At 40.9% G+C, this 121,896-nt stretch overlaps 1 protein-coding gene across 1 annotated transcript; it reads right to left on the minus strand.

The window, feature by feature from the left end:
- Window positions 1-4,421: 4,421 nt before the first annotated feature.
- On the minus strand, window positions 4,422-107,813 carry GLP1R (glucagon like peptide 1 receptor). Its single transcript, XM_048504992.1, has 15 exons — window positions 107,730-107,813; window positions 106,665-106,730; window positions 103,678-103,737; window positions 86,848-86,944; window positions 81,994-82,104; window positions 64,423-64,523; window positions 61,305-61,411; window positions 59,573-59,726; window positions 57,363-57,522; window positions 31,645-31,705; window positions 24,587-24,656; window positions 21,824-21,912; window positions 15,497-15,635; window positions 14,144-14,185; window positions 4,422-6,096 (listed from the first exon to the last, which is right to left on the minus strand). Exons 1-15 carry the CDS (start codon window positions 107,811-107,813, stop codon window positions 5,929-5,931), a joined length of 1,509 nt encoding a protein of 502 aa, XP_048360949.1. The 3' UTR covers window positions 4,422-5,928.
- Window positions 107,814-121,896: the final 14,083 nt, after the last annotated feature.

Genomic DNA, 121,896 nt, shown 5'->3' on the forward strand with positions numbered 1-121,896 from the left:
CCCTCGACTTATACGCGAGACAATAAGTTTTCCTAGTTTTTTGTGGTAAAATTAGGTGTCTCTGGGAAAAATAATGATTTAATTTTGCAGATATGGACAATATATGTGGACTGAATTTTGCAGATATGGACAATATATGTGGACTGGATGAAAGAAGCTGGAGTCAATGAAGAGATATGGCAGACGAGATTACAAAGAATGAATTTACTGCTGTTTGTTTGATAAAATTATGAAGAAATACAGGGGGAGGGGGAAAGGGGGAAAATGTATTGTTTGAAAACAAATGAAGAAGAGTATTAATATAAAATGGAATATTCAAATGATACAATGAATTTTTTTTTAAAAAAAGGTAAAATTAGGTGCCTTGACTTATATGCGGGTCGATTTATACACGAGTATATACGGTATGTCCTGTTTGCTACAGGCCATTTAATCTGGACAGGCTAACAATTAGAAAACAGGTCTCCCAACAGTAGTGTAAAATCTGACTGTATTATTTAGTGCAACGATCTTTCCATTAGCAAAGCATATGAAATACAAGAGCCTAGAAATATGACATCTATATTTTAGTAAAATAATGGAACAAAAAACAATTCTTGTAAAGCTACATATATTCCTATTTCATGGTAAAGCAGCCGGGCAGTCTAATCCAGAGGCTGCAGCAGCTGGGGATGGCTCCAGTGCTGTGCTGCCTCCAGAGGGTTTTCAGGCAGCATGGGGAGGCTGCAAAATAGTAAAAATCTGGCCACCTGGAAAGCCCTCCATAAAGCTGAATGGTATTATGTAAGTCCGGGGCCCTGGCCAGTGTTCCTGGCTTGAAAACCAACTATAGTTGGCTCCACCCCTGGGAATGCCCCAGCCTGCCCCCCCACCCTCCAATGGCAGCTCTTCGGATGCCAGCACAGCACTGTGGTGGTGCCCACTTCTGGGTGTCTTTGACCTCTCTGCCGGGAGATGGGCCCCTTACAAGTTAGCAGTATGTTCATAAAAATCTGTTTTATTTATGCTAATAACTTCAACTTCAATGAAGATTGAATTTCAAGAGGAGAAAAGCTTAGTTCTTTGATTGTGGCAGACTAGTAGAGTATATTCTGGTTTTATGTGGTTCCACATCTCCCATTGTTGAGTTTTATTATGCCTTGATAAAATGTACATCCGGGAACTAAGGCATACTTTAAAAATGTATCACATGTGATGAACACAGTAGCTAAGTAAAGAGGATTCATGTGGTTGCATTTTAGAAGCTTATAGATGTCTCAAAAGCAAGCAGTATAAGGAATCTAGTTAGAGCTGCACCAGAGTAATTTTAAGCTAGTTTCGATTACTATACAAAATTAGAGTCTATCTGAGTGTAGTGCTATAACTAGAAAGATACATCATGTTCACTGTTGCAAGCTAGAATGTGGAGATATAGCTTTTTTAAAAGCCCTATTCATTTAGGGAACATTTTCAACATCTGTTTAACTATTATACTGAAATGAAGGGGTTCTGTAATGCTTACTTTGGGCTAGATTGGACCTGATACTTAGGTGCATATTACTATGGGAAGTTTGATGAGAAGTCCTTTCAATGATTTCTTTGCCCATGCCCATACCTGCAGTTAAATTCCTGACTCTTGCAACAGGATGAGTGTGGATGGAGGGGCAACTGAAGAAGTAGAGCTGTCTCTGAACTCTTCAAGTGACAGTGCAGGAGTATGGCAACCTGTTTGTGGGGGCGGGGGCAGCCCAGAGGGCTTTCTCAACAGCAGCCCCTGCACAGTAGAATGCCCTCCCACCAGAGGTCTGCCAGACACCTACCCTCCTGAAGTTTTGGTGCCAGATGAAAACCAGCCTCTTTATCTGAGCATTTGGCTGATTCTCCATCTGCTGGGGTGGCAGGGTGCTCAAGGTGTTCTGTATATTCCTCCTGTATGTTCCTTAAGCCAATACCATTGTAATTGATTTTACATCAATTTAGCTGCATTACTACATACAGGACCACCTTTCTATACTGTGTAACAGTTTAGTTATTTTGTTTGGAGGGATAATGATTACCTTTACTCAAGCACAATGAGAATGTGTCACAAACTTTGGAAACAATAAGTGAAAGTTTATCTGTAATATTTTAAAGAAAACACTGACAGCACTGATAATAACTTTATTTGACACATTACACTGATATAGCAAGGGAACAAAGAAGGATAAATTCACAATACAGTGGAGTTGAACCTTTATAACTTTCTTTAAAAATCGTATACATGCAATACTAAAGTAAAACTGTTTCTTAAAGTATAGATCCAAGCAGTAAGGATAGAAATAAAGCCTTAACTAACTTCTAGTCCTAAATATCTACTTGCACATTTACAATTCAATCCCCACTAGTTTTATGCCTTATGACTCCTATTAAATTAAACATGATTTAATCTACATATATTTTGAAGTAGAATCACAGTGAGTAAACAGGTTGCTGGTGCCGTGGGCTGCTCAAGCCATTTCTGAGCACATTTTGAACAGCTGTTTTAAGATTACTACATATTCTGAAGCAAAGGCAATTGAAGACGCAGGTGCAAACACATTTTTCTCTCTTATTTGCCTCCATCAGTACTAGCTAGTTAAGAATTTTATGGTCATGCTGGTAATAATGAAAGGGTGGTTCCTTGTTTTCCAATAGTGCTTTCATCACCCTTGAAAAGGAGCTAGAGAGAGGCTTCAGTGCTCCTGTTTGTTGTAGCTGTAGTCTCAAGATTAACCGAGCTGGTTGGAGGAGTTGGATGGGTTGCAGCAGTATTACACCGTTCTATACATCGTCCCCTGCAACCTCTACGTGGACTGCATATGCCATAAGAAAAAAAATGTATATTCTTAGAATAACTTTATTAGAAAAAAAATTGCCTGGGAAAGGTTGCCCTTGTTAAAGCAGACTCTGAAATCTGGAGACTCATCCCTAGGAATAAAGTGCTCACAATGCCTTTTGAGGCTGCTCTTCCGGCCAGACTTTCATTATCCTACCTATGAAACCTCTTTTAAATGAAGCATGTTCACAAATGTTCCAGCCTCAAACCTGTGTATTTGTGATTTGGGGTGGGGGGATGAATGAGTTACACAAAAGTGCAATTTGAGGAAAAAGAGCATGGGATCAAGATTTCTTACCAATGAGTAAGCTTTGCTTAGGGGAGAGATTCTGCCAAATAAAATATTTGTTTGTTGGTCTGTTGGTTTTATTATGTATGTTTTAAATTCTTAGCTGTCTTGGTGGCCCTTGTAAGGGCAGAAAGGCAGCATACACATTTTATAAATAAAATAAATATACTTTTTAATTCAAAGCTTTCAAGTGATAGCCCAGGGAATGTTTATGATGAGATGACAATGGAGATGGATAAAGTGACAGGCACCATCCATAATTTAATCTGCAGTCATCTCTGTTGTAGGGCCTCATGTGTAGGATTTCTCAGAGATCCAGTCAGTTTGCTGCAAAAAGGCTTAGTACTTCCAGAATTTGTAGTTCACTGTGAACCACCTCTTTCCACATTTCAGCTCAGCCACGAGATATCGATTATTAGGCTGGAATCTAGTGAATTCTGCTGACCCTATGATTCTAGAGGCTTTGTTTGAAGTATTAGAAAAGGGACCTTTACTATTTTAACACAATAAGGTCACATTTACAAAGGAGACTTCTGCTCACATTGGGAATGGCCTGGAGCACTAGGAAAGGCTTCTTCAGTGCTGGATGTCAATTAGTTATGAAAAAAAGGCTTAGATATGGCACAATTCCATCGTGTTATGCACACAAATTCAGGGGCTTCTATGCACAAGTTACGATATAGATAGCCTCCTTGAACTCCAGTAGAACTTTCCAGATTCTTGAAAATGTAGAGACTAGTTACAAGTTGAACCTCAAATCTACCACTATAGTATGCTTAAAATATGCTTCAGTGGCAGTCTTACTTGTTTCTTAAAATAGTTAAATTCAGTAGTGTTTTGTAATGTTTTCACAGCACATGCACCTCAAATGAGCACGACAAGGTATACCTTTAGTACCAATAAGTTCTTAAAGCATCAGGAAACCAGACTATATGACACTGAACTGTCTAGTAACCTTGAAACTGGTTTACTGGGTGGGGGAGCGAACATGAAATTACTGTGTTTTGGTTTATTCTAACTAGGTAGACTGATTTGTTAAAATTCTAAAGGCTTACTGACATTAGACAGCAATAATTCTAGCAAGCTGCAGCATACAATATTGAGCTGGTCACAGTGATGACAGTTATAGTCACAGAATCTATTCACTTAGAGCAACAGCGTTGGGTTCCAGCATCAAGTGTATAGAGCCTTGTAGTTATATGGCATTTGAAGAGGAAAGAAAAAAGCCTAGAGGTAAGAAAAACATGATACGTTGAACAGATAACTCCATGACTCTTGGGCCCAAAATTATAGTTGCCTGCCTCCTCATCATGACCCTGGTATTCCTTGGAGGTCTCCCATCCAAATACTAGCCAGGTTTGGGGCTAAAAGTGTGTGACTGGCCCAAGTTCACCCAGCAAGCTTATATGGTACAAGTGGAGATCTGAATCTGGGTTTCCGAGGTCCTAGTTCAACACCTTAACCGCTACACCACACTGGTTCTCATGATAACACTGCTCATCAACAAATACTGATGCCAGCAAACAACTAAGAGCTTTGGTTCATACTAGCAGAAAGCACAGAGAATAATGATCTTTAAAAGACATTAGAAAAGGTAACAGAAAAGGCACCTATTTGCCAGCTAGAATAAAGTCTGTTATGTGAAGTTCAAATTCATTATGAAAAGTTTAAGATTGAGACCATGCAGTTAAGGATGACACACAACCATATCTGCTTTAAGATTGTTTGAATGACACAAAAATGATACAATTTATGATTTTCCAGGAGGGCAAGAATCAGATTTTAATACTACAGTAGCACTAGCTGGGACTAGTAAGGCAATATCCTGTTTCTACTCCATGTACAAGAGAGATGTAGCATGACTGCAGGAGTGAAGTGCTATACAGGATTGTGTGTTTGTGGAATAGAAGAACTCCAGTCCTGTATAGCACAGATGCATAAAATGTTCTAATGTGGTTGCTTTTTGAAAAATATGATGTAAGAGGGGCTGTCTATAAATAATATGTGGCTTCCCCTCTGCATGGTTCAGAATGTGTTCAACATCAATAAACACTCAGAGGGGGGAAACCCCTATTCTTAGTTACCTGCCTGCACATTACAATATTTGTCAGAATTGTGTTTACAAATATAAAAAAGTTGTACAGGCACTCCCACTCTGTGTAACAAAACTATTTTAGAAAGGTGCTACAATGCCATGTAAATAGAAAGAAGAGGAGCTGCTGCACAAGTACTGGCCAGCAGGTACCTGTAACTCTGTTCATGATGCATCAGCATGCTATGTGTTATAGTCTGAACAGAAGTAAAATGAAATTTCTCTGCAACAATGGTAGTAGGTGAGGGGAAAAAGACACTTCTAGAACAGTCATAACTGTATATGTACCAAAAAAGCTATCCTTTGAAAAGGCTGAAATAACAAGTTCCAAATCCGGTTTAGCTGCTTTTAATTTTATTTGATTTACCTTTCCCAATGAAAGTGTTTTTCTTACATTTTTTGTAATCTGAAAACCAACAAGCTTTGTGTCTGCATCACTGCAGTGTTAGGGTCTTGATACCTTGGAGGCTATAAATATTAATTAGAAAGAAACTCTTGAAGCTCACTTTAGATAGGATTCTCTCCCTCTCTACCCCTTGTATGCTGATTACACTAACAGCCTGTTTTATTTTAAAAGTTGGTCCAGCTGCCATGAACAAGTGAGGCTCAACTTTTCAAAGGGCTCTTACAATCATTCTAGCTGTATTTCAAAGGATATCCAATTGTATTTCCTACAGCTCAGATCCAACTCTTTTGCTCTTGCCTCTGTAGACACTAGCTGCATGTCGCTTGGCAAGTGGCAGCATAGACTGTGCTGCCCAAGGTACCTCCACTGCTTATGCTGTTGGCCGGACACTTGAGTGACTTCGTACTGCTGTCTCTTTGGACGTACAAGTGCTCTAGTCTCCAGCGCTCCCAGCTTTTCTGAAATTCTGTTCGAACCTTACACAAGAAAAGAAAGAAATTGGAATAGTCAGGTTTTGAGATACATTTAATGTATAACTGACAAAAAACCCCCCAATGACTTGCATTAATTAGTCCTGCCATGGTAAGGTTACCCTTATTGCTACTTTAAATAATCTTGGAGATCACTCAATTGATCCATGCTAAGGCTGAGTCAACACTGAAATAATCACAGCACTTTCTCTTATACAAATAAATCTGTGAACACAATATAGCAGGAAACATTTTACTGAATTCTCTTGCCACACACAGCTATATTTCAAGACTGCGCTCAACATGGTTCAAATCAGACCTTTCTTATTAGCCTAATGTAGCATCCAGTATTCCAACTAAGACTGCAACAGGTCCCTAGTAAATATGCCAGTAAAGTCTGACTGCTGTGTTATCTCAGTGGTTTTAGGATGCTGATTAAAAATTATGATACAATGCTATTGACTATATTGTTTGGTATTTGGTAGCTGAAGAAATATGTAGTAGAATAAAATTAGAATAGGTAACTGAATAATAATATAAGATAAAGTGAGAAAACTCTCATTTTTCAAAATATTACTCTTCTGTATCTAGAGGGTTTTTTTTAGTTTCCTACTGTTCAGTTCTACATTATTTCTGATGAGACAACACATTTTTAAGATACTGCACTAGAAAATAGGGCTGCCAGTTACAAATCTTGTAACTCCACACCACACAGTAGCTTCTTATAACTCCACACCACACAGTAGCTTCACTTCAAAGAAGGAATTTTACTTTCAGGTGCAAGCTATATACAGTGAACATCAAGGAACAAACCGGCAGCATGCCTCGCAGTAAACAAGACTCCCTAACAGACAATGTGCACTGATAGTGCTCTGCTAATATACAAACACTGCCCAATCACTGAGAAGGTCACAGCACCGGATCAGACTGGTTTGGTTCAGTTGCATCAGGCTTTTGCCAACTGACCCTGGATGACAGGTGCTGTCATTTAGATCTCCATGATCTGTGCACAAGATGCACACCTCTTTATTTTGCTTCCCTGACAAATCTGAAGTTGTAACTGGCACAAACCTGGTTTACTGTCAGGCCCCTTCCACACATGCAGAATAATGCACTTTCAATCTACTTTCACAATCGTTTGCAAGTGGATTTTGCTATTCCACACAGCTGCAAAGTACATTGTAAGTGGATTGAAAGTGCATTATTCTTCATGTACAGAAGGGGACATTGTTTTGCATTCCCCCCTCCCTCAAGTCTTCCATTAACTTTAGTTTGCCTTGATGTCCAGTGGGTGGAGAGTTATATTGAGGTTTATGTTTTCCTAGTACATGGGATTCTTAATCAGAATTAAATCATACCTATGTATTATAAATAGTGGGGAAACAACACAGCTCAATTTGATAGTGTATTCACATTGTGACTTCATGGATAATGAGCTAATTAAAATGCTTTACTTCAATCTCAACACATTTTATAAGTGGAGGAAGTATGCAAACAAGCTAATTAATGAAGTTTGTGCTCATCATGAATAAAGCTCCAAGTTGTTCATGACATCTGAACTGAGTCTAGAAGATGTAGGAAACCAACATTAAATTGATTTTATGTCTATGGTAGCTATAGGTCCCAATGGAAGGACATCTCCTGCAAAAATAAACAATAACAGCTTTGATTAGGCAAGAGAGCTGGACAAAGGGGATACCATGACAGAACTTTTTGTAAAAGAGTTATTTAAAGTCCAATAGTGTGAATAGAACAGCCTCTTTAGGAACAGCAGAGATTATGAGAAGCAACAGAATCATTAAATTGAATAATGATACACAAATGCAGACAAATCAGAATTTACCATTTAATCCAAAGGCACCCACCTAGGTTCAATTAAAACGATAGGTATCAAATTAGTATTATCTTGCTCTGAATTTACAGGTACATATTAAGAATAAAGAACATAGTGAAAAGGAGCTATCCAGAGATTTATGCTAAAATACAGTAGACTGTACACTTGAAAGTCTAGCTAAAATTGGCAACCATTTGGTGGTTTTTGGGAAAAACATGCCACTAAAGGTATTTTTAATTATTTTAATTCAAATATGCAAAGTGAATTCTGCCTTGTAGGAATGAAAATTTTCCTGATTTTCTTATTTGCATAAATCATGGCATTTTTTAAATAGATAAAATATTAATCTTGGTCTGAAAACCAGCATTTTAATGATAATGGCAATGTAAAAAATGTTGTAATTTACTATTTAATCTTTTTAAGGTATTGTGGATGGAACAAATATTTAAGTATTTTAATAACAATATTTTGATAGTGTATTCTAACCTGCTCTGTTCCAATTAATGTAGTACTTAAATTTCACAGTTCATTGAATGAAGCAGAATGGTTGTCACTTATCCAATAATGAGATTACTTTCACACTATTAAATTGGGTCAGAATAATGTGTTAAAATTGTGTAACGCCTGTTCAGAACCACTGTGTGGGGTCAAATACAAGCCACAAAAATTAAATTTAAAAAAAGCTGAAATGCATATTTATGTCAGTACATACTTTAATACACAGGAACATGCCTCATTAGTTAATAAAGTCTGAAGCAATAAAGTAGTAGTTGTAGGAAATCACTGTGGGTAGGGTTCAGTGGTTCTAACCACAAACTCCCTTAGCTGTGCACAAGGATGAATGTGAACAAACACTTGAACTCAAGTCTGATTATACAGAGTGAGACGTTATAATCAACAGGATGGGGAACTCAGTAAACAATTACAATAGGATTAGAGCTGTAAGACTAATCAGAAATCTAGAAACAGAACTGAAGCACAGCATAAATCTTATCATGACACAATAACTGATATTCTACTGCCTGTGTAGAAAAACTCTCTTGAATCATTCAGTTTTGCATAGTTCACTGAAAGTCAAGGGAGAGCCTTCCTGACCTCCTCAGGCAGGCTATTCCATAAGGTGGAGGCTTTAATGGAGCAGGCATGTGTAAGAGAAGTTGTTGATTTTGTCCATTTGCAGGATGGCACCTGCAGAAAACCTGCTCAGGTGAGTGAACCTGTCATAGTGGTGATTTGTTATTCTATACTGATCTATCATGTCACAGTCAGGTCATTTCCATGGTGCATCACATTTTGCTGCATGTGTTCTCTGTGGGGGCCAGTTAAAGTACTTTGCTGGCTTCCTAAGTGCTTTGAATATTAGGAATTAACTCTACTAACAGCCCACAGAAAGTTTTCATTTGCCTCCAAACACATTTTCTTGTTGAGTGAGATCTAGTGGCACTCCCCCATATTAGGAAACATACACACCACATGGGAATTCTCCCTGCCTCCCTGCTAATAGTCATGAGTCTGTGGTAAGGAAGACTGTGGCAAAGGGAATGGGGAAAACAGCTCAGATGTAGCTCCTGAATTTGCATGCTTCATTAGTCTTGCACAGGCACCATTTTCTTTCTTGCTCATTAACAGCCTTCAGCGGCACAATCAAAGGAAAGGCTCAGAATTTCTCTGACAATTCTGCTTTGTCACCATTTGTATTTGCTAAACGTTTTTGCCCATCTGGCCTCTTCTGATGGGCAGCAGCACATCCCATCCTCTTGCCCCCTCCCTAGATAGCAGGGCATGGCTGTCACTCATGTGAAAGAGGAAGGATAGTTCTGTAAACAGAAGGAACACATTCTCATGGCATGATCCTCATGGCTTTTTAGCATCCACATGAAACCACTGGGTAATATCCAAAGATTTGGACTGGTTTGCCACAATTATTCAGATGACACTCAGATCTATCATGCTTCTGGCTAATGCCAAGCGAGGCTTTGGAAACCCCAAACCAGTGCCTGGAGGTAGTTCTGGGGGTAGATGTAGGTTAATAAGCTGAAGTTTAACCCTAAGAAGACAGGAGTGGTACTGATAACTGAAAAGTCTGCCCCAGGGTGTAAGATATCACCTATTCTGGATGGGGGTGCACTCTGCTTCAACATACTAGTAATTCTCTTGAACCAAGGTCCACTGCTGGATAAGCAGGTGGAAGATGTGGCCAAAAGTGCCTTTCACCAGCTTTAGCCAGTTGCAGCCTTTCCTGGTCAGAAAATGTCAGATCACTGTGGTGCATGGCCTGGTTAGATCTAGATTAGATTACTATAAGGTGTTTTGTGTGGGGCTGCCCTTGCAAACTGTTTGAACATTTCAGTTGGTCCAGAATGCAGTTGGGACCAGCATACCTGAAGGATCGCTTAATCTCTTATGAATCTACCTGACTGATACAGTCATCTTCTGAGGCCTTCTTTACTCTTAGATAAGCTAAGAGGAACTTTGAATTCCTCTAAGGTCTCAGAGTACTCTAAGAGTAAGCAAGTGGCAACTAAAACTCTCCTGCTCCTTCTGTTGATGTCTTCTGAAACTTTTATTTTGTCCAGTACCCTATAGAGATAATCTCTTTTTCGCACTGTTTGTTATTTTTATGTATGTGTCTTTTGTGCATATTTTAACTTGATTTTAATTGTTTGAGTTTTTGGCTTTTAAATATGTTTTTATTATGTATGTTTTCAGTTTGTTGGCTGCCTTGATTGCCCTGATGAGGACATAAAAGTGGTGCTGTAAATTCTGTTGGTAAATAAATAATACTAAAGGTACGTTTCAGCAGTGGCGCAACTAGGCAAACTGGAGCCCTGGGCAAAACCTGAGTTCGATGCCCCCCAGGCGCATGCCCGGTGCAATGCACACACCCCCTTGTAGCTATGCCCAGTGGTGTATCTAGGCAAACTGGAGTTTGGCACCCCCCCATGGGCAGCCGCCATCCCCCACTGTGACCAAGCAATGATTTTCTATACCAGGTCGTTTCAAAGTCACCATCACATTATAGAACATGCCCCAACTCACAAATCTGAACATAGCAATAGGCCATGCCACACAGCAGAAATATTTTTGAAACATTTTCAAAACACTTTCAAAATGTTTTATTACTACTATGAAAACATTTTATGGTATTGTATCCAGTCCCCCCCAATTGGAGGAAACAGCATCACTTTCAATGTTATTTAAACTGGGAAACCCAGATTCTCCTGTTAAGGTGGATTTAAAAGGAGAATCTGGGCTCCCTAGTTTAAACAAGTGAGGCTGGAATCCACTTCCAAACAGCATCATTTTCAATGGTGTTTAAACTAGGGAGCCCATATTCTCCTTTTAAATCCACCTTAAAGGGTGAATCTGGGGTTCCCAGTTTAAACAACATTGAAAGTGATGCTATTTTGGGGTTGATTCTCCCTCACCCTGAAACAGCATCACTTTCAATGTTTAAACTGGGGACCTCAGACTCTCCCTTTAAATCCATGCCAAAGGGGGGGGGAATTTAAAAGGAAAATCTGGGGAAATTTGGGGGGTGCCTGCTGTCAGGGGTACAATTGTTAAGCTAGCAGCACAAAACTTTCAGGGTATTTTAGGAGACTTTCCTAATGATACCACCCAGGTTTGGGAAGTTTGGTTCAGGGGGTCCAAAGTTATGGAGCCTTAAAGTTGAAAATCATCAATGACTCTCTTGAGCAAGGAGTCTTTCCAGATGGGTTGAAGGAGGCAGTGGTCCGCCCACTCTTGAAAAGACCATCGTTAGATCCTGGAGATCTGGCCAATTACCGCCCCGTCTCGAATCTTTCGTTTCTGGGGAAGGTAATTGAGAGAGTGGTGTTGGAGCAGCTTCAGGGTTTCCTGGATGAAACATCAGCTTTCGACCCCTTCCAGTCCGGCTTCCGTGCTGGGCATGGGACGGAGACGGTTCTCGTCGCTGTCACAGATACGCTCCGTATGCAACTTGACCGAGGCGGATCGGCGCTGCTGGTGTTGTTAGATCTCACCGCAGCGTTTGATGTGGTCGACCACGACCTTTTGGCCCACCGCCTGGCCGCCTCCGGGGTCCGGGGCACTGTCCTTCAATGGATTGTCTCGTTCCTCCGGGGGCGGAGTCAGCAAGTGTGGTGTGGGGACAAAGCTTCTCAGAGGTGCCCGCTTCATTGTGGTGTGCCTCAGGGGGCATTGTTGTCCCCACTGTTATTTAACATCTATATGCGACCCCTTGCCTCAGTTGGTACGGGAGCTTTGGGCTGGTCTGCCATCAGTATGCTGATGACACTCAGCTCATTCTGTCGATGGAGGCGGGAGCTGTCACCGCCCCTGCAGCTCTACAGCATTGTTTGGAGGCGGTCGCTGGTTGGTTACAACAGAGCAGGTTAAAACTTAATCCATCGAAGACGGAGATCCTCTGGCTTGGCCGGGAGAGATTGGGGAATTCCAGCCGCCCGGTGTGGGAGGGGGTCACATTGGCGCCGACCTCCTCCGTTCGCAGCCTGGGGTCCACCTGGATTCGTCTCTTTCAATGGGGACCCAGGTGGCCCATACAACCCGGGTTGCGTTTTCCCTCTTCGACAGGCCCGACGGCTGGCTCCCTTCCTCTCCAACGCTGACCTAGCCACTGTGATCCATGCAACGGTCACCTCCAGACTAGACTATTGTAACTCGGCTTCTCGCTGGCCTTCCCTTGGCGTCTGATTCGAAGCTAAAACTGGTCCAAAATGCAGCTGCAGGTCTGCTCACAGGCAGTGCCATCTGGGATCATATCCAGCCTGTGTTGCACCAGCTGCATTGGCTCCCAGTGGAGTTCGAATCATCTTCAAGGTGTTGGTGTTGACCTTTAAGGCCTTACGCGGCCTGGGACCCTCGTACCTTCGGGACCGCAGATACCCCATATGTCTCAGCTCCAGCAGAGGCCAATTCTACTGGAGATCCCTGGCCCCTCAATGATGCGGCTGGCCTCCACTCGGGCCAGGGCCTTTACGGCTCTGGCCCCTGCCTGGTGGAACACTCTACCACCAGCTGTCCGGACCCTGCGGGACCTTGGAGAGTTCCGCAGGGCTTGCAAGACCGAATTGTTCCACTGGGCCTTTGGAGAGACCAGCCATGAGGGTGCTCCTGCTTTCATCCTCCCCCTGCTGTATAGGGTCCCTAACATCATCGGGACCCATCACTCTTCTTGGGAGGGTTGCATATGGGTTCGTGGGATACTGTTTTAGAATGAAAATTTTAAACTTTTATATATTTATGTTTATATATGCTTTTATATTGTTCACCGCCCTGAGCCCTTTGGGGATAGGGCGGTATACGAAATCAAATAATAAATAAATAAATAAATAAAAGTTGTGGCCCCTATCTTCTGTTAGTTCTCATTGGAAACAATGGGTGATGGGACACCCCCTTTGGGAGTCCATAGCTTTGGACCCCCCTGGACCAAACTTCACAAAACCTGGTGGTATCAGTAAGAGACTCTCCTGATGATACCTCCCAGGTTTGGTGAAGTTTGGTTCAGGGGGGTCCAAAATTATTGACCCTCAAAGGTGTAGCCCCCATCTCCTATTAGCTCCCATTGGAAACAATGGGGGATGGGGCACCCCCTTTGGGAGTCCATAACTTTGGACTCCCTAAACCAAACCTCACCAAACCTGGGGGATCGCATCAGGAGAGTCTCCCGAATCATCCCTGAATTTTTGGTGCTGCTAGCCTAAAAACGGCACCCTCTGCAGGCCAAAAATGGGAAAACACCGAAAATACAAAAAATCCCACAAATGAACCTGCAGTTTTTGCGCCCCCCACAAGGGGGTGCTCTGGGCAACTGCCCACTTTGCCCAATGGGAGGAACGCCTCTGCGTTTCAGTGAGTTCAGTGGAAATCACTTCCAAGTAATAATGCATAAGCATGCAGCCCAATCCTATGCATGTTTACTTTGTATCAAAGTTCCTCTAATTCCAAAAGGTCATATTCACAGTTGCAAATATGAATGATTCTATTGTTATAGCTACAGCTTATGGTTAACACATAATTACTTAGATATACATGTGCTTTGCATTGCAGTCTGATCCTAAGCCTGTTTGTTTGGACATAAGTCCCAAGAAAGTGGCTGTGTGATTAGCCCTCAAGAATATATACTGACTGTACTAAGGAACCAGAACATATTAAAACTTGATTCTATGCTAGAAAAAAAAAGAGTCAGAGCAAAGCATTTTGCATGCCTCTTACCTCGTTGTTGACAAAACAGTAGAGGACTGCAACCAGAAGACCCTGGGAGAAAAGTAGGGTTAAAAGAGCTATGATTAATAAACTTTATCAGCCAGATAACAAAGGAAGATACCATATCTTGGATCCCATGGTTGGCAAATCTCTGTGGATGCAGTGCATTTCCGACAGCTAATTGGGACTGCCTCCCCATTCCAATGCAAATGGAAGTGTTTCCCCCATGAATCAGCCCCTTAGCAAAATTTTACCACTTAATTCAAGTCAACATCTAATTCAAGATCCACTGTATCATGAGGCAGGAAAAAAACAATAAAGGCTTTATTCCTACTCTCTTGCTGACTCGGGATTAGAAACAATTCCTATATGATGACAATTTAATTCATTTTATTATCAATTTACTTAGCTTCCTTTTGCATAAAAATGTCAAAAGCAATGCAACTTGCAATGAAACGGTAGTAATACTAGAATTAAAACACAACAAACAAAAACAGATGACCATTTATGATCCTGTCTTTTGCCAGTTCAATGTTGTGATGACTGCCAACACTTTTGATCCAAATAACAGTCCTCATGATGATTTATTCAGACAACCCAGCAGGCTCAATGTCAGTAGCACAGCTACCATCATGCAAAGCTAGCACAACATTAGAGCAGTAATAGCTAGTATCTTTTCTGAAAGATACATTTTCACATAATGACATTGAAAGGAATAGCACTGCATACTTTTTGCAGTTTGTTCCACATTTATTGTGTTTCATATGGCACTGTCACAGTGAAGCCTGCATAAAATTAAAAGTGTGCCCCCATGGTAAAAGATCAAAACTTTGTGATGTTTCAATTTTCACTTGTTTGCAAGCTGCAAGGTTTCTTTAAGATTTGCCAGAAATATGGTCTAAGGCTAAGCAGTAATGATCGTTCATGTAGTTTTTCATCTTCTAGGAAGTCAAGCATTCTATTATTATTTTCAGATTAAATTTTCAGATTAAATAACTGTCACCGTGAACTAAGTGGTGCTAAGATGCAAGGTGGCTTGCTCACCAATCACTAGTTAATATTACTAAGTTTCCTTCAATTGTCATTTTATCAATCATCACTATAATTAATCTCCAGCCCGTTGACTAATACAGGAGCTCTGCATTTGCAGAGGGTCATGTGTGGCAGTTGCAAAAAACATACACACACAAATACAGTATCAATAAATTCTCTCTGTAAAATGGAATAATCCTGGAATAGACTGGTACACAATTTCCTGTGTTCCATAACAGAAGGATCTCTTCGGATGAGATAATGAAGCCTTCCATCACAGATGACATTCACTAGAAATATTGCATTGAACACATGATGTCTTGGTGCTACCTGAAAGGAGGAGGAGGAGAGTTCGAAGAAGAGCTTCACAAAACGCAGCATTCCTTTCGCATGCTCATCCGTAATAAAAGCAAAAACGATCTCATGTGTCCCCAGAAGTGGGATCAGAGTCAGAGTCGATTTGGCCAGTCTAGAAAATGAAACCAATGGTAAAAAATATAGCTCAAAGGAATGAAGCATTATCACATGTATTTTTCATATCACAGTCTTTTTGAACTGGTTGCAGATCAAAGGATTACATGTTTTGTTGTCTTAAGCAAGTCATATCTTGTTTCCATGTCACAGTTTTCTTATGGAGAAGCATACACACAGTTCCTACGTGATATTCAAATTCAAAGACCTTTATTAGGCATCAAGAGAAATATACGGATAAAACTGTGCAGTAATATGATCCTGAGTTTGACAGGGTAAAACAGCTGCTCAAGTTCATACAGTACAAACTTCAGGAAAATAAGTAAATAAAAGGAGAGCCAGAAACTTATTTTACAATATCGAGCAGGAACTTGGCCACCATTTTCAACTGCCTGGGATCCTCATTGTTCAAGAGGCGGTTCAATTTGGAATATGGAGGGCACAAGTAAGTCGGTGTTGAAAAGAACAAGCTAGGTCTGAGATCTATGAATTTCGGGCAGACTAATAGAACATGCTCCAAAGATTCCTCAGAGGTTGAGCAATATGGACATGTACGCTTTTTCTGTGAGTGTGCCATGAATCTCTCTGGGGAGACCTAAGTGATATAAAAAGGGAAGAGAGGGATAGGTTTGGATGATACGAGTTGGGAGAGGGAGAAGGGGACTTATACATTACCTAAATTCTGCAGAGAAGTTCTTGAAGAAGGCATGGATTCCTATGCCAGAATGGAGAGTGGGGGCCAGCAGCAGCAAGAGCCAGCCTGGAGAGCCAGCTTGGAGAGCCAGCACTGAGAACTTGAGCCAGCAGCAGCTGGAGCCAGCATTAAGAACCAACTTCTAATAAGGAGCTGGAGCAAGCCAGCAAGCTCGCTAGAAGCTGGCTAGCTAGCCAGCTAGCGCTAAAGTAAAGAACCAGCCAGAACTGTATTTTTATACCCCTTACCATAGTTTGGGGCGGGAGCTAGTAAGTTTCTATTCCTTTAAGTTTCTATTCCTGGATTTTCTGGGTTTCCATGTTGGAATGGCAGGCTTGAGCTAATTAGAAGGTCTATCTATTGTTTCTAAATGTTGGGATAAAAGAGTCAATTGTTTCTTGATTACATCAAGGAAGCTCTGAATGGCTTTATACAGAGTATCTTAAAAGACTCTGCCCAGGTATTCAATTTGGCTGAGGCTTTGATTGGATCAGGAAGGGATTGATTGTTAGGGAGATCGTATCTAAAGGTAGAGGAAATGCAGGGAAGGAGTGATTGTTGGGGAGATGGTTTCACAAATGTAACGTCTAGTATCAGGGAGTTCTCGGGGATCCATTGTGTCACAACAGCTTAGTGGGGTGTGGTAATCAAGATGCATGTCCATGGTTCATCAGGCTTCCAGCTTCTATTGACTGGAGTAACTCATTCACTGATTTAATCTTGCAAACAGACCTTTTGCCTTGGGCCTGCTTTTGGGTGGACACTCTGCTATGCACACATGCAAATATGAGAATTGGCATTTTCCAGAACAGTTTTGTATGAAAAATCATATAAAATCCATATTTCAGTAGAGCGGAGTATGAAGGGCAGGGCAGCACCACCAGCATTGCTCTGCCACAAGAGCCCACGTCAGCACAGATGAGGGGCATCTTTTTGCATCTTCCTGGTGCCTCCCCAATCTTCTTTAAAAGAGGTGTGGTTGTAACATGGTGGCACCATCCCCAGCAGCTGCAAAACTGCTCCCGCCCTTACGGATTACACTGCCTTTTACTTAACTATAATTTAATACACAATTTTTGGTGTCATTCAGGACTGGTACTGTTGAAAGATTTGTGGGCATTTAATAATGTGCTATGTCTTCAAACACATCAGCAGCAAAAAAGGTGTCCAGACACCCATCTCTGCAGGACTCACTGCTGCAGCCACCCCCACCTCAATCCTCCTCCACATGTGTACAAAGAGCACTAATGTGATAGCAATTTCAGCCTTTCTCCATGGCCCAGAACTCTTCCATTTCCTTTCCTTTCCCAAGCTATGCTGTAATGCAGCTCAAACAGGAAAACAAAAAAGCCCTTTAAAAGGCTGCAAGCAGGTGTGGGGTGGAAGAGAGACATGTTGGGCATAACTCTGCCATCCTAAAGACAGAGCTTAGGTCAATTCCCCTCCCCAGAGTTGCTGCCAATGAGATGGATGCTTCTTCCACAATCACCCTGCAGTTTCCCTGGTGAGACAGATCAAAGAAAGACTGGTTTTGATCTGCCTGAAAGAGAAAAAATATGTGACCCAAATGAGTCATGCCTGCATTAGGCATGGGGAGACTTGGATGCTCTCAAATACTTCCTGCTGCTCATGCAGAAAAAAAGTTCCCATGTACAAACAGCTCCGGAACTGGATTATTATGGGTAGGAAGAACAAAAAATAGATGGAAAAATAATCCTCAGCTTTCTAATTTTTATGAATGCAATGGAAACAGCTACCCTTTTTTTAAATAGTTTTTCAATCTATCTTACCCTACCCTACCCTACTCAATTATTGCGGAAGCTTATTTTAGATGTAGGAACAAAACACTCTTATTGCTTCTCCCGAAACTCTAATTATGGGGAAAAATTAGTTTCATTTTACTTTTGCACTTCAACAGATGCACCACATTGTGCTGCCAATACCACTTCAGTGAACGTAATACAAATGAACTTCTTTGAATCCTCTTAAGGCTGTAATTCTATGCACAATCACCAGAGAGTAAAGCTCTAAAGAACACACTAGCCCTTCCAATGAGATTCACAATGCACTGTATACATGCTTAATACCACCTTTGATAAGTTCTATGATAGTTTTCTTTAGTTCTTTGCCTATAAAATCTCTTAGATTTGCTCCACTTTAAATGCAAAATCAGGCCCTGGCAGTGGTTCTCCATGGTCTCAGTCTTGCGAGCTGGCCACAAGCCTCTGGTGGCCAGAGTCTGGCCCCTTTTGGTGGGGTGGCTGCAGCCACGGTACCCAGCTCCTAGCAGCCACCCTCTGGCCTGCAGCTTCCCTGCCACCCTGTAGCTGCAGCCTCAGTGCCCAGCTTCCAGCAGCCAGCTGCAGTAGCCACCCTCTGGCTCGCGGCTTCTCTGCCACCCTGGAGGCTGCAGCCTCGGTATCTGGCTCCCAGCAGCTGGCTCCAGCAGCCGCCCTCCCTGCAGCCCCGGAGGTCTTGGTGCCTGCCTCCCAGCAGCTGGCTCTATCAGAAGGGCCCCTGCCACCCCGGTGGATGCAGCCTTGGTGCCCAGCTCCCAGCAGCCGGCCACCAGCCCGCAGCTTCCCTGCCGCTCTGGTAGCTGCAGCCTTGCTGCCTGGTCCCCAGCACTCGTCTTCTCAATTGCAGCAGAGCTGCAGGTTGTGGCTCAATCTCTGGCTTCCCTTCCTGGCCTCTGGTGAATGTGGGACCGTTGTTGGAGGGGCTGGAAGAGGAGTCCAAGGTGGGCGTTGTTCCTGACCTGCTTGACAATTGAAGGAAAGCACTGGGGAGGCAGGGGGAGTAGCATTGCGGAACCCTTGGGAGGTCCTCACGGCACCCCAGGGTGCCATGGCACACTAGTTGAAAATCACTGCCTTATATAAAGCAGTGGTGCGACCGCACTTGGAGTACTATATTCAGTTCTGGATGCTACATCTCAAAAAGGATATCAAAGAGAGAAAAAGTGCAGAGAAGGGCCACGAGGATGATTGAGGGATTGGAGCACCTTCCTTATGAGGAGAGGCTGCAGCATTAGGGACTCTTTGGTTTGGAGAGGAGACGTCTGAGGGAGGATATGATTGAAGTCTATAAAATTATGCATTGGGTAGAAAATGTCGACAGAGAGAAATTTTCTCTCTCTTTCTCACAATACTAAAACCGGGGGACATACATTGAAAATGCTGGGGGGGAAGAATTAGGACTAATAGAAGGAAACATTTCTTCACGCGACGTGTGGTTGGTGTTTGGAATATGCTGCCACAGGAGGTGGTGATGGCCACTAACCTGGATAGCTTTAAAAGGGGCTTCGACAGATTTATGGAGGAGAATTCGATCTCTGGCTACCAATCTTGATTCTCCTTGATCTGAGATTGCAAATGCCTTAGCAGACCAGGTGCTCGGGATCAGCAGCAGCAGAAGGCCATTGCTTTCAGATCGTTCATGTGAGCTCCCAAAGGCATCTTTTGGGCGACTGTGAGTAGCAGAGTGCTGGACTAGATGGACTCTGGTCTGATCCAGCAGGCTCTTTCTTATGTTCTTATGAGCTCATGGTCTCTCCTACATGTTTGGCGGCTGCTCCATACCTCCTGGAATAGGCTAGGGGTGCTTCTATCCTTCTGGCTTTCTGGTAAGGCTATAAAATGGAATTACCCAAGGCAGCTTTTACAGCCGTCATGGCAAAAGGATTGTCTTCCTGGATATAAATACCGTGTTTACAGACTGGTGATTTTAATGTGCTTGTTCTGTAACGTTCAATGTACACAGTTTTAATGGAGTTTACACTAATAGTTCAAAAACTGTCTAGCTACCATTTCTAAAATTGAGAACTATCCACCAAAATGAAAGCCAAAAAACCCTCCTACCAGAGTAGGCACCATCACAGAAACATGTAGCTCACCTACTCACAGCTCTCCCTCCAAACAACTTTTTTCCCAAATTAGAGCTGCATTAACATCACTCACTTCTACTTGCAGACCCAGGCTAATCGTGTATGGAATGCTTACCTTGGAGCTCTTCTCTGCACAATGGTCTTGTAATGAGGTCTCCTTACATTTCTCTGTTTACATATGAGGAGGCACTCACTCCTGCCACTTAGCTTTATTGTAGAGAATTATCTCGGGCTTGGTTCCCTTAACTCTGCCCACCAACTAATCATTAAATGCACAGATCTCATTACAGATCTCAGGATTGTGGCTTAGCCCTTTAAGATGTACCTATATATCATTAAAAATAATCTCCACACAAATGAAAGAGACAAAGCAATTTCCTGGATCACAGGCTGCTAAAGAAGATGATCATGTGCTAGAGCTGATATTCTCTCCCCCTCCAAACACAAACACAAACACACACTTCCTGCTGCTGCTACTGCAGCAGGAGGGCAGAGAGGCCCATTATCTCCAAGTAGTCTCTGTTATTATTATATCAATATCTCGATATATCAATATGAGAATTAGAGGTCGGTGTGTTTTGACTAAGCCTGTGTGAATGAGCTTCTTTCCTGTGACCTGGAAGCGACAGCAAGGGGAAAGGCATGGAGGGCAGTGGAAGGGAGTGGGAAGGCTGGCTATGGGCAGAGGGAAGTTGTCTGAGGTAAAGCTGTGCTCACTGGCAAATCTGTCCCATTCTGGAAGTGAAGCAAATTAAAAGTTGTGCTAGAAGTGGTCTCGCTTGCTGTGGAAGAATGGAAAGTGAAAGAGGAACTTGAGGAAATACGTTCATACAAGAAATCTTGCACAATGGACATTTGTCCCCATTGCACAGCAGCCACCTTGTGCATAATCTGCCACCGTGTATCTTTGCCTTAATGTTACATCCTAGTTCTAAATGAAATTGACAAAGCTGATCTAATTGCCCTTGCTTCTCTGCCTCAATATTACATCACTAGTTTGATACGACAAAGAGAAATTCCTTTTGAAAATGGAGGATGTGGGAATGGGGAGAAGATACAATGGCTGAAGGGGAGGCTGGGTGACTACACAGGCATGTGGACAAAGGCCAGGTATTTGGTGGGACAGAGAAATAAAGACCATTTCAACATGATCACATGCTTGGGGGAAGCTGGCTTGTAAACAGATAGAAAAAATCATGGTAAAAGTGCTCAGAACAGCAATGGAGGAAAAATCAAGGAAAACTTTTCAAGAACCAAATGAAGGAAAAAACATACAGAATTCAAAGAAAAAAGTTTAGCATTCAGTGGCAAGATTTGTTGTAAACTACTCATGCAGCAAAGGCCATGATCATGAACATGTTAGGTCCTTGGAAAGTGAAGTAAAGATATTAACAACTGGATATATTTCAGACATGTCAAAATGCTACAGCTGCACAAGTCTAGCCATGTGAACTAATGTCAAATCATAGTATCTGCAACTCTGGTTTCTAATGAGCACATATGAAGGTGGACATATGAAGAAATCAGACACGTACTGAACTTCTCCACAGGAAAACATTTCAGCGCATGAAAAATACGGAATAGGTTTTTTGACAAGATGACTCACCGGCACTTTATGTCAGTTTTGCACATCAAATTAGCTTGCAGCTTGGAAATGATAATGCATATAATTCTGATAAATATCAGGAAATTCACCTGTGAAGAAGGGGGACACAAGCAGAACAGCAGTGTATTGCACAAATAAACACCCTTTCTGTGTAGTTCTGCTCTAGATTTCCAGGGCAATTTTCTACCTAAGGTGCAGCTTTCTTCCAAAAACTCAAAATGACTTACTATCATTTTGCTCTTTTTAGAACACTGTCATTGGCAGTCTGAAGAAATTAATCAGCATTGATTGTTTCCTTCTCATGAGCGAAAAGGTACTGAGGGTTCAAATTTACAAGTAAAATTTCCCACTGGGATAACTTGGAACCCTACCTTGTAACCCTAACTACCTCAAATGATCCCCAGCACATAGTGTGTGTTGCACAATTTCCTACTATTTCATGGTAACTGATTTGTTTGCTTTCAGACCTCTAGGCTTCTGTAAAATAAATATATTTAGGTGCTGAAAATAGGAATAGGTCTGAAAATCTGTTACAGTGTTTTAGAATGACTACACATGTTTAGATCACAAATAATCAGAAACTTAGCTAAAATGGTTTGTTTTATATTCAATAACGCTATTTTTTTAAAAAAAACACAATTTTCATTAGTTACTGATCTTACATATGGGATACATACATTCCAAGAAACAGTCAGGTGTGTGTGTGTGTTTAAGCACATGTAGGACATCTTGTGATATACAGTATGTTTAGTGAAATAAAATTAAGTTTCACTGGAATCCTTTTTCAAACTGGGTTAAAAACAAAAGAGTGAAAATATACATTAGATATTATCTATTTGGATTATCTATGTGGATACAAATTTATCCACAAATATCTCATACATAGAAAGATCTCAGCTACAATAATTACAGACTTGTAATTGAGCTGGTCGTTTTGAGAAGTCTTAAAGTGTACATCTATAACTAGGCTTCTTTGAGCTGATAACTACCCTACAACTAGGCTATATTGATGAAATGTAAGGCACATAATGATAATAATACTTGTATAGACATCAACCAGTATTCATGACCAACTGCAGAAATTCTGTTCAAATCTTCTCCTTACTTTATTGTATTCATCAAAAGCTCTTAGCTGGATAATTCTTACTGTACCACTGAGGAAGGCAGTAGTCAAAACACATTTGGTCTCCTGTTTATTTTAATCTTTGATCAACTGCATATGTATTACATAGTGACTGTTCTGTATGAACAGGTTTAATGTTTTGTTTGCCATATCTGTAAAGATGTTTAGAGCAATTTTTATGGGTTATTATTTGTTATTATTTTAATGTAATTGATGGATGATTAAAATTAACTTTTAGTTTTGTTTTCCATAGAGGCCTGTTTACTTAACCCTTTTGGTTAATTGTTGGTTTTTAAACACTATAATACTAATGTGGGGTAGCTAGCTAGTAAAGATAAACAGACCTGTGCATATTTAAAGATTTTTCTAGTTAGCTCATCCTTCCACAAAATGGAGAGCATTAAAAATGGATAGCATCCCTCCACAAAAAAAATCAGAGATAGCATTAAAGCAAATACATCATTTTGATTTTTAAGTTTCACAGTTTTAGAAAAAAATGCAAACTTTTTTCAACTATAAATACAGAGGTTTTAGAGAATTTGGAATGCAAATATGTAGAAGAGTTGATTCTTATTTCCCACTTTTCTCAACCTTTCTCAAAGGAGTCTCAAAGCGGTTTACAAGCTCCTTTCCCTTCCTCTCCCCACAACAGACACCTTGTTAGGTGGTGGGGCTGAGAGAATTCTGAAAGAATTCTGAAAGAACTAGCCCAAGGTCACCCCACAGGCTGTAATGTGATTCCCCACATTACAGTCTGCTGCTCTAAACCACTATACCACACTGGCTTGCATAAGAAAGTGATTAGAGAAAGCTTTTTAAGCATAGGGTTTTATATTCATCCTCATAAAGAAGGGTTCGCCTCATTCAAGATGTCACCAAATGTGAAATTTGTTCCAGACAACAGTCTGAGACATGTTTACTGCCTCTACGTATACTGCATACAACTGCTTTTTGCTATCCCTATCCTCAAAAGAAAATACAGAGGGGCTTATTACAGCCACATTCTCTGTGCACTGGAGAAGCTAAGGACCCCTAATAGGCATTCACCTTGGAAGTTGCCTTGGTTTGCCAGCAACATTTTAATGTATTCACTCTCTAGTTTAAATTATATATGTCAGATTGGCTGCTGCAGAACTACAGCTATTTAAGTTACAGAGATGTTTATAAAAACCAGTAACTGTAAGTAAATTGGAAGGTCAAAGAATGCATCTTTGAAGCAATCACCTTAGATTACATAAAATTTCATTATTTGGCATGCATGCTTAATGTTTCTTTAAAAGTGCAATGGTGAGAAAAACAGGGTTACATACACCTGAGATCAACTGTGCAGTCAAGATGGCCAACTGAATAAGATTACAGAGCATCTCAGAGCACAAGGTGCTCTGCCCCATTTCTCAGGCATCATATGTAGAAGGACAGCCCCCCACCTTATTAACTTAGTTCCTCTGAGGTGCTGAAATTAAACATGGTTGAATTTATGGATGTTCATGGAGTGTTCTTCTGTTTCCCTATTCCTCATACATAGCCCCAATACAAATCAGAACTGCCCAAGGCCTTTTTTATTTTATTTTACTGACAGAGATCCAGGATCCTTTTTGCATCTCTTTTGGCTCTTGTTGCAAACATTCTTGATCACTCACCCCTATAGCGATCAGGATGGGGAGCCTGATGATCAGCCAGTAGTTCATGTTATGGTTTCTGCTCCAGCAGCTGAAAAACAAATATGAAAAAAAATAGTGTGTGCGTGTATCATTCCCACCTCCTCATACATCTGGGAGCAAAAAGCAAAAGTATAGAAACACATGAACATAGGAAATTAAAATGAGCATGTAAACACAATTCCCTCTGCCATCATAGGGGATAACCTATGGACTGAAGACTTTTAGGTTTGATCAAACTCTAGGATTCCATGATGTCCGAAGCCTTGCAGCGATGACTGTGTGAGATAGGTTATGCTGAGAGTGAGTGTCACAAAAGTTTGCTGGGTGACTTTGGATCAGTCAGAGAAGAGATTTGATCCTGGGTCTCCCAGATCTTGTCCAACACTCTTAACGCTACTTGCCTGGTGGTGTAAACCAGCTCCAGGTCGCTGGGCTATCAGACTTTGGACTGGGGTATCAGGCTTTTAAACTGCGGTTTGGTTGCTGGGGTATCAGGCTTTTAAACTGCAATTTAGTTAAGATTTAGAATCCTGTCTTTTGGGGAAAACAAAGTCCAATCTGGAAAGGCATCTGTGTTGGGATGCTGAAGCAAACAAGATCTTAAACTGATGAATGTTCCTTCAAGCCCCATGTACTAGAACATAGAAGAGGAGGGAGACAGAAGACCTAGGACACAGCAACAGACTTACTAGAACTGACTGCAGCTTGTACTGACATCTCATTATCTGCCCCAAGTACTTATAAAGTACACACATTCACACATGGCTGCACTGTTTGTATTTTAGAGAGATTACACAATCCCAGGAAGTGATGCCATGGCATAGACCCACCATGCATCCATTTACCTAATTTGTTGCATGCTTGACCAACCTCACTGACAGACTAAGATACAAGATGCCTGTAGCTAAAAACCAAGCACCGTGATGGGATGTAACTCAACAACAACAACAACCTTTATTAGGCATTTATAATAGGCTCTAGAGCATTATATTTATGAAGTACAAATCAAGAGTACATTCATAACGCAGACAGAAAGATTGTACATAGAAGTATATATTACTTAGAAAGTTCTGTCACTTGCAAAAGAAATTTTGCTACTTTTTCCAAGAGCATGACATCTGTATTGTTTAACAGAAGCTCCACAACAGAACTGTCAGTGTCTCTTTCAGATTTGTCTAGGGCCAGCCTGGGAAAGAAATTCCTAATGCCCACATATCTTGGACAGTCAAGAATAATATGAGCAAGAGTCTCCATTTGGTTTTTGCAGTGTGGACAAACCTGATCCTGGAGAGGGATGGATAAGTAACGACCCTTTGTAATGGCTGATGGGAAAGTATTGTGATAATCCATCTCTGTTGGGATTCAGTTAATAATTCAAGATATTTGGCTATGTGCCCCTGTTCCGGTATAGATGTAGCTAAAAACCAAGCCCATGATGAAATGGTCCACTTAATTCTAAAATACTAGCTTTCCAATGAGCCCTTCAATTTTAGGGTGGCTGTGCTGCTTTTCAGGACTTTGCACATTGCAAACTTTAGTCTAACATGTCAGTTTGTTTCCAGATAATTATCAAAAGTGTTTAACCAATGATACATTGAAGTGTGCATTACAGTCAATAGATATGTAGGTAGGACCTGGGAACAGGAAATTCACTTCAAGGATACATGTGACTAAAAATGCACTTAACAATTCTCATCATTTGCTCATAGCAAAGATCTCCTCCTGTATAATTTGTGCAGAGGAAAAGGCTTTTCTCTGAACAGACACTTTTCTTGAACCATAATTCTGAAGCAAGTTCAGAGGATTCTTGGTACAATGACAGATAAAGTAATGGTGCTTTATATTAACTCTGCTATACTACTTAGTGCATAAATTGGCTTCTTACAGAACTCTGCAGCTTTAACTACTTTTATAAATGTGCAATCAAAAATTACTAAAATTAAGAGTCAGAAAAATAAAAAATATAATTGAGCTGTGTACAAAGTGAGTGTTACTTTATACTTTTTGAAATTTGTGCAATTAAAAACAAAGGCCCATGCAATCATCAGCATGAAATCTCCTTCAATATTTTTGTCTAACTACAGATACAGATAACTATATGTAACTACAGATATATAACTACATCTAACTCGAATGTTATATTTAGGAGTTAAAGTACTGGACTTCAGAGAACTACTTCACCAAGTCAAATCTCTACTGCGACAGTCTCGCTCTTTCTTACACACACACATACACACAAAAGGACAACTTCAGAGTGTCACAGAAGCTTTGTTCTCTTTGAGGTGGTAGATATTTGTCTGGTTGATATCACATGTCTGAATATTCCTCTACACAAAAATTCTCTGCAACAGAATGCTAGAATGTAAAGGAAAAACTAGGCTAGAATCCTGTTCTTGAGTGCCATGGTTTTCTTCTATGTGGAACATATCCTCCCCCACCCCAGATGCCAGGAGCATTAAATCCTGATAGCCCCCACTTGAAGTCAGCAGTCAAGATACAAGTTCACCATCTCAGTGAGAGCCAAGCCTAAATGTCAAAGTTTCCAGGACATTTCTGTATCTATGTCAACTCAACTGAACTTTAGCTCAAGAAGAAAAAAAATAAGACCAATGCATGGTTGAAGGCTTTCATGGCCGGAATCACTAGGTTGTTGTGGGTTTTTTGGGTTGTATGGCCATGTTCCAGTAGCATTTTCTCCTGAAATTTCACCTGCATCTATGGCTGGCATCTTCAGAGGATCCATACAACCCGGAAACCCACAACACCCTAATATACGACAACTTTGCCCAATATTCTATTCTACACAAATTAAGTGAAGAAACTCATTGGCCTATTTACAATTTTTGTTGCTGAATTTCTGGATTGCTACCATCTTCCATACTCTAGTCCAGGGGTAGGGAACCTTTAACACTCCAAGCCATTTGGACCCGTTTTCCATGGGAAAAGAAAACACTTAGAGCCGCAAATAATTTTTGACATTTAAAATAAAGATAACACTATATATATATATATATAGGGGTTTTTTACCTTTTACTCTGCTCATTCTGAGAAGCGCATGCCCTGCCCGCCCTGCTGCCTGCAGGGCAGACAAGGATGAAGCCAGCGGCTCGGCCTCGCCGGCCGCCGGGAAAGCGCCCGCCCCGTTCCAATGGGGCGGGCGAGAGGGGAAGCCCGTGGCGCGGCCCAGCCGACCGTGGGCAGTTGGTGCTCCTGCCCTGCTGCCTGCAGGCCGGCAAGGATGGGGCCGTCGGCTCGGCTCGTGGAGCCACAGTGCAAGTGCAGAAGAGCCGCATGCGGTTCTCGAGACGCAGGTTCCCTACCCCTGCTCTAGTCTGTAAGCTGCTTTGAAGCACTGTGGCCTGTATTTTATTTCCCAATATCCCCCCTAAAGGAGATGTTAGAGTCAAAAATGCAATTTGTAGCCTGCTACATATCTAATGTATTATCACAGAGGCACAATACTAAAATTGTTAACTCATGAGTGAAAATGGCCATGACTAAGATCTGAGAAAATCTTGACTACTATGAAAAAGAAAAATAATGTTTTATTGTACAATTTTACAAGTACTTATACAAGATTCAGATGTCCAAAACTGCCTGTTACAATCTGCTGAGAGCAGGAAATGCAGATTTTGTTTAATAGAAAATAAGTCAGCTTTGAAAGCAGTCAAATGCATTTTCCCGACAGGCGAAAACCAACTATGCCTCTGGCATGAGAGCTGGTCTACAGCAAAACTAGTGCTCTCTGTTCTAGGGATCAGATATTTATTTATTTATTTGGCTTCAGTCATGGTGACTGAACTCTTGTTTACTTTAAATTGGCTTTAAACAAGAAAATTACCATACAAACAAAAAACATCCTGAAAATTAAAAAAGTAATATGAATATACACAAGAAAGTTATATAGTTCATGTACCATTCACACAATTTTCTAAACAGAAACTTCTGAAATCCAGGACTGCACTTTCAGGATTTTCTTTTGCATACTGCAAAGATGGAAAATTCTCATGTGACATTTTCATATTCATTAAAATACTTTTGAGCAATGCCATACTGGGACTAAATTGTGATGAAACAGCGTGAGCCTGAGCCACACACTGCTGAGCCCCGCCCCCCGCTTCCCTGCAGGCCACCTTCTGCCCTCCCCAGGACCTGGGGAGGGCAGGAGTTGACCTGCAGGGAGGCTGGGAGGGGGCGGGACTCAGCGGCATGTGGTTCAGGCTCACGCTGTTTCATCATGTGTTGGGGGGCTCCCGGCACCCCCACACATGATGAAACGGCATGCACCTGGAAACATGGGATACCCCTTGTACCCATTAGCGGTACTTTTGAGTTCATCCAGTAGATGTAAACTGAACCCGACTCAACTTGATGTGCTGTTTTGCATACATTGTCTGCAAATACTTTGCTTCATCTCCTAGGGAGATCATCCTGGAAACTTCCAGAAACATTTCCAAGATTTTTCTCCAATATATCTGAAAACGCATTTACCGCACTATTTTATGCTGAATTGTTTCCAAGCTAACGTCATTCACAGGGCAATCATACTTAAAACAAATTTTCTTTCCTGCCAAAAAGGGGCTATTATCTATGCCCCTTGTGCAGTTACCCAAGCTCTGGTGCTTGCTTTGGTATTTTTTTTATCCCTCACCTCACCACATCACCCCTCTCCTCCTAATTTCTACATTCTTGCCTTTCCCCCTTTCCCCCCTGTTTTTTGGGACCAAGTTTTATTTGCAATAAGAATCAGATGCAACAAACAACGTACTTGTGCACAGACATTAATATGAAATGGTATTATACAGTGGATTATGAATGGTTATCACATTTCTGGCTCTCCCTACCCTCTGAAAAACTGCCCAATGAATCCTTGTTTGTGAATGTACTATATTAAATTATGTACTGTAATACTAGCCTACCTGCATTGATGCAATATCAATTGGTACATACGATGTAATGTCAAAAAGGATAAAATGGTGCCTGGGGCAACAGGGGAAGAGTGGCTGGGGTCCTTCCAAATCTGGGACTATCCAAATCAGCAGAGTTCTTTACCCAGAAGAAATAAAAGTATGTATCCCTATCCCGAGAGCCAGCATGGTGTAGTGGTCAAGAGCACTCTAATCTGGAGAACTGGGTTTGATACTCCACTCCTACACATGAGCAGTGGAGTCTTAACTGGTGAACCAGATTTGTTTCCCCCACTTCTACATTCCTGCTGCATGACCTTGGGCTAGTCACAGTACTGCACAACTCTTTCAGCCCTGCCTACCTCACAAGGTGTCTGTTGTGGGAAGAGGAAGGTAAAGGAGTTTTTAAGCACCTCTGAGTCTCTTCACAGGAGATATAGGAAGGGTATAAATCCAAACTCCTCCTCCTCCTCCTCCTCCTCCTCCTCTTGTAGAAAGTAATAGCCCTGACCTTCTGACAAGGTAGATGTCAAGAGATGGTTTTGACTAGCTAGGCCACCAATTCCATACTAGGAATACATGGGCAGCCATTTGGGAACACCACAAATTCACCTCTACACCAATGGGACCATGATGGAGAATCAAGATGGATGAAGAATGATAAAAGGGCACAGAATACTAAACAGAAAAAGGAGCACTTCGCATTGCATCTATTAATCTAACACAATTAGTGTATTGTGTGAAGAAAAGACCAACAGTTATTGTGCATGATCACAGAATCAGGCTGCCATACAGCAATCCTGTGCCAAATTAAAAAACATTTAAATCAATAGGTTTATTAAATTGTGAATAGTTGGATAGGTGAGTCAACTTTGAGTAAGGTGAAAAACATTTAAATGATTCTTGCATCATAGTTCCAGAGATGTACAACACACATTATAAGCATGATTTTTTTAAAAAGCCTACAGGATTAAAAAGTATAAAATACAATCAAGCAAAAGTATAAATACAATCAAGCAACACTGGAATTAGTAGCAATAAAATTGAGAAAATGTAATAAAGTAATAGATAAATAAAAATTATGGATGTTATTTGCTTTTAAGGTCTTGCAGCAGATGAAATAGGTCAGATTTTTACAACAAACAAAAAATCAAACCAGCACAGACAACATGAAAGCACTGGCCAGTGCACTTAAAACAACTAAGACATCTAATGTCTGGCATCTGAAGTCAATGACATGCTCTGATAACTGGCCTTTTCATTCAAGATAAAATCCCGAATGAGAACCAACCTGGCATTCAATATATTTAGAACTTATTGATAAGACCACCCTAATCACCAACAGAAAAACCAGCATTACAGATAGATAATTAACATCTACCTCCTCCCCCTTACCTTTTCTTGGCATGTCTGGCTCCAACAACATCTCCAGTTGGCCGATATACGACTGATAGTAGCTCACACATACTTTCCCAACCTAATTCTCTAGGCACAATTGTTAAAAATAAAACAACAAACACAAAAAGGCTCTTCCTTTTTCACTGCTGTTACTTAGCCACTCTATCCAGGCAGAGCCATTGGCCTGGGTATCTCAATGAAGTGGTGACCGACTCTGAAGTCATCCTTTAGGGCCACTCCACAGCTGGTAACACTCAGGGGAAACCCCACTCCCACAGTTTTTCAGTTGCCCGCAGTCTTATTCATACAACACAGAGTACACACTTCTTCCAACCCACAGCCAAATCTCAGTATCAGGAATCTCAGAAGGTTTAGTTGTATGGAAAGACTGATATTCAAATTAAGTTGTATGACAGTCTGATCTGGTGTGATCACATCTACAATACACAGCATCATGGAGAGGATTCAACAAGTATACTGTCCCAAAGAAACATACATTTAGACATGCAAAAAGAAGCTGCCCAGCAAAAGCTTCTGCATACTAATTTTGCTGAAATGTATAATGTGAGGCTTTAAAATGTGAGACACCATCGACTTCAAGGCTAGGTTGCAACACAAGTAAATGCATAGCATGTCAATGTAACAGCCACTGCCAAAGCCATAAAGCTGAAGGAAAACGGGCACCCTCCCACAAATAACAAGAGACGAGCTAAGAATTGGAACTGAACCAACCCCTCATCTTCATAAAGGTACTTGACAGTTCCCCAGAGGATAACAAACAGCATTGGTACACCTAGGAAAAGAGGAAACAAGATATGCAGAGACAATGAGACCAAAAAATAAAAGATGATTCAAGATTCACACAATGTAGGACTTCTTTAGTCAACAGAAGATTGGACATTGCCTACAAACCACCACCTTCTAGGCCTGAAAAACATCCCAAACTTGATTATCTTTAAACCAAATTTTCAAAATTAGATCAAAGTATTAAATTCAGTCCTACATGTATTCATGCTGGTAGTTTAATTAGAGATGTCAGTCCAAGTGTCACATTCCAATAATTATTTTGCTAAGCAGGTGCTATGCATAACAAATTGCCTAACATTAGAAAAGGTTACTCAGGGAAGAAAAAACAACTTGTGTACATCAAAAAATACATAATGACTGATTTCTGATTTAGAAAAATGTTCTATAGATATGATATGCTCACTCACCCCCTTTTTCAACATCCTCATGCTATGCTGAATGCTAAAATGATACTGCCAGTTTTAAGGGACTGAAAAGGGGCTGTATAAAAGTGAAAATAATGCTTGCTTGGATGGCTTGCTTGGATGAACTAGATGGCTTGCTTGGATGAACTAGATTTTTTTTAATTTATATTTTCGATTTCTTAACCGTCCTCCTCCAAAGGGCTCATGGCCGTGCACAACATAATTATAAACCATTAAAACTATTATAATTTAAAACCATTTAAAACACCGACAGAATTTCTAGAGAACTTCAGCTGTAAAAGATGGTGATAAAACCGCTCCCCCTCCCCCAAGCCCCTCCAGAGGCCAGGATCGAATGGGGATTCAATCAACCCGGCTGGCCAAATGCCTGGCTGAACAGGTCCATTTTACAGGCCCTGCGGAAAGCTTGTAAATCCCGCAGAGCCCTGGTCTCTTTTGGGAGCCTGTTCCACCAGAGCGCGGACAGGGCTGTAAAAGCCCTGGCCCTAGTAGAGGCCAGCTGGATGTCTTTCAGACCGGGGACTAGTTGATGAAACTAGGGATCCTAGAAGAGCATTTCTGAGGTCTGAAACAATTACACCTCCCAACCTCTGCCTAATCTGGCGGGGATGCCATTTTAACAAGACAGAATAATTTTAAATAATGTGTTCCTACACAGCCAGAGCACACTGGTTAATTTAAAATTACTTTGTAAACACAACTACAGAGGGTACCTCAGGTACATGGTCTTCAACTTTACTTTTTAAGAAAAGCATGAAAAAAACCCCTCATAATAACCTTTTATTGGGAGTTGCCCTGAGTCCTGTGGGAGATTGGTGGGATGTAAGTGCAACCAACCAACCAACCAACCAACCAACCAACCAACCAACCAACCAACCAACCAACCAACCAATCAGAAAAACATAAGCAGTCAGAACAACCTTATCTAGTTTGTCTTACTTTGAGTTTTTATTTTGTATTTACTCCAAAGTGATTGAAGTTTGAAACCAGTGGATGTTTAGCAACAAGTGCAACTTTCACCAAGGAGTCTATTCAGTTAACAAAAGTTTTTACTGACTTTCAACTGATATAGCCTCATTGCATCTTTCTGCAGATGGTACAGTTGAAAATGTATAGAAAATGTCTGTATGTATAAAGGATTTCATAGTAACAAATGCAGTAAGTAAAAGCTCTGTTGTTGTTTGAATATTCAGCACAGGAATATGTGGGAGTGGAGTGGAGTGGGGGGGAGTAAGCCGTGTAGTTGGAAATTTCAGTAAGCAGTCTGAAAGCCTCTATAATACCATTTCAACATTTAGTTATAGTGTGTTTTCCAGATACCAGAGAAGTTGGTCATTATAAAAACAAAGCATGGTATGCCACTTTTTGCTTAGGATGAACAGAGAAGAGGTTCCAACAAAATGAAGACGAGAAGGATCTAATTAGAAGAACAGTAAGTTAAACAATGAGGAAGACAGCTTGCAAGACATTACAGGTTGACTCTGCTGATGTCCCAGAAAGACTTCAAAGCTACCAAGTGAAATGATTCATAATAACCGATTTCATACACTGCGATGGTAAGAAAATGTATTTTATGTCCCATTATAGATCATTTTGAAAACTAGGTGTGTCTTTAATCCAAGGAAACATTTACAATTACTTTGAATTTTATTTTCTTGGCTTTGCAAGGAATTAAAGCTGTTTTAATTACTTATACAAGCCAGCCATAAGAAGAGTTGGATTTTATACCCTACTTTAAGGTGTCTCAAAGCAGCTTACAATCACCCTCCTTTTCTTTCCCCACAACAGGCATCTTGTGAGGTAAGTGGATCTGAGAGAGAACTGTGACTTGCCCAATGTCACCCAGCAGGCTTCATGTAAAGGAGTGGGGAAACAAATCTAGTTCACTAGTTGTGAGTTTTCCAGGCTGTGTGGCTGTAGGTCTCGTTTCTAATGTTTCGCCAGCATCTGTGGCTGGCATCTTCAGAGCTATGTCCCAGAGAGAAGTCTGACTTCTCTCTGGCCCCTTCCGCACATGCAAAATAATGCATTTTCAAACCACTTTCACAACTGTTTGCAAGTGGATTTTGCTATTCCGCACAGCTTCAAAGAGCACTGAAAGCAGTTTGAAAGTGCGTTATTCTGCATGTGCGGAAGGAGCCTCTGTGATACACCTCTGAAGTTGCCAGCCATAGATGCAGGCGTAATGTTAGGAACAAGATCTACCAGACCACGGCCACACAACCCGGAAAACTCACATCAACCAGTTGAATCTGGCCATGAAAGCCTTCGACAATACATTAGACACCTAGTTCACTAGATTCGAGTCTGCTGCTCATCTGAAGGAGCAGAGAATCACACCCAGTTCTTCACTCTTAACCACTACTCTGTGAAGGCTCTAAAATGTGCTAAATGAGTCACCAAGGTTCAAATAGAACAAGATTTATTTATTTATTTATTTAAATTTTATAGGTTGCCTCATCTCCGAAGGGCTCTAGCACAAACAGATGTGCAGTGATAACCACTAACATTATAACATTTCTGTAATGTGGTGCCAGTCAGGGGTGTAGATACCATGGGGACATGTGGGGACAAATGTCCCAGGTGCCCACCATTTGATCACGTGGGGGGTGCAGAAAAATTTGGGTTCATTTCTTCATTTTTTGGTATTTTTAGTCTTTTTACTTTGTTGGCCAGCAGGGGATGCAGTTTTCAGGCTAGAAGCACCAAAATTTCAGACTATCATCAGGTGACACTACTGATAATACCAGCCAAGTTTGGGGAATTTGGATTTAGGGGGTCCAAAGGTATGGACCCTCAAAAGGGGCACCCCATCCCTCATTGTTTCCAATGGGAACTAATAGTTAATGGGGTTACCCTTTGAGGGTCCATAACTTTGGACTCCTTGAACCAAACTTCACTAAACCTAGGTGGTATCATCAGGATAGTCTCCTGCTGATACCTCCCAGGTTTGGGTAATTTGGGTTTAGGGGGTCCAAAGGTATGGACCCCCACAGAGGGCACCCCATCTCCCATTGTTTGCAATGGGAACTAATAGTAGATAGGACTACACTTTGAGGGTCCATAACTTTGGACCCCCTCACCCAAACTTCACTAAACCTAAGTGGTATCATCAGAATAGTCTCCCACTGATACCACCCAGGTTTGGTGAATTTTGGTTCAGGGGGTCGAAAGCTATGGACCCTCAAAGTGGGTGCCCCATCCTCCATCCAATGGGAGCTAATAGTAGATGGGGCTACGATTTTGAGGGTCCCCCTGAACCAAATTTCACCAAACCTGGGTGGTACCATCAGGAGACTGTTTTACAAATCATGTAAAAGTATGTTTATTGTAAATTTGAAATCATTTGCCGTTCATACAAACTATTGTATATTTTGGAAGCACAGACATATGAAATTTATGTAAGTGCCTTGAGAACATGTGTTTATCTATTTGACCACATGACTGTACATATTATGTCTTACTGTACAATTTTCTGATTTATTATATTTACAGGTGCCACTAGCCTTGACACTTGTATGAGACCGGTACACATCCCAGTTCCAGTTAACTTAGTGGATTTTCATTGTATTACACAGGATCTTTGCTTTGTATTACACAGGATTTTTTCAGTGTTGATGTTTATGGATTTGGACACATACTTTTAACAAGACATTATCTGAAAATAGACAGTAGTTGCTGCAAGCCTTCTTCAGTGTAATTTCTATTGTGCTGGTCACTGTGTGGGACAAGATGCTGGACTAAATGGACCACTGGTCTGATGCAGCCAGGCTCTTATGTTCTCATTTTCTGTTTTTTTTCTGTTTATTTTTTTAAAAAACAACAACAGAGTCTCCAATTCACTGTTTAGAATTAAGAAGTCCATAAAACTGCCACAGAAGGGTTTTACTTCCAATGTAGTTACAGTCTTCTTTCAGGACAAGCTGGTGATAGTATTATTAAAGTCTGGCATCAATTCTCTCCATGGGAACAAGTATGCCTTACAATTCTGAAGTCTTGTTTAGCAATTTAAAGAAGATTGCCATAGGCTGTTACTTAATTCTACTAAACCTAATTATTTACAATATGTTCAGTTCAATTTGTATTGACACTTCTTGTGATTTACAGCAAAGTCAAAATTTTGTTATCTTTTGCATCTCCTATGTAATTTAATTTCATAGTTCCCTTAGGGTTTCATGAAAACAGATTTTGCAGTCAAGTTGTCTTGTATTAGTCTTCCATTACAGTGTGCTTTGGTCTTACTCCAGCCCTTTGGCTGACCTTCAGAAGTTAAATCATACTGAGTACACCATTCATTATCACTCAGACAACCTTCTGACAAAAAGGCCTGAATCAGGCAGTAGCCATCTTATGAAAAAAGCCCCTTCATGAAGAGACTTCATTTTCTTATAATATGCATCAGCACATCAGAAGATGCACCATGGGGACAGTAACACAAGGTTTCACATCATGACAAAAATATTCCAGTAAAAAAGAAAGACTGTCAACACATATGGAGGTGGTATCAAACTATGATAATATCATGGCTACCATGTTCTCATGATATACCAACAATCCCTATCAGATCAGAACACTAGTTAGAAAACTGATCTTTCAAATATAGCTTGTTGCCAGGGAAAAGAGAAATGGTTGTGGTGGGTTTTCCGGGCTGTGTGGCCGTGGTCTGGTAGATCTTGTTCCTGAGGAACAAGATCTACCAGACCATGGCCACACAGCCCAGAAAACCCATCACAACCAGTTGAATCTGGCCATGAAAGCCTTCAACAATACACAGAAAAGAGAAATGATCCAAGAGGTAGCAGCTACTCTTCCCCAATAAACAAGCATATAAACAATAGTACTTTTTCTTTCATACCATCCTTTGAGGAAGCCATGAGAGTATTTCATAACATTCTATATCTAGATTTGAGAAAGGCAGCTGAAAGATTCACCAGCTCCATTTGACTGAATATTTGTAAATCATCTCAACAAACTAAACATAATCTTAACAGTATGCAAGTATACTCATGTGGGTTTGGCACTGTTCTCCTTCACACCCCTCCAATTACAGTCTTAAGTGCTATTGCCTCCCTGATGCTGCAGGAAAAGTTACAAGAGATGCTGGGATGAAAGTCAGCTCTCCTGGGTTTATTTAGTTTTGGGTAAGTAATCATGCCGAGATAGATTACCAAGGGACAAAGGAAATTATATGTGTGGCCTTCACATATATACCTACCAATCCAAAGGCAAGGGATCTACATCCTTCTATACAATGCAAGAGAAATATCTCAGGTGAACTTTGGTGGAGACAGGGTAGAGAAGGAGAAAGGCAGTAACTTAAAACTGAACTAGATCTGATAAAAGAAACAGCATGCAAGGAGAGTAGAAGTACCTCATCAGAAGGCTGCGATGTCACCAATGTGCAGATACCTTGCTCTACCTATCTTTTGCACCTAATTTTGAAGATGCTATTGATGTTCTGAACTGGTAGTTGTAGTAGTAATGGGTTGGATGAGGATGAACAAGGAGAAACTTAATCCTGACAAGACAGAGGTTCTCTGGGTTAGTAGAAAGGCAGACCAGGGACTTCAGATCTCCCCCATCTTGGATGGGGTTATACTCTCCTTGAAAAGCCAAATTTACAGCTCTGGAGTGCTGCTTGGCATTGTAGTAACTTTAAAAAACCAAGTGGCTGCTGTGGCTCAGCAGACATTTGCCCAGTTCCAGATTGATTAAATAAATAAATAAATAAACAAATAAACAAATGAATAAATAAATAAATAAATAAATAAATAAATAAATAAAATTGTCCATTCCTACTTCAGTCAGATCTAGCCACAATGATCCATGCCATAGCTAAATCAAGAAGGGACTACTGCAATATGCTTTTTTGTAGCTATCCTTGAAGAATGTTCAGAAGCTGCAGCTAGACCAGGGGTAGGGAACCTGCGGCTCTCCAGATGTTCAGGAACTACAATTCCCATCAGCCTCTGTCAGCATGGCCAATTGGCCATGCTGGTAGGGGCTGATGGGAATTGTAGTTCCTGAACATCTGGAGAGCCGCAGGTTCCCTACCCCTGAGCTAGACTATTGGTCAGAAGAGCTTATGTCCCCAATACTACAGCAATTACACTGGCTACTGAACCATTCCCAAGCCCAATTCAAGGTGTTGTTTTTGTCCTTTAAAGCCCTACATGGCTTGGGACCAGGATATTTGAAGCACCGTCTTCTCCCATATGTTCCTGCCCAGGAATTAAGATGGCAGCCCAACTATTGTGGAACAACCTCTCCAGAAAGGTGTGCCTTGCACCCTTGTTATTGATCTTCCAGAGGCAGCTAAAGACAGCTTTATTTAGAACTGTATTTTGATTTAGTTTTTATTATTGGTAGTTCTTATTGGATTTTTTAAACTGAATTTTATGGGTTTTAGAAAGTTTTGTTTATATTGTAAGCTGCCTTAAGTTCTGCACAGGAGAAAAGTAGCTAATCAATATTTTAATTAAACAAATAAAAATAAACAAAGGCAATGTAACAAATAATACCAAAGTTGGGAAAATATATATCAAGCAAGCTGGGAAATAATAAGACATAAAACTTTTTCCATTTCCTAGTAAAAGCTAACCGGTTTTAAGAGATGCATCTTCCCATGGCTAATCCAACAACTGAGCCCTCCCATGATGTAACACATGTATAATGTTCCCAAGAAACAGAACAAGAGAATGGGAGGCAGACAGGAACAGGGTGTCACAGATGAAGAATGAGGAGGCCAGGGTAGAGAGTTGAGGTTTCTCCAAGCAAGATCTGGATGCAAGGGAGACAGCAGCAAGGAATTTCAACTAAGATGAAAGAGCCTGGGGAGAGGAAGCGAAATGTTAAGGGAGGAAGTAGAAAAAGTTCATATGTAATCTGAACCTGCATCTTGGAGGTAGCAATGCAGTTCCAGAGTGGCAAGGGAACCATCTGGGTAAAATAAAGCTTCTCCTGTTGAAACGTCAGAATACAATTTGTGGGAAGGACTAGACTTTCAGATTTGGAGAATTGAGTGCAAGAGGTTGATACTGAGCCCCCTCTCCTGTCAGCTTTCATTGGAAATAATGGGGGCATCCCCTTTGGGGGCCCATAATTTTGGCCCCCTTGAACCAAAATTTACCAAACTTGATTGGTGTCATCAGGACAGTTTCCAGATGATATCCTGAAATTTTGATGCCACTAGCTTTAAAAATGCGCCCCATGGAGGCTGAAACATTAAAAAACACCAAAAATACCCCCCCCCCAAAAAAAACCAAATACCTTCCATTTGGATTCCTTCATATTCAGGCAGGGCATATTCAGCTGAATTTGCCCAGATTCAGGCCGAATCTGGTATTTGTTGCATCCGAATCTCCAAGCCTATTCTTGGTTAAAGTTAGGCTGACCAGACGTCCCGCTTTTGGTGGGACAGTCCCGCCTTCAAACAATTTGTCCCGCGTCCCGGGGGGTTATTTCAATTGTCCCGATTTTGGGGAGGCTGCCACACTGCCTTTTGGGGCACAAGGCAGTGCGGCAGCCTCCCGTGCGCGTGGCTGCAGGAGCACGGCCTTCTGGGGCGCTGCCGTTTTCCCCCCTGTGACAGGGTGGGAAACAGCAGCGCCCCAGAAAACAGTGTGCTCCTGCAACTGCGCGCGCATGTGCGCGCGTGACCGCCTACCCCCCGTCCCAGTTCACAAAGGTGACCATCTGGTCACCTTAGTTAAAGTGTGTGACAACTTTTCCATGAGCAGCTGGTTCTGTCATCTGGAGATGCAGAGTAGTAACAAATAACTGTGATGAGGACCTTTTTTTATACATACAAGATGGTGCACTGCCATACCTTTAGTTGCTCAGGACCTTTCAACTGCATGGAATTCCAGAGAATCATGGCTGGGGGGGGGGGGTGTCAGTAAGTAACAGAATCCCAAAAGATGCTTTGCACGGCAGCTTATGATTTTACATCAAGGAAGAGAGAACATTGGACATGCTGTGTTTGGCAGTAGACCAATTAACTGACTTATGTTACTGAGTTAAGATACAAAAAGAAGGTAAGAAAAAGTCATTGCATTTTGTGTCAGATACTACAGAAAATGGTTCTCAGAAGTCAGTGGTGATGAAATAAACACTTAGGGCTCATATTTTAGTAGTTCTGAGTTCAATTATTCTGGGGGTTTTTCAGACTTTTATACCACAGAACTCTGATGAGATGTCACAGTTTAAAGCTACAGAATTACTTAATATGTCATGGAGGCTATACATCTGATGTTGCAAGCAACTGACTTTGCCAGATTATTAATTTAGAAACATCAATGCCAGGTCCCCATTCCCCATCAGTAAATTTACCTGTTCATTCTTTTTTTAAACCACGTTGCAGAGGACTGACCAACTAAAAGTCTTTTCTACATTCGTACAACCAGAGCTAGGGTAGACAAAAGATTAATTGTGATCCTGTATACAAGCTAATTAACTAGCTTAAATTCTTAATTTTATACTTCTGGAGACAAGCTCTTGTTGAGCATGTTAGGCATGAAACCAGACACCCTGAAAAAATATAGATTTTCAAAATGACCGGGGTTCATATCAACGGAATACACAGGATAAGACTGAGCTACTGAAAATCAAATAAATACAAGTATCATCTTAAGTACACACCTGCAGTTGTCAGAGTTTCTCCATGTTACTTTGACAAATCTAATTAATGTGTATAGGAGATTCTCTTAACATCTGCTCCTTTATTTACCTCCAGGCAATATTCTAAGACTGAAACATGTTCTTACAGTCAAGAAACTGGTGATTCTTCAGCCAATCATAGACCTTTCAGAAGTAAAATACGCTTGCTAAAATCCCACTGTGCATCCTCAGTTGAGAGAATACTCATAGCACCCCTGGATTTGTCAGGCAGCTGATACCACAAAGAGAGGCACATCTCGTTGTTACATACCTCTGAAGATGCCAGCATAGGTGCAGGCAAAACATTAGGAGCAAATACTACCAGAGCTCGGCCACACAGATCAGAAACCCCTTCTCCAAAAAAAGTGGATTCTGGCCATGAAAGCGTTCAACAATACAGGTGACATCTTCCTTATCCAGAAAAAATGATATCTTGGGATACTGTCCTTTGCACAAACAATTAATAGTTCAAAAATGGTTCAACAATTCATCTAAAACATAGTATTCCCTATTAAAAAGGTAACACTATAGTATGTATTAATATTTATGACAAATCTTTCACATCAACAAGAAGAGTCAAGAGGTCACAGGCAAATAGCATAAGGGAAAACGTACCTACTCTTTCTTTTATGAAGATCCCTCCTGGATCTTTTCCAGATATCTTAACATTCCACTATAGTTGCCAACAAGCTATACTAGGCCCAGGACACAAATAAATGAAAACAGAGAAAAGCTACATTATCTCAAGCACAGCGGGAAATTATGCTACTTTCTTTGTGAATGGCAGTTTCCTTGCTACCAGCACAACTGGATAGAAAAATACTGTGGAATAAGGCACTGAAATTTTTATTAACTTTTAAAAGAAATCTTATTGTTGTGTCACAACAATGTCTGTTGGAATGTTAACACCACTCTGTCATTACTCAAACACTGTTTCACCAATGTTTCTAGATGTTAATGTAAATGGTTTCAGATTCAATTACTTATAGATACATTGATGAATTCAGTTGAAATCTATCATTCCCCAAACAGATTTGGAAGCTCAACAATGAATTTTGTGCCTTCACAGACTGGATAAAGTCATCAGCTAGATTTATTTACAAAATCTATACTCTGCCCTTTTTGGAGCCAATAAGGCAGCTAACATTATAAGAAGCACATCATAAAAACAGGGTCTCATCAGAGGATCATAATTGTTGGGTAGATATGCATGGGAGCAGACAGTCCTTCAGGTACGGTGGTCCCAGCCACATTGTGTTTTAAAGGTCAACACTAGCACAGAAACAAACTGGGTCCCAGTGTAGATAGGCAAAGACTGGAGTAATATGGCTCTTTTAATCCATGGCAATCAATATCCTAGTTGCAGTATTCTATACAAATGGAAGGAGGCATGCATCACAGTGGTTAGATCTTTCTCCCTGGGAAATGTTGAAGTTGGTTGAACAATATAATCTAGTAAAAGGTACCCCTGGTCACAGCTGCCGTGAACTTATTTCATTTATTTACATCATTTATAGTCCACCTTTCTCACTGGGACTCAAGACAGATTGCACAAAATGAATTATTCAGCAATAGGCCTAGGTCCAAGAGCACCAGCAGACAAGAAACCTGTTCCTTTAAGGGGAGTGCAACACCATCCAGACCGAGTAAAATCTCTGGGTCAAACCTTCCCCTCACCAGCCAGCCAGACATCTGTCTTCTCAAGATTAAACTTTACTTTTATTAACAGCCATTCACTCCAAAACTGGCTCTAACCATCAGGTCAGGGTTTCAATGGCTTTCCTAGTATCAGCCAGAAGTGCAAGACAGAATTTCTATCTGCATATTGATAACAGGCCAACCAAAATCTCCTAGTGACTTCACCCAGAATTTTAGCGTAGTTGTTGAAAAGCATATAGGACAAGGTGGTGTACCACCATTTGAAACCTACCTTCCAGGTAAGACTGGAACTGCCACAAAATGGTCAATGCTGTAAATAGAATCTAAGGCCCCTTCCGCACACGCAAAATAATGCGTTTTCAGACCACTTTCACAACTGTTTGCAAGTGGATTTTGCTGTTCCGCACAGCTTCAAAGAGCACTGAAAGCAGTTTGAAAGTGCATTATTCTGCATGTGCGGAATGAGCCTTATAGAATTCAATGCTGTAAAGTAATCAAGGAGGATCCCATGATGAATGGTATTGAAAGCAACTGAGAGACCCAGAAAAATCAGCAGAATTCTACTTCCTCTGTCCATCTCCCATGGCAACCTCTGTCATCCATCAGGGTAACCAAGGCTGTTTCAGTCCCACAGCCAATCTGAAACCAGACTGGAAAAGATCCAATCTGCTTCATCCAGGAATCCTTGAAGTCTTCCAGCTACCATTCATTCAATCACCCTGCTCAAGAATAGAACATCTGAGATTTGATCGATAATTACTAAGCTCTCTTGGGTCAAGGAGAAGGCTTTTTAATTTTAAAAAATTAATTAGTCTTTATTGGCATAAAATTAAATAAGAATAACTGTAATTGTAACATAAAAGCTATACACACACATATATGTACACATACATATACATACATACATATTAAAGATACAAAATGAAGAAAAAGACAAAAAACCCTATTGATTCTGTAAAACTTCTAATAAAAACTTCTAATAAAAATTAACTACTGGTACCAATTCTCAGACAATAACAAGAAAAGAAGTCTAGTTGAGTCTGACATTTCATCTGGTAATACAGGAATCAAACTGGGGTATTTAGATCTAATTTTTGCATACTTGGGGCAACAAAATAATTTGTTACAAGTACAAAACCTTTTGTTAATTTCTATGGCGCTAAATCTGCCACATAATATGGCAGACAGGAAGATATTGAACTGAGAAAGTATAAGTGCTGTTCTTTGATTGGGATTTGTTAAAAATGCAGATATGAAGCCACCCTATTCTGTTGGAATGGAATTAGAAAATATAAGGTTAGCATGTTTTCCTGGCAGTCATGGTTAGCTTTTTTTTTTAGTAGTGGATGCACCACAGCCCATTTCAAGACTACCACTATTACCCACTCTCTTAAAGAGGCATCAACTGTTTCTTGCACTAAGTTATCAACTGCCCTAGAAGGTTTTTAAAAGGGCAAGGGTCATACAATTTGAGGCAGTCATTTGCCTCAAACATCTAGCAATGCTGTTCATATCGTCAGACTGAATGAAACTGAAAAATATCCCAAACAACTGGAAAAGTTGGAAACCTGGAACAATCAGGACCTGTTGCAGCTAATGTAGACCCCAAGTCACAATGGATGTGAGGGATTTTCTCTGCAAAGTGTTGAGCAAAATAGTCACAATAAGCCACCAATCAGTTCAGGCCAAATTCTAACAGGCCTCTGACCACCCAGAACAGCAGCAGGGGGCATTTTGCTATGTAAAGTCTATATTTTGAAACATAAGAACAAGTCTATAGTATTTGTATGCTCTTTTGACCACTACCATGACCACTGTTCTTCCTATTTGCCTTGTTTTTAATCAGAGTTTGTATTTGAACATCTAAAGGAGGACGCCTTCTATTGTACTAACTGCTATTTTAAGGGGATTTTAAAAGGATTTTAGTAATTCTATTATATAATTAATGGAGCTTGTATAATGTTAATTTATTTATCTGTAACTAGCTTTTGCTCCCTTTATTTGATTGTACTTATGGTGAAATTTTATGTTGTACACTGCCCAGAGCCCCCTGGGGATAGGGAGGTATAGAAAACCAAATAATAAATAATAAATAAATAAAGCACAATGCCTATTATAAACAGTATAATGAACTTCTGTCAGTTTAATATTTCCCTTTTTATGCATAACTAGCAATAAAGCCCATTGTGCAAAGAAAATAAAATACAATGGCCTTTAGAAAATTAATCCTGCCTTTGCTTTTTCTGGTTCATCAGGAACATGCTGCTCAATTCTATAGTAAGATGAGAATCCCATAGAAGGGGAAAAACAGAGAACTTCCAATGGGAAGAAAATAAATACTCAGTAATTTGATTCACAACTCTTGGTTCCTGTCGCCATTTATTTCATGACATCTAGGGATGTAAACCTTCTCTGCACTGTCTTTCTTCTCCCAGTATTACATACCAGTATTACATACTGGGATGGATTTTATGGAGGATTTTTGGTGCTGACCTGATTTCCATGCTGTTCCTACGGGCCCTCTATCCTCCAGGACAACATTTTAGAGGACATTTGAGTCTCAGGGTGGGGCCAAGAATGTAATTTTCTACTGATTGAATGATTTCCTGCAGGGGATTTTTTTGGCAGGATGTAAGGCACTGTTTCCCAGCAGTGCTGCATAAGGAACATAAGTAGTTGATGGGCATACTAGAATTATCAACCTAACTCTTCTGAATCCAGGAGGAAACATGGCTGTTCCCACTTGTATGTCAGGAGAAAGACAAGGATCTCTTTTCCCTTCTTATTCATAACTATGTTCTCCAACAATAAGCCACTGTATTCTGCCTTGTATGGCCAGCATGGACTCGTCCTGCCCCAGGAGGGCAGTTGAACACTGGCGCAACATAAGCTTGCCTTGCTCCAAACTCCACATGGAGTTAGGACTGGGGCAGGCCTGTCCAATACAGGACTCAGCTTTGCTGGATCCAGCTTTAAACTGAAGGCTTCAAGTCTGCAGTTTAACACCCAACCCATACCTAAACAGAGGCATCTGAAAGACTGTTCTATTTAAAACAGGATGGGGTGTGTGTATGGTGGGGGGCTTACAACAACGGCTTCTTTGCTCACCTCTCCTTTTTTAACATCCACATGATAAAGAGCCCAGGAGATCTCAGAAGCTTTCACAATGTGTTGCTATTTTCATTAGTTTCAATAAAAGATATTTCCTGGATTGCCATGGCTTGGATGGCCTAGGCTAGCCTGATCTTGGCAGATCTTAGAAACTAAGCAGAGTCAATCCTGCCTGGTATTTGGATGAGAAACCATCAAGGAATACCAGGGTCACTATGCAGTGGAAGGCAATGGCAAAACACCTCTGTCAGTCTCTTGAATTGAAAACCCTACTGGGTGGCCATAAGTCCTCTGTGTCTAGATATACACATACAGCTTGACACATACATACACACTTTCTCTCTACCTGGTTCCTGTTTTAGAGAAACTTACAGACTCCTCGCTTCTTGTCTGTGTTTAGTCAGAAATATTTATAGACATTGAAGATGGAGAAGTTTTAGCCACAACAGGCAGCAGTCACAGATAAATTTTCCATAAAAGTACTTAATTCTTAAACACACACACACACACACACTGTATCTAGAATACATAAAAGCAATGAATTCTTCAGTTAATGTTTTCATTCAATGCTTTATCTTTCCTGCAGGTGTACCTCTTCTTTTCTCAAAATAGACTTTTAAAGCTGTTTTTAATTGGCTTTGCTATGTTATATTAAGTATATACATATAACTATTATGTCCTGCCTTGAATTCTCATTCCCAAGGTAGTAAATCTGGCCAACAAACAACATACATTTTTCTAAGATGATACCTATTCCAAAAGGTAGATCCCAGGTTCCTGTATTCTTAGAGCTAGTGCATCACGTTTTTCCTTTAAGAACATTTGCCGCATCACAAATGTATTTTATAGCCTGCCATTAAACTCTCATGTTACTCACCTCAGTTAAGTTTTCTATGCTTAAACCTTTCATAAAGGAAAAGCATCTTTCCATTCACAGTACCTTCTCTAGTTCTGTTGTGTTCCTCCTGCAACTAGGTGACCTAACAACATATATCACATTAACCATAACTGCTCTGAATTAAGGTCAATGGAACCTTTTAAATATCTACCAGTAGCTCTAGGAGAATTTGAAATATCTGTTTACAGCTGTTTGAGGCTTATGTAGAAAGATTTAAGGCCCAACTTTAAAAAAGGGAGAATGTCTACATTAACTTATCGTTCTTCTTGACTTTAAACTTAGATAGGCATGGCAGTACTTAGGTCTGTACATGCAACTGTGTGTCTGAATCTGAGACTTTCATTGGTATAGAATGCCAGGAATCAGAAATGTTCTGCAACAGCTGGTGAATTCAAAATGAAGTAGAAAAGATAAAAAGCAAGGCTGGAGAAAAAAAACTCCTGAGACTTAAAGGGGAAGGGTAAGTTATAGAGATGGTTGTGCAGAGTAAAGGAAGATATTGGAACTTCAGCAAGTCATGTGGACAGAAATAAGATAAAATGTGGTCACATTTATACTGGTGTACAGAGTTACAGTCTGAACTCAAAAGGAGGAAGATCAGCACAGAAGTCCAGATAACTGTAGAAGTACAGGGAACAGAAAGCATGCACTGGGAGAAAAAACAGAGAATGGTTTCTTTTAAAAAATATAAAAGTTGTAAACAAATGCTTTTCTGTGGTTCATGTCACAATTGAGGCCTCCTGAATTAGTAAACACATAAAAGTTGCCTTCAGAATGATACAAGCTGGACGTTCTTGCTTTAGAGGCACCCATGTACGCAAACCAATTTACATAATGGTTTCAGAATACTGTTTTTATTTTCAAATCTTTTATGAGCACTGCATTTGGCTATTTAACTGCTGACGCACACTGGCTTAATGTTTTCAGTGAGCTTTCTATAATGGCCAAGATCTCTGTCCAGAATAGTTTACAGCCAACAGTGTGGAGGTAGGAGTATTTGCTCTAATGTGCATCCATTGAACTTATTAACAGCAAGTCTTTTTCTATACACTGTCACAGCAGCTAAATACTAATGGTGATGAGAGCCCTTCAAATGTGACATCAGATGCTATTATGTCATGATTTTTCCAGTGATGTCTCAATGCTTAACCAGTTGAGACATAAGAGAATGTTACTTCCTAAACACATATTTGACATAGATGACTCCAATACAAAATACAAACACATATGTGTGAATTGAGGGGGAATCCAAGGAAATACATCTATTAACTTAATGTCCATTCCAGAAGGAAATTGGAGGGCATTACAAAAAGCTGAAGAAATTAAACATCCTTAAAAAGTGTCAACCTGGCATCTGCAAAGGGAAGATACTAAGCAGATCATCCAGTGCACCTGAGGATTATAGGACTAACGAAGGGTCAGAATGTGCCCATAACACCCTTCTTATAATTGGCCATGAAGGTGCCTGTTTCTATAAAGCGAGCATAAAGGTCAAGTTAAAGTTGAAGGAGTGGATGGTACTACTTTTACTATGAATTTGCTCATTTTTCTCCATCTTTTATTACTAGGTTTTACATTTTATTGTATACTGCCTTGAGTGTATTGCTAGAATAAAAATCTATAAAATTTATTAAGTAAAAATAAAACCCCAAAATATACACAAAAGTCTCCCCATGTCCTGAAAAGGGCCATATGGTCATCCTGAGCCTGGCTTTGACAGGAAAGATGCAGGGTAGAAATTAAATAAAATTTAAGAATAAACAATATCCATGCCCCATAAGGACTCTTTTCACACTTTAAGTTAACAGCCCCATTAAACCTCTGGGTTTGTTTTGGGGAACTATTCCTTGGAGCAAATGGAAATGGATTTTAAAAAGCAGAGTACAGAAACAATGTGCAGAATATCTAAATAGCTTTTGTTTGAAAATCACAAACTTATCTATATTGAAAGGAAAACTCAAATCTATGGCAGCCTTTAGGGAGCACATTCTAGTAAACTTCTACCCACCCACTCTTCATTTGCTAATGTTTGGCTGAAGCATCTTTTAAAAAAGTTTACCATTTAGCTTTTTACTTTGCTGAAATTTTCAGAAAAACAGGAATGAAGAAACCCACAGACCGTGCCTTTCCTTCCCCTCTGTGAGAAACCACTTCAAATGTGTTTTGAATGGAAAATGTGTAAAGGATGGTTTTTGGTTGAAAACACATCTTTTAATCTTATTGTCTGGACATTTCATTAGCTACTGAACAATCACCCCCAGTATGTGACAGGAGTACACTGGGACTATAACTGCAAAGTTGGGAAAGGATTAAATGTGTGTGGATGCAAGAAAAATATTGATGAAGATGTTTGATAAGCAGCCCCATAAAGTCTGAAGTTTACAATTCTGTAATTTTTCCTCACTAAGTACAAAACTAAGCTCTGCATCCTAAGAATCCAAAAGTTTAAAGTTTATCACAAGTACAATTATGCAATGTAATCTGATTAAATGAAAATCAAATGTGATCACATACAGACTTCTAGCCAGAATCAGGTCTGCTCCTGCCTTCCCCAGGGAGAACAGGGCTCGGCGGCGGGCAGCTCAGGTGAGTGCCATGGTGGCAGGCTGGCTCCTGTCCTCCTTGGCCTCCCTGAAGGCTAGCTCCTGCCCTCCCCAGGCGGGCAACTCAGGTGGGCAGCTCAGGTGGGCGCCATGATGGCAGGCTGGCTCCTGCCCTCTACAGGGAGGGCAGGGTTAAGCAGTGGGCAGCTCAGGTGGACACTGTCACAGCCGGCTGGCTTCTGCCCTCTCTGGCCTCCTTGCAGGCTGGCTCCTACCCTCCCTAGGGAGGCCAGGGAGAGCAGGGCTCGGTGCTGGGTGGCTCAGGCCTGAGCCACCCATCTGAGCCACCTGCCGCCAAGCCCTGGCCTAAGTGGGGCATGTGGGCAGGGGCACGGGGAGCTGGGCAGGAGGTGGTGTGGGGAGCCAGTCATGCTGCAGGTGCCATTTTCACCTGCTACGCCTCTGTCCATGATGTAGCATTGCTGATTTGATCACTGAAATAGTAGTGGTGTGTGACAAATACAAGCTAATCTGATAAACGCTGAGTTTTGGCTCTGACAGTTCTAGCCTTATGAAGAACAAAATGACTTGTTTTTACTTGATAACACTGGGGTTTTTTTTACTAGATAACAACTGAAAAGTCTCAATTGAGATCCAAGGCTAGATGCATTTGGTAGTCAAGTAATGTAGTTGGAAAAATTGAAATTAGTTTCTTAGGTGAGGATTCTATGAGGGAAAAGAAAGCATGATATATTGAAAGGAAAATGAATAAGGAAGACAGCTTTGGCTACTGTGTTGTTCTCTGTCCATACACTTGTAATCTGGTAAATAAACATTTTCTGTTTCTCCTGAATCCAATCTTTTTACGTTAAAAAGAATACTCAGAAAAAAATCTTTTGCTAGTTTAAGCAAGAATAGTCTGGACAATAAAATTCTTAAGGTAACCGAGTCTCTCTGGAAGTGCTATTCAGCCATTTTGCTAACCTGAGTTAACTACTCGAAATTGCCATTTATCCTGCCTGAAGAAGCTGCACAAGGGTGGGGGTTGACATCTGTACCTTCTCCTTTATGACCATGTAACAGTAAATAGGAAACATCTGACATAACCCTATAGAAAGGAAAATAGTTTAATACTTCATTCCCCATTATAACATTTGCATCCTGGGTTTTTCAAATTTTGTCAGAGTCTCAGTCAAGATCTCAGACAAATGCTATAATAGGTTAGGTATTCCATAAAATCTCCAGAATACAGAAATAATGGAATATAGCAGGGTAAAGAGACAAGTAGAACAAGCAGGTCATCTGGGGATTTGGAGTGAGAGGCCACCAATATGTGGATGACTACCAGCTTTATTTCTCCTGAACAGCTAATCCATATGGGTCTGTGGAAGTCCTGAATAGGTGCCTTGAGGAAATAACAAGATGGCTGAGGAACAAAAAACCACAGCTTAATCCACTGAAGTCTGCTGGTCAATGGAGAAGCTGCTCTGGAACTGTGAAACCTTTTCTAGAGAAGGTTGGATTCTCCCTGAAGAAGCAGGTTTGTAGCTTAAGGGTGCTAGCAGTCCTGGCCTATGGCTGGAGGATCAGGTATCCTTCACGGAATGTAGTGTCTTTTTATTAGGTTCAGCTGGTTAACCAGTTACAGCCATTCCTTGAGAAGTGTGATCTGGCCACAGCATTCCATGCTCTGAACACATTCAAGCTGTATTGCTATAATTAATTTTATGTGGGACTACCTTTGAAAACTGTTCAAAAACTTCAGTTGGTTGCAAATGTGGCAGCCAGGCTACTATCAGGCAAGGACGTAGATAAGGACGGTTCTTGGATTCAGACCCCCCCCCCCATTGCATGTCCAAAGCTCTGCCCCCTGTTTGTGGGTTTTTGTATTTTTAAAGTGTTTTTTCGGTTTTTGGTCTGCAGGGGGCACAGTTTTTAGGCTAGCAGCACCAAAATTTCAGGCTATCGTCAGGTGAGACTCCTGATGATACCAGCCAAGTTTGGTGAAGTTTGGTGAAGTTTGGTACAGGGTGTCCAAAATTATGGACCCCCAAAAGGGGTGCCCCATCCCCCATTGTTTCCAATGTAGTAGATGGGTCTACTAGTCTAATAGTAGATGGGTCTACCATTTGAGGGTCCATATCTTTGGACCCCCTGAATCAAACTTCACTAAACCTAGGCGGTATCATCAGGATAGTCTTCTGCTGACACTACCCTGGTTTGGCAAAGGTTGGTCCAGGGGGTACACGGTTATGGACTCCCAAAGCGGGTGCCTCCATCCTCCATTGTTTCCAATGGAAGCTAATAGTAGATGGGTCTACCCATTTGAGGGTCCATATCTTTGGACCCCCTAAATCAAACTTCACTAAACCTAGGTGGTATCATCAGGATAGTCTGCTGCTGATACCACCCCAGTTTGGCAAAGGTTGGTCTATGGGGTACAAAGTTATGGACTCCCAAAGCAGGTGCCTCCATCCCCCCTTGCTTCCAATGGAAGCTAATAGGAGATGGGAGCTACACATTTGAGAGTCCATAATTTTGGACCCCCTGAATCAAACTTCACCAAACCTGGGTGGTATCATCAGGAGAGTCTCCCAAAGATACCCTGATAGTTTGATGCTGCTAGCTTAACAATTGTACCGCTGACAGCAGGCACCCCCCCCAAATTTTCCCAGATTCTCTTTTTAAATCCACCCCCCTCGGCATGGATTTAAAGGGAGAATCTGAGGGCCCCAGTTTAAACATTGAAAGTGATGTTGTTTCAGGGTGGGAGAGAACCCACCCCAAAACAGCATCACTTTCAATACTGTTTTATCTGGGGACCTCAGATTCTCTCTTTAAGGTGGATTTAAAAGGAGAATGTGGGCTCCCTAATTTAAACACCATTGAAAGTGATGCTGTTTGGGGGTGGATTCCAGCATCACAGCAGTCGCCCATGGGGGGGTGCGCAAACCTCACATTTTGCACTGAGCTCCATTTTCCCTAGCTACTCCTCTGCCTGGAGGGGAGAGAGAGGGGGCTGCCAGCTGGGAGCCCAGCCGGTGGGGGAAGCAGGGCAGGCGGGTCATGGGAGTCTGCCATCCCTTGCCTCAGAGAGCTGCTTTTATAAGCAATTAGCCTGGGGGCGGGGCTTGGGAAGACATGGCCACGCCCCCAGAGGCAGGTGGGGGCATGTCCTCGCCTCTGAAAACCCCCCCCCATAAAATCGATACCTACGTCACTGCTATGAGGGGTTGGTTACAGGAATTTTCGAACTGGTTACTTATCTGCTTCTGGGCACAATATAAACTGCTGGTTCTTCACATTTACAGCCTTAAACATCTTGGAACCAGGGTACCTGAAGGACATCTTCCCGCCAATTAAAATCTACTTCTCAAGCCTGCACTTTGTGCACTGGTCTTTAGACTTGAGGAAATACACACTCTCCCATGGCATAGTGGTTAAGAACAGTGGACTATAATCTGAAAAACCTGAGTTTGATTCCCCACTCCTTTACATAAGCAGTGGACTCTTATCTGGTGAACTAGATTTGTTCCCCACTCTTAAACATGAAGCCTGCTGTGTGACCTTGGGGTAGTCACAGTTCTTCAGAACTCTCTCAGCCCCTCCTAACCTCACAAGGTGTCTATTGTGGGGAAAGGAAAGGAAGGAGTTTGTAAGCCACTTTGAGCCTTTTTACAGGAAAGAAAGGGGGATATAAATCCAAACTCTTCTTTTTGAGGCTTGCCTAGCACCTACTTTATTTTCTTTTAGGCACTAGGCTGAAATCTTTTCACCTGGGCTTTTAACTCACAGTTTTATCTTAACTTTTCAGTGGTCTGCTTCTGTTTTACAGATAGTTTTTAGGTTGTTTATGTTTTAATACTGTGATTTATAACTGTAAGCAACCTTGAGCAGGGCTCTGAAGAGGTAGCATAGAATATTTTAAATTATTCCAAATTCATAAATATCTGTGTTAGTTACATGAGAGAAGCTATAACTCTGTAGAAGAACATCTGTGCAGAAAATCCAAGGTTTAATCCTTTGCATCTCAAGTTAAAAGGATCAGTGATGTAAAAGAACTCTACCTGAGACCTTGAAAAGCTGTTACTAGGCTGAGTTGATAATACTTAGCTAGATGACCCAATATAACACAGTTTCACGTGTTCATATACCTTAACCAAGTCTTGATAGAACACATTTGCCCAGGCTAGGAAATGGCACAAGGTTACACAGAACAAGACTTGTTCCTCAGAGCATTCTAGACTGCTTTTAAATAGCTATCTTATTTCTTCCCGTACAATTAGAGGGTCAGACACAGGCACACTTTTCTCTTTTCATCTCACATTTGAGGCAGAGAAAATATACCTATGCAGTGGACTTCTTTCTATATACTCTTGAACATGCAGAAAACTACCCACAACAATCCATCCAGCTAAAATAAAGCGTTAGTAATATGAAAAATTAAGACATGCAGAAACTTTTCTATAAACTACTTCTCGTCTAGTGCCCATCAGATAACGCATGCCCACTCTCCATTCACTTTCCCCTTAAATAAATTAGATGGCATCTCTCTCAATATGCTGTATGCTATTCAAGGAGGGAGGAGTATGCAAATTAAGTAGGAAGTTTGTGTTACAAGCCATAATGATTAGGCAATGGTAATAAAGACTTTATAAGTGACACATAGATTGCAGTTTATTTCAACTAAGCAATTCATTCAGAAAGTAATTTGCATTAGTTAACATCATCTGAGGGACAATAGTTAAAAAAACACTCGTAGGGCACCATTAATCAGCCAGATCTGATTAGTTCTTCTATTTGCTTATGTGAAACCAGGAAGGTATGGCTTGTGATTCATCAACACTATGATACTGCTGGACTGCTAGATAAAAAAAACATCAGTCTGGTGGATATTATGAAGGGAGACTCTACATGGAAGAATTAACCAAGTACATTGATAAACATAATAACTTCACTTTTCCCATATGGATAGCTTATGAACAAAAACATTACACAAAAAGGGAAAAATACTAATTTTCCAGACATTTAGGGTCTGTTTAGATAAATATAACTTGGGTTAGAGAAAGCCCCAACCCAACTGGTTCTACATGTCTGCCCTGGAGACACACGGAACTGGCCAACAGTCCTTTCCTCATAGCTCTTTTCTGATAGGAAAAAATGGGGGTGGAAGGGAGGGAATGATGAAGAATTTGCTGCCTCAGCATGTATGCTTGGGATCCAATATGCCCCCACATTCATGATGATTAATGTGAGTGCCTCCAACCCACCTTTCTTTTAACAAATTGTCTAATCAGATGCTTAAATCCTCAGTATGGGTATCAGATGACCTGAAAACTATTTGCGTGCAGATGGTTAGACCCTTCTCTTCAGAGGTGTATCACAGAAGGAAGTCTGTTACACAGTGTGTCCAGTATATCAGATTATTTATTTCACTGGACACAGTGTGCAACAGACTTCCCTCTGTGATACACCTCTGAAGATGCCAGCCACAGATGCAGGCGAAATGTTAGGAACAAGATCTACCAGACCATGGCCACATAGCCCAGAAAACCCTCAACAACCAGCATCATTTTTTTCTATTTTATTGAAATTATCAAGGGTTTCCAATTGTCCAAAATTTTGACCAAATTCTTTTATTTAAGTAATGAAGTGAGTTTGGCCATCTCCACCAATATCTTCTCCTACCATTCTTCAATTGTCGGTATGGATGAAGTTTTCTATTTTTGTGCATATAGTACTCTTGCTGCTGTTGTCATATATAAAAACAAAGTTCCATATTTTCTTTCCAGAGATCTGTTTATAAATTCTAACGGGAAAGCCTCAGATTTCATTTGTATATTTATCTTTGAGATCTTTTGAACTACTGAATGTATTAACCTTCAAAATTCCTTAGCTTTTCCACGAGTTCACTATAAATTATAAAGTGTCCCTTCTTGATTATCATATTTCAAAAAAAGTGTGTACGTCTTTATAACTTGGTCTGGTGTCTCATTTTATGAGAGTTCTCATTCAAATTGGAGCACAATGTCTATTTAAACTCCTTTGGCCACATATTCTCTCTTGTTCAAATTGGATATTATAAGCACAAATTGGATTTTACCCAAAGTACAAAGCTTTTCCTTTAGAAGGGGATAAAGTAGCACCTTTTGAGACAACCTACTGCATACTTGTCCTTCTCAACTCACAGAAGAGAACTGGATTACATACACTGTCTTCAAGTATTGGTAAACTAAGTCTGGATCAAACACTTCATGCAAAAAGATTTATTTCTGCTATATTTTGTATAATGAATTTTTGGCTTGTCTAGCTTTGGACAAAATATTAATTCACCCAATTCCCATTTGTTCAGATAAATGTCCTGAATCAGGCAATTTTTATGAACAGCACAACAGCCTATGCATTCTGCTTTGTGGGTATTTTAGAGAATTGTTAAATATAAAGGTATAGTTGCCATTAGATCTACACAATCCATTAGAGTTACTTAACATATCTTTTTCATTTCTGCGCTCTTTTCCATATTTATTGCTGATAATACACCAAAACTTTTATATTATCAATACACCACCATGCATTCCTTAGAGTTAAGAAAATAATTTGCAAGTGATCATTCATATGAATTTTACCAGTAAACTTATTTGAAAGAACGTTCATGCAAGTGAAGCTGTAAAAGAGGAAGAAATAGCCAAGGCAATTTCATATTAAAAATGAGAAAGAATCCCAGACTTCTTTCACTTATCCACACCCTAAATTCCCATCTCAAAGTTTGCATAAATAAGCTAGATGCCATAATATACAGCCACTTCTTCCTGTATGATAAAGGAAGTCTATTGTTATTTGTAATATCAGATTATTTATTTCAGTGACTTGTATTCAGGTCTTCTTGAACACAAAGTGGCTCACAACATGCAAAGATACAAAATCCAAGAACAGTTAAAAGCATGTAGATAAAACTCCTATTCAGTTGTTAAAAAGAGTTTATATATGTGTTAAAACTCCTATTGTTAATTATTTAGTTATTAAAAGAGTTTTAACACATATATACGGTCACAAATCATTCACCCAATCCAAAGATGAAATCCTCATTTTTAATAGTAGGTTTTGCAGTCCCTATGAAATTCAGTCTACAAGGTTGCCTTCCTCATATCCTCAGACAAGCTGTTCCACGTGGGAGGAGCTGCTACTGAAAATGCCATCGTTCTAATAATTACAGATTTAATTAAATCGTAAAATGAGACAAGCAATTCCTGTTATTGAGATATTCCTAAATGGATGAGCAGATAAGTTCTTCGGATATATGAGTCCTCGGTCACAACAGGCTTTAGTATTTTGAAGTGACTCCAAAAGCAGATTGATAATCAGGCCAGGTATTATAAAACTGGATGGACAAAATCCTAGCATATTGATGCAGAGAAACAATAGGCAGCCAGATTCTGAGCCAGTTGAAGTTTCTGAGTAGTGTTTAAGGGCGACCCACTAACCTTGATATTTTCATACATTTGATGGATCGCTGATGTATTCTGGTTTTCTATGCTTACACATCTAAGACTTTCACAGAGAAAATTCACATTTTACAAACAAGAATTACACATGGCCATTATTTTCCTAATATTTTTCCAACTGCAAGAATTTGTTGGCTGTATCCAAACTGAAAAATTTGCCCCAAACCAGAATAGTGAAAAGAAGGATACAGCAGCAACAATGTACATAAAGGAGATCTTGAATTTGATCTCTTAACAAGATGGTGCCCATGCACAGGTTTATGAGCACTAGAAACTTAAGGAAAAGAAAGAAAGAAAGAATGATCACCATTTTATGCTAGGCAGCAAGATCATTACAACAGAATTTTCATATGGACATTCACAATCAATTTTTGGCAAAAAAGGGTCCATGCTATTTTTTGCTGGCAGGCAAACAAATTTAAGTAAGGTTCTGATGTATGCAGTAAGTTTCCTAGTTAAAAACTAAATTATTGCAAGTTTCATGAGCTCCTGTATAAATCTGAGAATGATCAGGCAAACTACCTTTTCATAGCAAAAGCTATCTATACTGCTTGCTGGAGAGCAAGCTTGCTGGAGAGCAAACTGGTGTCCTTATATGCATCTGGGGAGTTTGGGAAAGGCTCAGAGTAAACCATCAACCATATGGCCCCACACCAACTGCATAAAAAAGTGAAACCACTGAATGTGTCCCTGCTAAAGGATTGGACCAATTTTTAAAAGCTGCAAATGTCTATAAAAGTGAGATTTCAAAGACAGTAAAGTTCTCTCCATTTTGCCTAGAGCAGTGAAGTACAGAAAGCCACACTCAGCAAGACAGAAAGGACAGAGGAAAAGGAAACTGACTTACCCCAGCCAATGCAAAGATAAAGCCGAAAGATTCTCTGCTCAGAAAATACTGAGACCACTAGGAGTGTGTATAGGTACATTCCTTCCACCAATAACCAATAGTAGTTTGCAGTCACACAATAATGCATCATCACAAAGACCAGACGACAACTGAGTGACTCCTGAGAGAGCAGAACAGAGTTTAGAAAATATAGTATGTTTTATAGAGGACAAAAGGATAAACCGGTAGAAGTGCGACACCATTTACCATCATTCCCTAGAAAATACCAAGCTAAACAAGCCACTAGAAAAACTTCTGGAGCAGTAATGGTCAGTTCTTCACAAAACAGAGAAGAGGAGGGAGGACAAGAAAAATTATCATATATGTCATTAGGAAAGATACTGATTCCTGACCACATGACTTCATTTGATCTCTATACCAGATGCAATGAATGAACTAGGCCTCAGCCCAGTCAGAGCTCACAATGCAGGGGATTGCTTTGGTTTGAGGTTGGGAGAGCTTTTGGCCCATGCAGAATCTGCCATAATGTGACTATAGTACAGTGACCTCAGTTTAGTCATTTCAGCTTCTAGGGGAAATTCAGGCTTGATCTGCCTTTTGAGCCGTCTATGGCATCTGTAAAAACTCTATTATGAGCACTGTACATCTTTGCTTTCTTTTGCATCCACTGACATCAACAATGGAACATTTTTTTGGCTTTAGTCCAGTTGCATTGGCCAGCAGCATTGGCTCCAGGTGAAAGACCAAATCAAGCTCAAGGTTCTGGCATTGATCTTCCAAACCATAAACATTCTGGCACCATCATATCTGTAGGACCATCTCTCCCAGTATGTCCTCCAATGGATGCTGTTATCAGCAAATAACAATCTACTGGTGGTACCTTGTCTGGTTGGCTTCAAGCAGGGTCGGGGCATTCTTGGCTCTGGCTCCTGCAGGGTCAGGGCATCCTTGGCCCTGGTGGAACAATCTGTCTAGCGAGATCTGGGCCCTGTGGGAGCTGATAAAATTCCACAGGGCATGAAAGTCAGCTGTTCTACCAGACTTATGGCTGAGGCAGCTACAGTTGTGCCATCCAAATGGCCTCCCTCTTCTCCTCTCTTCTATTTGTTTACATTGGTGTGGTTATTAAATTGTGTATTTTAATGGAATTTGATTTTATTCATCATCTGGGGTTTAATTGTTGTTATTTATAGTTTTATGTTTTGATTGTTGGAAGCCGTCCTGAGCCTGCAAGAAGAAGGGTTATAAATATAAAAAATAAATAAATTGCTGTTGTTGTCCTCAACGCTTTCCCAGTAGCTTGATTAAGTGCTATCCAAGCTGGGTCCTCCAGTATTGTATCTTTTTCAGAATTCTATCTTTTTCATGTTGGATTGTCTCATAATAGCATTTTTGAGGTAGGAGATAATCAGAAGTGGTTTACCATTGCCTTCTTCTGTGCAGTACTAATCAGAGTTAGCTGAAGTGGCATTGCCATTATCTAGGATGGATCCTCCACCAATGTCACTTCTACTACTGTTGTGGACCAATAGCTACCCTTTAAAGATTTCTCCACCCCAATCCTTACTGGAATTGTCACTTCTCTTCTGCTGATGTAACCAATGATCCCTGAATAGAGTTGACGTATCTTAATCTGGTGTCTCAGTTGTGACCATTCTGCCTTGAATGACTCTACTAGGAGTTTAGCCTCCTGACAAAGTCTAAATTCCTTATATTATTGCTCTCAACTTTACTGACACAGTATATAAATCATGGGTAGAAGATAAGTAGAACTCTATGGTATATGTGCACATTTCAAACACACACACACACACACACACACACAGTCTACTAGGATGTCAAAGGTTTGCCAAGACAGGATGCCAGAATAGTATACCTACTAGGTACTTGGTCTAAAAGTCGAATTTTCATTTTAAACACACATACCGGACTACTATTTCTACCACACTCCTTTCTATACCTTGGTGTTCTATTTGTCTTTGACTTAGGAGTCTTTACACCAAGTGTTTCCCACCCCCCCTCTACAGCAGTGGAAACTCTCAAAGATTTCTGACACAAATTATGTATCACGCTATTCCACCCTTGGGTAGATATATCATAATTTCTTTTCAGAACTAAGACTTCAAAACCAAAGTGGAAATAGTCACATCCTTCCATTGACATAAGGAAAGGCCACAAGTATCATAGGTATTTTTTGAGTAATACCCTACCTGATAGGACAAAATTTTCTCCCATTGATATTCACGAGTGGCAGTACTGTACATCCATGTTAGCACGGCATCTTTAATGAAGACAGATACAGCACGTAGAATAAAGGAGCTGAAAAGGTTCAAGTGAATATAGTTCCTGGTGCAATGCAGATGCCTAGAAACATAAGCATGATGCCTGTGTCATTTGATCATAGTGACTGTCAAACAAAGCAACCAAGGGAGGTCTGCTTAAAACTGTTATGCATAAATCATTTACAGCCTGTAATCCAGGGGTAACTGTAGGATTCATTCTTGTTTCCTCAAGGTAGGCAAACCAAGACACAGGTGGTACCATAAAAGTTTTAGATTACAGAAGAATCCAGAATTTGAAATGTTACTACAAGTAAAGGAGTGGGAGCTTTTACTTCTGAACTCAAGCTATCCATTTATACCTTGTTTTGTTATGCCAATAAAGGTCTGTTGTCTGATTGATACTGAACTCAAGATACTGAACTAAGAAAGAATGCTGGAATAAAATTAAAAATATAGAGAATGAAGCATGCCTCAGTTTTGCACTGTACTGGGCAGTTTTGGAGCAATTTCCATCCCCAATATGCAAACTGGTACTTGTTTCTTAAACAAGAAGAGACTCTACACCAATATCTGAGATAAATGCCTGAACTGTCCATGAAAAGAGAGCTTGATTTGATCTCTGTTCACAATAAGTAGCAATATCTATTATGAATATCAGCCAACCACTACAGAACAAAAGATCACTACCTATCAACTAATATAATAGCAAAGTTCTATCCACTTATTTTTAGTGGAAGAGTTATTTCCCCTCATTTGAAAGCAGATGTGTTTTCAGCAACACAGTGATAGAGCAGGACCACCATTCTTATCTCTCCCTCTAAATTAAAACACTGTTTTAAACTTACAAAGTTTTCAACCCAAATTAAGGGCAATTTTTAAATTTTAGTTTTATATAAGTGTGCTAGTTGCCCAAACTCAAAGCAGCACTGGAACAGATTTCTTGAAAAAGAACAGATGGACACAAATGTCAGGTATTTTGGCCATGGAGTACATCAGGAATAGGTGTGAGCCCAGTGTTGCTCTAGTCTAACTGAAGTTCATTTCAGTTGGGCTCATTCCGCACATGCAGAATAATGCACTTTCAAACTGCTTTCAGTGCTCTTTGAAGCTGTGCGGAATAGCAAAATCCACTTGCAAACAGTTGTTAAAGTGGTTTGAGAACGCATTATTTTGTGTGTGTGGAAGGGGAGGTTAAAATTTCTATGTGACTGGGCATTCTGGTCTTCCATTATACCCTGCCCTGCCCTGGTAGAATACTGCAAATTATTTAATAGTTTACCAGTGCCATCACCTTACTGATCTTTAAAGATGCCATCAATGTTTATGTAATATTTAATGTTACATTGTGTTATAACAAATCACATTGTATTTAAAAGGTTGCATCTGAAATTATGTAATAAGAGTCATTGCTGCAACCCTCAACAGAAATATAAAGTAAATGATTTATTGTTGCTTAACTATGCAGGTAATATAACTGATAGACTAACAGGGTATTTCAGATTTTTTTTCAGAGCAGCAGAAAACATATGATGGAGAAATGAGTATAGAGAGATGTTAGATCACAATATTGTATGTATGTATTTATGACAAGATGAAGGTGTTAAATTTCTGTTCTGACTCTGGTAATTTCTTCCAATCTACTGCAGATATCTGAGATTACCTGAATCCAAGGAGGATGGCAGTTGCTATAATGAGGGCAGAAAAGGAAAGAGCATGTCCAGTGGTGTAGATGATAGATAGGAATAGGAGTGGTTCATTTGGTGGGTCCTGAAAAGAGGATTAACACAAAAAAGTCAAAAATGTAATTGCTAGATCCCACATTTGATCTCTCTCAGTACAAGTGGTTTAACATAGAAGATAAATTTTCCAAGCATCTGACTCAGACAGCCAGCCTTCCATCTACTTGTGATCGAATAAAAGTTTACCAAGGCAGGGGATAGAAGAAAGGAAAGGAAAAGAGAAGGCTTAAGCTATCTCATTGTTTTTGGCTAGTCTGAAACACAAAATTAAAATGTACTCATTTTTATTAATGTATCTGTTCATTCACTTCATTTATTTGATTTATACCCTGCCCTCTCCCGTAGGGCTCAGGGCAGTGAACAACAAGTACATAACATCAAAAACTAATCAAATGTCAACAGCAAATATCAAACAACAAATATAAAATCAACAAATAGCAAAACTGCAAACAGCATCAATAAACATAAATCTCAAACATCAAATAGCAAAAATAACAGATCATAACATCTTAAACATAATAACATAACAATATAACATCATAAAAAACCACTCCTCCCCACCTATCCCCACTAACTCACCTACTAGCTCAAACAAAAAACAACACTGTGCCCTATGGGATCCACAATAGATCATCTAAAGGCAGCTAACTACTAAAGGCTACAAAAATCAAAACTCCTACTCAATTCTACAAACTAACTACTACCTAAGCTAGAAAAAACTACAAAAATTTCAAAAGGGGTAGACTACAGCGTTTAACTACAAAAGCTACAAACCACAACTACAAAGGAGAATAAACTACAAATGGGATTAACTACAGGAACTACAAAACTACAGACCACTATCCCCAACCTTTTGACACCATAGAATCCCCTCCCTATGGGAATAAGCCATGAATGGGGCTGTAAGATAAAGTCCAGCAATGTTTCTCCTGGCCCTGCTGCCCAGCACCAGAGCCACCACTCACAGGATAAATTCACAAATATTTTCACAGAGGCCCCTGCCACTGGCCTTTGTGGCCCGAACTGAAAGGGTGTGGTGTAGTCCAGGAGGGCTCAACAGAAGTAAAAGTTCAGCAGAAGTTAATCCCCTTCCTTGCACACCCAGCTCCATTGGCGCCGCCTCTCTCACTTGCGGTGCTGACTCTCTGTCCCACAGAGGCCTCTGCTGCCGGCCATCACTGCCTAATACGGCTCTTTTCTGTTCTGCCTTTGATATTTGCCTTGGTGCTCCCAGGCATCAGTCGCTGCTGCATAGAGGCCCCTACCACTGACCTCCGGCTCTCTACCCAGCGCGATCTTCCCCAGACATTTTCAGCCGCTGCTGTCGGCAGCACTGCCTTCGCCGCTGCTCCTGAAGCTGCTCGTGGGGCATTCCCTCTCACTCATTGCCCCATGGGAGTCCCTACCACTGACCCCTGTCGATTGGCACAGCAAGGGCCACTTTGCCCGGGTCTATGGGTTGCCAGGTGGTGCTTCTCCCATCAGCTATTTGATGTAAATGGCACACATAGCTGGTCATTCACGGAGCTTCCTGAGCAACAGCTCTGGGTGCTATGTTAAACCTTTATATCCTGACCTCCCCCCTCAGAGAGTAATTTGGCTCTTATACTTGGTTTCATGAATCTACTGTTAGACCTTGACACTGCATGCTTTACAGAAACTACCCTGCATAGGAGGAGGAATGCGTAAACTGCAGGTTTTTTAGAAGCATGCATTGGTTCATGATGAAAGTCTGAGGTTCATCGTAACTCCTAAGCCCTCCAGGGGTAGGGTGGGATATAAATCCAATAAAATAAACAAATAAATAAACTCTAAGATAAAACCTTTACAAATCATTGATCTGGAAAAAATTTAATAAATCAAATGAAAAGGGACAGAAAACAAAATATCTATCCATCGTAATTAATGATTAAGGCATTAAGTGAATTTTGAAGACAGAGGAGCCACTCTCTGCCTTCCCTGAAGCTGGCTTGCTGGTTTCAATGGGCCTTTGTAGCTTTTCCTGGTTTTCCTTATTCAGCCCATCAACTCCTTTTAAAGGCACAGATCTAATCACAACTGTAATATACCTGTAATAGCAAGTATATCGATATTGTAGCCCCTTTCCCAAAACAATGCCCACACACAGACACACAGACACACACATTTCCCCCCTTCGCGCAGCAGATGCCTTGTGCGTAATCGGCCCATGGCAGAACTCTCATTTATTTTAATGAGCTCTGATTTCCCCATTTGTCAGATTGTGACCCTTTCTTTAAAGTTTCAAACTTTCTAGTCAGAGTTTTGCTTCAAGGACAGCTGCATTAACAGTGACCTTCACTAAGAAGGTCCCTGTTCTTTTTGTATTATGCATGCACACATGCTATACCATGCAAGAATAAGGGGATATGGTAAGATAATATGAAAATAAAAATAAGGATGTTCATTTCAGGAGAGCATTCAGGGTCCAAATCAATTCTCCCCAAAGCACCCTATTTTATGGAAATGAGACAGGTGCCAAGCAACCAAGCACTGTCATTAAGCATCTGTCTTCTTGGCAGCTTTTTATATAATGGTTGAATGATCTTTTAAACAGTGAATAGAGACATATAACAGTTCTGCAAGTAGCATGTCTTATAATAATTGCGTTTCTCCAAACACAGTCTTCTGTGATATCAAAAACATTTTTAAAAATGAAAGTACCAATAAGGAGGCTACCTTGGGAATTTCCTGTATTTCAGTTACTCTCACATCAGAATTTCTATGTCGTCTTCTCCACCTATTTTTGTTCAGTTTCCCTTTGCAGCAAAGCTAGACAAACAGACCTGATTCTCTTTCCATGTCTGCAATTTCCATTCCGGTTATGCTATATAAGTTATGCTACAAGCTTTTATAAGCATTAGGAAAAGAATGCCATGCTCAAGCTGCTCCCTTTAGACCCACTGGCATTATAAAACAAGCGGAACAACTAGTCAGGAATGCATATTCACCCCACATGGAAAGCCTTCATTCAAAAGCCACCACCTGAGGAACGTTAACAAGCAAAGCCTGCTTACTTACATTGCCCTCAACCACACACTCAGATGTGTTTCTCCAGGGCTTAGTGGAATTCTCCTCCAGAAGCCATGTACCCTCAAGTGTGCAGAAGCGATAAACTTGCCCTGATCAAGACCAAAAAGCACATGAATTACAAGGGTAAATATAAAAGCAAATCCATTATTAGTGTTAGCAAGTACAGTTGAAAGTCCTACTTATGTATTTCACACAGGACTCTGTGGCTGTTTTGCACAGTCAAAATATCCCTAGATGAGCATGGAAAATATCCGTGTGCAGCCGGGAATTCCGTACAATTCCCGAAGCTGCACAGGGTCTGCCCCGGTTTTGCACTGCTATTTTCCCTTTGCCCCATGACTTTCAAAAACCATCAAAGAGGTGGTACTTTTTAAAATGCTCCTGTGTGACCCTGCTGACCCCACTGCTGTGCAAACACGATGGGAGAAGAACTGGGGTAGAACTAGTCTATTTTTCCTGCCTTGCTGCTCTGGCCCACTCCACCAATCAACTTGTTGCTGGGATCAACAACTGTTTGCGCTGGCTTTGGGACTGCTTGATTTTGCTTCAGAGAATTGCTGCCATACTGTTCTTTTTGTCTATACCCCTTTTTCTGTCTTAATCAGTTTCTCTCTCTGTGATTTTTTCCACTGCAATCAAAGCCATGTCTCTTATCAACAAGGAAGGAGTTTGGGGTTCAAAGTCATTCAAACTAAACTAGTTAAAGTGAGTGGGAGAATGAGGGGAGAATCAGCCAATGAGAACGCAGGAAATGGAAGTTGTTCATGCATGCGTGGAAGAGATCGTGGAAGAGATCACAGTGCAAATGGAAAAAGACATGGGCTAATGTGGAAACAGCTGAGACATTACGTCCCGGTCCTGCATCGACTCCTTGGAAGCACCAGAACGAGAAACCATGACAAATCGGCCGCGGTATGTAACATCCTAGTTCTACCCCAGGATATTTTGACCGTGCAAAAATGGCTTTTGTGAAAATATATCTACATTTATTACAATAGTATACATTTGCCTATAGCACTTATACAGGAATTCAAACTGATTCTTACAGTTCGCCTTGGGACTGAAGAAACACTTCTATGACTAACCAATTCCTTTAGTTCTGAAAAAGGATTTGAACACAGATGCTTCCCTACTAGATAGAGAATCATGAGGATTTAAGATGGTTGGAAAGTCTGCTGTCTAAAGCTCCTTTAGCTATAAGACTTAATGTTGTAACAAAGAGAAAACCATTTTCTGAACCTTTAGTAAATCACAGCTTTACTACAGGCCATTTCTTTCTCACTGGACAGGAATTAGATTTGGATCATCATGAGCATTGAGAGATAAAGCTACAAAATAAGTGAGTTCCTTAAGTTATCTATAGATGATCGACATAGAACAGACTCCAAGAGCTCTGAGACAGTCAAAGATTGCTCTGTGAAATTAAGAAATAGATCGCAAAACAAATTGAAGAAAACACAGATCTTTATGTTAAAATAGGAACTACCAGAATTTATGGCACCTGCTTTAGAAGCATTACTGGTTAAACCAGAATAGATGGTAGCAGGAGGCAATTAGTCATGGATGAGGAAGAACACCCTGCATATGTTCAAAGAAATATGACTTTTTGGCATATTTCAGTACTGAGCACTGATACTTAAGGTAGGTGTGAATCATCATCTACTATGAAAATCTGATGAGTTTCCATAAATGTCTAAGAAATTCTAAGACACTTGGTATTATTATTGCTATTATTTAAGTTTGTTTAACATCACAGCTTCTAGTTCTTTAGCTGGTTCTTGGCCTTTCATAACGATTCAAGCTTCACCCAGAGGCCCAGGATGTTGTTTGATTTTCTGGGTCTTCAGCAAATGTCTGTTCTTCACTTCAATCAATGCCCGTTCTTGACTTTCATTCACATAATCAGCCAGCACGTGTTTCTCTGCTTTCACTGTTCGCTTTACTCGCAGTAAGCCTCTGCCACCAGATTTCTGGGGAAGGTATAATCTATCAGTATCGCTGCATGGGTGTTAGGCATGGTGCACTGTCTAAGCTTCTGAGTTTTTCTATCCAATGCATCTAACTCAGACTGTGTCCAGTTGATTATTCCCTCAGTGTACCTGATGACGGGGTTTGGCCCAGGTGTTGATGGCCTTGATGGTATTTCCTCCGTTTAATTTAGATTTCAAGATTTTCCTGACCCTCTGGGTGTATACTCTGCTGACTACAGTCTTCACTTGCCCGTGCTTGATGTTAATCCTGCTGCAAAATGCCCAGGTATTTATAAGCATTTTGCAGCTGGATAACATCAAACATGGGCAAGTGAAGACTGTTGTATGCAGAGAATAATCATTATTAATTGGACTTCTAGGCCACCCGCTTTTGGGGTCAGGGCAGCTTACAACAGTGATAATACAATTTAAATGTTGGTTAGTTATCAACATCAAAAACCAATTATGAAACTATAAAAACTCTGGAACCAAAAAATTCAGAATTTGGATATGAATCAAGACACCACTGCAATATCCACATAGTGGGAAAAAGGGAAAGAGGGGGAAGAAAAGGGAAGGGGAAAGGGAAGGGAGGTCAGCTAGATGGAGTACTGTGGCTGGCTGTTGTGAGTTTTCTGGGCTGCGGGGCCACAGTCTGGTAGAAGAAGAGTTTGATTTATACCCCACCTTGCTGTCATGTAAGGAGTCTCAACGTGGCTTGCAAACTCCTTTCTCTTTCTCTCTCCACTATAGACACCTTGTGATGTAGGTGGGACTGAGAGTGTTCTGAAGAATTGTTACTAGTCCAAGGTCACCCAGCAGGCTTGATGTTTAGGAGCATCTCACCGTGATACAATTATGAAGTTGTCAGCCACAGATGGAGGCAAAACTTTTGGAGCAAAAACTACCAGATCATAGCCACAAAGCCTGGAAAGCCTACAACAGCCACTTGATTCCGACTGTGAAAGCCTCCGACAATACATACTTTGTACTATGTATTACTATACTGTGATCAAAGCAACTTAACTCAAATGTCCAATTGCCATTCTACAGCTTGTTTTGAGGAAACTTATTTTTGCAATCAAGTTGTCTAGAACTAGGAAATCAATAAGCATTTAAAAAGCATACAAAAGAGACCAATATTTTAGAAGTTATGCAGTAAAGATACACAATTAGGTTAGAGCTTTGATTTATTAAGCTTTGAATACAAAGTAGTTCCACTAAAAAGTTACTTTCTTAGAAGCAGTGGATGTAATGGAGCTTGTTTGCATGAATTCCATGTCAATTACACCTTATTAGTATTAAATGTTTAAAGATATGGATTGGTGCCTAGAATCAAAGCAGTCCCTGTATGCTGATAAAAGACAGAGGGGAGACGCCAATAGTTGGAACTGGAGCTAATGTCATCATTTATCTTAGTCTTGGGTGAGCTTCTAAATCAAATCAAATAATACATCTGGCTAAACATTTTTTTATATAGAAAATATGTTATCACATGCCAGGAGGCTCACAAATATTTCATTAGCTAGCTCCCTTATGCTGGAAATAAAAACAAAACAAATTAAATGCTTTCCCTGTTAAAACAACCAACCTGATCTGCATTTTACTACAGCTGTGTGTCAGGAATGGTGGGAGATTAGTCACCCAATTGTCCTCTAGAATAAATTGCCACATAATTTATCTTTGAAACAAATTACAGCATGGCCTAGCCTATCACATTTTACCCAGGCAATGAAAGGCAAGTTGAGAGAGAGGATGCAAAGAATCAAGTTTTCCCTCAGTGAACTGAGCGTGTTGAGCATCATAAAATTTCCCAAATAATTCTTCTTAATTCTCGACAGGGGAAATGTTCTGGAAAAGGTAACAGTTTTCCTTAGAAGGCTGTAGTGAATCTGAAGTTTATGAATAATAGCAGAATCATTTGTAGTGGCAAACTGATTTTCTGCTCCTTAACAGAATGTTGTGCCCTTTGATCGCAAAAACAATGTATCCTAACAAATGAATTTCTTCTGATAAACTCCATGCACTATGCACAGAGCCAAATCTATCAAGGACAACAAATCGGAAGTTAATTATCTCCATTTAACAGGCTGTGCAAGCATCTATTTATTAAGCTTCTCCATTGAAAATATCCAAAGAAGAGTACATTACTAGTCTTCAGTACCACATTGCATATGCATAATGGAGGCAGAAACATCTGCAATCACACCAGATTATCTCAAAATAATCTCAATAAGTAATATAAACACTTTGGAATACTCATGAGCCAATAGTAAGTATAAGAAGCCAGTTTCTATGACTAAAAATAAAACAAATTTATGCTGCTTCCAAATTGCTTCTCTAGGTAATTATAAAGATGTAATATAGTAATGTACAATTATAAAGTATTAAACTGGACAACCACTTCTGAACCAGGCATCAGCAATGTTATGGCCATTCTCAATGTTTAACTCAATGCCACAGTTCTGCCCTTGTAAAACCCATTTTCCTTAGCTATCAGCAAGACCCACAAATTCTTTCCCTTAACTTTACCGCACAAAATGTTACAGAGCACACCAATACCTGGATCTCTGGAAAGGAAATACTTTTTCCCCATTGCTATTCACCTTTCAAAGAGTTTGGTGTTCAGATTTCTTTGGAGGTTTCAGAGCTTGTCGCAGCCATCTTTGGCATCCACCTGTTATAATGCCCAAGATTCATGCATGGAAGCGGGATCAATTTTGCCCTGGAGGCAATTACCGAAATTAGTGCTGCTGTTTATCTGATATCAGAGGAACAAAAAATGTTTTTTTTTAAATAGATATAGGCTCTTTTTCCAGATTTAAATCCTGGAAGTCCTAGCAACTATTATTCATCCACACTGACCAAATGAGAAGACAAGTTCACAGGAGTCTCTGCATTTGTATTCACTCAACAGGGACTTTCCCCTTGCTTAATTAGTCCTAAGGGATGATCATCATCAAGCTGCTTTCACAAATGAAAGGCCAATTTTTTGCCGCAAAAGCAATTATGCTGATTGAGCACTTGCTTCTGTTCTTCCCTAACTCATTTCACGTTTTTCCAGTTGTCAGAAAGCAAAGTAAATTAGCCCCAGAAGTACAAAATGAAGGTGGCAGAGAACCAGAAGCCACTGTCATTATCTCCAAGGAAGTGCCATAAAAAGTCGGTTCCCTCATAAACATGACTCCAGTAAGGATTTTGTTCTTGCTCAAATAAAAACTTAAGGTGATGAATAGAAATTCTAAAAGTCAACATCCGGAGTGTGTTTTTAGAATAAACCTTTTATCTGCAGCACTTGCAAACTAAGTAGCAAGAGCCCATCTCTCTTGAGGAATATTAGGCCTGTAACAAGAGTCTCCAAGTTGAACCTTATCAATAAATTACAGGAATAAGAAAGGCCAACAATGTATTTATTAGCAATTTGTGCAAAATTAAAAAGCCTACGGTTGCTGAGAGGAAAATGTATCAATTTCATAAATCTTAGCACTTTGCAATGTGGAAATTAAATTATTAATACTTTATACAGACCCTAACTTGCAAAAGTTCTTTACAATCTTTATTTTCTCTCTTAGGCCCCTTCTGCACATGCAGAACAATGCACATTCAATCCACTTTCAATGAACTTTGCAGCTGGATTTTACTGTGTGGAACAGCAACTCCATTTGCAAACAATTGTGAAAGTGGATTGAAAGTGCATTATTCTGCATGTGTGGAAGGGGCCTTAGAAGACAAAGGCAGGTTTCTTTTAGTCCCATTTTAAATACGGGATCCTTGAGCTTAAATACACCTAAGTATACAGGAAGACTTACCAAATTTGAAACTATCATATACTTTACACTTACTTTTTTTTGTAGATATTGCTGGCCAGATATCAGTGACAAGAGAACTAGAATGCCAAATTTAAAAAAAAAAACCTGGTTTCTGCAACTCCAACGTTTCTACCAAAACAAGAGGAAATTGTATAGCTATACAAGAGAGATGTCCTGCTCCCATTAGAAAGGACAGCACTGAAGAGATCTTCAGCATTCCCTGCACCCAAGAAAATCCTAACCTCTGTGGAGAGATTTGGGAAGAGCTTGTATCGTCAGATCAACAACACTGATACAAATACCTACATAGCATCAACATGTATCATTTATGGCTGACTTAGAAAATTTCCTCAGCTCCCAGATCCACTATTCAAGATAGACTAATGATGTTTTACAAGCCTACAGAAAAAAGGCCACTGAGAAATTCCCACAAAACTTCCACCCCGACATTTACCTGAGCCTGGACAGACTTATGTAGCAAGTTTACTTTTTGAACAGCATGATGCAACTGTGCAATGAATATACCATCCTACACAAGAAACCATCAGGTCACTACACATCCTAAATCACTACACAGAACACCCTGTATGATTTAATATTTGCAGCCAAACCCTCCAATAATAATGGTTACCCTCACAAATGGGGGTAAAGATTCCACAAACAGAATCTATGTATGTTAAACAGCATGAATGAACAAGCAAGTTATAGCATGCATCCTGCGCATACATTCAAGTCAGGTCTGCAATGCAAGCATTATCCTGTTGATTATATGATGCCCTAATGCTATATGATGTCCTAATATTTTAGCTGACAAAAGAGGAGATATAGTACATCATTCATATCTCATTCTTTTAACCAGAGGTTACGTAAGGCCCCTTCCGCACATGCAGAATAATGCACTTTCAATCCACTTTCACAATTGTTTGCAAGTGGATTTTGCTATTTTCACAGCTTCAAATTGCATTGAAAGTGGATTGACAGCTTTATTCTGCATGTGTGAAGGGGCCTCAGTGGGATCCAGAAAACTATTAATGATGCATCCCAAGCACTTAAAGATCACTTAAATGGGCCGGAGTATCAAAAACATTTTTATAAGACTGTTGCAGGAATGATACGACTGTAAGCATACTTAGACAGACTGTTACTTGTGCTAAATGATATTGTACAACAATAGTATAATTTGAAGCAACTCTGCTTTGGTCCTTTGCACTTATAATCAAACTCAAACCTTAAGGATACCACATAATGTATCAAAGTGCTCCTGATGCACAGCCATACTGCACCAATTTGCAGCAAAATTCCACATGCTCCAGAGGACATAAAACACAATCAGTACAGTTACTATGTCTATGTATCTTGCTCAGAACTTGTGTCCCTAGAACATTTTCTATTTAAGAGGATTTAGTGCCATTAGACAATAAATATTAGACCCTGAAGGAGTCATAAAATGTAAAATGGATTACCTTACCAACACTAAGCTTTCTTAGTCTACGGTGTCATTGGCAGTGGACTTAAATTAAAAAAAGTTTTTAAAAATGAGATTATACTATCACTGACAGTAACCAGAGACAAACATCTTCCTTAAAGATGAAAGCACATTTTTTTCTGTAGATACTGTATTTTTGGCCAAATTCTGTAAATTGTGCTTTGCAATTTTAGCAACTTCAGTGTATCAGAGGAATAATTTCATTCAGGTTACACATTTGGAAAAGAAATGGATAGGTTACCAGCGAGCAAATTTATCAGGAAAAGGGTGTCCTCCTCTAAAACAGGGAGCTTAATCAAATATGATCTTTGTAAAGGTATTAAAAGACATTCCCTGGCCAGAATTTCAACATCGTCCTCCTACACCCAACAGGACTAAAGGTAAGAAATGGAAATCTTCTTCAAAGATCATGAGTTCGGTCTTCATGCCCAGAATTTTTTTTTATTTTTTAAAAAACTTTTAGCAGACCTGTCAGAAAATGATGATCTACATATTCAGAATGGGAAAGGAGAGGTAAGACAGTTATCTAAGATGAAAGGATGGGGAAAGAGTACAGCCTGAGAGGACTATGATAAGAACAGGATGCCGTGGAGGAGGCAAAGAAGCATACCGACTACAAGGCTGAAAATTCTTTCATTTGCAGCTCACCGCTCTTCTTTTAAACACACTGCCAAGCAGGAAATGTCATGAGTCCACAAAGCTTTGGGGTGCCTGAAGCTTCCCTGAGTGTGAAATGGATTAAAGATTTGTGATTCAGAAGAACAGCATGTATGTTCCAATTCGCAACCAGCATGATTATGTGCAGTGCAAACAAGGCAAATCCCCACATCATAAAAATCTTAAGCCAAACACTTTCTAGTGACCACATAAGGCATGCTCTTCTCTGGCTGCCAGATTTCTAGTCCTATTAAACTAATAAGTAGCAACTTTGTTCTTTAAAAAAAATAGCAAGCAATTACATTGAACAATGTCTATACATATGTTATGCACTGATCAAAGGTAACTAATTACACTGAACATTAAAGTTTTGTGGACAGTGAAAGACACCAAACATTTCCTGAAGCCAAAGTGATGAAGTATGATGGGCAGTTTATTTTGACCTTTTAAATGTTAACTAAACATAAACTGGTAACGCTTAAAACTCACGTGAGAGAACTGGGCTTACAACGACAACATATGAAAGCAAAATTAAACCAATGGCATGCTTGTATATCCATAATGCTACTAAAGCTTTTGGAAGTTGTTATTTCAGCTCTGGTACAGAATGTCACTTCATCCTGAAAGTACGGTCTTACTACAGAGTTTTGAGAAGAAGGAGGAAAGATAGCACTGCCGTTCATGACTCACACTGTGTTCTTCATTTCCTACTTCACAAAGTTCTTCTTAGAAAGAAAACTCAACAGTTGTTTTAATTGGCATAGTATTTCTACATGTCACTGGAAACAACCGCCACCTATTACTCCTACATATGCCTCTATGCAGACTGAATGACAGTGCAGCCACAAAATGTAATAGGCCTGTGCAACCCCAACCTAGGAGAAGACACAATGGCCGTTTGAATAAGGTGACCAGATTTTCACGTTTTAAACGCAGGACGTGCACGCGCGCGGCCGCAGGAGCGCACTGCCTTTTGGGGTGCTCCCCGGTTTCCCACCCTGTCACAGGCGGGAAACGGGAGCGCCCCAGAAGGCAGTGTGGCAGCGCGGGAGGCTGCCGCACTGCCTTCTGGGGCGCTCCCATTTCCCGCCCTGTGACAGGGCGGGAAACCGGGAATTGCCCCAAAAGGCAGTGCGCTCCTGCGGCCGCGTGCGCGGGAGGCTGCCGCACTGCCTTCTGAAAGACATGTCAGAGCATTTGTATAATTATATTGTCTTGGGCAGCCATTATCCTCACTATACCTTCCTCTGAGGACTTTTAGATTCTGGCTGCGAATTCATTTTCTCTCAGACTGTAATTCCCTGGTCCACCGTCTGCTCTCTGACACCCATTCCAACCCCTGGTTTTCCATAATTGAAGAAAAAATTGTCTCTATTGGACTGTCACTGGATTCACTCTGCCTTTTGTCCTATTCAGAAGCTTATAGGAAATTAAAAGGTCAACTATTGGAACATAAGAACTAGCCTGCTGGATCAGACCAGAGTCCATCTAGTCCAGCATTCTGCTACTTGCAGTGGCCCACCAGGTGCCTTTGGGAGCTCACATGCAGGATGTGAAAGCAATGGCCTTCTGCTGCTGCTGCTGCTCCTGAGCACCTGGTCTGCTAAGGCATTTGCAATCTGAGATCAAGGAGGATCAATATTGGTAGCCATAGATTGACTTCTCCTCCATAAATCTGTCCAAGCCCTTTTTAAAGCTATCCAGGTTAGTGGTCATCACCACCTCCTGTGGCAGCATATTCCATACACCAATCACACGTTGCGTGAAGAAGTGTTTCCTTTTATTAGTCCTAATTCTTCCCCCCAGCATTTTCAATGAATGCCCCCCTGTTCTAGTATTGTGAGAAAGAGAGAAAAATTTCTCTCTGTCAACATTTTCTACCCCATGCATAATTTTATAGACTTCAATCATATCCCCCCTCAGACGTCTCCTCTCCAAACTAAAGAGCCCCAAACGCTGCAGCCTCTCCTCATAAGAAAGGTGCTCCAATCCTTCAATCATCCTCGTTGCCCTTCTCTGCACTTTTTCTATCTCTTCGATATCCTTTTTGAGATGTGGCGACCAGAACTGAACATAGTACTCCAAGTGTGGTCGCACCACTGCTTTATATAAGGGCATGACAATCCTTGCAGTTTTATTATCAACTCCTTTCCTAATTATCCCCAGCATAGAGTTTGCCTTTTTCACAGCTGCCATGCATTGAGTTGACTTTCCCATGGAACTATCAACTAAGACGCCCAAATCCCTTTCCTGGTCTGTGACTGATAGCACTGACCCCTGTAGCGTGTATGTGAAGTTTGGATTTTTTGCCCCTATGTGCATCACTTTACATTTTGCTACATTGAACTGCATTTGCCATTTCTTAGCCCACTCACCTAATTTATCAAGGTCCGCTTGGAGCTCTTCGCAATCCTTTGTGGTTCTCACCACCCTACATAATTTGGTATCATCTGCAAACTTGGCCACCACGCTACCCACCCCTACTTCCAGGTCATTTATGAATAAGTTAAAGAGCACTGGTCCCAATACGGATCCTTGGGGGACACCACTCCCGACATCTCTCCATTGTGAGAACTTCCCATTTATACCCACCCTTTGTTTCCTGTTCCTCAACCAGTTTTTAATCCATAGGAGGACCTCCCCTCTTATTCCTTCATTGCTGAGTTTTCTCAACAGTCTCTGGTGAGGAACTTTGTCAAAAGCCTTTTGGAAATCCAAGTAGACAATGTCCACTGGTTCCCCCTTATCCACATGTCTGTTTACACCCTCAAAGAACTCTAGTAAGTTCGTAAGACAGGACTTGCCTCTACAAAAGCCATGCTGACTCTTCCTCAGCAGGTCTTGCTTTTCTACATGTTTAATAATTTTATCTTTAATGATAGATTCTACTAATTTACCAGGAACAGATGTCAAACTGAGTGGCCTGTAATTTCCTGGGTCCCCCCTAGACCCTTTCTTAAAGATTGGTGTGACATTGACCATCTTCCAGTCTTCAGGGATGGAGCCTGATTTCAGGGATAAGTTGCATATTAATGTGAGAACATCAGCAATTTCATGCTTGAGCTCTTTAAGAACTCTTGGATGAATGCAATCTGGGCCAGGGGATTTGGTAGCATTTAGTTTATCAATGGCTGCCAAAACTTCTTCCTTGTCTACCACTATCTTCGCTAGTTCCTCGGATTCACCTCCTAAGAAGCTTGGTTCAGGTGCAGGAATTTTCCTCACCTCCTCTTGGGTGAAGACAGATGCAAAGAATTCATTCAGCTTCTGTGCAATCTCCCTGTCATCTTTTAGCACGCCGTTGGTTCCTTCATCATCTAACGGGCCTACCGCTTCCCTTGCTGGCTTCCTGCTTTTGATGTACTTGAAGAACTGTTTGTTGCTAGTCTTGATGTTCGCAGCCATGCGTTGCTCATAATCCTTTTTTGCCTCCCTTACAGCTAACTTGCTTCTCTTTTGCCACCATTTGTGTTCTCTCTGGTATTCTTCATCAGTTAAGTTGGACTTCCATTTTCTAAAAGACATCTTTTTTTCCCTAATAATTTCCTCAACCTCCCTTGTTAACCATGGTGGCTTTCTTTTGGACTGTGCGCTGCCTTTCCTAACCTGTGGAACACATTCCAGCTGAGCTTTTAAGACTGTGTTTTTAAATAACCTCCAAGCACCTTGGACATTTTTGACTCTCTTGATTTTCCCTTTCAGCTTCCTGCGCACTATCCCCCTCATCTTTGAGAAATTTCCCTTTCTGAAGGCGAATGTAACTACATTAGTAGTTGTCACTTGTTCGCATGCAGAGATACTGAATCTGACAGCATTGTGGTCGCTGTTCCCTATCGGCCCAACAACACTGACTTCCCGCACCAGGTCCTGGGTCCCACATAGAATTAGATCTAGGATCACATCTCCCCTGGTTGGTTCTACAACCATCTGCTCTAAGCCACAGTCATTTAGCATTTTATTGGATAGAGACACATTTTATTGGATAGAGAGTTCTCTACCTTAATCACCGCAGCCAAGAAAACGTGCTCCCCCCTGTATTTTTCTCTCCCATTTGAACGGGGCCATTTGGCATACTACCTGTATTGCTTAATAAACCCTGTTCAAAGGAGAGCCATAATGCTCGCCAGGTTTAATGTTATGCCTTCTGCCTTGTTACATGGCAGATTTAATAAGCAAGAAATGTGCCCTAAAAGATTGTGCCCATGTAACGATGGCTCAGTTGAATCTCTGGCCCACCAATTACTACACTGTCTCAGATTCAAGGAAATCAGATCCAAGTATGTGAATCTTACTCCTTTACATTTACCCCATCTCCCCGATTTAATTAGATTACACTACTTGTTGGACAACCCTGATCCATCTCTCTGTATGATAGTGGCAGACTTTCTCATGGAAATTACTAAACGCCAGTAGATTTCCTTCGGGCTGTATTGTATATGCTTTTTAATCTGTTTTTATTATTGTTATTCTGTTGTCTATGCCAATAAAGGCTTGCTTCGCTTTGCTTCACTTCACTTTGCTTCACTATACCTTCCTACTGCAAGAGACTCATTAATGCCTATCTCCAGTTAAGGTATAGTGTCCTGAAATGGATATACGTGGGCTTTCTTGTGTTGTGTGGGATTGAGGCAGAAAAGAAAAAAAGCAGGGTAATGTTAAACCAAGATATCCAACAGAGAACACAGTGTATGTGTTTTGCTGTGTAGGTATAAAACAAACTAGGCAGCTGACAAAAAAAGAAAGAAAGAAAAACAAAAAGTTCACACTCCTATTTATAATGCATAATTTAAGAGCAGTCACAGTTCATCACCAAGTCTATCAGAACAAAGAGAAAGGTTATCCAATAGGGAAAATAGGATATATGGCTTAATTGGTTTTTAAAGTGAGTTGTAATGCCTCAGTGATCATCTCTTTAGAAACCCCAACATTATAATTTTTACTTAAAAACAAATTACTCTACCCTCAGGATAATTCAGTTTTTACTTTTTTTGCAAAAAACAGTCTGAAAGATACAGCACAATCAGTTAATTTTAAGAACAGGATTGTTAAATCTTGGTTCTCTCTTGCAGTGATGGTTATTGGCAAAGTTAGCAGCCAAATAACTGTCACAGAGCCCTAAAAAGAGGAAACAAATAGAGTTGCTAGAGGGAATGCATTTAATCCAGCAAGTAAATTACTGAATAAAAGCTGCCTAGAATTAACAAGAGTATTGGAATGGCGGAAGGGCTCTAACATCAATTAATTTAGAAGTAAACCTTAATTTTGCATGTTACAAAAAACAATACCTTTAAATATTGTTTGTATTTAATGATCTGGAAGCAGATAAAGGGTTTGTTAATTTAATTTTCAGATCTTAAAACAGCAGTTTCTGTGAAACAAAAGGAACTTGGGAATTTCAGAAATAAAAGTGGCGGCACAGAACTAAACTAGGTGTGTGTGAGAGATCAGAGTTTAATCTGACTACCATTTCACAAAAGGGAAAAATATTGGAACACCCTACATATTACTGTTCATTAACTCCACTGTTTGGGTATCAAAACAGACTTATTTACTTGGTTCAAGATGTATCTATTTGTCCAGGGATGGCTAGAGCTGCTGCCATGGACTTACTGAACACTCCACCTGAACCCCGATGTGCCGCTGCAGCTGCCCAGCATGCCCTACCCATGGAGGTGGGAGGGGAGGAGTCTTCTCCCTTCGATCCTAAGAGGAGGAGTGGGGCCACAGATCAGGCAGTCACCCAACGACATGGCTGAGCCTGACCGATGTCCTGGGGCCCAATAAGGGGTAGGGGAGGGAGCCGAGTGGGAAGGGTTAGACAGGGGAATGAGATAAAAAGGAAGAGGAAGCTGAATCGGGGGCAGATAAGAAGAGAGAAGAAAGAAGGTTGAGAGTTAGAGAGAGATAGCTAAACAGAGGGCAAGTGAGATAGAGAGGGAAGATGACAGGAAGAGAAAGAGGTTAGGCAGAGCCCATAGCTAGGGCCGAGAACATCTGCTCAGGCAGACCCTGGGGGCCGGCCTGAAGCCCAGCCCTGTAACTCCACAGCCTGCCAAACTGAAATTACCCACTCTCCAGCCAACAAGCGTGAAGACAGAAGGGAAAGGAGGGGCAGCAACCTTGGCGGAAGCGGCCCAGGAGAGGAGAGCCTAAAACCATTACTCATTCTTTTCACTCTTCAGTTATCACATTACAGACCATCAGTGTCTCCATGCCCCTATCTTTAATGCCCAGCCCCAGTCAACAGAAAGGTTTCCAATCCTAAAGAAGAAGATGGAAGCTTCTACAGCAAGATTTCTTCATTAAGAACATAAGAAAGAGCCTGCTGGATCAGACCAGAGTCCATCTAGTCCAGCACTCTGCTACTCGCAGTGGCCCACCAGGTGCCTTTGGGAGCTCACATGCAGGAGGTAAAAGCAATGGCCTTCTGCTGCTGCTGTTCCCAAGCACCTGGTCTGCTAAGGCATTTGCAATCTCAGATCAAGAAGGATCAAGATTGGTAGCCAGAGATCGACTTCTCCTCTATAAATCTGTCCAAGCCCCTTTTAAAGCTATCCAGGTTAGTGGCCATCACCACCTCCTGTGGCATCATATTCCAAACACCAGTCACACGTTGCGTGAAGAAGTGTTTCCTTTTATTAGTCCTAATTCTTCCCCCCGCATTTTCAATGTATGCCCCCTGGTTCTAGTATTGTGAGAAAGAGAGAAAAAATTCTCTCTGTCAACATTTTCTATCCTATGCATAATTTTATAGACTTCAATCATATCCCCCCTCAGCCGCCTCCTCTCCAAACTAAAGAGCCCCAAACGCTGCAGCCTCTCCTCATAAGGAAGGTGCTCCAATCCTTCAATCATCCTTGTTACCCTTCTCCGCACTTTTTCTATCTCTTCGATATCCTTTTTGAGATGTGGCGACCAGAACTGAACACAGTACTCCAAGTGTGGTCGCACCACTGCTTTATATAAGGGCATGACAATCTTTGCAGTTTTATTATCAATTCCTTTCCTAATTATCCCCAGCATAGAATTTGCCTTTTTCACAGCTGCCATGCATTGAGTTGACTTTCCCATGGAACTATCAACTAAGACGCCCAAATCCCTTTCCTGGTCTATGACTGATAGCACTGACCCCTGTAGCATGTATGTGAAGTTTGGATTTTTTTGCACACATCACTTTACATTTTGCTACATTGAACTGCATTTGCCATTTCTTAGCCCACTCATCTAATTTATCAAGGTCTTCTTGGAACTCTTTGCAATCCTTTGCGGTTCTCACCACCCTACATAATTTGGTATCATCTGCAAACTTGGCCACCACGCTACCCACCCCTACTTCATTGCAGAATGATATGTGAAACAGATTTATAAACTTCTACCAATGACACTGGTAGGACTGGAATTATGGGCACTTGACCATCATAAATAGAGTCTACAGTCCTTGCTGAGGACTCTCCTAATGGAAGATGGATTAGCAGACTTCCAAACACTAGAATATAAGAGTCAGTACAATTGAAATGATGAGGAATCAGTAACACACTTTTTTTAAAAAAGGCAGTGGGATAGCCAGTTTCAGCTATCTCAAGCTCATATTTAGGAAGGCTCTGTACAGAAAAGCAAAGGCAGGTGTGACTCTTACCATACACCCTGTTTTGCAACTTCAACCTGCCCCCTTCCACATGTGGGATGCCTTGGGTATTACAGAATTCCCTTCCTGAATAAATCATGTTTTCATCTTTTGATATTACCAGCTGGCTACAAGAGGTGCTTGTGTTTTTTCTGACTCTAGTGATTTCCCAAACAGTGGTGCTTTCCCCTTCCAATCAGAGCCTAGCAGGGGATAGGAGGTGAATGTTCCTAGAGAATGAATTTCCATGGAGCAATCTGTGCTAAGATGGGAGTGATCAGACAACTCCATATATTGCTCCAAATGTTTGCCAGTAACTTTCCACTAGGTGCTCTTTATCATCAGGAAAAAGGTTAGAGGGGGGAGGCAAGAGCCCCCCCACATCTTCCCCCAAGCAGCACCTCATTAGTAAAATCAACTTCTACAGCTTTTAAATACTGCTATTGGAGTTGATATGCAACTCTGATCAAAGTGGTGAACTCACAGACAACCTGTAAACAAACATACCTTGTAAATCAGTCCTCCGAGTCCTCCAACTCCCCACATCACACAGACACCCCCCACCCGCTACTGCCTCCACTTCCTCCAGGAATTCCATAAATGGTAGTCAATTTGAACTTTAAAAGATTTTAAAAACATAAAGAAGTCAAACAATCTGTATTTGAATAAAATATACCACAGAAATAACCCCCTTCTAACTTTTGTCCTTTTCCCACTTTCTGTCCAATTGTTTTAAGTCCTTTTTTCTACCATTTTTAAAGGTCCATTCTGATATATAGTTTACAGAGGAAAGGGTTATCTCACAGCTTGGTTGCTGTCCTCAGTGCAGATCAAATGTCTTTTATCCATATGACTGATTGCATTCCAGCAATGAAGAAATGCAAGGTGGTTGTGTTTAAAGTCCAGTTATATTCCATGTGGCTGTGAGCTGTTGATCATCCATCCAGCCTCTCAGCCCTTAACCATAGAGTGAGTTGTAAAAACCTCTGTTTCCATGAATTACTGAGGAAGAGAGCTTCTTAAGATACCATAGGTAATCTCCTGACTACTCTTTATTCAAACTGGTTACTCGGGTAGTGATTTATATCTACCACTGAATATTCTAACCTTGAAGCTTTTCCACAGTTCACAGAGACATAAACATGCCATCAATCCTCCCATTGGAAGCCCAGAGAATAGTAGTATTTACTTATTTTGGTACCCCTGCAGTGAATACCCATTAGGAAAACCTGTGTCACATGGCAATTGGATAACTGATTCATCACATGCAAACACACACACAATTTGAAAATGTTAACTATTTTCAAAGATTGCAGGAATAGAGTGGGGTGCGGTGGAGGAGGTTTCTGCAAAGGAAACTTTCTTTACTTTAAGAAAGGCGAAAAAACAGACCATCACAACAAACAATTATAGAGTTTTCAGCAGAAAGTAAATTTCATTTTATTGTCAGTCACTGTAAGATCACGTATTAAAAAATGGAAGTAGACAGGAGGGTTTTTAAATTGCTGGTGGTTGATTTTTACCCAACAGAAATCAGATGAGAGAAGTGATCTGACATTGAAAGGCACTTGCTCAGAGTGATCAGATCACACTTTCCCCCCATCTACAAACAGGATGGCTGGGGCACCTTGCTCAGGGACCTGTGGAATTAGACACAATTGTCAAATTTGCCTGAAATTAGGAGGTCTTCACATTAGAGGCAGGATTACATTCTGTATGAAGTTGGCACCATTATCTTTATAAACAGCTCCCCAGACCTTCAAAGAGATTCCCCATTGAAAACAATGGTTTTGAACAATGGCTCTGAATCCCAAACCAGTGATGACCTATTAGAAATTAAACAAACATAGTAAAATCATGCCCTACCCACCCTGGATACAAAATTATTAGAGTGTTTTTCTCAGCCCATACCCCTACTTAAGCATAAGATCTTTGCAAACTGAAAACTTGGGGAATAAGAAGCAGTATGCATTTGATATTTACTGAAGACAGGAAAGCACTAGTAGTACTCACCTGCATTCACTGATGGAAGGTACCATGGACAGCTCATATTCACATAAGTGCCAGGCAGGCCATCTGGCCAACATATATAATCATCAAATGTTCTATTGCAGAACTTGCCTTCTGTAGATAGAGGGAGGGATGATTTGAAAAGCAACCAGAAAACAGCAGCAGCAACTATATCATTTCTATGTTTCTAAAAAAAAATCCATTTTAGAATGAACAAAATTCACAAAGAAAAAATCTAATTCTATCTGTCTTTTCCAGTGTCACAAAGGGTGTGGTGGACAGGTCCTCTCTCCCAATCTTACCCTCTGTCTCTTACCTTGGAGAAAGTAAAGCTGTCTCATATATCCCACTGTTGGTGAGACGGTGAGTCAAGAGGCCGTAGCTGACTACATCAAACTGCTGTCAATCCAAAAAAACCAGCAGCACTAATCTGGCTCGATACAGCTGCCTCCAGAGATCATCCATGAGGCAACCAGAGCTTTCTCCACCCTATGACCAGGATGAAAGCTGGGCTGATATGGATCTAATGCCCCCATGTTCCAGTATGAGGTGTAAGGCGCTAACCACAACACAGGACCTATCTGCCCTGATGGCAGATGGAACTCCCTTCCTACAGAATTAGTGAAAACCTAGCCTGGCTAATATTAGATGCCAGGTGAAAAAATTTCCTCTTGCTTGGTTTATGGGGGGAAGAGGGAGACTATGGCTGTTTCCACAAGGGCAGAAAACAGCTTCCTAGGGATGGTAAAAACACCGTCCCTGGGGCGCTGTTCGCACAGCTGGCACTGGTGCATCACAGCAGCGGCATGAAGATGCCATTTTTTAAACTCGCTCCCTGAGTGAGGTTTTTCAAAAGCGGCGTCTTCGCACCAGCACAGCGTGAAGCACACTGGGATGGCAGTGCCGCTTTTGGCCGCTCCGGTTTCCATTTCACCTATCTCTCCTCCCTGCACAGCTCAGGATGGCTAGAGGGACACACCCACGCTGCCCTCTGACACCTGGAGGTCAGGGGGCAGCATGGGCATGTCCCTTCAGCCGTCCAGAGGTGTGCAGGGAGGAGAGGTAGGTGAACAGGACGACCCGTGGGTGGCTCCATGTGGAGCCACCTCTGCCAGTCGCAGCAGCCTTGGTGCTCTCTGCACAAGACCATGCGAACAGTCTCATGCATCCACCGGCATGAATGATGCCGGTGGAGAGCCATTCCTGCCGCTGTGCAGAAACCGCCCACGTTTTGGGTAGTGTTTTCGTAGTTTAAATGCTGCTTTTGGGTGACTAGTTCTACTAGATTTTGTGGCTGTTAGATTTTTATTGGAATTAGTTGCATTATTGATTTTCAGTATTTCATATGCAGTTTTACTTCATGATGGAAGCTGCCTGGTGATCATGTAAGAGTTAAGAGCCACAAGAACTAAACTTATTCAATACTGTACAGACTGATAAGCAAACCATTATCCAGAAATGACCTTTTTGTTCTATGTTCCTACACTAAACTCATGATAAAAGTGGGCTTCATTTCACTACTAGTCTGGTGCACTACTCTTAACCACAGTTTTATCAATGTTATTAGTTTTATATGCTGCCCTTCCCCTGACAGGCTCAGGCTACCATTGTGTTCCAATATCAATATCAGATATCCTTCCATTTTGTTTGGTTTGCTATACATAAGTGTCTGGCATCAGGTTTCCTAGGTCCATCAGTTATTTTTCCAAAAGAATGAACAATCTGTAATCATGCTATTTCAAATTCTAAACTATAAACCCTGATATACTGCAGAACTTTTTTGCCATCAAGTTAAAGCTGATTTATGCTGATCCCATGGAGTTCTCAAGGGAAGAGATGTTCAGAGGCGATTTGCCATTGCTTGCTGCAGCTTCTCAACCCTGGATTTCTTTGATGGTCTCCCAGTTTCCAACATCTGATGAGATCTGATGAGATCAGGCTATCTATCAAGGACGTAGGTAAGGGGGGGTTCTTGGGCTTGAACCCCCCCCATTCATGTCCGAAGCTCTGCCCACCCTTTTGTGGGTTTTTAAAACATTTTTAGTGTTTTTCGGTTTTTGGCCTGCAGGGGGTGCATTGTTTAGGCTAGCAGCACCAAACTTTCAGGGATTGTTTGGGGGAATCTCCTGATGATACCCAGGTTTGGTGAGGTTTGGTTCAGGGGGTCCAAAGTTATGGACTCCCAAAGGGGGTGCCTCCATCCTCCATTGTTTCCAATGGGAGCTAATAGAAGATGGGGGCTACACTTTTGAGGGTCCATAACTTTGGACACCCTGAACTAAATTTCACCAAACCTGGCAGGTATAATCAGGAGAGTCTCTTACTGATACCACCCAGGTTTTGTGAAGTTTGGTCCAGAGGTCCAAAGCTATGGACTTCCAAATTGGGTGCCCCCATCCCCTATTGTTTCCAATGGGAGGTAATAGGAGATGGGGCTACACCTTTGAGGGTCCATAACTTTGGACCCCCTGAACCAAACTTCACCAAACCTGGATGGTACCATTAAGAGAGTCTCCTAAAGATACCCTAAAAGTTTGGTGCTACTAGCTTAACAATTGCACCCCTGACAGCAGGCACCCCCCCAAATTTCCCCAGATTCTCCTTTTAAAACCACTCCCTTCAGCATGGATTTAAAGGGAGAATATGAGGTCCTCAGTTTAGAAGAAGAGGAAGAGTTGGGATTTATATCCTCCCTTTCTCTCCTGTAGGAGACTCAAAGGAGCTTACAATCTCCTTGACCTTTCCCCCTCACAACAAACACCCTGTGAGGTGGGTGGGGCTGAGAGAGCTCCGAAAAGCTGTGACTAGCTCAAGGTCACCCAGCTGGCCTGTGTGGGAGTGCACAGGCTAATCGGAATTCCCCAGATAAGCCTCCACAGCTCAAGTGGCAGAGCAGGGAATCAAACCCGGTTCCTCCAGATTAGAATGCACCTGCTGTTAACCACTACACAACATTGAAAGTGATGCTGTTTCACGGTGGGGGATAATCCACCCCAAAACAGCATCACTTTCAATGTTGTTTAACTGGGGACCCCAGATTCTCCCTTTAAGGTGGATTTAAAAGGAGAATTTGGGCTCTCTAGTTTAAACACCATTGAAAGTGATGCTGTTTGGGGGTGGATTCCAGCATCACAGCGGCTGACGGGGGGGGGGGGCGCAAAACTCAGATTTTGCACTGGGCTCCATTTTCCCTCTATTCCTCTGCCCAGAGGGGAGGGCAGAAGGAACTGCCAGCTGCTGGCTGGGAGCCCAGCTGGTGCGGGGCAGGGGAGGGCAGGGTGGGGGAGTCTGCTGTCCCCGGCCTTGGAGAGCTGCTTTTATAAGCACTAGGCCAGGGGTGGGGCTTGGGGAGGTGTGGCCATGCCCTAGGGGTGGGTGGAGGTGTGCCCCCCCCAACCCCCCCCCCATAAAAATCTATACCTACATCCCTGCTATCTATGTCAGGCCATTGTTGAATTTACCATTCCAAAACAAACAAACCCACTTATGAGCATTATAGTTTATTCAAGTCTCAGGTTTAGACTTAATAAACTGCCAGTCAAAAAACACAGTGCAAGCTGCCCAAATGGAGATGAATACTTTCATACTATGGCTGCTATCATCAGAAGTCATTCTCTGCATTGACAGTGCAATTGAGAAGTAGCAATGGAAATTCTATGAGTTTTGGGTTGTAGTTTTTAAAAGGGTTGCTTCAAAAATGTTTGCATTCCGTATTATTCCAGTGGGTCCAAGACATTATAAAACTTGGCTGAATGTTCTGTCCAGACTCTCCTATTCAAATTACTAGAAGGCAGATGACTAGCAAAGAACTTAAGAATATGAGAGCAACCAAGTTGAATCAGACCAATGGTTCATCATTCTGTTTCACCCTATGGCCAATCCCTCTTCTGCATTTCCCACCCCCACCCCCTACCCCACTCTATACTGGTGTTCAGATAGTTCTGACCTCTGCACATGGACATTTTAGTCACTGATGTCCATGTGCAGCCACTGATGGGTCAATCCTCAATATATTTGCCTAACAACCTTTAAAAGTCAACTAAACTTGCTGCCATCACTACATCCTTTGGAAATCCTTTGGAATTGTACACTCAAATTAAATTGCAGACATATTTTCTCATTTTGTCTGTTTTAAACCTGATTTAAACTTGATTTTTACCACATTGTCTGGGTGCTCATGAGTTTAGGTATTATGGGCAAGTGAGGGAAGGAAACACCTGCATCCACTTTCTCCACTGTATATATTAATTTATAACCTCAGCAATGTACCTCCTTCAGTAGTCTTCTCTAGGCTCAAAAGCACCCATTCCTTAAACATGTCTCATAGGGATGGTGTTCCAAATTCTTGATCACTTTGTTGCTCTTTTCTATACTTTTTAAGTGCTATAATACCCCTTTTGAGGCACATCAATCAGAACTTTACAGAATATACCAAATATGTTTGCTCTGTAGATCTATATACAATAGCATCATGGTACTGGCTGATTTGTTTTCAGTTCCTTTCTTAATAATCATGCACATAATTTCTCTTCTTCACACATTGATATAAACACTTGATATTTCCATAATCATATTCACCAAGTTACCAATCTGTCTTTCCAGGTCAAACACTGCTAGTCCAAATACAAACCCAGTGACAAAGGCAGATTATAAATAGCATTAATAACAACAGCAACAACATTAACACTAGTAATAATAAAGTTATGATTACCTGAGGATTTCTGCTTTTTTTGCATGAGCCAACACACCCAGAACAACTGTGAACTTTGTTCCTTCAGGTTGTAGTATAGATTATCAAAATGAAAGGAAGGGAGGGAATACCTCACAGGTATTCTTACCTGACAGAAGTAGTCTTACCTGACAGAAGAGGAGGTGTTTCACGGAAATATTTCAAGCACTGAAGCTGGTATTGTTCCCAATTCTCTTTCAATGTGGAAAAGGACCTCTCTGAGCTCTGGAAAAAAAATCACATCAATGTGGAAAAAAATCACATCATCTTTAATAAGATCCAAATTAAATTTCCCAGAGATATTTTCCAATGAATATCTAAGGCAGCCTTGGCAAACAGTAATTACAGCTTCTCAGAATTATAAACTACTTCATAATGCAGGGACGTTCTATTGTTCTCAGACAAATATATACCAGGACATGAATACTTGCTGAATTATTTTGTGTTTCAAGTCCAACTTACTTAAGTAATTCACTCCACTACCATCTCCATGTTTTTAAAAGGGAAAAATAGCTCCAGCAATGATTTTGAGCATGTGTCCTCCATTACAGCTGTTAAATATTTTATATTAACATAATGCTAATATTATTCCTTGTAATGCTGACCCGGTCATGCCCCAAGCCCACCTCCACTATGCCAGAGGTGTCAGGGCCCCTAGGATGCTGGTGCGACATCAAGCATCCCATAGGGCGGCGGAGATTGCACACAAGCAGAATCACCCCTTCACCACAGCAAGTGCCCTGGGAAGGGCAAATATGCCGGTGCAATCCCATGTCGCTCCCACAAGCAGATTCAGTTCCCCCCTTTGGATGGGGCTGCTAATCAGCAATTCAGATAGAAAAGGGTTGCTTTCATTTAAAGTGATATCTAAAATTAGAAAATCAACTTTTAAACAATCCCAGTGTGCTAGAGACCCAGATACCCAAGGAAGCAAATCATAACCGGTAGTATGATGGTTTGGGGAGGAAGTTGAGTAAAATGAAACTCTGAGGCAACGATGCCCCTAGCTCAAGTGATTTATTATGTTTAGGATTATGTTGTATTAGAACACCTTACATCCTCTGTAGTGCCTGAAACCTTTATAGATCAAACTCTCCATTACACTAGACTCTAGTTGTCGTGGAATCACCGGCCATCCACATTCATGAGAACAGGTGAAATGAGTTTATGATGAACTGCTGGTAGAATGTAAACTGTGTTTCCCCATAGGTCTCTTCTTCAGACACTTTTATAACAATATTAGATATACTTACAACATAAATTTTAACCCCCTTTTACTAAACATTTAACAAGGGTGAAGGCAAAAAATGCTTTATTTAACAGGTAGAAAAGATATTCAACAGAGCAAGTGTTATGTGTAGAAAGTTTCATTGTGAGAGTCAGCATGGTTTAGAGGTTAAGAGCGGTGCACTCTAATCTCGAGAACTGGATTTGTTTCCCCACTCCTACACGTGAAGCCCACTGAGTGATCTAGTCACTGTTGTCTCCAAACTTTATCAGCCCCACCTACCTCACAAAGTGTCTGTTGTGGGGAGAAGAATGGAAGGAGTTTGTAAGCTAATTTGAGACTCCTTACAAGAGAGAATGGTGGGGTATAAATCCAAACACTTCTTCTTAACTGCAACCCAGCAATTACAATTATTCCTCTAAGGGACTGAATATTATGTAACTGACCAAACTTCACTAAATAAACATAGAGGTGAGATTCTAATTTACGTTCCCCAATTCTCCAGAACATTTGCCTCAGCTTAGATTTATTGGACCCAGTTACCAAAACACAGGTTCCCTCAAAGGTGTAGATTTCTCTTTTCACTTCATAGTTTCTGGTTCTCAGAAACTGCCCAGGTTGATTTGGAGTTTTTGACTTTTACTAAGGTGCTTATTTATCTCCCATAGGCTCTGTTTGGCTGACAATCACTTGGATTTGCCTGAAGCCATAATCACAAGAGTTGTCCCAGAGCTCTAGAGATAAAGGACTTTCAGGGATGACTGCCACTGTAGGTTTCATCACTAAAAGGTTTGAGACACCATTATCTTTGGAGGGAATTCTCAGAGCAGGTTTAAAAAACTTTTATAAACTTTTCTAAAACTAAATTATTAGCATAAGAATTCACCATCCTTTAAATACCTAATCGTCCATTTAAGACTGCACACAGGGCAATCTAGACTGGATGTTTAAGATGGAGTCATAAAACCATCAGCAGGAACCTAATTGTGCAGAATCTACTACTAAGCTGTTAAAATATCTCCGAACCATAGCTGTTGATTCAAGTCTACATCCTCAAGCTGTAGGATTAACAGCCCTTAGAGTTTCATCCAAGCTGCCAAACTCAACGTTTTTTCTTCAGGGTAGCAAAGCTTAATATGTTAGCATATCACGTCCTTTTCTTTGCTAGGAGTGGGAGGAAGGGAGAGAAACATGGGCATTTGGATAAATAATTTCTTTACCACACACACACCCCAAACCCACATTTCCCACAAATTGTGAAATTTTGTGACACTCTAAAAAATTTAATGTTGCAGATTAACATGGCTACTCCTTTGGAACTTTACTATGAATTCTTCTGCTTAATTCTTAACCCAAGCTGTACCCATGTCTACATTGAACACTTTACTGATTTTATTTTGTCTTTACTTTCTGTCAGCAGAGCTGTCAAAATGTAGACTACATACTGATTGAAGGCAAGTATTCACCTTTTTTGCCTTATTGTTTCATTTACAACCCATCTGTTGAGAAGCAATGAAGCAGTATTAACAGTCATCCCAATTGGTAGTTGGCAGCAGAGGAAGGTGTCCTGAAGGTTGGGAGGAGACAGGCTCTTCAACAGCCCAAGGACAGTTTAACCCTCCATGGACCTTACCAAGGAGGAGCCAGTACTTATATGAAAGGATCAACATGAAGTACGCATTGTGGTATGCAGCCATGGTAGGACTACTAGATGGGTCTTTAAATCCTGGTCCAGCTTCAAGCTGATTGGCAGATCAGGAAGAGAGTTGGTAACCAGTGATGCAAGCAACACACTGTTAGGGCAGAAGCAGGAGCCACAGGTGAAAAGAATCTGTGTGTCACCCAGTGACGGGCATCTAGGAGGAGGATTCACACTCCACTCCCAGGAACCTAGCCCTGGAGGCCAGATCACTAATAAAAGAGGGAGACAGCAGACTTATGAGGATATGCCAGAGTACTGCTTCTGCAGCTTAAAGAAAAAAGGATAGCAAGAGGGAAGGAGGGCTCCAGATGCAAACCTGCCTCCACACACACACACACTTCCAAGGCAATGGGAGATCTGTGGAGGGTAAGAGTGAACCTCAAGAGGCTGGGACATCAATACTACCCTTTCACACCATCTTTCTCACAGATGACTCAAGGTGGATTACAAACTATTTTTTTAAAGTTCCATTGGAAGCCAAATCTTCCAATAAATGATGCAGTAGGACTAGGATTACAGAACTGGAAAACAGTACAGACAAAAGAACTTTTTATGGTGTACCGTAACGCAGAAAGTGTGTTACAAGGGTAGAAGACAATTCAGTAAAAGGAAGGAGATGAATACAATAAATACTGCAATAGACTATAGTCCTATCCCTTGTACAAGTGAACTCCAGAGCTTTTCCATTATACTACCATTATACTACCATTCTAATCTATATATATATAAATCTATCAGCGCATTTTTCTGCTGACAGGTAATCTCCCAAACTACTGGACCGATTGCTGTTGTGTACATGTCACAACTGTGCCAGTTATTGTGTACATGCCACACCTGTGACAGTTGGAACCACAGTTCTGTTCCGCAACAACGCCATCTGCTGGCCGTCAAAGCAACACCCTCTGATACAAGGGAAACAACCATGCCTTCCTTGAAAACCTCTGCCATCTGGAGTGAAAGGGATGGGGTCCGCCATCTGGACATGGCTCACCCACCCTAGTGGAGGAAGGGGAAGGTGAGGGAGGGTCCGAGGGTTTGCTGGACCAAACGCTCTGAAATTTGAACGTAGCTCATGCCTCCCAGCGTGTTTTCAGCTAAGTAATTCGCCTGCAAGGGAAGGGAGTGAAAGGAACAGGGCAAGCCACCTAGACATGGCCCACCCACCCTAGCAGAGGAAGGGGAATGTTAGGGAGGGACGGGGCAGGGTGCCATGCAAGGGAACGGGAGAGAGGGAGGGGAGCGAGGGGCCCCTTGCCCCTCCCCTCCCTTGCAAGCATTGTGCAATGACACATGTTTGAAACGTTCGCTTCCCCTTTTCTTTCTTTTCCACTTCATCAGACTGAGCCACAGCAACACGTGGCCGGGCCCGCTAGTATTCTTATAAAAAATGCCTCCCTGGATGTTTCTGTTTGTGTATTCTGTGAAATGACAGAAGTGTTTATGGAAGAGGATCTACCTGGCCTTCTCAGGCAGGCTAATCCACAATGTAGGAGCCACCACAGAGTACGCGCATCAACAGGCAATGACCTATCTTGCCCATTTGCAGGGTAGCTTTGCTCAGATAAATGAAGCAGTTGCACAAGAGAACAGCAGGAAAGATGGTTGTGCAAGTATGTTGATTCAGTACCACTAAGGACTTTGTAGATCATAACCAGGGCTTATAAACCTTTATGGGACTTTTTGTCAGTACAACACAGAGACAAATAGGTACCAAGAAAACAGGCACACAATTGAAGTCCCATTAAAGGCAAACAACCTCGAGGTAAGCAGTAAGTGCACAAAAGTCCATAGCTATTTATTTCCATTCCACATTGGACCACCCAGGTAGACTTAACGCCTTTTGGACAAAGAAGGTCCCGTATGGACCAGAACATGTATTTGTCATAGAAGCTGCTTTTCCTGACATCCAATAAATCAATAGGCCATTCCCTTGCTGCAATGTTAGGCCTGCAGCATTTAAACACACACACACACACACACACACACACACACACAGAGCCCTTCTGATCAATGGAAATGGTGGCCAGAAGAGCTTATTTAGGAAGGCTGTCTCCCCTCTTTTTTTCTTATGTGTTATAGATCGATAGACCATTTCCTTGTTGCAATGATAGATCTCCAGAGTTTAAAAACATACACACACAAAAGCAAAGTCATTCTGTTTGGAAATGGTAGCCAGGAGTGCAGAAAAAATCTGATGTTGAGTGAGCGGGGTAGAAAGAAGCAACAAACCCAGATAAAGAATCACACTTTCTGTTTAGCTGCTTTGCTTTATGGAGAAAAACAAAGCAACAGGAAAAGTTGTGTTTTACCAGAATCTGGAAACCACACAGCTTCTCAAGCAGCGGTTCTCAAACAGTGCTCTGTGCAGTACTTGGTGCTCTATGAGGCATCTCCAAGTGTTCCATAAAGAGATTGTGATAAATGTGATAAATGGTTTCAGGAAAACAATATTTAAAATTCCAATTTTTAATGACTTTCAATGGGAAAAAATAAGTTTAGATCAAAATTTAAGCTATTGAGAATTCAAAAAAGAATTTGTGCTTTTGTTATATATACAATAAAAGACTAACAACTTGAAAAATTGTTCGATAAAAACAGCCAAGAGTACACATATGTGCCTTTGGCAGAGGAGTGGCAACAGTGCTCCATGATGAATTTATCTTGTGAAAAGTGCTCCATGACTCAAAAAGTTTGGAATATCTGAACTAGTGAGATGTCTAAAGCAGCCAGTCATTGTACTTATATTACTCTTCAGTCTCATTGGGAATCCCATCAGTTCAGAAGTGGACTCCACAAAGTTAAACTTCTTATGGTTTTTCAGATATTAAAAAGAAAAAAGTCTACTCGCTGCAAACATAATTAAAGAACTTTTCTTATGACTGAAAGTACATGCTGTCTGCTAATCAAAAGTAGATATGACTGCAGCAGTTTTCCACGTTTGCCGAGACAGACGCATGAAAATGATTAGCTAACCCCAACATGAAAGTAATCAGACATGATCTCTTGAAAGAATGATTCATTTGTGAGATTTTATTTTCATTTTGACACCCTGTTTCAATAAGACAATCAAACCCCAAAAAGATTTATTTTCTAATCAGTACATTTGCTTCAGTTTATATTATTGAGATCCATGTGGATTTCAGTAGTCACTATATTAACAAGTCTGTCCCAAGTAAATTAGCAGAACGTTTAATCAAAGACTGAACTATTAGGCACAGATGAATAAAACCTGTTGTGGTAAAGTCAGCATGGCTTCCGCACAGGGAAGTCCTGCCTAACCAAGTTTTTTGAGTTCTTTGAGAAAGTGAGCCAGCACCTATATAATGGTGATACAGTATACATTATGAACTTCCAAAAGGGTTTTGACAAAATACCTCACCAAAGATTCCTAAGAAAGTATAGCAGTCAATGGATCACCCTGTTATGAATTAAAAATTGGTTAAAGAAGAGGAAGCAAGGGAATAAAAGGACAATTCTCTCAATGGAAGGAAGTGAGCAGCATTGGAATTGGGGCCTGTGCTATTTAATTTGAACAGCTATATTGTTAAGTTGTTTTAAATTATGTGACTGCTGCTGGTTTTAAGAGTGTTAAATTGTGTTGTTGAGTTTGCTGTCGGAGAACAGCCATGTTGGAAGCCGCCTCGAGCCCCTTGGGGAAGAGGCGGCCTACAAGTTCGAAATATAAATAAATAAAATAAATAAAATAATTTGATCATAAATGAGTTGCAACTGGGTTGAGTAGTATAGCAGCCAAATTAGTCAATAACACAAAATTACTCAGTATGGTGAAAACCAAGGCCTGCTGTGAAAAGCTCGAGGAAGATCTCCACAAACTGGGTGAGTGGGCAGCTATGTGACAAATGAAGTCCAATGAAGATAAAAGTCTGGGCTTTTTAAAGTTGAAATGCAGGCATGACAAATAACAATTAATTATTGGCTGAAAACCACCTAAACCCACAAGGCTCATTACCCCAATTTCTTTTGGCCATACCCTATCATCTAGGGTTAATTCAAAAGATTAGACTAATTGGTTTAGACTCTATGCAATTACTGTGGCAAAGGCTGCTCCCCTCCCTCCACTGCTCCCCTATTGAGCCAATTTTTTCGTTGTGTAAAAGTAAATTTAAGCAGAATTGTATTGTCAAAGGCTTTCACAGCCTGATTCAACTGGTTCTGGTGGGTTTTTCGGGCTGTGTGGCCATGGTCTAGTAGTGGAGCTTGTTCCTAAACGTTTTGCCTGCATCTGTGGCTGGTATCTTCAGAGGTGTATCACAGAGGGAAGTCTGTTACACACTGTGTCCTAACAGACTTCCCTCTGTGATACACCTCTGAAGATGCCAGCCACAGATGCAGGCGAAACGTTAGGAACAAGATCCACCAGACTATGGCCACACAGCCCGGAAAACCCACCAGAACCAGTTAAGAAGAATTCATTATGAGGTTTTATATTTCAGCCACTAATTAAGCACAATTAAGCACAATTAAGCACAAGCTGGGTCAGTGTAAAGCTAAGATTTTGATCTTTCAACGCCTTTGTGACAATGAATTGTAGACTGAAACTGCACTCCATCCACCACTATATAGACCAGGGGTAGGGAACCTGCGGCTCAAGAGCCGCATGTGGCTCTTCTGCCCTTGCACTGCGGCTCCACGAGCCAAGCCGTCGGCTTCATCCTTGCCTGTCCTGCAAGCAGCAGGGCGGGCGCACCAATTGCCCGCGGCCGGCTGGGCCACGCTGCGGGCTTCCCCTCTCGCCCGCCCCGTTTGAGCGGGGCAGGTGCTTTCCCAGCGGCTGATGAGGCCGAGCTGCTGGCTCCATCCTTGCCCGCCCTGCAAGCAGCAGGGCGGACGCATCCATGCGCTTCTCAGAATGAGCGGAGTAAAAGGTAAAAAAACCCAATATATACAGTGTTATCTCTATTTTAAATGTCAAAAATTATTTGCGGCTCCAAGTGTTTCTTTTCCCGTGGAAAACGGGTCCAAATGGCTCTTTGAGTGTTAAAGGTTCCCTACCCCTGATATAGACCCTTAAAAACATGGACAGGAACATAACCTTCACCCTATTTATCTTCCATCACCTTGCCTGAATTTAGTTGGGCCTTTTCTGGAGCTCACTTTGATACCCTTCCCCCCCACCCCCCCACCCCCCGCTGTACTATCTAGTAGGTTTCAAAATATACCATTGGAGTTGTGCCACTGCCTTTGCAGCACCAAGGACAAAAGATACAATTATTCATATATTACTCCACTGTGAATTTTACACTGTTGAGCTGAAGTATTTATTTTATTTATTTATTTTATTAAACTTATAGGCCGCCCTATCCCCGGAGGGCTCAAGTAACTAATTACTCCCCTGTTTTATCATTTTAGACACTTAATATATATAGGCACTTAACCTATACCATTTTCCCCAAAATAAGACAGTGTCTTATATTAATTTTTGCTCCCAAAGATGCGCTATGTCTTATTTTCAGGGAATGTCTTATTTTTCCGCTCCACAGCTGCATGCTCTGGTCGACGGGCATGCTTCCAAAGAAAAACTTTGCTACGTCTTACTTTCAGGGGATGCTTTATATTTAGCACTTCAGCAAAACCTCTATTACGTCTTATTTTCAGGGGGTGTCTTGTTTTCGGGGAAACAGGGTATATACACACACACAAACATACACACACACATACATGCTACAGAGTATTTTTGACCAGAATTTTGCTTGAGGATAAGGAATCTAATATTTCATATGCTGTGACAAAATTTTGTTCTTCATGTAAAAAACATAGCCTAGCGTTAAATAAGTGCAAGTTCCTCATTTTGAAAGGGGTAATACTTATTAGTGTTTGTATTCCTTTTATTGCTGCAGTCCTTGTAATTCTTTTGTTTTTATCATTGGCTGTTTGGCGTTTTATATCATTTCTATCTATTGTTTTGATGTTGCTAGTCTATGAAGTTCAATGAAAAACTGTTAAGGTGTTGTACACTGGAACAAAAAATCCCAAGGATACACTAATTGAGTCTCAAATTGCTGAGACAGGGAGAGAAAAGACACCTTGAAGTTGTAATAGATAGCTTAATAAAAATGTCAACCTAGTGTGCCATAGCATTAAAAAAGCAACCTGCATGCTGGGAGTTATTGGGTGCAACCTCATTTGGAACAATGTGTGCAGTTCTGGTCACTGTATCTCAAATAGGACACTGCAGAAATAGGGGGAAAGTATAGAAGAGTAGAACCAAGATGATTAAGAGGATGCAGAACTATCCAATCAGGAAAGGATGAAAACATTGGGATTTTTCAGTTTTCAGTTTTTAAAAAAGATGACTGAAGAAGACATAATGTTGTGTGTGCGAAGTGTCATCAAGGAACAAAGGGTGTGCTAAAAGATGACAGGGAGATTGCACAGAAGCTGAATGAATTCTTTGCATCTGTCTTCACCCAAGAGGAGGTGAGGAAAATTCCTGTACCTGAACCATGCTTCTTAAGAGGCGAATCTGAGGAACTAGCGAAGATAGTGGTAGAAAAGGAAGAAGTTCTGGCAGCCATTGATAAACTAAATGCTACCAAATCCCCTGGCCCAGATTGCATTCACCCAAGAGTTCTTAAAGAGCTCAAGCATGAAATTGCTGATGTTCTCAATTTAATATGCAACTTATCCCTGAAATCAGGCTCCATCCCTGAAGACTGGAAGATGGCCAATGTCACACCAATCTTTAAGAAAGGATCTAGGGGGGACCCAGGAAATTACAGGCCACTCAGTTTGACATCTGTTCCTGGTAAATTAGTAGAATCTATCATTAAAGATAAAATTATTAAACATGTAGAAAAGCAAGTCCTGTTGAGAAAGAGTCAGCATGGCTTTTGCAGAGGCAAATCCTGTCTTATAAACTTACTAGAGTTCTTTGAGGGTGTAAACAGACATGTGGATAAGGGGGAACCAGTGGACATTGTCTACTTGGATTTCCAAAAGGCTTTTGACAAAGTTCCTTTCCAGAGACTATTGAGAAAACTCAGCAATCAAGGAATAAAAGGGGAAGTCTTCCTATGGATTAAAAACTGGTTGAGAAACAGGAAGCAAAGAGTGGGTGTGAATGGGAAATTCTCACAATGGAGAGATGTCGGGAGTGGTGTCCCCCAAGGATCCGTTTTGGGACCAGTGCTCTTTAACCTATTCATAAATGACCTGGAAGAAGGGGTGGGTAGCGTGGTGGCCAAGTTTGCAGATGATACCAAATTATGTAGGGTGGTGAGAACCGCAAAGGTTTGCGAAGAGCTCCAAGCGGACCTTGATAAATTAGGTGAGTGAGCTAAGAAATGGCAAATGCAGTTCAATGTAGCAAAATGTAAAGTGATGCACATAGGGGCAAAAAATCCAAACTTCACATACACGCTACAAGGGTCAGTGCTATCAGTCACAGAGCAGGAAAGGGATTTGGGCGTCTTAGTTGACAGTTCCATGGGAATGTCAACTCAATGCATGGCAGCTGTGAAAAAGGCAAACTCTATGCTGAGGGTCATTAGAAAAGGAATTGATAATAAATCTGCAAAGATTGTCATGCCCTTATATAAAGCAGTGGTGCGACCACACTTGGAGTACTGTGTTCAGTTCTGGTCGCCACATCTCAAAAAGGATATCGAAGCGACAGAAAAAGTGCGGAGAAGGGCAACGAGGATGATTGAGGAGAGGCTACAGCATTTGGGACTCTTTAGTTTGGAGAGGAGATGGCTGAGGGGGGATATTATTGAAGTCTATAAAATTATGCATGGGATAGAAAATGTTGACAGAGAAATTTTTCTCTCTTTCTCACAATACTAGAACCAGGGGGCATTCATTGAAAATGCTGGGGGGAAGAATTAGGACTAATAAAAGGAAACACTTCTTCACGCAACGTGTGATTGGTGTTTGGAATATGCTGCCACAGGAGGTGGTGATGGCCACTAACCTGGATAGCTTTAAAAGGGGCTTGGACAGATTTATGGAGGAGAAGTCGATTTATGGCTACCAATCTTGGTCCTCTTTGATCTGAGATTGCAAATGCCTTAACAGACCAGGTGCTTGGGAGCAACAGCCGCAGAAGGCCATTGCTTTCACCTCCTGCATGTGAGCTCCCAATGTCACCTGGTGGACCGCTGCGAGTAGCAGAGAGCTGGACTAGATGGACTCTGGTCTGATCCAGCTGGCTTGTTCTTACGTTCTTATGTTCTTAAGTCCCTTTTGACTCATGGTGACCCTGTGAGTCAATGTCTTCCAATACATTCTATTATTAACAACTTTGCTCTGGTCCTGCAAACTGAGGGCTGTGGCTTCCTTTATCAAGCCAATCCATCTCATGTTGGGTTTTCCTTTTTTTTCTGCTGCCTACCAACTTTTCCTAGCATTAATGTGCTTTTCAGTGATTCCTGGACATGATAAAGGGTTATAACATGGTGCATTGGGCAGAAAGAGTGGACAAAGAGAACTTTTTCTCCCTCTTCTAAAATATTAGAACTTGAGGCCAATGCAGTGGATGGGCAGTAGATTCAGTATGGGCAAAGGGAAGTACCTCTTTACTCAAAAACTGATTAAAATGTAGAATTGCTGCCAGAGTATTTAGTGATGGTCACAAGCAGATACGGCCTGAAAAAGGTGATTACATAAATTCACAGAGGATGGGTCATTGATAGTTAAAGGAAACCTCCATGTTCAGGGTAAAGCACTGACTGAACACCAGTACTAGAGGGGCCAGGGGGAATTTTTTTTTTTGGCGGGGTGGGAGAGACACAAGGGTTTACTTAGGACTTTTTTTCAAATTTTCCAATCAAAAAATGAGAAGTTTTGAGGACTACTGAAAAAACTATCAATATTTTCTCTTTTAGAATGAGTGAAATGCTTTTAACGAAAAGGTGGGCATGCTGTGGACATATACTGCTCTTAAAATCCAAGATTCATTTCCTCATCTAAAAGAGATTGAATCTTCATGAGGTAAGTATGCAGAGCTTCCATTGCTTCTCAACAGCTGCATGTCAGAGGTGTATTTGCCTAGGGGCATGGGGTACCCCATGTCTACAGGTGCAACCATTCCAGTCACGTGGGGGTGCAAAATCAGGCAAGGGAGGCGGAAGTCTGATGAGCATGGAGCCTTGTCAGACTTTGCTCTCCCTTGGCCCTGCCCACGTCATCCCAGGGCTGAGGCAGGGATGATGAAGTCCCTCACCCCCACCCCATGCGTCCCTGCTGCCGGGCCAAGGGAGAGGGGAGGGGGCGACTGCAGCAGAGCTTGTCCTCCCAACCGTTATCAGAGGCCCCATGGGGTCTCTGATGGAGGTGAGGAGGGGTGGCTGCAGCCTGCGCCCAGCTCGGATTCAGCCAAGATCTGAGCTGGGCACAGGCTGCGGCCGGCTGCTGGGCTGGGAAGAGGGGCTGCCATCGGTGCTCTGTGTGGTGTTCTGTGTGTGTGGGGGGGGGAGGTGCACCTGGAGGGTTTTTTCCTCCATCCACCATTTGACCCCCATACACCTCTGTTGCATGCCTTATGTTGTTCTTCTGACTTGACATGGTTGACCTTTTCATCTCTTGCTCAAACCACTGTGACACATTTACGCACATAGTGGATAAAAAGGAGCTTACTGTCCTATCTTACAGGCGGGAGAAAAAATCTGAAGGAGATGAGGCAGAAACTGAAAGTTTCATTGAGAACTTAGCTCTCTCTAATCAGATAGCAAAATTAAGGTACATATGCTAAGATAGAATAGGGTGCGTTGGCTTGCAGTTTTCTCTCAAGTATTGGATATGTTTGTAATTTTACTTGAACAAAACTGAGTAATTTATCACTTCTAAATTCCATAAAAGTTAAATAATATAATTTGCTATGCTAAGTAAGTTATAAATGGTGCATTTTATGTTATTAAAGCAGTAAAACCCCTGGGTTTGAAAGGACATTCAATACTGAATACGTTTCAATTTTTTCCAAAATTCCATTCGTTCCCAGAAAAATTCTTTAAAATTTCTAACCAATATTAGGAGATGACATCAGGAAAAGAACTTGGCCTCTATGCCCTGTTGTTGGCCCTCCAGAGAAACTGTTGACCCCTATGTGAGACTGGAAGCTGGACTAGATGGACCACTGGTCTGATCCACTGATTGGTCTGCTCTTAACAGTAAGGCTACTTCATCTGCTACCAGCTTCCTATCAAAAATTAATGAGCAATCCAGTTGGCTTCTGACAATCTACTTCATAGGGATAATTAACATGTATGTCTTTAAGAACAGGGATACTACCTGATATGGGATTATTCAGTAAAACTGAAGTTCTATAGAATAAAATTGAATGTGTATGTTCAAAAATGCTGATTTGTGTTATTTGTGTTTAACCCTTTACCAATGTAACACCCTATCCTTAAATATGGTAAATAAATTTGATAAGACTCCAAGGGATTTGCTCAGAACTTCATAGAGGCGGGGAGGAGAGAGTATGAAAAAGTAACTGCTGGAATCTGTCCATGTAACCACAAAAACGGCTATTTACATGTCACAGCAATGTCCTGAATGCATACTCCACAGAGATGATCAAATACAGTAAAAGGAAACCACGAAAGAAAGAAGCATGAGAGAGACAGCATACATAGCTACAGGATTGTTTATAATGGATGAGTTGGGTACAAATTTGTACAAATTGTGCACAGCACAGGTAGCTATTCATGTTGACAATATAATTAAGTGTAATTAATCTCTGCATGATTAACTGTCCAATTCAACAATGGTCTGGAGCAAGCTTCAAATTCAGAACATTTCTTACAGTAATCATCTTGTGGCTTTAGGTTGTGGCCACATCAGCACCTCAGAAAGTTATCCTGGTATTACTACAGAATGAAACAAAAATGCTTTATTGGTACATAGAACTATGTGGGTCAAACTAAACCTAAGCTTAAAAAATAGACCTTCAGAAATGTTCTTACAGTGAACAAGGGCAGAAACAACTTATGATCTGCTGCCTTCCACTCAAATACACCTCTCCCAATCACACCCAATAGCCAACCCTGAAAGAAGGGATTTAATGGGCAGGATCTCAAACTATTATTTGGCAGGTAAAGAGAAGGCCTACCCCCTCTAGCCCAGGAGAGAGGTTACTCATCAGACACCCATAGGAAGAGTTGCAGAGTTGTGGGACTCTCATCTGCTGCAACAACTTCTGCACCCTAAGCAAACTGTTTTTTCTCAAACAGAAAATTTAACTAAAATGTATCAATATGTAGGCACTTTTTCTCAGAATCTGATGGGTATTTTTTGGAAGGGGATAAGAAAACATTTTTAGTTTGCTAATGCTAAGTGTCAGATGATTATTCTTATTTTTCCTTTCTACAGCATAATATTCCAAAATAATCCACAAATGCAGAAGATTTCCAAAACAATGAAGGAACTCAAACCTTGCACTATGCCTCCAAGAATGAGCCATACACTAAACTACAAGAACAAATTCACATATAAATGACTACAAGTGAGCAAAACAGATGGATGCTAGGTTGTGTTTTTTCTGTTCTTCCTTTCTCCACATATAAACTTGGGCTTGGCCAGAGACAGAACCAAAGCTATTGGCTTTTGCCTCTTAACCTGTGGTTCATGCCCTTGAATGAGCCATTCCATCAGCTTCAAGGCCAGCCCAAGTTATAGTTGGTTAGTTTCTGTTTGTTTTTTCCTACTATAATTTCATTTTGCCACACTGGAGTCAAATTTGTTGAACAGATGTAAAGTATGGGAGATTCTAGCCTTAAGCCCTTAAAAACATACCAGGAGAGCTAAGCAGCTATTATAACCATAATCCTTACTATTCTTAGGCACTCTTACTGTGTTTCCCCAAAAATAAGACAGAGTCTTAAGCCCCTTCCGCACACGCAAAATAATGCGTTTTCAAACCACTTTCGCAACTGTTTGCAAGTGGATTTTGTTATTCTGCACAGCTTCAAAGAGCACTGAAAGCAGTTTGAAAGTGCATTATTCTGCATGTGCGGAATGAGCCCTATATTAATTTTTGCTCCAAAAGATGCATTAGGGCTTATTTTCTGGGGATGTCTTATTTTTTCCTTGATTTTGCAGAGAAGACAGTAGAATGGAAAAAATAATGCAATCAAAAATTTAAATAATAGAATAAAAAATTAGCCTCAGCAGTAGGAAGAACACACCAGGGCTTTAGCCATACAGTAGTCTTCTCTTGCCAGAATTGGTGAAGTTGCATCCCAGAGCACAAACAATTTTCTTCACTAGTGAATATGTTTAATTATTATCGATTCCAGTGCCTTAGGCCCGGAACTATGAAACCCTAGATATGGACGTTGCTTTCCTTAAAGTTTTTTCATCTCCATTTGGAAGGTTATACATAATCAGCAAATCGAGATACATTGATGCTTTCTCTTTCTGTTTTGAAGGGGGGGGGAAGGATTTTTCACAGGCTAAAGCTAGGCTCCAGAGGAGTATTCTCACACTCCCCTTTTGTATCCATCTATTCCTCCCCTCTTGAATAAAGAGGAGACATTCCTGATCTACTCCTCATAACATCCTTTCTTCCAGGGAAATTTATTCAGAAGTCTGATATGTGCCACTGGTGAGAAGACAAATAAGCTGTCCCAAACTCTTTGGCCTGCTCAATGGCTACCTCTCAGTGGTAATGGCAGCACTGTCAGAGATGCACCCATTGGCAACAGAGGTTCTGGACATCCAACCAGCTTGGTCCCCCGGCTATCTTTGGACCAAGGAATAAAGAGAAAGAAAGGTATTTATGGATAAGTGTGGACACAGCTGTTTAAAACTTCAGAACCATCAGCACTTGCCTCTTCTTTGCCTATCTGCCTTACCTGCCTGATAGCCAGGTCAACCGTACAACCAAACTCTAGTTTAATCCATAAGGGCATTCAATTACCCAAGATGTGTGCTTTCTAAGACTTTACAACATGGAGGAAGAGTGGAGTCAGATTGCCATTGTCAAGCATTCAATCACCTGGCCTCATAGATAAATTGGGACTGGCGGTCTAATGCAGAGTAGCAGAGTGAAATGGCAAAGCCTTTTAGAGAGAGATTTGCCCATTATGAGTTACATGTATCAGAGAGGGATGGAGAGAGGAATGAGAATGATGGTTCACAAAGACTCTTTCAAATAATGAGTCTAATTGTTCACATTAGGCAAACATCAGATATAGCCAGGACAATTTTAACCAATATAATTTGAGTCTATTCAAAGCACCAGCCAAATTATGGGTTATCTTCTGATCACTGCCTGAAAGATTAATGCAGCACTCCAGCAACCTGCCATTGAAGCTTGACTGTAGATGTCATGAGACCGATGGGAAAGACAGAGGATACCATTGCTGAGAAACCCAAGGAGCACAGTTACACAGTGTCCTGTCCCTTCAACAAGTTATATATAAGAAATACCACATTCCTAGCCATACCAGGATTGAATGAAGCAGAGAAGCTGCAGATATGTTTCTGGAATCTTTACTTTTCCTTCTAGTGTACAACTGGAATGTTAAATCATAAATATTATATATTCTAGGACAAATATGAACTTAGTTACAGAAAAAATGGTGTCATTTTTAGGTTCCTTTGAGCCTCAGAGTGTACCCTTCTGCTTTTTCTCACTCTGGACACCTTTGGGTAAGCTTCCTTGCTCCTTATAAACTCTCTTTAAATCAGTATTATTTTCTTACATGTAACTCATAGAGTGGAAGCCAACACAATCTAGCTCGACTGACTCCAGAATCTCAATCTGTGCCACTACACAGCTAACCCTTCTGGCAAAGGAGAAAAATGTGTCCCAGAAAGTGCTTCTAGCCTGAGGTGACTACCTGCAGCCCTCTGGATTTTTCCTCCTCTTTTGCCAGTTCTGATTCCCATTCGATTGACAATGATGGTCCATCACTTCTTGCTGAGCTATGTTTACATCAAGACAGGGAGAAAGCGACAGCAGGCCAATAGCAGGCTCTAATGGGGCCATTCCCTATTCACAAACAATAGAAGAAAATAAACCAGGACACAATTTTACAGAGAAATAAAGCAAGACACACCTACCAAAGATGCAGGCACAAGCTGCGGGGCAGGCAATTTTGGTGTCTCAATTTGACTGGCAACCTATGAAGAAAAGAAAGATTTGAAGAAGCGAGAAGCAGAAACTCAGAGCAAGCAAAGTTTTGTATTATGAATTTACACTGTCTGGATGTGCAAGAATGTATGTATAAGAAAAAGCCACAGAGGTGGAACCACTCACAATGGCTACCTCAAGAGGCAGATCTCAGAGACTGTGGTCACTCTAATAGTAACTCTTCAACATTTCAGGTAGAAGTTCTGTTTAACATAAGGCCTTTTAAATTAACCATACTGCATAAAATATTTTCTTGCATACACACAGCTTATATTCAGTCATATGGTGAAGATCTTCATACTGTTGTGGTAGCTGCTGCCTAAGCTTCCCCTTAAAGATCTGCTCAGCCAATCAGATCTCTACTGGCCAATCGGCAAAGTTTCACCTGGTCCCATCCATTTTCTAAAAACACTCAGCAAGTGTCAAGGAAAGGTTTCTTCAGATACCACACTGGGGAAACCTGCAGTAGATAGGTGCGTTTTATTGTTTGTAAGATAAGATTCCTTAGGTATCTTTTGGAAAAAGTTTTAAATTCTTAAAATAGAGAAGGTGATGGCAAAATTGAAGCTGGAGCATATCCCTCTGAATTCTTCCCACCCACCACAGATCAGTTCACCATACACACTTGTTATCACTAAATATAAATGTAAAGAAGGGTCCCCACAAGAGAAGGCAGAAGTGAACCACACATTTCTGATGCTCAGTAAGAATTTAAAGTACTCTTTCTTTTTGTCTGAAATTTCTCTCTGCTTCTGTTGAGAACCTAGTAGAAGCAGAGATAGATTTAAAACAGAGAAAGTGCATCAAAAATACATTAAAAGTACTATTTTCAAAGGAGGGACAACAATCCTGCATTGTCCAGTGGCAACAGAATGTCCCTCTTCCACTAATTCATTTCAGCCTTACCAACATGCTGAGATACGACAACACACACACATATTCTACCATGTGATAGTAACAGCCAGAATTGCACTTACAAGGCTGTGGAAAACGGAAAAAGTTCCAACAAAAGATGACTGGATTGAAAAGGTACAACAATTTTATAATTTAGACAAAATGACACATCAGATAAGGAATTTGCTCATGAATACTTACAAAAAAATTGGGAACAGTGGAGAAGGTATATTAGAGAAAATATGGGAATCTAAATTCCAGTTATGGCTTTCTAGTGAACTGTTATAATATAAAGAGATTGATTGTAATATTCAAGTAATATGATAATGTTAATATCGTTTATAAAAATGAGATAATTTGTTGAGAATGATACTATAAATAACTTTATTTACACTTTTAGTATACTGAGGTAACGTAATGAGAAAGATGTGAAATGGTAATATATGTTGAGACACAATTTTAATTGAATATTTGGTCCTGTTTTCTAAGTTGTCTTTAGTTTAATATTAAAACTAATGATATATACTCAAGAAATATTAATTTATATCTTGTATGTTTTACTGTTTTTACATATGAATGATTACAATGTTATATAAAAAAATCAATAAAGAAAAAACACTTAAAAAGTTACATGGTTAAGTCTAAGTTAAACAGAGGACACAAGGCAGTAAAATTCACCACAATGCTATTAAACATAATCTCTTGCATATAATTTCATGGCTCTTGCATCTCCTAATAGTAAGTGATAGCAAGTGAAGAATACAATTATGTCTCAAAAACTCCAGTTCCAGCTGAAGGAAGCTGCTTATTTTGCTTTTAATTAACTATGCCCAGGGTAACTCCCTTTAAAGCTCATTGTTAAAGAACTCAAGGTTCACTGCCCATTTGTCCACTGTACTGCTTGTTTTTTCCACCACACTTCCACTTCTGTTAGCTATTCCTCCCACAGTTCTCCCTTTGCTTGTCTGGGGCTCTACCTGCAGATAGAAAGAACACGGGATGAAAAAGTCAATTGTTAAGTGACCACTTGCATGGTGAGGATAGCAATCCCTAGCTGTTTTGATGCAGTTATATATTACTTTCTGCCCTGACCTAAATGGCACAGGCTAGCTTAATCTAATCAGATCTTGGAAGGTAAGAAGGGTTAGCCCTGGTTAGTACTTGGATGGGAGACTACGGAGGAAGTTGTGGGGTGCTAAGGCAGATAATAGCAAATCAGTCTCTTGCCTTATAAACCCTATAGGGTTGTCATCACTGCAACTTGACAGCACTTTCCACCACTATGTTCTATTCTGATTTCACTTGCTAATAGAGGGCAGTTACCCAGACTACCAACTTTGTTCTGGAGGCTGTTGCTTCTCGTCTTTCACTGTACAAACTTTTCAAGGGCTTGAACACTATAGTACTAGAATAACATCACGAAGTAGAATGCAGACAGACTTTGTATATGGTTTAACCCAATAAAAAGTTACATTTAAAGTTAATTGTTCAACTTGATTAGGTCAGTATACTTCCTCACAATATCCATGACAAAGCTTATCGGTCACTAGCACTTCTGACTAAACAGGGCATCTCAAATGTTTACAAGTTTGGTTGATGCTGCCAGATGAAACTGGCAACCTACTTGTTAATTACCAACACTTAAAATGTGTTTTGATGTAACCCTGAGTAATGTCACGCCGAAGAGGACTTCAACAGGATTTGGAAAAGGCTTCCTAACAGCCTATATTCACAGATAACTTCAAATACTGGACATTTCTACATGTCTTACAAATCACATAATTTGATAGCCCAAGAATTCACAACTTAGATAAATGAAAAGCAGCTATCATTCCAGTGTTCTGCACCTAGTGTTTAAAATTTAATGACTAGTGTTGACAATGCTGCAAACCATAAGTTAAGATAGAATATATTTTCCTCACTACGGCAAGAATATATTGAGCAAGAGATTTCCAAGGTGGTGGGAAAAGATATTATAGAAAGGTAACTTAGGCAAAACAGAGAAATAATACTGAAGCCTTACCGAAATGTTACTTCTAGTCTGTTCCAGCTTTTCAACTACGTAATCCAAATGTTGATGTTTATGCACCTAATGAAAGAAAAGAAAATGTTAACAGAAACATACACGGTTGTGCTAAAACACTCAATATTCAACTGTCTATTGTCTACTATATTTATTTAGTCATAATATATACACCCTGCCTTATACTAGCTTCTCCAGGAGACTTACAAAGGTTAAAAAAACAATAATAACCACAATAAAACATACAAAGAAAATATAACAGTTAAAACAGCAATAGAAATCACAATAAAATAACCTTAACCCCCCCTCCCAGAACAGAACCTGTAGAGTGGTTTCCAAGGAGGCTAACCAAATGCCTGGGTGAAAGGAAGGTGTTCATCATGGCTCTACCCATAAAGGATAGAGCCATGGCAAATCTCTGAGGGGAGACTATTCTATCACTAAGGAGCAATTGCAGAAAAATCCCTCCCATATGCCTTCCCAAACATCAGGAATGCTTCCCCTATAATCTCAGTGCCTAGGCAGATACACATGGGCACAGGTACTCATTCAGGCAGACAGGACCCAACCCATTTAAGACTTGGTATGTCAATGTCAACACCTTGAATTGGGCCTGGGAGCAAATTGGAAGCCAGTGCAGTTCCTTAAGGACTGGTGTCAGATGCACCAGCTAACAGCCTAGCTGCCGCATGCTGTACAAACTCCAACTTCTGGATAATCTTCAAGGGCAGCCCCACACAGAGGGCATTACAGTAATCCAATCTGAAGGTTACCAGAGCATGCAACATGATAGCCAGGTCCCCTTTGTCAAAAAATATGCAGAGAATTGGTGAACCAGACGGAGCTGCTGGAAGGTCCTCATGGCCACCACCATCACCTGAATCTCAAAGTACAGTGATGAATTCAGGAGCACTCCCAGATCTTGCACTTGTTCTTTGGGGCAATTCAGCCCCATCCAGAACCAGATGCCCAGTGATCTTGTGGACTCAGGAGCCTGAAACATAGAAAACCTCCACCTTGTCGGGATTCAGCCTCAGTTTTTTTTGGTCCTCATTCATCCCATACCTGCTTCCAAGCAGCAGTCCAGTCCACAGAGCCCCTCTTCTGACTCTGATAAAATGGAGAGATAGAGCTGGGTGTTATCCACATATTGATGACATTGGACTTCAAATCCCCTGATTACCTCAATCGGTGGCTTCATATGGATGTTGAAAAGCACAGAAGAAGGACCAAGCCCTGGGGAACCCCACAAGGGAGCTTCCAGAACAGCAAGCATGAGTTCCCCAATGCTATCTTCTGAAACTGATCCCAAAGGTAGGAAAACAGTGCACCCCCAGCCCCATTCCCCAGAACCAGTCCAGCAAAATACCATGGTCTATAGTATCAAAAGCTGCTGAGAGATCAAGAAGAATCAACAGGGTCTCTCCCCCAATAAAAGTCATCTGTCAGGATGACCAAGGCCATTTCTGTTCCATAACCACACCTGAAACAAGATTGACATGGGTCCAGAAAATCAGTTTATTCCAACTCATCTTGCAGTTAAGCCACCGTCTACAGGACCTTGACCAAAAATGGGATGTTGGCCACCAGGTGACAATCGTTTTGCACCATAGGGTCCAAAGAGGGCCCCTTCAAAAGGGGGCAGACCACTGCCTCTTTCAAAAGCACTGGCACTGCCCCTTCTATCAAAGACATTTATTATCTCTTGAACCCTCTGGGCAAGTCCCCTCCCACCAGACTAGCTTTTATCAGCCAGGACGGACAAGGGTGCAGCAGTCAAGTAGTAGGCCACATTCCTGCAAGCAACTTGTCCACTTCCTTGGACTTCAAGAACTGAAATTGATCCAATAAAACAGGACCAGACGGTGCTCTGGACACTTCCACAGATGCTGCTCAACAATGGAGTCCAATCTTAAGTTGTACTGGAATAAGGGAAGATTACAATGATGATGCCATGTTCTCGAATGTGATTTTTGGTAACTATTCCCCATCATTTCTTTGTTTCTACTTTCACTTTAACGTCCAAGAAGTGAAAAGGTCATTATTTCTTGTATTTCATCTAATGCAGTTTAGTCAAAGATGAAAATAGTTTCCTTTCTTTCCAGGAGACATCTCCTTTCACTTGGCATGATTGCAAAATAGATCCCAAATACTGATGTAGCACTGCGCCTCCTCTACCCCCTCTCCAGGGGGCACTTGTGCCATCCCGCCTACCCCTGCATGGGTGCTGTTCCCCTTGTCCTCACCCCCCGCTCTCCTGGGAGTGGCTTGTATGGAAGAGCCTCTGAAGCCACAGGAGTCAGGATAAGTCAGAATCTTCCTGGTAGGGCAGGGATGCTGACAAGGCTGGCAAACAGCCTGAAGCAGACACAGGTTGGTCACTGGGGAGAGGGCTAACCCTGGGTCTAGGTCTCTCCCCGCCTGTTCTTCTGCACATCCCTTGCCTCTACCTTTCCCTGCCTGGTCCCCTCCCACTTTGGACTTTGGGTTCCTCCACTCTCCTATTTTCTCTCTCTCACACTGAGGCTACCTTTCAGTCTCCGTTCTCCTGCTTCTGAACTCCTCTCCTTCTCCATCTGGTCCCTCCCCTTCTTATCTTCCCCCTTCTCCTTCCCTGCCCTAGCAGGGATGGGGGGCAGGGAAGTTGAGGGCGTACATCCCCGAGGCAAATCGTGGCTGAAGTCTGGGATGGTTAAGAAGCCCATTCCCGGAAAACGGACAAACTCACAATTTTCAACCGCTACAAATTCATCCTATAAACACAGGATAGTGGGAAAACATCCCAGCAGGTGGGAAGCAAAACCATACTGAAATATCTTTTGAGGCAGAACAATGGCCCCTCCAACTTCATGGCAAAGCATGCCTTCTAGTTATGGAGTTGCTCTTTGTCAGTAGGAGAGGCAAGAATGACCGGATCTTCTGGGTCTCAATAGTGGGGATTGATTCCAGAGTATAATTTAAAATTTAGATTTACAAAAGCTTCACAGAATCATCTAGAATAATTTGAGAATACACTGCAGTCCAGACTTTTTTGTAGGGGTTACAACACCCAAATTTGACTTCCTTTCAAAATTGAGAAACCCCAATACAAAGAATCTAGTTAACATGGAATATATCCAGTCATCAAGGAAACGTACAAGGTTAAATTTCAATTAAAGAGCTTCTGTGGGAGGTGCACAGACTCTGGGAAAAGGAGGACCAATTCACAACCATCCCTAATAGTTTTTCCCCTTGGCTGCATTTTATTTGTCAATGTATTCACTAGACTTTAAGCACACAAAACCATAGAAGCAGAAAGAATCTCAAGGGTCCTCCAGTCCAACCCCTTACACAACACAGGAAATTCACGACTTACCCCCGCCCCCCCCCATGACCTAGCTCTACACCCAGAGTAAGGCAATCTTTGGCCAATGTGACCTGGAGGAAAATTCCTTTTTGATTCCAAACTTGCAATAGGCCTTACTCTGGGTCTATAAGAGAGGGCAGGGAAAGTTGAGCACTGACTCATTTCTTTGTTTTCACTCTGCAAGTTAGCTAGAGGCAAGTTAACTAGTTTGCTCATTAAAAAAAAGAACATCCCAAATGGCACCACAGAGGGCCGGGGGAGGTACCTGCCTACTCCTCCCAGCAATTTTCTTACAGAAATGCCATGATTGGGAGAGGGAATTATTTTACTCATTTTGCTGCTCTGTGTGTGCAGTTTTTATGTGAGAAAACTGCTGAGTGGAACAACCAGGAACCCTGCCCTCCTCTGCAGGGCTGGTCCAAATCCATTTGCCCCACTTTGTTTCAAAAGTAATTCCCCCAGCTGTTGTATGATCACAGAACTAACATAAACAAGTGAAGAAACATACTGTATAATGTGCCTCCTAGTCTGTAGCAGAAGATGCACAACAAGACTCTTTATGGACTAGTCCTCTATGATAGCAGTTTTGTGGAATGGGATATAATGGCCTAATATAACTTTTCACCAGCATACTGTAACAATCAAAAATTTTGCTTGAAATTAAATTTCTGTTGCCTATGGCTACGAAGGAAAAATATGTTCCCTGATTCCAATATTATCAGTTATTCTTACCAGTCTGTTGCATAACATACAGTTCTTCTCATCCCAGAACTAATCTCCAGAGTGACCCTTCTCATACTGAGAAGTAAGAGTTCCAAGTACAATATATAGTGGATAGAAGATAGAAGGAGGTCTTTGAAAGTTCAAAGTAAACAAGCAGCTGCCTTTGAGCTTCTGCAGAGCATCCTGAGGTTTGCTTATGGCTACCTGAATTAAGAAGCAATGTCATTTTATCACCATTTTCAGAGCACCATTGGAAGGAAGGACAATGTAATAATCTCCACAGAATTCTGAAAACTGGCACTGCCATTTAACAGAATAGAATCATTTTCAGTGGTTCTATAGCAGTAGCTTCACATCTCCCCTGCCTAACAACTAGCCTTAAGCCATTGGTAGTATTCAAGTAAGAAGCACCCAGCTTCAAATACTGCAGAAAGAAGAAAATAGGCAGTTACAAATAAAGGCTACTTTTCTTCTACTCCTCCCCTCCCCATACACTCTTATACTTCCAACTTCTTTTTCCACAGCATTTGAACATCCCTGAATCCTCACAATCAGGAACAAAGAAGCCATAAAGTAGCTAATAACTAATATTTATTTAGCCTGGAGGGTTCTGGGCGGTGTACAGACCAATCAAACATAACCATTAAAATCCAGCTAAAACCATAAAACAATATCAAATCCTGAATCCATAGGACAAGATGGCAAACAACAGAACTCACTGAGGGCAGTCACTAGATGGAATATCAGATAGACTAGAGTGTAAAATACAGGGAATGGCACCCTCAACGGCCGACCTCTCCAAAAGCTCAGTGGAAAAACTCCATCTTGCAGGCCCTGCAGAACTTGTTCTAAGTCACGCAGGGCCCGGATGGTTGGAGGAAGAGTGTTCCATTTGCCTGTTAACAAGCATAAAGGGTGCAATTAGCAAGCCATTTAGCATGTGAGTAACCATGAAGACAGCATAAACAATTAGTGAGGGCATCTGCATTGTAGTAGCCTGGCTTTCTGATCCCTTTGATTGCTTACTGCCTGAACACATCCTTTTTCTGGGTGGTGTTCATTAGTCACTGTCTTGATTCTAGTGTTTTTCAGTGCTGGTAGCCAAATTTTATTCATTTTCATGGTTTTTTCTTTTCTGTTGAAATTGTCCATGTGCTTGTGGATTTCAATGGCTTCTCTGTGTAGTCTGACGTAGTGGTTGTCAGAGTGGTCCAAAATATCTGTGTTTTCAAATAATATTATATGCCAAGCTTGGTTTATCACATGATCTGTTATTGCTGATATTTCCAGCTGAATTAGTCTGCAGTACCTTTCATATTATTTGATTCGTGTCTGGGCACTGCGTTTGGTGGTTCCTATGTAGACTTATCCATAGCTGCACGGTATGCAGTAGACTCTGGCAGAAGTTAGAGGATTTCTCTTATCCTTTGCTGAATGTAGCATTTGTTGAATTTTCTTAATGGGTCTGTAGATTGTTTGTAGGTCATGTTTCTTCAACAGTTTCCCTATATGATCAGTGATTCCCTTGATGTATGGTAAGAACACTTTCTCTCTGGGTGGCTGTTTATCCTCTTTCCTGTGGTTTGTTCTTGGTCTTGCAGCTCTTCTGATGTCTGTACTGGAGTAACCATTAGCCTGTAGAGCCCAGTTTAGGTGATTCAGTTCGTCTGGAAGGAGGTGGGGTTCACAGATTCTTTTTGCATGATCTACCAACGTTTTTATTGTGCTCTTTTTCTGTCCTGGGTGATGATTAGAGTTTTTATGTAGATATCTATCAGTGTGTGTAGGTTTTCTGTATATTGTTGGTTCAGTTTGTGAATGACTAAGACATCTAGAAATGACATCTAGAAATGGTAGTTTTCCCTCATTTTCTTTTTCCATATTGGATGTGCGGTTGGATATTGTTAATATGGTCCAGAAACTTGTTTAGTTCTTCTCCAAGGGTTCCAAATTGTGAACATGTCATCCACATAATGGAACTATATAGTGGGCTTTTTTGGTGCTGTTTCCAGAGCTTGTTTCTAAAAGTATTCCATGTAAAAAAATTGCTATTACAGGGCTAAGATGGCTACCCCATCTCCCTGTTCATAGAATTCATTATCCCATTGGAAGTAGCTTGTAGTGAGGCAATGTTAGTACAGGGCTGTAATGATTTTCAGGAAAATCTGGTTAATGAGTGCGATGGTGTCCGCTGTGGGGACCTTGGTGAATAGGGAAACCACATCAAAGCTGATCAGTTTGTTGTTGGGGCTGAGCTTAACATTGCCGATTCTTTCAATAAAGAGGGCTGAGTCCTTAATGTAATGTGTGGTAAGTCCAATATGGATTTGTAATGGTGCAGCCAGAAATTTTGCCAAATCATATGTAGGGGATCCAGTGGTGTTCACAATGGATCTGAGTGGAGTGGAGTCCTTGTGGATTTTTGGGAATCCATAAAGTCTAGGAGGGAGAGCTTCAGATTTGCATAGATGTTGGTGTGTGTTGTGTTTATTTTGCTAAAACACACTATCAATGCTACCCCTAATTTACACAAAGAAGGTGTGGCCAAGTTAATCATTTTGTTGTATGGGTATGTATCAGGTTTTTTTAAAAAATTGAAAGTTTCTTCAAGAGCTACTGAAAATGTTCAGTGATGGAAAGAAAAATAGCAAGCAAGCTGAGGCTCATTCCGTACATGCAGAATAATGCACTTTCAAACTGCTTTCAGTGCTCTTTGAAGCTGTGCGGAATAGCAAAATCCACTTGCAAACAGTTGTGAAAGTGGTTTGAAAACGCATTATTTTGCGTGTGTGGAAGGGGCCTTTGTTTTGTTTTGAAGTAGCCCATGTAGCGGAGTGGTTAAAGGGTTAGACTAGGATCTAACTAAACCCAGGTTCAAATCCCCATTCTGTCATGAAAGCTCGCTGGGTGACTTTGGGCCAGTCGCATACTCTCAACCTAACTGACCCCATAGGGTTGTTTTGAGGATAAAATAGAGAAGAGGAGAACTATGTAAGCTGCTTTGGGTGTCCATTGGGCAGTAAGGTGGGATATAAATAAAATAAATAAATAAAATATGTGAAGTTAACTGGTGATAGTTTGGATCAAAACTGTCAAGGAGATAGCAGTTCTTACTCAAAAGTACAAAAAAATCAGGAAATAACCTGGTAATATGCACCTAGCTGATGATGAACCATCTGATATGCCTCAAATTTCCTATTCCACTATCCATTTAATCTCTTTTCCAGGAGGAGCTTTAAGCTTCTACTGACCTAGATACAGCCCCTCTTATTCTGGGAAAGAAGTATTGTTGTGAGATGGCTCTCCAAGTACTGTGAATCAATCCATTGAGGGAGCCAGCGCCTCTAACAGAAGACTGTTAATGTTCCTTAATGGCAGTAGATGTTTCCTCAATAGGCACTAATAGTTAGGAGACAGTTCTGTTCTTGAATGAGATGATGACCCTCTCTAAGCTGAAGAGAAGTGTGTTAATGTGCATGTGAGAGAGCTGTAGAGATCTGGGAAAAGCAAAAAACCACACTTCAGATAAAAGTGAAGCACCATCTTGATCTGAGAAACCTACTATGCTCAGGGATGCCTCTTCTCTTCCATCTGTATAGAAATCAGATATTGTATAGAAAGCAAATATTACAAACACAGAAGTCTCTAGTGAGCTCTCACCTAAAGGTAAAATGAACACAGGAAGTGTTCCCTTGAGAACTTCTTACCATACGGAAAATAGGCAACATGTAGCAATACTTTCTGGGAAGATTAAAGTTAAGCTTCAAACTAATTCTTAGCATCATAAACCACATCTAACTTGGCTGAGTGTCAATTATTATTCCCCACTCCCCAACATTTGCTGCTGTTCTCCTCCTTTCAACATTTCTCAAATGTTGTTGCACCTCACAATTTCAGCTAGATCAATCAACTGAACTTTCCCATGTAATTTCACTCTGTGGGGATGGGCCATAGGCCTAAAAACTGTATTTGAAATTAAAGAAAAATTAATTTATAAAATCAAAGATTTGCTCTGAACCACTGTCTAGGCCAGATGGTCACACTGCGCATAGCAGCTTGTCAGTAGTCATTCAGGCAAAGGAAAGATAATATCACTAAGATCTTGTCACTAAAGATTAAGACGTGACAAGAAGATATACCATATAGACCTGTTTTGCAAAACTAGTTATAGGGGATGGTCTACGTGAAATAAACAAAGCCATAAAAGAAATAAGGGCTAAAGACATGAAAGAAGACATATATTTTATGACCTTGTTTTTCAGAACTAGCTATATGGGATACCTACGGGAAATAACATAGCAATAAAGAGATCAGATGTTAGAATAGAAAGGAATGTGATTAGTTAATTGAAAATGTGTTTTTCTATATTTTAAAGGAACACTGAAATGATGAGAGATTTATATTTACTTGTATTTTACTATAATTCTATTCTAATAGAAGCAATGTTAGTATATTTGTTAAAATCAGTTTTAAGCCTTTTAAAGAGAATCAAGGATATGTGAAATCTTTCTACCCTGGAGAGGTATTTCTCTATCTGGGAACAAACTTAGGAATGTAGGAAAAACTGGTTATCTTGAAAACCCGAAAGGCAGAATTCAGTTTATTGCAGCCCCTTTGCAAATGGGCAGGGAGACACGAGCAGAGGAAAATTCCAGCGTTTGTGTAACAGAAAGAATCAGACCAGCCAATCAGATGTTAATGCTCATGCAGAAAACACGTGTATGGGGAAAAGTTTGTTTGTTTGTTTGTTTGTTTGTTTGTTTGTTTGTTTGTTTGTTTGTTTGTTTGTTTGTTTGTTTGTTTGTTTGTTTGTTTGTTTGATTTCTATACCGCCCAATCCCCAAAGGGCTCTGGGCGGTGTACAACATGGATCCCACATACAGTATATAAGCAAACCCCCATTAAATTAAAATGTAAGTTTAAAAGTTTAAATATTTAAAACGCAGCAGTAATTCAGTAAAATGGCGTCAGCAATACCCCAGATTAAACCCTCTCCCAAAAAAGGGGGAACAAGACCAGAAAATACAACAAAAGGTGGATTCAGGGATTCCCCTAGATGACAGGGGGACTCCGAAAACCGGAGGAATAGAGTAGAAGGGGCACCTAATCAGCGCCTGGGCACTCCATGATCTTATAAACCTGGGCACTCCATGATCTTATAAATGATCTTATAGGTTAATATGCAGGTATGATTATATGACTTATGTACTCTTTGTATCTATAAAAAATGAAGTCTTTGTCTGGGTAAGGGTGACTCTTATAGAGTGTTACCCTGTGTGTGAACTATCAAATTCAGCACAGTAAAATTTATCTTTTGTTTCAAAGCTGATTCTTGGGTATTTTCTAACTCAGTCTTAAAAACCACTCAACTGCGCAAGACCAGAGACGTGGTCTGACCTCACAACTCATTACAAAGGAAGACACTTTTCATACCAGGTTTATTCAGTACTGCCTCCAAATCTCTCAACTTCTATATTGGAAAAAAAGAGTAATCAAGAGTTTCCCAATTTTGTTGTTTTCTTTCCCCCACTTCAGCCAGGTACCTGAGCAGGCAAGATAAAATCAGTAAACTTTATCAGTAAACAGATCATCAAAGACCTCAGACTATAATAGCTAAAGATAGAGTAAACTAACCAAGTGCCAACACACTTAAGTGAATTAGTGGTACGCTTCACACATTAATCCTGACTCTTACCTAGCTTCCCAGGTTCATGTGAAAGCCAATACAATGCCATTAGCACATCCTTTAGAATTTATTGATATGTATGAAAGGTATTTTGGCAAGAAATATTTATGCGTTTAGAATTTTATGAGGGGGTTCCAAAATTAAATGTTTTTTATTGCTGCTGTGCATTTAATTATATTTGAGTGATCACCATCCTGTAAACTTTATAGGACAATTACACAGTAAATAACCATTACAGAATACCCAGCTACTAGATATGCTAGAAACAGAGGCTACAGTGTAGGGGAAGAAGGGGACAGTAAGGAACAAGTGTAAAAAGACAACAGTGTACACACAAGCACATGACAGTGGATAAGGTAGGAGAGATTATATAGTAATCACTGTCTTCCATCTAAGAAATTGCCATTCCAATATCTGCTCAGAGCAGCACCTGGCTTCTCCCTGCTCTAGGCTCTCCAAAGATACTCTCCCCTCCTGGGACCAACAGTGGAAGTAAGAGAGAGAAAAAAGCTACTGTTTTAAAAGTGTCATAAGCCTTTTTGAAGATTTCATTGTCAACCCGGGGAAAATAAATGTAATAAACTCCACATACTCCAACTGCCTTTATTTACAGGTGACAGTTGGTATTTTCTGAAACTTGTCCCTGGAAACCATTGTTTCCAATTTGCCACCATTCTTACATTTTCGGGATGCTTATTTTTTGTTACTAGCATTGCCACTGTTCAGAATTTGCATCTCTCTAGGATCTCTTGAACTAGAATAGATGCAGTCTTAGTTCCAATGCATATTCGTGCTCATAAACACTATGGCATAATGCAATGTAATACCTGCCATTACTCTCACTCTCTCTCTCATGCACACACACACAGGTATACAACGTAGATACTAATGTATATTTTGAACTGTTTCTCATATTGCAAAACCTTTATGATTTTAGTTCCTTTAACCATTCCCCTTTGGCCAGTCATAGGAGAACCTTCAACACCATGTAGCAACGGAGGAAGAGCTTACAAAGAACAGGAGGGATTCAATTCTTGTTTGTAAAATATTGAAGATATTTTCTTCTGCGTCAAATGACATAAATTTATTTTTTCCCTTCTGAAAAAAATCACATTAGACATTTTGAGAAGGTTTGGCACCCAGATCCACTTGTCTCATACAATGGAATGATCAGGTTCTGCTTTTAATTACTGAACAACAAGGGTTCTTTTAAGACACACAGTATAACTTATTAGCTTCTGGAAATCTCCATAACATCATATCCCTAATTTGTAGTTGCGTGCAGATGGTGTAGACCCTTCCCTGGCAAATAAACACAACAAGGACTTGGAAATAGATTGGGCCGCAGCCCAATTAATTAATTAACAAACATAACACTCAAGAAGCTGGGAGACAAACGGATCGCAACATCAGCAGGTCAGCACCATTGCTGACCTGACCATGCTGTCCCCAATCCCTATTGGGGCATTGGCAGGAAGCCGGGAGCCACCGGGGTGGATACCCTTGGTGTCAACCCTTCTTGCTGGGGTGGCAGGCACCAGCTAAGCCTACCGGCTTGCTTACCAGCCCGCCCCACCCCCAGGCTCTTCTTTAAGGGCACCAACCATGGAGAAGACCGGACGCCCGGCTCGGCTTCTCCCCACAGATGTTGTGATTCCGTTATGCTGGCGAGACTGCAAAGGGGGGGGTTAAAGCGATAAATGAGGACGCACATAAGCCTCGAAGGCTCCCAAACGCCACCTGCCTACGGCCTGAATCTGGTCCGGGGCCCTGCCCTCCTGGGCCGCTGCATTGGCTGCCCCATGTGGAATGAATGGAGCCCTAACTCCTTGCAGGGCAACCCCAATTCGTTCAGGCAACCCCTTAACATGGCCAACATCTGATACCTGGTCGGCGGGGAACAGTCCTGATGAATGAAAAGAATGCCCTCCCACCTGGGCCTGAACGGTAACCAGACTGCTGTGGAGGCACGGGGACATATGGTATCATCTGGTAAGGCTGGCATAGTCACCCATATACCCCGCCCCGCCTGATCTGTCTTGGAATGGGAGAACCAAACACACACGGCATCCTCTGCCACCACTAAGTGGCGAAACTGGAGCACCTTAGCCAGCCTCACAGCTCGGGAGGGGGTGACTAAATCTCTGGGTCTGAACGCCCCATGATGGGCCAAGTGAAATGCGGCCGTGAACAACAGAATTTCGTAGTCTGCTGAACAAATTCTGTGCATTGCCCCGGTGATGGCACGCAACACCCCTTTAGTGATGGGGCGTCGGAGATCCTTTTGGCCGGGCACCGAGTGGTGCCAACCTGCCAACAGCTTGCATACTAGAAAGGACGATGTGACGTCCGGAAAGCCAGACAACCGGCAAAAGAAGGCGATGAAAGAAAACCAGAAGGTAAGGAAAGTTTTCTGGGGGACTCTGAAGAAAGAATCGAAGAAATGATGAGATATGATCACTGCAAAAGTGGCACATTTGGACTTCTCCAAGCACAAAGCGTTAAATATATCTGGACTAGCATTACACAGCAATAGAGATACAGTACAGCTGTTTTTCCACAGGACAACAAGGGCCATAATTGCTACTGAATAAAATCACATAAGAAAAAATGCAATCTTATCCATCAGAAACTCTCAGGAACAAAATCATGGAAAAAGAACTAAATATTCTAAGCAGAAGAAAACATTGTTTACACACTTTCACATTTCCTATTATCTGAACTGCTGCAGTCAAAAACTGCATTTGCAGTCGTGTACAACTGGGGTTTTAAATATGCATCACAGACTGCTGTTGTGGTGAGATATAATCCATCATGACTATCTAATAATAGGTATTTAGAGTTGCTCATTGGAGATGTTCTGTGTACTGGATTATTTGCAGCTGATTTATTTTGCAAGTGGGAGGAGAACCACAAAGTAAGTGTGGAGAAAGATCTGTGTTAGTCTACTTGAGAAGAGTCCATTACATATCTATCTCTAGTCATCGTGGGTTTGATTTGCCTGTCAGCTTCACATCCAAACAGTACAGTGTTAAATAAAACCTATTATACCATGTTCTCATACACCCTGCTTGCTTGAACTTGTTCTTAAAGAATAGAAGGGAAGAAACAAGTAAACCAAATAACAAATCTCACACTTATTCCAGTTTCACTGGGGGGCAGTAGGAGATAGCACAAATACCTGAAGTAATATAATTTAGAATGACTCAGGTCTTCCAATAATTAGAAAAAAAAATCAGCAGTTGCCGAAGTACTCTTCCTGGCTTTGCTCAGGTAATATAGGGGTCATAGAACACAGTGACTCATCAGATCCCTTTGTTTTTCACATGCTGATAGAACAGTTGAGAGGGGTTTAGCTATTAGGTCTAGCAAACAAATTTCAACTTCACACCACCATCGAATCTCCCCCTCCACACTATTCTGTTTCCAAACAGCACCCTATTTCAACTCTAATGTTCAAGGTTTAAGAAAATTCTGGCAAAACAAATTTCAGCATCAGTTCAACAGACCAGACATTTCAACAATCCTAGATGGTATCATAAACTCAAAGCCCCCCAAAATGCTGTTTTCCAAACTTCAGCTTCTCAGCCTAGAAAACAATTCTTAATGTTGTTCTTCCATTTTAAACATAAAAGTACAGACAGGAAAAATACAAGCACAACATTTAATACACAAATGTTCATAATATGATGAAGACAACTTCTGGTCTAGCCATGACATAAGATGGTTGGTCTTGGTCTTGCTCCAGGATCCAAAGCTCCAGTGAGCAACCAGTTCAAAGGGAGCCACAGGCCTCCCCAGATTAAGGGGACAGGCAGAGGAAGCCACATAGACTCTAAAGACTGCCTCCCCTGGCTAGGACCACACAGGAAAGGATGCTTTCCATAGCGATTCACTGGGGTAGAGAAGTTGAGCCAGTGGCATCACCATTGTTCCCTGACGGAGACTTCACTTTCCCCATGGAAGACTGCATGCAAGTCATGCACCTCTCATGAAGAAATTAAGATGAAATGGAGATCCATAAGGTCCCAAAACTGTTGCAGATGAGTCCAACAAAAACCAGAAGACCTTGAAGTAAACAAGAAGCTCACCAAAAACCAAAAAAAGGTAAAACAAGACTGCTTTAAAGAAAAAGTTCAGAAATAAAGGTGTTGGAGATTAGCAGCAGCTTAGCAGAAATAAAAATAAACTTTTCTTTGTTCTTTGGAGCTGACGGGATGCTAGCTTAGGACCAGAAAAGAAATGCTTTAAAGGAAGTTTTATTGAATCACAGTGTGGGACACGCCTGAAAGGACAGTTTTAGTTATACTCTAGTGCTTATGTGGATGCTTGCTGCAAGGTGACATCTAATAGTCCCAGGCAGCTACTACAAGGAAAGGTTAAGTATCACTGGAATTTCAGGAGCTGTCAAACCAGTCAAAACCATGGCTGCAAGTATACAAAGTCTACAATCGGAAATGGACTCTATAAACATACTGCGAAAAACATACCAGCAACAATGGCTAAATTATTAAAGGATATTTCAAAAATTAAGAATGATCTTAAGAGAATTGGTCAGTTGGAGAAGGGCATAAAGGTGGTAAAGGAAAAATTAAAGTTGGATTTATTTATTTATTTATTTATCTTGTTATACTGCCCATCCCTGAAGGAGTTAGCTCTGTTCAAATTGAATCCAAAGCACATGAACAAGTCATACTTCAACTGCATTATCAGACTAGAGAGAAAGCCTTAAGACTGAAAAAAGTTGCAGAAGATCAAGACCCTTTGAAAGAGAATCTTAAAAGGAAGCTTTCCTTGTCTTTGACCAAATTTATGCTGATACAAGAAGAGATAGCTGCAAAGAATGAAAAAGTATACAGAGTAAACTCCAGAAATCCAAAATCACAGGAACTATGTAGAGACATTATCATCTTCTTCTATGCAACAGACACTGCAGATCAAATCATGGAGAGCCAACAAAAATCAGCATTTAAAATGGATGACAAAGACATCATTATCATGAAAGAAATTTCTCTGAGGGTCCTGCATAAGCAAAAGGGCTATTTTTAAGTGGACTTTGTAAGGAAGAAACAAATAAGGTTCACTTGACTTAAATGGGAAGGAGTTATCTTCATAAACAAAGGGCAGCCACAGAGAATCCCCTCTGCAGAAAGTACCAAATAATTCTGTAAGAAAAACACTGAAGAGTTCAATTCTGGTTGTAATGTAGATAAAAATCAGTAAAACAGACCAGAGTGCTAGATATTATTAAAAAGAAGATTTTCAGATAACAGTATTAAGTACCTAACTAGCAAGTTAAAAGGATAAGGAAGGACTGGAGAACATATATGTAAATTGTGTTTAAGTCCAAGAAATAAGTTAGAGAGATAAGATTACACTATGTTCTTTATATGAAATGAAATAGAAATGTGAATAGCTTTTTTCTCTTTTATTTAAAAAATGGTCTAGATATTAATGGTAACAATACAATATTAAAG

This window comes from Sphaerodactylus townsendi, linkage group LG01 (assembly GCF_021028975.2).
Source record: "Sphaerodactylus townsendi isolate TG3544 linkage group LG01, MPM_Stown_v2.3, whole genome shotgun sequence".
Classification (NCBI taxonomy): Eukaryota; Metazoa; Chordata; class Lepidosauria; order Squamata; family Sphaerodactylidae; genus Sphaerodactylus; species Sphaerodactylus townsendi.

Coding starts and splice junctions, on each gene's coding strand:
- GLP1R (XM_048504992.1), bottom strand. CDS start 107,813: ATGTGGATAACACCCAGCTCTATCTCTCCATTTTATCAGAGTCAGAAG. Junction 61,412..64,422: donor AGTGTGTGGTTGAGGGCAAT/GTAAGTAAGCAG, acceptor TCCTCTTTTCAG/GACCCACCAAATGAACCACT. Junction 21,913..24,586: donor CCATCCTGATCGCTATAGGG/GTGAGTGATCAA, acceptor CCTTCTTCACAG/GTGAATTTCCTGATATTTAT.